Genomic DNA, 133738 nt, shown 5'->3' on the forward strand with positions numbered 1-133738 from the left:
TAATTTTAATAAATAAATAAAAACACTTTGTTTAGTTTCGGAAGTTCTTTGTTGTGTGTTGCTGCCGGCCCGTCTCTCCCCCATTCTCATTGAGTATTTTACAAAGAGTGAAACAGCGCTCCTCTAGATGTTATGGTGAAACAGTAGATTGCACTCTCTGTTGCGAGAGGAGGCCAGCCGAAATTTGCTTCCCTTGGTGAAAAAAAATGGAGGGATTGACCAATGAGATTAGGCCCACGTCATGCCCCTATCAACCTGTGATTGGTCAGGGCCATGCCAAAGGAAGCCAGAGGCGGCTGGCTTCCCTTGCCTCACAATCCAATCAAATCGCATCAACTTAGTGGTGCAGTGACGCGTCCCAAAAAGCGGAAGTAAGCTGCGCCCGGTTTCCCTCGACAAAATAGCAATGGGATTTCTCCATAGGATTTTGAAAAATAGCTCGAAAAAAGGTCAGTGGAAAACGAACCTGTTAGATAAATGCACGTTTTGTTCAGTCGGATAATATCCACATGTCTACCCTACTTTTATAATTTTCGAATCATAAATCTAATCGATAGAAGATAGATAGCGTCACTGCACCACTCTCACCGCCGTTAGAAAGTAGCAAGCAACTGAAACAAGTGCAATTATGGAGGGTGGAGATTTGGAGTATTTAATCAAAAATAATTGGACTAAACTTCCGCTGCAGCAGCAGCAACAACAAATACAATCTGATGACAGGCCAATGCCCAAACTGGAGCTGTGTACAGCGAGGAACAAAGGAGCGAACCGGACGCAAAACGTTAAAGGTCTCCTGATTTAGTTTGTGAATGAATGCTTATTAGAGTTTCGGCTGGAGAGTGCGTGTGGACCTGTCGGTCAGATAACAGGCGTGTGTAAGTCCTGCATCTGTATGATACAAATGTGTGTAAAATGATACTGGGCGCTGTAATCACTCATCTGGTTACGTTATTACATTGACCACCACACACCCCCCACCCCAAAATAAAGGACGTATTATTGGCTTCCCCTAATTTTTTCCCCACTCCATGCTACTGATTGTGCCGGAGACACAGACACAAGCATGTGGTTTTCCTGTCAACAACACACACACAGTGTTACCGCGCTGAAACACTTCCACCTGCCAAAGGATGTTTTGTTGTAGCTTAATACTTGGTAAATAGTTTAATGATTGTATTTTGATTTTGCAATCCTTCCCTTTGGCACATCAAATGGAAGAGCAACTGAGATCGTAGTCACATTCAGCAGTCATTTCAATTTGCATTCCAGCAAAATGGCATAGTCTACACTCACAGAAAAAAAAACCTCTTACAGTTACTGAAGAGCTGAATTCATCGCTGTAATCCTGCTGTGCAAAGTTAAAGGGCACGGATGGAAATGGACCAGGGACAGTAGAAGTATCGTTGGGCTCACTTTTAAAGAGCGAGGAGGACAAATGTGTTATGCAACGTGCCGAAGTATTGCACTATTACAGAGGGCTGAAAGCCTTGCATAACTCAACAACTCAACCCACCCATCACATCTACTGTACATTAGTGGGCCTGCAGAGCTGTTCCTCATCACTTTGGAGCTGAAAAACCCCGTTTCTGACAAGTGGCCCCCATCTTTTTTCTCTGGCACGTTGCAGAAATCTAGTACCACTCAGAGAGGGCACAGCGGTTATTTCCATCCCTCCTGTGTGCTGTATGTAGGCGACAACATGCAGCACAGAACTTGGTTGATCTGTAGAGGTGGAGCACTTGCTGAGCTTCCTCCACAGAGCTGTATCCAGAACAACCTCTTTATGGCTATTTTTAAGAAGCTGTGTATCATTTTCAGAAAGTGTTGTATATGGAACATATGGAAACTAAGGCTGAGCCATTACACTGGAAGCTAACTTACAGGTTCTCAACAGGATTAAATGTATATATATATAGCGGATAGAGGGGCACAATGAACACAATTATGTTCTATGCATCTGTAGACCATCCCTCACAAACTTGTTTGGACCACATTTTAGGTAGGGTTAAATGAATATATAATGAATAAAAACATGTTGCCTTGGAAAAAGGGGAACATTTAGATAAATACGATGTTCATACAGACACAACATGAACATATCTTCACCTCATATTATTGTGCTAACAAACTATTAATTATTTACACATCCTGCACACATGGAGTCATGTTTCTCTCTCCTTTGGTCTGTGTAGGCCTCCACCAACTTCTGAGAAAGATATATTGCACTTCAGCTGCTAAATGTTTAACAATGTTCACCAGCTACTCATTACTTGGCGCGGAGTGTTGCCAGATCTCAGCTTCTGTGCAGTATTTATGTATCATGACTGTTTACAATGGTGAATATAGGAAAGAGTTGAACATTAATAAATGATCCTTCTTACTAGTGTTATGTAAGCCATTCATCTTACAACATATAAGTACATCAGAAAATGGCCATGCTTTTCTTGAAAACATCAGCTGACTTAAAAGTTACATTTTCTGTGAGCCAGCGCCTGGGAGGCAGAGACTACGTGCAGGCCACTGTGAGAATCCCAAACGATGAAACTGAGCCTTCTGAACAACACGGATACCCCATGTGTTCCAGAGAGAGGGGTCTTTCTGGGGCACTGACACCGGATCCCACCTCTCCATCCTGGGATGTGGATCCGAGCTGGCGGGGAGGTTGGGGGTGGGAGAGAGAATGGATTGTCCACGGGTGCTTGGGAAGCAGAGGAATATGAGGGGGTATTACCGTCCGGCACAGCTTCCAGATGGACAGCAGATGACTTTTATTCTTCCAAATACTGTGCAGGCCAAGGGAGGAGGAGGAGGAGGAGGAGGAGGAGGAGGAGGAGGAGGAGGAGGAGGAGGAGGAGGGGGAGGAGACAAGTGAAAGTTTGAGTTTTACTGGTTGTTTTTTTACTGAGTGTATGTGCTCGAAGCCATTTGTGTTCAGGCCCCTATAATTAATCCACCACTATTTTAACTGTGAGTTTTATGCAACAACGAAAGACAATCAGAACTCCCTTAGATTAAATAAAATCAATAACATTTCCAGTGACTCACAATCCTTGGGATAAGAACCAGAGTTAGGTTAACTGCCAAAAAGGTTTACACCACAAGGCATTCGCTTTTGGTGTATAATGTTGCATACATAAAGAGGAATTAAGGTGCCAAAAGGAGTACATTAAGAACTATTTTTAAAACTTTTATAGAATAAAATATATATATTTATACACATGTTACAATAAGGACATTTCATTTACTATGAGAATAGAATATGTGCAGTATATCAGAAGTTAAAGTGACAGAGTAATGTAATATACAGCCTAATTGTACACAGATTAGAATCCAATCATGATCCAGCTTCACCAAAGTTTACATAGCACAGCAGAGGAAGCTGCAGCTGGTCTGACCCCTGACCCCAGCAGCTGGTCTGACCTCTGACCCCTACTGCTGGTCTGACCCCTGAGCCCTGCTGCTGTGCATCCCTACTCTTGGTTCTGATGTGTTCTCCTCTGCGGGCAGGTACTGCCCCCTGGTGGTGTGTAGAGAACCAATCACAGCAACAGTCCCTGCTCCACACTTCAAGAGATACTCATTACATGTTGATCCTGGTCATCAACTTTGCAGTGAGGGAATGTCATGTACAAATTCAAGATAGCACTATGGCCCTTTCTCCTTTCGTCAAATCCCCCTCCTCGACTCCTCGACTCCTCTGTCCTCCGGTAGTGACCCGGAAATGAATTTCAGCGCGCCATGTTGAAGGACTTCTCATTTCTCTAAATGCACTCCGAGGATCGAGCGTCGAGGAGGCTCTCTGGAGGAGCTATAACCGAGGATACACTGATGGGTCCTCCACGGTCCTTCGCGTCTCCTTCGCGGATGCATTTCCGGGAACGTTGGGTATAAAATAGGCGTGACACACCGCTGGAATCATTTCAAAACCATGGCGGGAGCAATGCACAAATGTAAGTGTTGATAATGATACGTTGCATTAGTTATTTAAGAAGTGAAATGCGCGATCCAACTCCGCCCGTCTGTATGCAGTTAGATCCCTCTAACCACATTCCTTATTGACATTTCACCTGATATTCTTTATGTTTTTATCCACATTTTAACTACACCCAATCCTGCTACAGCATGCCATGATGTTTAAAAGTGCAAACGTAATTTTTTTGTAAGAGTGTTAAATGAACCAGAACTTTGTTTAGCATTCAGCACCATCATCTGGTTTGGGCTATGTTGTACACTAGAATCCATCGCTCATTATAGTCTGTAAATCTTCCAACAGTTTTAAGCTACACCTTTTACTTTGTCTTTTCACAGGGACAGAGCAAGACACTCTGACCCTCATCCAAGTGAGGGTCGAGAACGATGACCTTTTTACTGGCCGAAGGCACACTGCCAAGAAAGCCTGGGAGTGAGTGAGATTTTCCTGGATTGGGAACATAATAGATCCGTATTTTACGGCCATGCATGAGGCCATCGGTGGGAGGCCAACCATTGACCCTCCCACCCTGATGGACTCGGCCACTGCTGCTGTGGCTTCTGGCAGTGGCTCAACATCCACTGAGGCTGTCCAGAGACAGGCCACAGTGGAGGATGAGGAGGCCACAGAGTCTGGCTCGGACAGCCAGGAGTGTGTTGAGCCATCCACCTCTGCCGGTCCCCCTCCCCGAAAAAAAAGAAAAAGCGCTTTGCTACAGTTCGTGGAGGCAGAGGCGGACAAGGAGGAGGACCGCTTCAACCGCCAGCAGGCAGCCTCGGAGGAAGCCTCCGCCAAATTCCTCAAGCTCTTCGAGGAACTAGTTAGGAAGGAATAGTGTCTTTTTTTTCTTCTTTTTTCTGTACTTTGGATGTGTTCATTTATTCTTTATTTATATATGTTACAACATTTAGTAAACATATTTAAGTTTGACCTTAACTCTTGTGTGGTGTGTTCATATTTCTGTTATTCAGCCAGTGTTTGTGGGTCTGGTGGACCCGAACACCCTGTATGTAATATAAATGTGTGGGGGTGTGGTACAGTGGGTGGTCACTGAAAATGAAACAATGTATCCAGTTGAAATCCCATTGAGATCATTGATCTCTTTTTCAAGGGAGACATGCAGAGCCAAGGCCATTGAGTGAGTTAGAGAAAATAAATTATCAATTTTCTTTAGAAAAATAATAAACGGGTCCCACAGATCCGAACACCATACAAGGGTTACATCAAGCATGAAGCCTTCTTTACAATTAGACATACAGAAACACACATGTTTACTGAAGATACAAGGAGATCTTTATTTTATACAAAGCTGAATATACATTTTATGATTGTGACCTGACTGACAAGCCAACGTTTTTAAAGTATTTTTGCAAACCAAGGCATAACTGTCTCTAGTCATACAGAAAGTCATGGCCACTGATTTCCGCTTTTTAAATCTCCACCTCAAATAATTCTGCGCATAAACCAACCGTGTGTAAAGTATCCAAATGAAATATCAGGGATGTTTTATTATAAATAATATATACATTAACATTGAGGCAAGTTACTGCATGTAGCTCAAACCCTACATAAGTTAAATTGCTAACACATGTCTCTTCTTTCTTTTCAAGTTCAGTCAAAGCATAACAATATTTTATCACTGAACATGACTAAATTGCAACACTAGACGTAACACTTTCTTAAGAGATTGTGTGATGGCCTATTTCACAATAAACTTGAGCAAGGTGAAATTGGAAATAAGGCATATAAATGGACGAACAAAAGAACTGAGTAATGCATCTGGCCAGTAAATGCATTTTTCATCGGTGAAGAAAACAAACGGGTAACAAAAAAACTGGCCATAAATAAAAATCCTGTCAACAATAATCGTGGTCGTTCAGCTGGACCGGGTTGTGGTCAGGCGCCAAGATTTGGTCTGCCAGTCTGTCTCTCCGGCCCTGTCCACCTCGCTCCCCCCTCACAGGACGAGGTGGAGACCTCTCTACCTCCTCCTGCTACTGCTGCTGCTGCTGCTGCTCCTCCTCCTCCTCCTCCTCGTCCTCCTCCTCCTCCTCCTCCTCCTCCTCCTCCTCCTCCTCCTCCTTCAGTTCAGTCATGTCTGCAGTAATGCTGAGATTGTGCAGTACACAGCAGGCAGTTACCACAGCAGGGACAAAGGTGTGGTTCACCTCCAAGGCCTTCGACAGGAGGTACCTCCATCACCCCTTCAGTATCCCAAAAGCGCGCTCAATGATGCTGCGCGCTTTGGCATGGAAGCCGTTGAAGCGGCTCTGTACCCTCCCATGTAGTGGCTCCCGATACGGGGTGACGACCGTTATGGGGTGTACAATGCACGGATAGCCACCATCTCCCAAAATAAAGTACCCTGGTGGAGGGTACAGAGCCTCTTTGTATAAGGTACTGTTTTTTAGGACACGGGTGTCTTGCACTGAGCCCGGAAATCCTACGAATGTTTGTAGGAATTTACCCTTCCCATCGCATACAGCCTGCAGCTGTATGGAAGGAAAGAGCTTCCGATTTATGTAGTCCTGGCCACTGGGTCCGGGTGGGGTCTTTATTCTAATGTGGCACCCATCAATGGCACCCACACATGAACTAAATGCTGGGCTATCGGCCAACTGCTGGAAGCCCTGCCCGATCTCCTCCAGCTCTGGACCAGCAAGCAGCCTGATCACAGACTGCCTGAGAGCAGCGATGTCCTCCACTCCCTGGTGGACCGGTCTGTGGACCGTGGAGAGGGGTACCTGAAAGGCCCGGGACACCACACTGTATGACAAACCGTGTGCCAGCCAGTACACAGTTGTCAATACAGTCATGTGGTGTCCCCAGGCCTGTCTCCTCTCAGGCCCCAGACACCGCATCAAGGCCTCCAGGGAGTCTCGGCTCATCCCTGAAGTCCTTCAGCAGGCACCCATCTCCGAAGTACAGCTCCGGCACCGGGACACTGCTGTTCAAACTTTTGTATGAGTGTGGATGTTGAACCTGCATGAAGAATAAAATGTACAGGTCAATACCTTTATCCATCAAACTAAACTGCACATACATATTCTGTCATAACAAATGAATCCATTGTTGTATTCCAATGAAAAAAGCCAGCTATTTTTCAACTATTTAAAACATTTGTAATCGAACACTCAAATACCTCAAGATGAAGCAGGATGGCTTTGCGCATTCTCGCTTTCCAGCGCTGGGATCGGCGTCTCTCCAGATTCCTGTTGCGGGTCAGAAGTTTTTGCCACTGCCGTAAGGCACATGCTACAGCGGGTTTCATGACTCAATTTGTTTCATGTGGTCACTGAATATGTTTTGCGTTGTTGAGATTTAAATCACAGGTGTGCCTGGACCTTATATAGTCTGTCAGGTCCCTCATGATTAGTTAATTACGTGGATTAGCAGGTGTTTTGTGAAAGAGGTGTGAGTTGATTATTTATCATGTCATTTAGCCTACTAGTTTAAAAAGGTTAACATAGCCTATAGTATAGTGTATAGACAGTCATTGTTGTTTTTTTGTGTGTTTGTATGTGTGCATGTGTGAATATAGGAAACGTACATAAGCCTCATGTAGCCTATATGTCTCCCTTTATTTGTAGGGTACTTTTTATAATAATGTTTTAGTGCTGCCCAATACAGAAGAGATGCTAGTATGTGTCGAAAATACTCATACATTCGTGTCATACTTGTTGCAAATGGAATTAAAAGTAAATATGTGGGGAACAATGTTCAGCTGATCTAACAGAGATTACAAAATACAGCGCTCTAACAAAACACTCACAGCTGATGCAGCTGTTGCCACGTCATAATTAACGGACGTCGCTTTAATATGACCGCGGAGAGGAGAGGAGTTTTCATTTCTCTAACCGCCTGCTGCTTCCCCTCCTCTCTCCTCGGTTCCCCTCCTCGGCTCCTCGGCTCGCATCTCCTGTGGGCGGGACTAAGTATCGAGGATAGGAGTCGAGGAGGGGAGTCGAGGAGGGGAGTTGGAGAAATGAGAAAGGGCCTATGTGTCTATAGATGAGAGTAACACCTACATCACTTCCGGGCAAAAATTACGGCACCACCCACTTTTGGGGGAAAACAATGCTGTCATTTGAATGGCAGTCAATACAAATTCGGAAGTTTTAGCCCATCCGATCAATTTTTTTTGAAAACCGTGGATTTTTGGATCTTCAAAGAGCTCGATTACGATGGCCAGTCAGGCAAACAATTACATTTGATCATTGGTAATCGACAATCGGTCTTGATATATGGTTAAATTAAAATCAGTAGGCGAGGCTGTAATTTCTCTAGCTGTTACTCTCATGAGTGAGGCGGAACATAATAGTTTTATCATGCCAAAAAGCTGCTGTGTCGTTTATTGCACCTCAAACATTAAAACAAATACAGAGTTACGTGTTTCTGTACTTCCTCTAAGAAGAAAGAACAGTAACAGAAGATCTCTGTGGCTTCAGGCTCGATCGCCATTCAAATGACAGCCGTTGTTTCCCCAAAAAGTGGGCGGGGCCGTAAAGTGACGTAGATGTTACTCTCATCTATAAAAATAAATAGTCTACTGCTATATTTAACCATATATCGAGCCCGATCGTCGATTTCTAATGGCTTAATGCAATTGTTTGGCTGTTTGGCCATTGGAATCGGGCTCTTTGAAGATCCCAAAATCTCCGGTTTTCTTACATTTCTGATTGGATTGGCAAAAACTTCAGAATTTGTATTGACCGCCGTTCAACTGACAGCATTGTTTTCCCCCAAAAGTGGGCGGAGCCGTTATTTTTGCCCGGAAGTGACGCATTTGTTACTCTCATCTATGTGTGCAAAATGTCTGCAAAAACATTTAAACACCATTTTGAATGAACAGGTTAGTCAAGAATGCACTGCCATGTTGAAACACATGCACCTGCAGACTGTCCTTATGTCCACTCTTCCATCCTGCCAGGGTTGGGAGGGTTAATTTAAAAATATATTTTGTTACAATTTCTAATTACCTGTAAAACATTGTATAGTAAGCAGAAACCTAATCTTAGCATCACAATATTAAAGTAATGTACATTGGTTACTTTCCTTTACTTTTGGATGAATAAACAATGCAAATAAAAGAGAAAAAAATAAAAGTATCAAGCATTCATAGTTATTTTTGTTTGATAAATCAGGTGTCCACCTGCTGCATTTAGAAAGGGAAGGTGTTTTCAAAATAATGATAGTAGCCTGAATTAAAAACAAACAACATCCTCTGCTTGTGTCCAGCCCATGGATGTATAATAAGAACTGGGTTGCGGTCCAATAGTCCATTTAGCTTAGGAACCTTCCTGACGGAGTGAAATGACCCGGAAGTCCCTCAGTGGCAGCCATGATAAGTTCCGTTCAAATTCTCTAGATGAAAGGAACTCCCTTTATAACCTCCTTTAGCTTAGGAACCACTGGACTTGCCTTTATGAAAGGAGAGGAGAAAATGCTTATATTTCACAATGCCTTGAAGCCGCAGCATTTGCCGTCACACAACAGTCGGCTGTTCACGGAAACAACCGATTATGACCGAGAAATGATATCATGAAAGTTATGGTGCATATTAAGCTTTTTAAAACGTATGTGGTAAGAGAAATATGTACGTTAGTTTTTACTGAAATGATCAAATAAAGTCAACATTTCACAGTCTTTACTGAGCTGTGTGGGGTTTCAACTTTTAAAAGATGTTTGTATGGTGATATACACAGTGATAGATGTTAAGGACTAACGTTTATAATAAATACATTTGTATTTATTTTAAGATCTTTTCATAGTTCATACAATCATACGTATTGGGATCATTTGTATTAATGTGGACCAGAGGGAGAGGGTGACGAGCATACATTTCACTTTACTTTTTTATTTCAATTCCAACCTTGGTCATGAAGAAAATGTTTCTCTGTTGTCCACGTTCATGAAGCATAAAACAACAGCATCAGAGCACGGTGCAGAGTCTCTAGATGAGTTTACAGTAGTCCCTCGTTCTTATGAAACATCCATGTTGTAGTCCGCTGTATAGAAAACTGTAGTTTCCATAGTTTCCCCATAGCAGACGCACATTTATGACGTCTGCTGGCGAATCATAAACACGTCGGATACTGAAAGTGCAGTCGGATTCTCTAAAGTACAGCAGTCTCTTCTCTTAAATCCTTTTGAATTCTCCTATTGTAGTGCCAAGAGAAGGGAGTCGGAGGCGGTGCATCGAAGGTGCAAAGTAGGTTTTATTGAGCAGCAGAAAAACACATCAGCTTGAAGCCCGGGAAGCAAAAGAGGAAGATGCAAGGAGGGCACCTAATAAGTACAGTCAACAACATATATGTCCGTGCGGAAACAATACCCCCAACCTGTAGTTCCATGAGTGAATTATGTTAACTAGTTAATTAGTGATCACTACACAAGCCCCCCCAGAATTCAACCATGGACACAATCCTCGCGTCAGGGAGGAAGCACCACAGGGGCCGAGGAGGGTGGTACCACAGGCGAGGGCTGGGCCACGGAACGGGCCGTCGTATGGGGGCCGCAGGAGAGGGTAGGGGCCGTAACGAGGGCGAGGGCATCCCAACCGGGGGGTGGGCCAAGTCGTAAAGGGGCCGCAGGGGCCCGCGGCAGGCGTCGTGGCGAACAAAGAAAACATCCGCCAGTCGCAGAAAGCTGGGTCGCTGTGCTGCAACGTGGGGATGGGCGTGAACATCCCGGTGGTCCCCAGCAGGGAGGAGCGCAGCGGCGGCGGGCACGAAGTCCTCGGGAGGAATGAGCGGTATCCCCGAGAGGCAGGAGCAGCCTATCCAGGAGGAAGGAGCCGTGGACAGGGGAGAGGCCAAACGGGGTCCAGAAGTGCGCCACCCAGGCGTCGATGACAGCGTGGGCGACGTCCGAAGCCGCCATCGAGGCGAACTGTGAGCCGCGGTTAGAGGAGAGGCCAGGCAGGGTCCAGAAGTGCGCCACCCACGGTTCGATGAAGGCGTGGGCGACGTCAGAAGCTGTTGCCGAGGCAAGGGAAGAGGCTAGACAGGGTCCCGAAGCGCGCCACCCATGGGCCGATGAAAGCATGGGCGATGTCCGAAACTGTCGAGGCGAGATGGGGTCCAAAAGTGCGCAACCCAGGCGCAGATGAAAACGTGGGCGACGTCCGAAACCGCCGTTGAGGTGGCGAAAAAGCGAGAGTGTCAACATGAGGTCGACCGTCTGATCAAACCTCCTCTCAGGCAACGGAAAAAGCTCAAAAGGGTTGTCCTGTCCACGATCAAAAACAGATGGGCAAAATTGTGAGAGGATCCACACGAGGTCAACCAGGCTTGGTCGAACCTCCTCTCCGGCACCAACAAAAAGGGTTAACAGTCAGATGTTAACATATGGAAGCAGTCAGCCTCAGTCCGTGTGCACAAGGCAGCCACAGACGTCTCCAAAAATCTCCGGCAGTTTGCAAAAAACTGCGTTTCTAGCCATGTTCGGTCCAGTCTCGGAAACTTCTGCAAGACTTATGTCAGGGTCACCAATGTAGTGCAGAGAGAAGGGAGTCGGAGGCCCGGGAAGCAAAGACGAAGATGCAAGGAGGGCACCCAATAAGTACAGTCAACAACATATATGCCCGTGCGGAAACAATACCACCAACCCTTAGTTCCATGAGTGAATTATGTTAACTAGTTAATTAGTTATCACTATCCACTATCCCTTAACCCCGTGACGTTTCACACAGAGGTCAAGGGATAGACGATAGGGATAGATCTTAGGAGCAGATTTTAACTATTCGATTGCAACCCCGGATACAGCGTGGGAGGTGGGGCCTCATTCATTCCTATGAGAGTTGCTCATTGGCGCCTGAAGACAAAATGGCCCAACTTTTGAGAGAGCGAAACGTCACAGATTACCCGTCATGCCTGAGAAGTACCCGTATGTGCGCTCATAGAGCATTCAGAACTCTAAACAAAACACTCACAGCTGATGCAGCTGTTGCCACGTCATAATTAACGGACGTCTCTTTAAAATGACCGCGCAGAGGAGAGGATTTCTAATTTCTCTAACCGCCTGCTGCTTCCCCTCCTCTCTCCTCGGTTCCCCTCCTCCGCTCCTCCGCTCTCCCATCTCCTGTGGGTCGGACTAAGAGGAGGGGAGTTGAGGAGGGGAATTAGAGGAATGAGAAAGGGCCAATGTCGAGTATACCTGCTGCAGACAGAGCCACTATTTCAAGTAAACTACGTCATCGAGTGGCGCTTAATGCTGGGCATTTAACATGCATTTAAACAGTCCTTCGGCGCCACTCGATGACGTAGTATACTTGAAATAGTGGCTCTGCAGCAGGTATACTCAATATTGAGAAACGGCCAGAGTGTGTGTGTGTGTGTGTGAGGAGCTCCACGGATTGGTCCATTTGGGTATGGTCACGTCACTGTACCCAGGAAGAAAAAGAGAAATGTCCAACGAGGCTTTCTGGGGCAGCATAGACAGGTCTTTTCTGTGTTAGAGTTTTACTCGCTACAGGGTGTACTTTGAGGGTTTGTGACTTTGCAGACCGTTTACATGCAGAAAAACCTTCATAACACACAAGGGGACGGGTAATAACCGGAAAAGCCTGACATTGGCCCTTTAACATAACGTTACACAGAATTGTTTTTTTCTAAATAGGAAGGGAAAGAAAATCAGTCTTTGTTCTGCAGTAGAATATATGTTTACAGGCCTACTACTGCAATTAAATCTGGCAAATTAGTTTTATTCTGACCACAAATAAGCAGAGATGGTAAATCTACTCAAGTGTATTTAAGTAGCTACAATTTTGAGGTACTTCAACTTGTACATTACTTGAGCATTTTCATTTTATGCTACATGAGGTTAAATTGTTAACATAGGTTCAGGAGCATGGCCACGCCTAAAACTCCACCTCGAACCACGGCCACCCCTATTTATATCCGGCAAAACTTCCGGCCACTGCTTGTCTCCATCCTTTCAAGGACTGACAGCCAGACCGTGATTCACGCTGCGCGGATCACCATGGATCCCGAACTGCTGATCAACTCACTGGAGTCAGATGAAGGTCTCTTCGACATCGGCTACCCGCCATCCACGTTTCAGCAGTTGGATCTAAGCCAAGCATCCGAACGGAGCCGCGTGCGCTCGGCAATCAGTGTCCCACACACCAGCCGCCACCGCTCCCACTCAAGCTCCCCCAATGAGACACCTCCAACTCCAGACAGATCCCAGGCTTCGTCTACTCCGCCAGCGAGGGCAAACAACCGGGGCCACAACAGGCACAGCCGGCTCCAATCTCCCCACCAACGGCAGCCTGCCTCATTAGCAGCCCCCGGCCACTCGCAGCGGCGTGTGCAAGTCGATTTTGACAGGATAACAACTGGTGACTTCTAGAACTGTGTGAGTAACATTCTGTTTTTAGACTTATCTGTTTCAGTGTGTGTACTCTGTATAAATGCTCTGTAGTTGATCTGATTGAAATTGTGATTTTAAATCTCAAAACCGCTACAGTATCTGTCAGGCAGAAATTTGGGACAACTCATTTGCTAGGGTTAACTTTGATTTAAACATTTGTAGAATACTAAGAGATTTATTGAGTAGGTGTAACTGTATTAAGGGTTAAACTCATAACTTTATAACTTAGGCTTTAATGTAATTGTAAAACCACTGTGCCACTGAAAATACAATAACAACTCAGGAGGGAGGCAGTCTCGATTGAGGCCCATCAGCTCTGATCTGTGGCCACTTCCCCCATAAACTGTATTCAGTCTCACCTTGGTCACTGACCTGCCAGTGTGCAACTCGATTTTGACCCTAACCCTAAGTATCGCTGGTGTTTTACTTTATTTTCTTTATTTTTTTAGCCCCTCATGCTATAATCATGTGTATTTTTTCCATTCCTGTTTATGTGTCTTCTCGCAATCATCACTGGCCCCGTGTATCTCCTAATCGATATAACCGGCCTGCTCTCGTCTATCCCACATGCTCCACTGAGATCCAACATCTAGTTTCAGGGGACCTGTGGAACTGCCAGTCAGCTGTTCCTAAGGCTGACTTCATCTCTTGCTACGCTTCCCTGCAGTCTCTGGATTTCCTTGCTCTCACTGAGACCTGGATTACTCCATCCAACACATCCACCCCAGCAGCTCTCTCCACAGCATATGCCTTCACCAACACACCCAGACCCTCTGGCAGAGGAGGTGGCACTGGTCTCCTGCTCTCTCCCAAATGGAGCTTTTCCCTCTTCAAGCTACCTAACTTCACTCTTTCCACCTTTGAATTCCATGCCGTCACAGTAACCCATCCTATACAATTAACCATTGTATTTCTCTACCATCCACCAGACGCCTTGGGAGACTTCTTGGAGGAATTGGATAATTTCCTCTCACACATCCCTGAAACTGGCCCTCCCGCTGTACTTCTCGGAGACTTCAACTTAAGACAGGGAAGATAGATGAACTAACATCTCTGTTAACCACCTTTGCTTTCTCACTGTCTCCATCCCCACCAACTCATAAAGCTGGCAATGTCCTTGATCTCATATTCTCAAGGAACTGCACTACTTCTAACCTCTCTGTAAACCCGCTCCACACATCCGATCACTTCTTCATTTCATTCTCTCTACCCCTTTCCAAACATAACAAACTAATCTCTTCTAACTCTGCACTTCCGCCGTAACCGTTGTTCCCTCTCTCCCTCTACCTTTGCCTCATCGGTGCTCTCAGCCCTCCCTTCCTCTGACTCGTTCCAGCTCCTGCCTCCAAACTCTGCTGCAGAAACTCTCGTCTCTACTCTCTCATCCTCTCTGGACTCTCTCTGTCCTCTGACATCTCGGCAGGCTCGTCAGTCCCCTCCTGCTCCCTGGCTAAATGACGCACTGCGTGGTAATAGAACAATCCTTCTGGCAGCAGAGCGGAAACGGTGGAAATCCAAACACCATGACGACCTCCTAACCTATCAGGCTCTCCTCTCCTCTTTCTCTGCTTCGATCTCTCAGGCAAAAAGAACACTTTCTTTCAAGATAAGATCCAATCTTCCTATTTCAATCCCCCAAAAATATTTTCCATCTTCTCCTCCCTCTTGGACCCCCCCAAAGCCCCTTCCCCCTCCTCCCTTCTGTCAAGCGACTTTGTTAACCATTTTGAAAAAATGTTGATGATATTCGCTCTTCTTTTTCTGACTCACCTTTACTCACCGCTGGGTCACAAGACCCTCCCTTCACCCACACACTGACGTCCTTTTCCCGTCTGATGTTATAAACTACAGGCCTGTCTCTCTCCTCCCGTTCCTGTCTAAAACACTTGAACGCGCTGTCTTTAATGTAATTGTAAAACCACTGTGCCACTGAAAATACAATAACAACTCAGGAGGGAGGCAGTCTCGATTGAGGCCCATCAGCTCGGTTATGGCTAGAAAGGATCCGTCTAATGTAAATATGACGTCACGTTCTCGTTCTAACTCTCGTTGTAATCGGAGCGGCTCGGTTGTAATCGGAGCGGCTCGGAAGCGCAGTCACGTGGCTGAATGTTTACGTTTGGGATGGCGAGAAACTAAACTATATTAAGTATGTAAATACTTGTTAGCGGTCTTGCTGTTGAAAGAAGAATGACAACACTGTAGATCAGCAACACTATGGTTTTTTTGTATTCACAGGCAAGTCAACGTTGTTGCAGTAAAAGTCCCAAGATAGCTCCTTGTGCAATAAAATGTATGTTGCATGTTACTGCTGTAGATGTGTTTACCTCTTTTATATCCCGTTGGGTAGTTTAATCTGCAGCAATACATCATATTCTATAATATCATCATATATGTGTAGCTTTGTCTCTGTCGTATCTTTCAAAAGTAAAGTGAAACAGCTGTTTTCAGCTTCGTGATGTATTTTCCAGCTGATCCAAGAGGCTTTTTAAACACCTTACTTGGCTTAAGAGGGAGGAGAATTTTCTCAACACATAAAGGAACACTTTATCCTTCAGTTTATCACAAACATTACATCAACACATTTGGAGATCCTAATTTGAATTCAGTCTGTAATTTGATATTAAGGTTTTAATAATGAAATGAGGTCATGAATCGAGTTCAAGGTTAAGATCATCTTTATTATCCTATGTACAAAAATGAACATACAACATTAATATAACAGTAACGAATAAAACAAAATAACATTATGCAACTCTGATCTTCTTGCTGATACTTTTCAAAGTTAATTTGACATTTGCTCTACTTCTCCTGCTACTGTTTGCTCTGCTTTCAACTTCTCTTTCAACTCTGCTCTTTACTCTGCTTTCCCTGTTTCCTCTGTTCTCCTCTCCTCATCTTCTCCTCAGACTATCCTCGTTTTGCTGTATCCTCTCCTCTCCTGTTCTCCTCTCCTCATACTCTCCTCCTTTTGCTGTCTCCTCTCCTCTGTTCTCCTCATCTCCTCTCCTCCTTTTGCTGTTAGATATTTAGACTGTAATGACAGCTTATGATATACTTTTTATAACTACATCAATCACATGCAATGGATTCAAAAGGTTGTTTTACTTAGCACCTCTTTACAGCTCCAAGCTTCCAACATTCACCTGGCGGTGGTGCCTTGGATGAAAACAACTTTTGATATGATACAATACAACAACAATAGTTAACACCTATCCACAGCAATAAGCACAATGAGAAGACTAATGGTCTCTTTTATATCAGTTTCTATTGGAGTGAAATGAACTGTGCCATGTCACATAGGATTGGAATGGATGATTGGCTGTGTTTTGTGAATATAGAGGAGATGGCAAAAGTAAATATACTTTGTTCTTACCTAAAGCATCTATCCTCCTCTTCGTACCCCTGCCTGCTCCTCCCGCATTAGACTCTGGGGGCTTTTAAAATCTTGTTCAAGCTGTCCACTCTGTAGTTGGATCTCATGACCTCAGCTTTATGACCCACCCGGCCTGAAATAGGGTGTCTACGATGGCTGGTACTGAGAGGTGTTATGGTCCTCTTCTGCCTTTTGTGTTTGGGGGGCGTGAAGGTGAGAGGAAGACTACTGTCATGTGGGGTGTGTTGCTTTACGTCCTCCAAAAGATCATTTAGTCTTGATATCACTGTACACATGAACGTCTCATCCTGTAGGTGGTATGTGTGCTCAGTAATTTCCCGCAATAAGGTGCAACACTGCTGTCGTTTCCTATCTCTTGAGGACTTTGAGTGGTTACCACTGCTCTGATTACAACGAGAGTTAGAACGACGTCTCTTCTCGATGTTCCCGCGATCTTCCCGCGTCCCGCCCACCCCGACCCTTTCCGATTACAGCCGAGCCGCTCCGATTACAACGAGAGTTAGAACGAGAACGTGACGTCATATTTACATTAGACGGATCTTTTCTAGCCATAACCCATCAGCTCTGATCTGTGGCCACTTCCCCCATAAACTGTATTCAGTCTCACCTTGGTCACTGACCTGCCAGTGTGCAACTCGATTTTGACCCTAACCCTAAGTATCGCTGGTGTTTTACTTTATTTTCTTTATTTTTTTAGCCCCTCATGCTATAATCATGTGTATTTTTTCCATTCCTGTTTATGTGTCTTCTCGCAATCATCACTGGCCCCGTGTATCTCCTTATCGATATAACCGGCCTGCTCTCGTCTATCCCACATGCTCCACTGAGATCCAACATCTAGTTTCAGGGGACCTGTGGAACTGCCAGTCAGCTGTTCCTAAGGCTGACTTCATCTCTTGCTACGCTTCCCTGCAGTCTCTGGATTTCCTTGCTCTCACTGAGACCTGGATTACTCCATCCAACACATCCACCCCAGCAGCTCTCTCCACAGCATATGCCTTCACCAACACACCCAGACCCTCTGGCAGAGGAGGTGGCACTGGTCTCCTGCTCTCTCCCAAATGGAGCTTTTCCCTCTTCAAGCTACCTAACTTCACTCTTTCCACCTTTGAATTCCATGCCGTCACAGTAACCCATCCTATACAATTAACCATTGTATTTCTCTACGGTCCACCAGACGCCTTGGGAGACTTCTTGGAGGAATTAGATAATTTCCTCTCACACATCCCTGAAACTGGCCCTCCCGCTGTACTTCTCGGAGACTTCAACTTAAGACAGGGAAGATAGATGAACTAACATCTCTGTTAACCACCTTTGCTTTCTCACTGTCTCCATCCCCACCAACTCATAAAGCTGGCAATGTCCTTGATCTCATATTCTCAAGGAACTGCACTACTTCTAACCTCTCTGTAAACCCGCTCCACACATCCGATCACTTCTTCATTTCATTCTCTCTACCCCTTTCCAAACATAACAAACTAATCTCTTCTAACTCTGCACTTCCGCCGTAACCGTCGTTCCCTCTCTCCCTCTACCTTTGCCTCATCGGTGCGCTCAGCCCTCCCTTCCTCTGACTCGTTCCAGCTCCTGCCTCCAAACTCTGCTGCAGAAACTCTCGTCTCTACTCTCTCATCCTCTCTGGACTCTCTCTGTCCTCTCACATCTCGGCAGGCTCGTCAGTCCCCTCCTGCTCCCTGGCTAAATGACGCACTGCGTGGTAATAGAACAATCCTTCGGGCAGCAGAGCGGAAACGGTTGAAATCCAAACACCATGACGACCTCCTAACCTATCAGGCTCTCCTCTCCTCTTTCTCTGCTTCGATCTCTCAGGCAAAAAGAACACTTTCTTTCAAGATAAGATCCAATCTTCCTATTTCAATCCCCCAAAAATATTTTCCATCTTCTCCTCCCTCTTGGACCCCCCCAAAGCCCCTTCCCCCTCCTCCCTTCTGTCAAGCGACTTTGTTAACCATTTTGAAAAAATGTTGATGATATTCGCTCTTCTTTTTCTGACTCACCTTTACTCACCGCTGGGTCACCAGACCCTCCCTTCACCCACACACTGACCTCCTTTTCCCGTCTGATGTTATAAACTACAGGCCTGTCTCTCTCCTCCCGTTCCTGTCTAAAACACTTGAACGCGCTGTCTTTAAACAACTCTCCTGTTATCTCCATCAGAACAACCTTCTGGATCTGCACCAGTGTGGTTTCAAGGCAGGTCACTCAACAGAAACTGCTCTCCTTGCTGTCACTGAGGAACTGCAGACTGCTAAAGCAGCCTCCCTCTCCTCTGTCATCATCCTTCTGGACCTGTCTGCTGCATTCGACACGGTGAACCATCAGATCCTCCTTCGCACTCTCCAAGAACTTGGAGTTTCAGGCTCTGCACTTTACCTCCTCACCACATACCTCAAAGACCGCACCTACAGGGTTACTTGGAGAGGGTCGGAGTCCGACCCTTGTCAATTAACTACAGGGGTCCCTCAGGGCTCTGTTCTCGGTCCCCTCCTCTTCTCCCTGTACACAAACTCGCTCGGGTCTGTCATTAGCCCGCATGGTTTTTCATACCACTGCTACGCTGACGACACCCAATGAATTCTGTCCTTTCCCCGCTCAGAGACCCAGGTCATCGCACGCATCTCTGCTTGCCTAGCAGACATCTCTCGGTGGATGTCTGCTCACCACCTCAAGCTCAACCTTGACAAGACTGAACTGCTTTTCCTTCCGGGAAAAGATTGTCCCACTCTTGACCTAACAATCAACATCGGCACCTCTATTGTTTCCCCGACTCAGACTGCAAGGAATCTGGGTGTGATCCTAGATAACAAACTGTCCTTCACTGCAAACATCGCTGCAACAACCCGCTGATGTAGATACACTCTTTACAACATCAGGAGGATACGTCCCCAGCTGACCCAGAAAGAGACGCAGGTTCTGGTCCAGGCTTTCGTCATCTCACGCCTAGACTACTGTAACTCCCTCCTGGCTGGTCTACCTGCATGTGCCATCAGACCTCTGCAGCTCATCCAGAATGCAGCGGCTCGTCTGGTCTTCAACCTTCCTAAATTCTCCCACACCACGCCGCTCCTCTGCTCCCTTCAATGGCTTCCGGTAACTGCTAGAATCCACTTCAAGACACTGGTACTTGCGTACCATGCTGCGAATGGATCTGGCCCTTCGTACATCCATGACATGGTTAAACCATACACCCCAAAGCGTGCACTCCGCTCTGCATCAGCCAAACGACTCGCTGCACCCTCACTGCGAGGGGGACAGAAGTTCCCATCAGCAAAAACATGTGGGTTTGCTATCCTGGCTCCAAAATGGTGGAATGAGCTCCCCATTGAAATCAGGACAGCAGAAAGCTTACACATACACACAGACTGAAAACTCATCTCTTTCGACTCCACTTCGAGCGATAGAATTATTAACAAAGCACTTATATACTAATAAAGGACTGGCTTATCTAAAGCCAGTTGAGTAGCACTTGAAATGTTTTAGCTCTATGAAACCTGATGTACTTATATGATTCTGTTTTCTTCAAGTTTGTATTTTGTTGGTCAAACGCACTTATTGTAAGTCGCCTTGGATAAAAGCGTCAGCTAAATGCAATGTAATGTAACTCGACATGCCTCTCGGACGGAGCCGCGCTCCGAAACGGAGACCGAACTCAGGAGGTGGACAGTCATTCAACTCCAACATTTCTTGAAAGAAAACGGCATCCACTTTCACCAAAATGACAACAAGGTTAGACTGTTCAACCTCTACAAAGCCTACAGCAGCACAACGGCAAGAACAACGAGACACACAGCTCTTCCTCCTCCAGAGCCAACCACCGCGCGCGCACCACGGGTTGTGACGTCACAGGCCTCCATCCTCCTCCACGGACGTAGCCCGACTCACCAGTACCCCCTGGTGGGGGCCAGGTCGTATTGCCCTCTGTGCCTGCTCTCTCTGTGTCTGACATGTCGCAGCCCATGTCAACCTTTCTCTCATTCCTGTGCTCACAGGCTTCACGAAATCCCCTTGTACATAAATCCCTCCGTCCCTTCTTCTTCTCTACCTTCAGCAGTCCACAGCAACCCAGCTTCTGCTTACCTTCCTCCTTTAGCAGCTAACCCCGTAGCAACAGCGCCTCACCCAGTAACCCAAGGGGCCATGCTACATGCTAACCCATTAGCAGACTCTTACTCAGTACCTTCTTTCCCAACTGATCTATCCTTTCCCCCTCCCCCCATCTCTTCCCCAAACCCCAAACGTTTTTCCTCCCTGTGCAACCAGCTACACTCTAGCAACAGCAACACCACCCATCCAGCCAGCCTCCTCAGTCGATCGCCCTTCCCCCGTGTCCCCCTTCTTGCGCCAGCAGATTCTCCTAGGTAACTACGTAGACTCGGCTCAGCTACTACAGCCATTAATCATCGACACTAGCCAGCCCAGGGAAATGCAGACCAACTTCGGTTTAGTCCAGCTGCGAAATCCTTCACCTCTGAGGTCTAAGGATTTAACCCCCGCAGAGTTCGCCCTAGCTTTCCCTTTACCGCGACGTCATCTGCTCAGTCTATCCCACACGCAGAACCGAGTTCGACGAGTACCTCCTCATAGAGCTCGACATGGCCTTATGCTTCGGAGGCTCAGATTTTTACACCTACCACGTCCACTTTGCAAGCCAAGCCGCCGGCCGCATCAAGCAGTTCAACCAGGGAACATACTGGGGCGCTCCGGACTCCGAGCTTTACTGCCGCATCTACGCAGCACGCGCATCCCTCTCTTGCCAATTATGCAGAGCCCCCTCCCACCCGGCCTCAGCGTGCTCAGTCAGCGCCCCACCACCCGGCTCACTCCCCTTTCCATCAAGAGGCAACGCCTCTACCTTCAACCGCCTGTCACCTGCTGCACCCCCACCTCCCATCATCCCTAGGCCCGCAAACTAACGTTTACCAGCCAACGCCCCCGTTTCAAAGGGCGTCGACAGACGCGGAAGGCCAATCCTCTACCAGGGAGGCAGGACGGCGTGCAACAATTTCAATGACCCATGCTCTCTTTCTAGATGCCGCCTCATGCACATCTGCTCTTTCTGCGGCGGCGCTCATGCCAGGAGCACCCGCCTTCACATCCCAACTACACCATAGTGATGGGATTTATGGCTCTTTGAAGGGAGCCGGATCTTATGTCTCCGTTCCTTTCAAAGAGCCGTTCAAAAGAGCCGTTTTTTAAAGGGGCGAGGTTACTAGGTTTATCTGCGAAATAATCACCAGGATACTGATTGACTGTATTGCCAGACCTAATGTCAATAATCTGCATTGTAAACATGACACAAGGTAGCGCCATATTAATGTCAGTGAATGTACTTTGAATTTACCCTCTGTATGTGTTAAGTAAAGTTGCCTTGCCTTGAATGAAATTCATGCAACTCTTAATATTAGATACTGTGTTTTTAAGTGGCGATGGAGATTATTTGTTGACCCTGCTTTAAAGGATATTTTTGCCTTTAAAAATGGTGCACTTTATCACTGCCTGGGTTTTGGATGAAGTGCATCCAACTGCGTTTTCGTGTTTGGCTCATTTCCCGCCCGCCCTCCCTGTGAGCCCAGTGTGCTCTGATTGGTCAAGCGACGTGCAACTGCTCATGAGGAGCTGCTGTGAGGAGCAGAAAGGGCTTCCGTGTCGGAGAATACGTTTTGGGGAACAAAATCAAGCTTTTTAAAAGGTGAGTGGATTTTGGCAGGCAGTGAGTGCGGACAAACAATTGAACGATAACAAGAACGGCTCTCACCAAGTACGACTCGGTTCCCCTCGTTCATACCAAAGGACCGTTCAAAAGAATCGGCTCGTTCGCGACCGACACATCACTACTAGCACGGCACCTCAGCACACCTGTCAAGATAAGCAACTTAGCTACCGCCTCAGTGAATCATCCAGATAGTTTGTTTACTTTCTCACCAATGGCTGCCTGACACATCTCACATCTGCCACAACCTTCAGTCTGCTTTAATAGAACCTCACACCCAGGGTTGGGAGGGTTACTTTGTAAATGTAATCAGTTACTGATTACTGATTACATGGCTCTGAAAGTCAGACCCGGCGTCATGGGCGGGCCCCATGGGGCCGGCCCGCCCATCCAGGATTTGGGCCCGCTGTTTTAATCAGGGCTGAATACAACATTTTAATTGTTTTATTATTATGTTTATTGTTGTTATCTGTAGGGCTTTGTCCTAATATTTATTTGTGTTTTAAACTATGTTGAAAGATTAGTTTAATATAATTTTTTTATTTTGCTATGAAATTCTGAATGAAATTCTGAATGAAAGGCTGCGCGTGAGACTTGTTTTTCGCTGGGTTGAGTCATGTGGGTTTTTGAGTGAGATGCGGCACAGCAGCCTGTCAGTTTACTCTTGCTAGGTTAGTTTGGCTATTATCATTTATATTTATCTGCAACAATGTATATCAGGAAGTGGTTCATGAAAGGAATATGGCAACTCAGTGCCAGATGCAGGCACATCAGTTATGTTACCAACGAGCTAGCAAGCCAGCCAGGGACAAGGGAGGCTGGCAATCAATTATATTTTGATGAGAAATTGACTCAAGCCGGCTCTCTCACAAACTCCTGCTCTGTGTGCAAACAGACCGCTGCACACGCTCTCTGCCTCTCTGCCTCTCTCTCTCCCTTTCTCTCCATCGCTCAACCTCACTCCACCTCTCCACCCCGCGTGCTTGTCCAAGTTGGCACAGCGTTACAAATGTGCCACAAAACCAACCAATGGATGTAGCCTATAATAAGACCGTCAACAGCCTAATGGCAACCTAAAACCCCTCTTTTTCCGTAACAACAATTCACGAGCGCTTCCCCGCCCCCGTTGACAATTTAGATTTCCCGGGAAATGTAAGTTTCGGGGTGGGCCCGCCCTGGTAAATGAAATGCCCGCCCAGAGACGTATGTCTGACGCCGGGTCTGCTGAAAGTAATCTGAATACAGTTACAGTTACGTGTCTTAAAAAAAAAAAACAGATTACTTTTAAATTACTTTTGGATTACTTTCTTTTTCCATCACAGATGGGTATGTTTTGGTGTACAGGAGACACAAAAAGCAAAAGGAAACTGAACATGTTTTTACTGTTTTAATGGCTTATCAACAGTAGCGTAGCGTGGCGAAAAAATTAGGGGAAGCCAATAATACGTCCTTTCTTTTGGGTCGGGGGTGTGGTGGTCAATGTAATAACGTAACCAGATGAGTGATTATAGCACCCGGTATCATTTTACACACATTTGTATCATACAGATGTAGGACTTACACACGCCTGTTATCTAACCGACAGGAGACCTTTAACGTTTTACGTCCGATTCGCTCCTTTTTTTCTCACTGTACACAGCTCCAGTTTGGGCATTGGCCTGTCATTAGATTTTATTTGTTGTTGCTGCTGTAGCGGAAGTTTAGTACAATTATTTTTGATTAAATACTCCAAATCTCCACCCTCCATAATTGCACTTGCTTCAGTTGCTTGCAACTTTCTAACGGCGGTGAGAGTGGTGCAGTGACGCTATCTATCTTCTATCGATAAGATTTATGATTCGAAAATTATAAAAGTAGGGTAGAAATGTGGATATTATCCGACACAAAACGTGCATTTATCTAACAGGTTCGTTTTCCACTGACTTTTTTTCGAGCTATTTTCCAAAATCCTATGGAGAAATCCCATTGCTTTTTTGTCGAGGGAAACCGAGCGCAGCTTACTTCCAGGTTTTAGGACGCGTCACTGCACCACTAAGTTGATGCGATTTGATTGGATTGCAGGGCTTGACATTAAGGACTGCCCGATGGCCCGGGGCCATCTAGTATTTAGCTTGGGCAATGAAGCCTCACCTGCTGGTTGCTCGATCGGGCAATCTATTATGCCAGTATCATGCAGCTCGCGGATCCAGTAATGAGTGACCCGACAGTAAAACTAAACATATCTAGAACTAGTTTAGGTAGTTTGAGAGGTAATTAAAATAGCTACGTGTGATATTCTAACCTGAAGTGTGTGTTTTGTCCGCTCACCGCTGCATGTGATCATGCAGCTGCGTGTCGACTCGTCAGCAGCAGCTGATCTCTCTCTCCCGTTAGATTAGACTTCACTCGCGTTTATGTCCATATCGATCAGATCCAGCTAGTTCTAGCTAATGATATGACTACCTGCTTATTAAAAGACACCTAAACAATAAGTGTCGCTATGCAACCGGGTGAGGCCACAAAGTATAGCGCAGCATTATGCATTTGTTTACATGCCCACCGGAACCCAGAGGCATTACCAACAGATCAACGCACAATCAACTCATACAGCACATCTCTTTCTCCACATTACGTGTTAGACATTAGAATTGACTATTCTTGTCTGTCACATACTCTTCTTGTCTGTCACATAAGTGGCGCAACTGAAGCGGTATTGCGCTAAAGGGAAATCATTTTGACCGAAGAGATTTAGATTTGCCGGCTAACGGGAACTCTGACGTCGCCATTTTGTGTGCTTCGCGGATGCGCTCTGCTCCTCTCGACTGCTGCTCGGGTCTGCTCGGTCAGCTTCCGGATGAGGAGGCATTCGTTCGACCTAGCGCGCTAGTTCGACCAATTTACAGTAGATAAAGGCCCAGATACACCGGCCCGAAATCGGCAGTAAATGGGAGTCGGGCCGAACATGAGCGTGGGCACGCCCTATTCGGAGTGGTGTGCGCCGCACCGTCGGGTCTTTTCTGCCGACCTGACGCCTTTTCTTGCCGATTCAACATGTTGAATCGGCGTCGGGAACACCACCGGAAGTCGGACAAAGGGATAACACTGATTGGCTGTTCAGCAAGCGAATCAGAGCATGAGAAGCGTTAACGGAAGTGAGGGAGGTAAACAAATGATTTAAAATGTAAGATGGAACACACACGGACGGCTATTTCGCCTCATCGGTTTATAGAGCTCCTGTTCGTTCATGTTTTCAATGGACGAGAGTGAAAATGGAAAGAAAAATGCTATTTGTTGTTTGTTTATATCACGGAGTCTGTTCTTCTTCTCTGTCTTCCGGTTGTTCCGGTTGTTGCCTCTTTTGAATGATGAATACACACTACCGCCGCCTGCTGGTAAGGAGAGTTATTGCCACTCACGCATGCGCAGTTCATACGTGCTCGGCTCGGATTTGCGGTGTGTTCCAGTGCGCAAAGTCGGTAAATACTAAGGAGAGTCCGGCGACGCAACAGTCGGTGTCGGCGACTTCTCAGGTGACTGGCTGGTGTATCTGGGCCTTAACATTACAAACATTTTTAACAGGGGCCATAATATTGTAAATAATGTTTGTTTTGGCAGTTATAACTGAATGTAATGTTTTCTACTTTTTTACATCTGGAAAGGCATTTGCCTTCATCAGATGGAAAGTGTCTTGACCAACAACTTGGTTTGCAAACACAAACAAGAACAAACAAACAAGTGAAATGAAGAATACAATTGAAATTGTACAATATAATATTGTGGTGGTTCATCTTATAATTCAGTCTAGAGAATGCACCAGATAGCATCTACAGTAAGACCTGAAAAAATCTAAATGTTCTAGGGGGAGGCCCCCCAAACCCTTCTTGCCATTTCGTTCGTGCACATTTTTCAGGGCAATCTCTATTGGGCTCAGGGCCATCTGTAAATTAGCTTAGATGGCCCACAGGGCCATTTCCCAAAATCCTTAATGTCATGCACTGGGATTGTGAGGCAAGGGAAGCCAGCCGCCTCTGGCCTCCCTTGGCATGGCCCTGACCAATCACAGGTTGGCAGGGGCATGACGTGAGCCTCATCTGATTGGTCCAATCCCTCCATTTTTTTTCACCAAGGGAAGCCAATTTTGGCTAGCCTCCTCTCGCAACAGAGAGTGCAATCTACTGATTCACCATAACATCTAGAGGGGCGCTGTTTAACTCTTTGTAAAACACTCAATGAGAATGGGGGAGAGACGGGCCGGCAGCAACACAGAACAAAGAATTTCCGAAACTAAACGAAGTCTCTTTATTTATTTATTAAAATTATAACTACAATCCGGAAAAAAAGGGGAAGCCTGGCTTCCCTTGGCCTCCAGGAGAAAACGCCACTGCTTATCAAGAGCACAACTGAAACATAATGTAGCGTCTCGCCACAGGAACACAGGGAGGCTTGGTTTGTCCTTTATCCAGGAGTTTATTGTACATATCACAGGTTACTGTTGGCCATAACCACGCCAAAACAATCCACTAACCCTGTCGTATTCTCCCACTCCGTCACGTCTCCCGCTAGCTCTTCCCTAGCTTCCCGCGTCTCTCTCCCCAGGAACCTCCCTCTTCCGGCCCCAACCAACCAGACAACACTCTCCCACCCAAACCCACAGCTACAGGTCACAAGTACCGTCCATCAAAACAGTGGCACATTCACTGACACTCTGTAAAATGCAAATAAACTGAACAACAAACACATCAAACATAAACATTATAACTAGTCCGTTAGAATAACATCTGAGATGATGTAACAACATAATACACTTTTTGGGGATGCAGCTTGGGATGTGAGGAGTGAGGAACACGGCTTAGAATGGGCGTGTCCCCTTGTGTCCTGACCCATGAATTAAAATGTCAAACTCTGACTTCATTTTAAGGACTTTTTGGCCAGGGGTGTAGAGCTATATTTGTTTAAACACCGGATTGGCAAAACAGGAGAGGAGAGTGTGTGCACCAGTCTTCCTTCATCTATGAATTTATGTCCGTGACACTCACAGTATCTGCTGCCCACAGCTGTTTTATAGAAGGAAAACCTCCTAAACTTCATGAAATCTCTGCAGCACCAGAGGCCTGTACTACGAAGCTGGTTCAACCTAACCTGGATATGTTTGAGTTAGCCGGTTGGCCTAATCCAGTGGTTCTCAAACTTTTTCTGTCATTCCCCACTTTGAACAGGTGGGCCTTTTCAAGCCCCACCTGTTCCTCATCGCTCCAATAAAATGGTAGGCCAAGCTTAAAATTGTCAAATGTATCGTTCTATAACAGGGGTCTCCAAACTTTTTTAGGATGAGAGCTACTTTCAAAAAATAAAACAAGTCGTGAGCTACTTTTACTCCTCTTTTTTAGTTTTTTTGCACTGTATATATTTAGCACATTTGAACATTATTATATGCTACCTTTAACCTTTGTGTGCTCTTTGGGTCTGTGGGACCCGTTTTCAGTGTTTACTAAAAGAAAATGTATGCAATTTAATTATTTTAACCTGCTTTATTTGGGGGTGGACCTCACCTCCTCTAGGAGGGTCCGGGGGCATGCACCCCCGGGAAGATTTTTTTTTTAATGTTAATGCACTTTGAGCAAAAAATGAATTTATGGATACAGCTCTCAACACACTGAAAGGGAGCTGTATACTTTTCAATTATCCAAACATCTTTAGAATATGATCAAAACCAATAACAAATCATTTAAACTTGTTTATTCTTATCTTATATTACCTAGTTAGCATTCCTTCTTTTTATTTATGCATATTTTACTAATCACTCCCCTTTTAAACTTTTTTTTGTTTTTTTACTGTCCTATAGCACACATTGAAATGATTTCTTACTTTATTTTTTACACCTAGGCTATATTAAATAGATACATGTGTGCTCTCTCTAGCTCTCTCGCGCTCTCTCTCTCTCTGTCTTGCTCGCTCACAGAGGCTGTGTGCTCCTCCGTGGCGATGACGGCTTGCGTTAAAAAATTATAATAAACAACGGCAGCTTTTCTGTATTTCCTTTCTCCTGTAATATGATGAGCCACGCTCATGAGCTCTGATTGGTCAGCAGGCAGTGCTTTCACTGAGTTGAGCTCTTAGCCTGCAACCTAACCTGCTCCGGGGCAGGTTAGCCGCACAGCATAAGTTACCATGGAGATCTAGCCTGCTAAAAAGAGAACCAGCTTCGTAGGACCGGAAACCCTGAGTTTTCCCTGAAGTTAGCCGGCTAAGCGAAGATCCTGCTTCGTAGTATACCCCCCAGGAGTCAGCGGGAGGGTTAACTCAGCCTCTGAGAAAAGGAGCGCGCCGCGCAGTGACTTTCACGCACCACCTTCACTGTGTATACCTTCAGAAATAATCATTAGTAAGGCTAAAGAGCGACCGCAGGCTGATGTGTTTAACCACACACACACACACACACACACACACACACACACACACACACACACACACACACACACACACACATACAGATGTAGCGATTCATTTCAGACAGTTTGAAACGCGAGGGCCGTGATTGGTACGTGATCTGCCCTCGCTCAAGGGAAAACCTCCAGTTTGACTTGAGACCGCCCCCGTGATAGATAAATGTAATTATAATGAAGCCAGCTGCAATGGATCATTGATCCACCAGGGGGTGCAGTGGGGTTCCACACTGGAGCTCATGTGAAATAAAGTCAGATACAGTACGCTGGATGTACAGCGGAACTTTGTTAAGATCCATATGTCACGGATATTATACTCTGTGCTAAATAAGAGACATGTAATCATTTACAAAACATCACCATGTTGTTATTTAACAAAATAATGTTGTTTAGTCGAAAAAAACGAACAGGAGGAAATGCAGCCCGGCTCTCGATTTTTAATCCTAATTTAATCATCATCTTCACCACGATCATTTATGTTTATGTTCGCCAAATTGACATGAAATCACTGACACATATGAATATACTGTATTCAACTTCATTAAAACGTTATTAACGTGCCTAAACTCAGTAATTCACTAAAAATATTTATATTTTAATGGAGCCTCGTCGGCAGATCAGGATCCCAAAGCGTTGCGGAGGGATCCTGATCTGCATGACGGGTACTATTTTCCCCATAAGGAACAAGTCTCTGCAAATTATCCCGCTTATTACACGGCCACATTCTCAACAAAGTAACGACATGACTCCCAGTATTAATTGAAATGCTTTTATGGATTTAGAAAATGTTTTATTGATTTAAAAAATAGTTGTATGTATTGATTTAAATTGACATGCATCCGCTAAGAAAAATAGTCCGTTGTTACCGTTTTTTAAACAGTCTGAATGAAACGGCAGCTCTCAGCTGTGTATTTACACAACTAATGGCATCAACCACAGCTCTCTCCCCCCCCCCCCCCCTCCCCCCCTGATCTTTCTTCTCCAGCAGCTAAATTAACTGGATGTTACTCTGAGTGACCATAGACTGTATGTGACAAGCTTACAGTTAGTGACGTAACAACACCATAAAAGCTGGTGGGTTGAAAGCAATATGGGAGGTAAAAATAACTAGAATAATTGTGACTTATTTATTGTGGCTTTTATGTTTTTAGGTATAAAATGTTATGTAATTCAGGCTTATAGTTCACCCTTCTCTAAAAGCCTTCAACAATGACAATATTCATAGTAATTTAATAAATCCTTCCAACACACATTGTAAAAAATAGCCTACTGTAAGTTAAGAAATCATTCCAATATGTACATCTTCTGATTTAACAACAATAACATTATAAATAGTAACATAGCTGAACATGGTATTGCACATTTAGCTTTGAGTGTTACTGACCTGAGATGTTTTTATTACATGAATTAAGGTGACTGAGGCTTTTTAACATACAGGGATGCAAACTCATCAGGTATGAAAAAGGTGACAAGGATCCGAGCCCCCGGCTCCCCCACCCCACGGAATAACAGAGGATTTTAGCAGTCAGAACAACTGAAGCAGTAGTGTTAATAATAAAAGAAACGCCAAAGAGTCACATCTAATAGAAATATATAAAAGCATTTATTTTAAATTGTGTAGCAGTCAGTTTATAATTTTGGCAGCACTGTTGGGCATTTTGAAAATGTATTTTCATGCCTCTGTGCAAGGCTTAAGTCTTTCTATCTTTATAGCCACATGGTGTAAAGTAACTTAGTTCATAAACTCAACAAGTACTATACTTGGGCACAATTTTGAGATACTTGTACTTTATTTAAGTATTTCAATGTTTTGCTACTTTGTTCTTCTACTCCACTACAGTTCAGAGGTACATGCTGTACTTTTCCTCCACTCCATGTATTTAATACCTTTAGTTACTTTACCATTGTGGATGAATGATGTGAAATATAATCAAGTGTTAAATCAGACTTTAGTTCCACCTGGAGTAAATCCACAAGCTACCCTGCAGTATACAAAGTCATTCAAACTAGCTGCACCTTTACCAGCTTTGAGAACACTTTCATGATCAATCATTATAAAACCTATCATATCTATTATTCTGAAATGGACCAATCTGCACAATGACTACTTTTACTGTCGCTACTTTCACTACATTTTGATGAGAATACTTTTCTACTTTTACTTGAGGAACATTTTGAATGCAGGACTTTTACTGTAACAGAGTATTCCTACACTCTGGGACTATTACTTTTACTCAAGTACAAGATCTGAGTACTTCTACTTTTACTCTAGTACAAGACCTGAGTGCTTCTACTTTTACTCAAGTACAAGATTTGAGTAGGCTACTTCTACTTTTACTCTAGTACAAGATCTGTGTGCTTCTACTTTTACTCAAGTACAAGATCTGAGTACTTCTACTTTTACTCTAGTACAAGATCTGTGTGCTTCTACTTTTACTCAAGTACAAGACCTGAGTACTTCTACTTTTACTCAAGTACAATATCTGAGTACTTCTACTTTTACTCAAGTACAATATATATATACTTATACCACCTCTGTTTATAGCCTATGAAAAAAACTATTAGAAATAGAAGGCTAAAGCTAACGTTAGCAGATAGTGACAATGTATGCTAGCTAGCTAGCTCAACGATTCCTTAAATAATATTGCCACAGAAAAACTTTTCAGTTCACATCACGCTCTGCCGCGCCGACAGGGAGCTCTGCTCTGAACACCTTAACGGCCCGTTCTAACAAATGTTCACCAGCGGTCCAGTCTGTGCCACAGTGACTCCGGACGCACAGTTATTATTAACGAACGCACCCGTAGGTAATGTAGCTGCTGAAGCTAGACCATCATCTCGGAGCAGCAGAGCCTTATTATACATCCATGAGCAGAGCCGACAGGCAGGAAGACTCGAGCACACAGCTTGTACTTCATTATAATATATAAAAAAAGAACACCATGCGTGTCATGATGGAACATAACAGCTCACGGCCGCAGATTACTCCGGGTCCCAGACCCCCCAATACCCCAAAAATATTTTTATTGCAGATCTACATGAATCACACAAACGACTTATTTTGGATTCAAAATGGCGAATTTCGCCGAAAGGTGACAAGTTTGCATCACTGAACATAGACAGAGCACAACTGAAACATAACATCTGAGATGTAACAACATAATACACTTTTTGGGGATGCTTGGGATGTGAGTGAGGGACATGGCTTAGAACGGGCGTGTCGCCTGGCAGGACAGGAGAGTGTGTGCACCAGTCTGCCTTGATCTATGAATTCATGTCCGTGACACTCACTGCTGCCCACAGCTGTTTTATAGAAGGAAATTCCTTCACTTCATGAAAGTGTTTTAACCACACACACCTCTACACACACATGACGGGTGTTATTTTCCCCATAAGGAACAAGTCGCTGCAAATTATCCCGCTTATTACACGGCCACATTCTCAACAAAGTAACGACATGACTCCCAATATTAATTGAAATGCTTTTGTGGATTTAGAAAATGTTTTTATTGATTTAAAAAATAGTTGTATGTATTGATTTAAAAAATAGTTGTATGTATTGATTTAAATTGACATGCATCCGCAAAGAAAAATAGTCCGTTGTTACCGTTTTTTAAACAGTCTGCAGTCGGCAGTTCTCAGCTGTGTATTTACTCAACTAATGGCCCATCAACCACAGATCTCTCCCCCCCCTCCCCCCTTGATCTTTCTTCTCCAGCAGCTAAATTAATTGTAGGTTACTCTGAGTGACAAGCTTACAATTAGACACAACACTGTCATTGCAAGTGACCCTCAGTTAGTTGACTTTTATGTTCAACTGCTAAATTCGTTACTGATAAAAAAAGGGCTCCTACTGTACCTAATTACCTTAACACTAGAACCGCCAGAGGTTTTTGTATAGGCCTACCTAAACCCGTCAAATCCCGCTATTAGAATGCAATTTTTAACAACATAGGGTGCTACATAACACACTTTCAGGAAAAGTCACGGACTGAGAGACTTTAATATTTTATTGAAAAAAAGTTACATTGCACACACACAACACACATCACACAAATTGACCCGATTGGCGGTTCTAGTGTTAAATAAACTCACTAATTAATGAAACCAGTTCAATACGCATTATTATATTCTTATCATTCTTTATGAGGGCAGAAATAGTCTTAAAATCAGATCGTTTTTTTAAATGAAATCTGACGGCAGGCAGTTAGCTCTGATCACCTATGATAAATGCGCCGCACCTAATCGCTGGCCATTTAGCCACAGACACTGTTCGAAATGGGGGGGAGCTAGGAGGAGCTTGGCTCCCCCGAAGAGGGAGGGAGCTCCCCTGAAGGCTGACTTTTAGATAAATAGGGGGAGCCCAAAACAATCGTGCATATTTGTGTCACACAGATTAGAAATGTTGAGTTTCTGTAAATAACAGTTCTTGAAATAAATAATAGTTATTGTTCATTACAGTTTCTGAATATTTGTTTTATATTTGTGAATATGTCTGGGTGTTGCCATCTGTATGTGGCAGCGCTGCATTCTTACTTACGTTGCTATGCTTATGGCGGTGATGCCAGCGCGGTATTTGAAATGTTCATCTTGATATTTTTTTAACTCTGGCTTTGTAATAAAAAATATGGCAAAACGAAAACAGCCAAGCGTCACAGCTTTTGGATTCACAAGCAAAGAAGCGAAGGAATCTAAAAATGACAACGTGAACGGAAAACAACTTTTAGTTGGCCGGCTGTAAGCGGTGTTAGGGTCGAGCTTGACAGCTCCACACCGAGGGAGCGGCCTGCCGATGCGGAGCCTGAAGAGGCTTCAACAACGGCCACATCTGCCGGCATAGTGACACTGTCTGTATTAGTAGAAGAGTGTTTTTATAGCAATTGATCGCATCCGCGCTGCTGCGCCAGTCAACAGAGCGTGCGTGTGACATATTTAGTAGCAGGATGTGCTCTGAAAAATAGGGCTCCCCGAAAGAAAATGTGTAATTCGAAAACTGACAGAGCTCCCTCTATACAAATCAAACTGTAGACGGTGTGAAAGCACCTATTGTTTTAAATAATGGTCGGAATGTGACCTGTGAGCCTTCTGAATTACCGTGGGACAGCACATTCTAAACTAAAATGTTCAATCAATAAAGTAACATCTTATCTTATCTTAATAATATCTTCATATTAATAATAATAATAAATCATACAGTATGTGTCCGAAAGGGAGCAGGAGGAAGCAAACACAAAAATATACAAAAAATATACTGCATATTAAAGCAAACGATTGTAAAGGTAAAAGTATGAGCATAACAAATAAAGAAGTGTAATGTAAACATTTACATTATAATTATGATTATTTAATATATAAAGACTATATATTATTGAGTTACAAGATTAGATATACTTTAGTTGATCTAAAATATTGATGTGTTCAAATGCTCTTCAAAACACAACTGAAAGTCCATGAAACTTGTCTTTCTGTATTTGTGAATGAAGCGCCATCTCCTGGTTAAAACCTGAAATAGAAAATCTGGCAACGCCCTCTTGGAAAATAGTGGGAGGGCTTAACATTCCTCTATACTGGTCTTTGGCAGGTCGTAGGCAGGAAGCTGTAAGCTGGAGTCTGAAATTCAGTGCTCCATCTGTACATACACACGCGATTTAAACGCAGACTTTTGTTCCTCCATGTTTCATTGTTATTGTTTCACTGAGCGAGCAGACCCGCGATTTTTTTTTCAAACGCTTTTTTGGTCCATGCGGCGGTAATAGATTTTGTGGGCTGTGATGATTCGGCTGTACCTTTAGTAATGAATATTAAATGTTGTGACGAAATCTTTCCACCAATAATTCCAATAAGTAATCCAAAATGTATTCACTTCAGGTTTACGAAAGTAACTGTAATCAGATTACTCGTTTTTCAAATATAATGCGAGCTGAATACAGTTACTTGACTTTTGTATTCTGATTACGTAGCGCCGTTACATGTATTCCGTTACAACCCAACACTGCTCACACCTTCGACACCTTACTGGCCAAAGAAGTCAATAAAGGATTCATGATAGGCCATTCGATAGTCCCCCCTTTCCAGTGTCCGCATCAGTCCAGTAGGCATAGCTACTCGGAAATACTCCGGGAAAAGAGACTCATAATAGACCTGTCTTCTCCACACGGCTCAGCCATCCCGAGCATTAACAGCGTCTTTCCAAGCCCAGACCTTTCGATGCAATACGCAAACATCGACCACGCCATCACCCTCATCCGCTCAGCAGGCCGTTGAGCATGGCTCTCTAAGGCAGACATCACCAATGCACTCAAGATCTTGCCTATTCACCCAGACTTCTGGCATTTCTTTGGAGTGTACCAGAAGGGAGCCTATTACTTCTCAGTACGCCTCACATTCGGCTGCCGAAGCAGTCCCAAAATCTTTGATTCCCTTTCAGAAGCTCTGTGCCGGATCTTGACAAACAACCACAGACTCCCCTATGTGCTCCATCTTCTAGACGACTTTCTCACAGTCACTCCACCATCCTCACCCCCCTGCCACGGGCGACCACACTCATACAAACATTTTTCAGACCTTGGCATTCCTCTGTCTGAAGAGAAAACCTCAGGGCCTACAACCTCCATTGAGTTTCTAGGCATCACCCTGGACTCAATGTCTTTCCGGGCTTCTCTACCCTCAGAGAAAGTACAGCGCATCACTCTCCTCTTGTCAAACTACTTACAGGCAGACAGATGCACAAAACTGCAGCTGTTAGCCCTCCACGGCAAACGACTCTCTCATATTCACACTCCGGAGTAAAACGGATCAGTGGGAATTTCTTTCCCCATCCACATCTTCCGCCTGAACTCATATCCCAGCCATACGAGCCACTAACCAAATACCTCAGCGCAAGGTACGATGCACACGCAACGCCTCAACACCCACTCTTTCTCACCGAAACAGGGCAAATGGCCACACTTCCACAATGTGTTGCTTTTTTTTGGGATATGCTCAGAACACTATTCGAACCATTCCTTCCGCATTGGCGCAGCGTCCACAGCAGCCAGACCGGGCATCTCTTATCCAATCATCTAGGCCCTCGTCCGCTCGTCATCCCAAGCGTACCACGCTTACACCCGCAACAATCTCAATGATCTCAGACAGACACACGCTCAAGTCATCTGCTTTTAACGCAACTCTTTTTGGGGCCCGTAATCAGCCCACGCAGATCAAGCCGGAGATGGAACCCACTGAGTCTGAGTCTCCCACTGCATGGACCACAGCTCGTCCTCCCAGATCATCCCTTTACCCCCTTCATATCATTCACATGTTACTTCAATAAACGTACAAACATCACACTGTTGTGGCGTGGTTCCTGCTAGTGAATTTGTACTTCTACTCCACTACAACTCAGGGGTAAATGGTGTACTTTTACTCCACTACATTTATTACCTTTAGTTACTTTGCAGATCTGGATGAATGATGTGAAATATAATCAAGGGTTAAATCAGACTTTAGTTCCACCTGGAGTAAATCCACAATACGATACCCTGCAGTATACAAAGTCATTCAAACTAGCTGCACCTTTACCAGTTTTGAGAACACTTTCATGATCAATCATTAGAAAGCATATCATATTATTCTGAAATGGAACAATCTGTACAATTACTACTTTTACTTTTGCTACTTTAACTATATTCTGATAATATTTTTCTACGTTTACTTGAGAAACATTTTGAATGCAGGACTATTACTGTAACAGAGTATTCCTTCACTCTGGTACTTGTAATCAAAGCAAACAGGTTAAATCAGTGTACAGCAGAGGACTCAGGATATAGCCCATTTAACACACCTCAGGCATTTGTGTATGTATATACATTCAACACATCCTCACTCCCAGGTCGGCCTATGTTGAGTTCATGTCAAGTCCCCTGTGTCGGCTTTGTCCAACGCAAGGGGCCGGCCCTTAGCGTACATTTTCAACTTTCCGGGATGTCCATAGGCTTCTATATCTCCCTAAACGTATGTTGTAGACGACTTGAGATCGCGAGCGAATGCTACCCGCAGATCCATTCTCACAGCGTTTATCAACCTTTTATCTAACTCAATATCAAGCCACACTTATTGTTTTTACTTCTTTATTTTAATTGAATAATGTAGGACTTTTGTTGCTGTCAGTTATGGGGAGAGTAGGGGCTCAGAATACTGAAATCTGTATTGTTTCATCGTTTTTTCCTTCTAATTTTGTATTCTTTTCTAAACCACACACTGTTATTTCAACCCACTCTCTTCAGTCTGCGTACAAATGAGACAACTTTACACATTGGAAAATGCGTGCAATAGATACGCTAAAGTCCGATTTTGCGTGCCTATCATACGCCAACTATTCCCATTGAGTTCTGAGTCCGAGTTTTGCGTGCATATGAGACGCAAATGGATACGGTCGTGTCTGAGAAAACCATGGAGAAGACCGGAAGCTTTGTGGTCCATAAAAACATGTTATTACTCAATATCAAGCCATGGTTATTGATTTTATTTGTTATTTGCCGTCCGTGAGGAAAATAAATGGGGCTCAGAGCCTTAAAATACTGAAATCTGTATTGTTTTTAATCTTTTTTTCCTTCGAATTTGTTATCCTTTTCTAAATACCACACTGTTATTTACTCAACAATAACACACTATTATCCTTGTTTTTATTTATTCGTTTAATTCTATAATATTGGGCTTTTTAGCTGTCCGTCAGGAACTGATTTTCAAAATAAAGTCATCGGAAACAGACGTAGGCCCGGTTCAAGCTCGATGATTGGATGTTGTAGCCGCAATGCACGCTGGGATATGGTGTTTCCCACATAGCACGTTTCGTTAAAGGTCCATTGGACGCAGCGCAGTCCAATTCGAGAAGGCGATTCGCCATTAAAAGAAGAAGAATAATAAGAAGAAGACATTGAACCCTCCTTGACACGAAGTTCCTCGAGGTAAAACCGTTTTCTGTAATGTAATAAAGACATTTACAGTATTTTTTTAAATGATTTCAGCTTTTGCATCACTTTACACAGCACCATGTGTCGACATACAAGCTTACGCGTGCAAATTATTTGATAGTTAAACCTTGAACTGATCAGTTAGCATCATTGAGTTAGCCTTAGCTAACGTCTGTCATTTTACGGAGCTGTTGCAGTTTAAAATCAATCGATAGTAACATAGTTGATCATGTTATGACATGGTTCTTCAGTTTTTGTTTTTGTTTGGGGAAATGGCATATTAATGCATACAGCTGTAAGTCTTATATGTCACTTGGTATCCCTGTTTAAGGTGATTATCGTACATAATACTTTACTGAATCCAGATCAGTATTTCGTGTTTTTAAGTTTATATTTACTTTTCGAGCCAATCTGAGGTCTGCTCAGATATTTGTCCCATTGATATTTAAACAGACATTACTAGCCGCTAGCCGATACACGATCCGGTCCACATAAACTGTGAGTTTAGGAGTAGGCCTATATGGATATGTAATTTATCATTTAAATCATATGTACATGTCGTGCTTTTAACCTAAACGAATAGTGAATAGATAGATACTTTATTCATCCCAAATTGGGAAATTATTTTGTTGCAGCACAGTGTTATTGGACACTACAAATTAATAAAAAATATGTAGGAGGAATATAAAATACAAAATACAATACAAATAATTAGCATGAACATCAGATATATTCATATCAACAGTAGCTCAAAAGAGTATCTGAATAATAGAAATATAAAAAAATGTGTATTACTCTATAAAAAAAATCGAAAAGAAAATTATGAATAAAACTGAATATATGAATATTTACTTCAGGAACATAAGAGCAATTTAATATTAAGTACTAGTTTGACTACAGTAGAGTCTCTATCTAAAAAAACATGCATTATATCACGCAATAACGGATACATTTTATGAACAAACATGATTTGAGGTTTATGATGATAGCTAATAGAAAACATCTTATCATGCCAACAAAAAGATTATACAATACGTACTGACTATTACCAGAAATTGAAAGTTACTTTATGATATTACACTGGAATTTGTGAATTTTAAAGTGCTACTAATTTAAGTTTGATATCACACTTAACATTATTTTGAAGTTGAATCAGTCAACATCATTTGGATTATATCATTTGACTTTAGTAATCATACATGGTTATATGGAAGAATTTTTGTTTGTGTCATGCCAATAACTATATGTGATACATGTGATGTTTTTGTTTTACATTTTTGTAATGTAGCAACGATGCCAGGTGGATCCACAAAAAGACAGTTCCCCCATTGTTTGGAAAAATCATACTGCGCAAATCGTACATTAACAAAGGTAAATATAACTTTATATATATATATATATATATATATATATATATATATATATGTTTACTAAAGTATTCATAATACAGTCTATTATACTGTCTCTCGGACAAAGCCATTTTTCATACATAAATGGCAGTTATTTTTGCCTATAAATATCATTGTTTTCTGCAAAACCCAATACAATACAAGTGGCGAACAAAGTGGTGACTTTAAGTTTTTTCTAACAAAAGCCGGAAAGAGTTTTGTCACTCCACAAATGTGCATCACAGTAGGTGTTTTTTAGAACATTACATTTACTGCAAAGTGAATGTGGCCCCTCTGTATACTGTTAATTAGATATCCTAACTTGGTTAGCCTGCTGAATAAATGATCCGGTACATTAACTCTGTAGCATATTTTGTCAGTCTGTACAATCAGTTGAATTTAATTCATTTTCCGATTCATTTTTTTGGGAAGTATTATATTATAATATATATATATATATGGTTAAAAGAAAGAAATAAGCAATACTTTGTTTCCAGTGGCGGCCGGCCCATAGGGGCGCTAGGGGCGCCGCCCCTCCTCTTCCCACATACAAAAAAAATTATTAAAAAAAATATTAAATTAAAAAAGAAATATTTAAAGAAATATATATTTAAAAAATATATATATTTTATATTTTTTATTTTTAATGAACAAGGTAAATATCATACAATTGGTATCAGTAAAATGTATAATCTACAATAAAATCTTGTTTAAAATTGTGTTACGATGTCTAAAGTTACTGATAAGTCACATGTTTCCTGCCTGGCATTGCCCTTGTCATTAGTTTATCATTACGGGGCGCTGCCCCCGAGCCAAACAGCAGCATCCAGCACGTTGCAAAAGTCTCAATAGTAAACTGTGCCGCCGAAACATAATTTCAGCCAATCAGCGCCGTCAAATATTTTGGTCACAAGAGCGCTCACGTTGGCGCCCACGTTGCTTACGTGCGTTGACGTGAGTTGCTTTTTAGACTCGTGAGGAACTGGGGTAGTATCTATAGTAACGCAGTGTAGGCGGAGCCGTGACGTCATCTTCAATGAGCTCCCCAGAAAAACAACACAGCCGTTAGCTCTTAGAACTCAGAGCTCACAGCTCTTCATATCTGTTCAGAAACTAGACAAAAGTTAAACAAGTACAAACCATATACTGTCTGTGTCATAGCGAATACAGTCGCTGGTTTATTTATGTCTGTATAGGCCTTTGTTGTGAGTGTGGACGGTCGGAGCATTTACAACGTTAGCTTAGCCAAATCTCCATTAGAAAACACGCATTTTAAAAGGTTTTTCGTCTGTTTCGTCTGTTTTTTGTCTGCAGACTTGTCAAAGCCTTAATTCATGGTTTTTAATATCCGGTATCAGTATGTTGTTACTTCGGCATCATTTTGTAACGTGTATTACAATTAAATCACGGTCAAATATGTTCATCTTGTTGTAGTTGTAGCCCCCTTGACAGCGATTCTCTCTGTAGTTTAGACTAAGTTCAAGCCAGCCTCCACTCGGAAAAACCTAGTCAAGCCAGCCCTCACGTGATATTGCGGTGCGCGAATATCCTATGCATTACGATAGTCAAAAAAAATCCTCCCTCTGTGTTTAGATGAGAATAAAACAAAAAACTGTCCAGTATCAAAGACTCATTTCACTTCAGGGTGATAGCAGGACATCCCATCTAGTCACTCAGAAAAAATCAGGACATTCTGATGTAGAATTTCAAAATAAAAGACCTTTGAAATTTCTATTGTATGAGTTATCATCCATGTTTTTAGATGAGAATAAAACAAAAACTGTCCAGTATCATAGATCCATCTCACTCCAGGGTGATAGCAGGACACCCCATCTAGTCACTCAGAAAAAATCAAGACATTCTGATGTACAGTTTCAAAATAAAAGACCTCTGAAGTCTCATATATGAGCTATTATCCCTGTTTTTAGATGAGAATAAAACAAAACCTGTCCAGTATCATAGATCCATCTCACTCCAGGTTGATAGCAGGACACCCCATGTAGTCACTCAGAAAAAATCAGGACATTCTGATGTACAGTTTCAAAATAAAAGACCTTTAGAACTAGTAGCAACGTATGGTATCCTCACGTTGCCTACGTTTAAGCCAGAAGGTCAGATACCACACAGATTAAAACCTACTGCCAACTCTCACTTACACTCTGCACCTGCATAAGAGGATTTTACTCTCCATAACAGCAGTAGGCAGAAGTATGTCTTCCTCATTTCAAAAGGGACAACAAAATACATAAGGCTCTAGATATAAAGGCAATTTTTGTGATACACTCTTTAAAACATTTTCACAACAATCTCCACTCATCTTCATGTTGGGAATATCTGACTAATAGAATTACCAGAAGAGATAAGAAATTAAAATACTTTGTGTGAGCCTTTGGACTGTAGTAGTTAGTTTTCCTCAAGTCCGTTTTTCTTCTTGTGCACAGATTTCCTTAAGCTAGTTTATTTTGCAGACAGCTCTGCTGCCAATTCAACATGTTGAATCATCAGCAAAGGTTGTTTGGATTGGCAAAAAATGCCAATGATGCGGGACACACCACAAAAACATGGCCGACGGCCAATGCGGTGTGGTTAACCTGTTAAACCCCAAGGTCCCCGCCGGTGGGGACCCTGTTTTTTTTTTTCAGGACACTGTGTCTCAGGGGATCTTAATATTTAAGAACCTATTAATGTGTTATACCAGATTAACGGAAATAATCTCAGCTAACTGATGATATAAACCATTTTTACCAAAACAAAACACAAGTCTCATAAGAAGCATCTAAATGACCCCTTAGCGAAAAAATCTAACAGACATTGGCACAGAACTCAAGATAAAAGTACCCTTATTAATTATCGTAGCTGCACATACAAGATCTCCGATTAAAGCTGAGGTTCCACAGTTTATTTAAGTATATAGTATCATCACTGAGTGATCTGAACTTGCGACAGGGGAAGCAAAGACAGACATCACAACACATGCCTTTACGTAGCTTCTAGGGAGATCGTCTCACCGTAGCTGTTAATCTGATCAAAAGACGTGTTCAATGGCATTAAAACGAGAAAAAACGCGGCTGAATCGGTTAATCCATATGTTGATAAAGTTTCTGGGCAATAATTGAAATTATTTATAATCCATAATTGAATTGCTGCTGCTTCCGGTCTTGGCTATGCGGCAGTATAATATACACACATGACCAAATAAGGACTATGTGGGAGTTCCCCTCGATTCCATTGGCTCTGACGGTTAGAAAGAGATGTCACATGTCAAAATCCAGCAGGGGGAGCCAGAGATATGAAAAATCCACCCCAATGGCCCCACAAGAGGTTTTTTTTTGCTAAATCTGTCTAAAAATGTCAAATATCAGTTGTTATGCATCAATCTTGATACAGGGTACTTATTATATGTTGTACTTTGGATTCCTAAAGCTTTTAGTCTACTAACCCATCATCCAAGGTTAGTTTTCACTATAAGTACAAAATATGTTTTGGACGGACACTATAATTTACAGTTTTTTACCATGTTCAATCTGAATTTTCTTTAAAATAAAAAACCTCTATATTAAATCTGACTTTTCTACATCCAACTGAAAGGTTTATCATTACTTTGAGAAAAAAGATTATTAATTTAACCCTTTTAGAAGGGAAGATATGGTCATTTGTTCTGGGAATGTCATTTTCGAGCCTGAAACCTGAAAAACAGGCTCGGGGTTTAACAGAGGTGCCTCCTTTGGTTCACTTGTAATGTGGTAGAGTGAATATAACTTCATGGCAGATGCTAATGAATGGCAAAACAGAACAGGAACACAATTGTCTCTTTAGAGAATAGTAGTGGTGTTGCTCTGATGGTTCTCTCAGATTAAGACACACTATAGAGAGTGGACTGCCAACTCTCTTTTTTTAAAGTCTTGCCTTTTTAACACTGCCTGGAAAATCTATCTCTGTCTGTATCTATTTGTGTGATGTTTGTCTATAGGTTTTTCTTTGTTTTTAAGGTCGAAAAACTGAAGGCCCTTGGGTACTTTCCTCTCCTTTTCTGGGGGAAGTACCACAATAAAAATGAGAAGTGGACGGCCCAGCTCCAGTGCCCCTTCGAGCTGCCACTGGTAGCCCATGCGGTCCTGGAAAAAATGGTTTGCCTTTTTTGAAGGCTTTTTAGAAGGTAGTTCACAGCACATTCATGATTCTTTATTAAGTTTAATCCTGTATTGTGTACCTATCCAGATGGATCAGATAGAAATGTTAGTCAGATAATATTTTAGACAACCTAAATTGGTTTTGGGCAATTCATTTATTCCTTTTTCTTTGTTAAACTTTAATATGTTTTGGTTAATCATATTTTCAACCCTGCACTACATCTTTAATGTTAGAGATGGGTACGGAGCCACGGTATTAAACGGGCCCCGGGGCAGAATTATTAAAGACCGTGGTACCAGGAGCGCCGTAAGGGGGTGAAAAGTTAGGACGATTCTAAGGGCCCTTGACTGACGGGGGCCCCAAAATGTTTAGAACATAAAGAAAAAAAAATGTAAGTAACCTTTCATCAATCCTCAATAATTAAAATCAATAGAACGTTATATTGATAAAGTACTCACTAAAATTACGATTCATTTAACTTATTTTCTTCCAAAAGTTAATTATCCAAAAGCCTCTTTACACCCCCTTCTATTTACATGTAATGGTTTGGTCCTGCCTCCAAACGCGGTGCGTGCGGCACCGGCGCTTGCAGAGAGTGAAAGCATGTGGGGAGGGACGCTAGTAGCCTACGTACAGTACGTGTGTTGTACCATGTCTCAACGACTCAAAAAGTCAGGCTCTAAGAAAAGAAGAGAACAGAGAGAAAGACAAGAGAGAGGGACTAAAGGGCGACAGTATGTCACCCAGTTTTTCACAAGAAAAGGTGTGGTCCATGAGTGGTGGAAATTTGTCTGTTAGCTAATGTTTTTTTTTACTAAGCTGACATTAAGTAGACTACCTTTTAATATCTTTACAGAAAATTTAGAGGTTGTTCATTTCACTGCTATTTTAGATTACATTTAAAGGTAGGGTAGGTAATGTACTTCAGAAACACTTTTTGTTGTATTCCATGAAATGCTCTTAACATCCCGATAGCAATGAATATATTAAATGCTTTGACATACAAATACATACAAAAATGTCATCTGTGGAAGCCGTGGCACTGTAAAAAGCACAACCAATCATCTGAGCCGGCCCGGCTAAAATAATTGGATGGCCTACCTGCCTGTCAGCCTTCCAACTGTGCACAAACGTATCTCGTGCCTTCATTGGTCATGTGCGTGTTTAGGTGTGTTGGAGGAGCGGCTCTGTAATGAAGTCTGAAGGAAGGGGCAGATTTTTTTTGGTTGTGTACTTTCAGATTCTATTTAACATTTGCTAAAAACAATGCCACACTTGGTATAGGATATTCAGCGAAATATCCTATGCATTACGGTAGACGCATGTAAAAACTGCCTTCAAAATAAAACCGCCTAAAAAACACACCAAACATATTCATATACTGGAGCTTAAATTAAGAAATATGTAGCCTACTATAATGTGATCAATAATAATTTAAAACAAACTACGTATAACTACCACATTATAACTGAGTGAATGTAAAATGTAAGGATACAGTTATGAAGACATATCTGACATTTCCACTGGGTGACTAATTTCAACTGATGTTGACACCATCTCACAACACTCCTAAAATAACATTACTTTCTGAAGCACAATTTAAAATGTATGCTGTTTAAAATCTCAAATTAGATCTATTGTCCATCTATATTTGGATTATTATTTAATGTAAACTGTCCATAATCAAAGAGTCATTCGAAGTCAATCAAATACTTATTTCACTCCAGGGTGATAGCAGGAGACCCCATCTAGTCAATCAGAGAAAATCCGGACAATCTGATGTAGAATTTCAAAATAAAATACTTTTGAAATCTCATATATGGGCTATCGTCCTTCTGTTTTTATCATGTTTTTTATACAAGAATAAATAAAAAACTGAAATTATCAAATACTTATTTCACTTCAGGGTGGTAGCAGGACACCACAATCTAATCACTCAGAGAGAATCTGGACAATCTGGTGTATAGTTTCAAAATAAAATACCTTTGAAGTCTCATATATGAGCTATCGTCCTTCTGTTTGTATCCAACAGTTAAAATGTTCGAATTACGTTGAACCAGAATTGTCCCCCTTTTTTCTTTAACAGTGAAGAAAATTGGATATGTTAATGATATATTGACCGCAAAACTCAAAATGTCCCCGGTTTTAATTTTGAAAATCTGGTCACCTTACTAATAGATTAACTGAAGGGGTTGGGCCGGAAGCTCCCTAGCTTAGTTAGATGATTGATCAGTAAGTTAGCTAGCGAAATTTAGAAAGACAAGATGGAGAACAGTAAAAAAAGAAAGGGTGGGGCTGAAAAAGCCAGAATGAAAAAACGAAAATTGCTACAGGAAGATGCTGGAAAATGTTCGAAAATCACAGAGCTTTTTAGAAGGGCTCCCGCTCCCAGTCGCAGTAAGGAGGAGAATGAGAAGGAAGATGATGAACCACAGACCCGGCATATGACAGCAGGTGCAGTGTGCAGGGCTGTGTTAATTTATGTTACTGTTAGCAATAGCATTAGTTGACTGAGAAAACCGTCATGAAAAAAGTTTAGCAATGTTACGACTAGTATAATATGCCCCCGGCTGTGATTGACAACCTGGACAGCCAGTCAGAAGCTAGAATGCCAACCTAAAGAGCCAATCAGAACCTAGAACGGGCTGCAGGGCTGTGGCCAGACTATTATATTGTGCATAAAGTTAGATGCATTAGGATAGAGTCATATGCTCATTGTAAGAGCCATTTAGGCACATTATTTTATGGTAATTAGACCCTCCAGAAAAACGCGATTCTGCGATCGCAGAATTTACCGCATAATCAGCAAAATGGCACAGATTTTTAAAAGGCCGCATATTTATCAAAAGGCCGCATAATCCCCGCATTTTTTCACACAAAGTTGAGAAGACAAAAAAGTTAACTCGTCTTGACGTGACGTCATCAGCTCGCGCATCACAGAATGTAAACAACACTGTATAGTGAACGTGTGGAGCTCACACGATAGAGAAAACACCAAGATGAAAAAATCTAATCCATCTCATTTACCGACGAACATTTCTACTAAAGACCGGGCAAAAAGTGTGGGGAAACTATTCTGCACCCCGTGCAACTGTGTGTTGGAGCATAAGAGAACATCGACGTGACGACCCACTTTGATTCATTCAAACATTCGAAAATGCTTTCTGCTGCTGCGGACAAGAAAGCCAAACAACTAACATTCAGCGAGGCATCAACCTCCAAAACCCTTTCGAGGGCTACAAGAAACAAAGTGAGTAGCCTACAAGATTGAAGCTGGTCAGATAACGAACGAGTAAATGAAAACAGAATGAGGCGGAGAAGTGTGTGTGTGTGGGGGGTGGGGGGGGGTGTGTGTGTGTGTGAGATTAAAATAGCCCAATTGCTTTTACAATAAATAAACATTGAATGTGTTTAATTGAATAGTAAAGGGGTTTAACGTTAGTGGCAGGTTGTTTGTGAGAGAGAATAAATAAAGACCAATATTTTAAAAAACATTTATTCTTTTTTCCCGCATATTTAGCATATTTCGCAACTTTCCGCATATTTCGCAACTTCCCGCAATTTCACCGCATAAAATCACATAAAAACCCTGCATGTTTAATCGCATAATCAAGGATTTTTGCCCGCGTTTTTCTGGAGGGTCTAGGTAATGAATTATGCTTTTGTGCGCGAATTGAATATTCTTTAATTTAACTTAAATGAACTGAAATACTGTGAATTATTATCATACTGTTTTGTAACGTGTTATCTTGCTTATGGACAGCTCTAGTTTATGTTTTGTTATTTATAGAAAGCAATCTTAGGGGCGTGCTCGGGTATAAATGACGCTGCCAGCATGCCACAGCAGGAAGTCTAGAGAGCCAAGTTGGGAAAAGTTTTTGACCGTACAAATCCGTAAGACCGAGGGATCTTGTTTGTTTTTTGTTTTTTTAAATACTGTGCAAATGTTGCACGTCAGCAGTGGGCCGCCAGCTGATGTTGAACCTCTAAATAAAGCACCTGAATGGAACGAGCAAGTATCTACTTTTTTGAATATACGCGAGTCAAAACTCAAACTCGCCTCCTAGACTAAGTGGGCTTTGAACATTGATTTTCTTTTGGACAATTGGCCACAACAATAAGTCAAAAACTAACCGACAACGTCGTGACGATTACTAGCGTGTAGGACCTACTATCACTGGAATTGTCGGATGTGGATCTGATCGTGGCTACTGGAGCCGCGGCAGAAACAAAGTGGATCTGATCGTGGCTACTGGGGCAAAGGACCGTTTGGATTATCCTCTACCGTGTGGACATGGACTGCAGGCTTTCACGCTACTCTGCATGCCTTTCCGTTGGAGTTCGAGCCACTGGGTAAAACAGCTGTTGTCTTTTGGTCAGCCGAACCGGTTGAATAATGTCGGAAGACAGCGCCAATGAGGGTGCGTTTACGGTCGACGCCCACAAGAGGGCAGCAAAACCAACAGAAAAGGCCATGGAGCAGCGGCTTCAGCTCTGCATCAATGCAAGGAGAGGTAAATTAAGACAACTCACCGCCAAAATGAATGAAGTTGAGCCTTTAATGGGCAATACCTGTAACTTGATGGAAGTTATCTCAAAGATGAAACTTTTCAAGGCAGTCTTTGAAGAGTTTAAAGACTGTATCTGCTCAGTTGTGCTTTTTATGAACGAAGAAGAAAAGAGCCATGATCAAGAGAGCTGGTTTGAGCCTAAATCTCAGACGTTTCTGGACTTTATTAATGAAGCTGATGTGTGGATTAATTGTGATGAACATTACAAAGAAATACCACAAGCCTGCAATGAGGATGTTTCTCATATGGACAGTGTATCTGTGGTGGCCAGATCCAGTAGAGTAAGCAGGGCTTCATCCGCTTCAACAGCATCCTCAGCACGACTAACGGCCCGTCTACACTACAGGCATCCAAAAAATCTTGAAGCTGGGCGTGTCTGAAGCTTGCCGATTTTTTGCGAGCAACGCGACCAACAACCAATCACATGAATCTCCCGCCCCCGACATACAAAGCAATAGCAATGTTAAAACGAAGTAAACTGGATATAAACTCTCCAAACAGGCGAAAAACCTACCAGTTTCACCCACTGTCTCTGCCACCTCCCTCCATGCCTGGTTCGTCCGGTTTGTATCCCTGTAAATAGTTCTGGTCGTAAAGAACTGGGTGATTTTCTACCGTAATATCTCGTTTGGAATATGAGGAAATGAACTGCGGTCTGGCTCTCCCAGCTTGCACGCGGTTTGATTGGCTGCGCTTGCACTGGCGGGATTTGCATAAACGGGATTTGATTGGCGGATGCCAAGCATCGAGCCTCAAAAGTTGAACATTGTTCATCTTTTGATGCCGATAGATGTTTGTGATGCTTGCAAAGCCATGCCATGCTCCCCACAATGCAGTTCGGCGAAGATTAAAAATCTTCTACGTCACCCCATTCAAGTGAATGGGCGAAGCGTTGAAAGCATTTTTCGATGCCTGTAGTGTAGACGGGCCGTAAGAGAGGAAGTAAAGCGTGCAGCTTTGGAAGCCAAGGCTGCCTCGCTAAAGCAAAGTCAAGCCTTGGCATTTAAGGAGGCACATCTTCGGGCTGAGAAAGAAGAGCTGAAAATTAAAATAGCTTTAGCAGTGTCAAGCGCGAAAATGAAAATATATGAAGAGTATGACGCACAGGATAAGAGTGATGCAATGAACACGTATTTGGACAATGCAAATACACGGTAGAAAGAAGACGCACAAGAGCAAGCCGGGCACAGCCATCCACTAACCCCAAGCAGTCATGTAAACCCGTCAGGTAGGTCTATTTCAGCACCTGGAGCTAGACCTAAAGCACCAAATGCTCTGGACTCAAGTACATTAGCCAGTGGTGCACATCAGCGACAAATTAACTATGAAAAGGACATATGCAAAGTAATCAAGAAGCAGACTGATATAACAGAAATGCTTGTGAAACATCAGCAGCTCGCCCTTCTCCCACAGCGTGATATTCCTGTTTTTTATGGTGACTTGCTCGACTTCAGATCTTTTCTTAAGGCATTCCAACACACAGTCAGCTCCAGAACAAGCAATGCTGCAGATAAGATGTACTTCCTGGAACAGTATACAAGAGGTGATCCCAAAGACATTGTAAAAAGCTGCCAGCATATGCCCCCCGACCGTGGTTTTCAGAGAGCCATGGACATGTTGGAAGACCGCTACGGCAACCCACTGAAGATTGCCACCGCTTTGATGGAAAAGGTGCTAAAATTGCCGCAAATAAAACCAGAGGACTCACATGCACTCAACAAGTTTTCACTATTCTTTTTAAGTTGCAGAAACGCCTTGGAGGATGTGGATTACATGGAGGAGCTGGATAACCCTACAAATATGAGAGTTATCATCTCGAAGTTACCGTATAAATTCATAGAAAGATGGAAGGTGCTGGAATTCAAGATCCAAGAAAGGAGCCAGAGAAGAGTGAGATTCAAAGACTTGGTCGACTTTGTGGATAGACAAGCCAAAATCCTGGCCGACCCTCTCTTTGGTGACCTGCAGGGATCAACTGCCGAAGCGAAAAGCAGGAACATTTTACAAATGGAGAAAAATACCAGGAGTGAAAGGATTAAAGGAAGCATCTTTGCAACCAGTGTGGCCACATCAACAGAGGAAGATAATTGCAAACCACTGACAGTGAATAGCAGGACGTCAAGTAATGTTGCCTTCATGAAGCCATTATGTTCTGCAAAAAGGACCACGCACTATTGGAGTGCCATCAGATTGCAGAAAAAACGCATAAAGATAAGGTGGATTTTATATGGAAATCTGGACTATGTTTTGGATGCCTAGTTAAAGGGCACGTGAGTAAAGACTGCAAAAAGAGAATGACATGCCAAACATGTTCAGAAAGACACCCAAGCTTGCTACACATTCACAGAATAGACAATGTTTCCAATCATGCACGTGCAGAAGGCCAAGAGGCGGCCAGGTCAGACAACACAGTAGTTTCAAGTGCACTGGTGAGCTTAAACCAGGAGACTACTACCTGTGAAGGGGCCGGAGATAGATGTGTTCTTGCTATTCTTCCGGTCTACATCAAAGCAAAGAAAGGAAGCAAGCTTGTGAAAACCTACGCCTTCATGGACCCTGGGAGCTCTGCAACATTTTGCACAGACTCTTTAGCAAGGCAGCTAAACCTGCTTGGAAAAGGAGCGCAGCTTGTCCTAACAACAATGAGCTCAACCAAACAAGTGAAAAGTTATCTGCTGAGAGATTTGGAGGTCAGTGGAATCAAAGAAGATAAGTTTATCAGCTTAAAAAAGGTTTTCACGCAAAAGAGCATCCCAGTAACAAAGGATCATATTCCTCTTCAGAAAGACATTGAAAAATGGCCACGCCTTCAGGAAGTAGAGCTGCCGTGCATCGCTGCTGAGATAGGACTCCTAATTGGAAATGACGTGTATGAAGCTTTCGAGCCAAGAAAAGTCATTCACAGTCAGAACAACGGCCCATATGCCGTAAAGACGGTCCTTGGCTGGACTATTAACGGCCCGCTTAAAGAACAAGAAGACAGTGAGCCAGAAGACGGTGAGCAGCACCAAGTCACAATCAACAGCAATACAATGCAGACTTTCCTGAGCATTGCTACAGCGACAAACTGGAAATATCACAGGAAGACAAAAAATTCATCAGCTCTGTGTCCAGCTTAATCCATCATGCTGAAGGACATTATTACATCAATCTACCTACAAAGACATCATTGGTCAGCTTGCCAAACAATAAGTATGCTGCAGTGCAGAGAGCAATTAACCGAAAGAAGAGAATCAACAAAAAACCCGAATTCCACCAGGAATACACAGACTGTATTAGTGACCTGCTAAGCAAAGGATATGCAGTCAAGGTGCCAGAGACACAACTGAGCCGGCAAGACGACAGAGTGTGGTATATCCCACACCATGGTGTGTACCACCCACAAAAGAAAAAACTCTGGGTGGTCTTTGACTGTGCTGCAAGTTTCCATGGAACTTCAATCAATAACCAATTGCTTCAGGGTCCTGACCTTACAAGCTCCCTCATCGGAATCCTGACACGTTTTAGACAAGAGCATGTTGCAATGATGGCAGACATAGAAGCCATGTACCACCAAGTCAGAGTCCCAGAAGAGGATACAGACCTCCTGCGCTTTTTGCGGTGGCCTAATGGAGACCTCACACAAGAAACGGTTGATTACAAAATGGTTGTACACATTTTCGGCGCCACCTCGTCGGCCAGTTGTGCTAGCTTTGCCTCAAGAAGAGCAGCAGAAGAAAACAGGACTGCGGCATCAACTCAGGCCGTAGAGACAGTTCTGAGGAACTTTTACGTTGATGACTGTTAAAAGTTGGTCAGTAGTGACTCTGAAGCCATGCCTCATTTGTGAATAGGACACTTTAATTTTGCAGTATGGCACAATGCATTACAGGGCGCTTGTTCATCCCTTAAAATACGTATATTTCGTTTGTTTTATGGAAATCCTATGTCAAGGGGTGTAGGTGGATTCCTCCCCCATAAGTAAATGCAAACGTTTTGTTAGGAGTATAATTGAGCTATTGTTAGCCATATTTTTGTTTGGAAATCACTCTTGTTATTATTATTAATTATAAGTCTTCCCGCCTTTATAATTAGGGGCTGGAATTGTAAGAGCCATTTAGGCACATTATTTTATGGTAATGAATTATGTTTTTGTACGCAAATTGAATATTCTTTAATTTAACTTAAATGAGCTGAAATACTGTGAATTATTATTATACTGTTTGTAACTTGTTATCTTGCTTATGGACAGCTCTAGTTTATGTTTTGTTATTTATAGTAAGCAATCTTAGGGGCGTGCTCGGGTATAAATGACGCTGCCAGCATGACACAGAAGGAAGTCTAGAGAGCCAAGTTGGGAAAAGTTTTTGACCGTATAAATCCGTAAGACTGAGGGATCTTGTTTGTTTTTTTTGTTTTAAATACTGTGCAAATGTTGCACGTCGGCAGTTGGCCGCCAGCTGATGTTGAACCTCTAAATAAAGCACCTGAATGGAACGAGCAAGTATCTACTTTTTTGAATATACGCGAGTCAATACTCGAACTCGCCTCCTAGACTAAGTGGCCTTTGAACATTGATTTTCTTTTGGACAATTGGCCACTACACTCATGATATTCCAAGTTACATTTATAATATTATAATTTTTTTTTATTAATATTCAATAAATTAATATTCAATAATAAGGACACAGAGATGTGTGGCCAATTCACTATTGCATTCATTTTAGTGATTGACATTATTGTGCATGATATTGATATAATATTGGTAATTTAATTGATTGCTGATGTTCTTCTTATGCAGTTGACCCTGAGGAAAGTGAGAAAGCTGCAGGGTCCAGTACAGTTCATCCTGAGGAAAGGGAGACAGCTGCAGGGTCAAGTACAGTTGACCCTGAGGAAAGTGAGACAGCTGCAGGGTCAAGTAGAGTTGACCCTGAGGAAAGTGAGACAACTGCAGGGTCCAGCACAGGAGAACCAAAAGACAGGGAGATGCAGACTGATGAAGTGAGCTTTGATTACTTTGCCCGGCCTCAGGCTAAAGATATAAATACATTTTTTGCATACCACCCTCAACAACCCCCAAAACAAACAGTTAAAAATATCTACAACAACAAAGATGGAATCAATAGAAAGTGGCTTACATATTGTGAGAAATCCAACTCACTCTACTGTACAGTATGTTTAGCGTATGCAAAGCCATCTGCAAATGACAGCTCATTCATTAAAGGAGGAATGAAATCTTGGAAGCATGTACATCAAAGAATAGAAGAGCACGAGAAAAACCAAGTCCACAGAGAAAGTGCAGAGGCATATTTTATGAAGGCTAGTAAAGTAGACATAGCAAGCCTACTCAGTGGCAAACAAATTCCTCTACACAGAGACCATGTCAGAAATAAACGGCAAGTCATGGAACGTGTTAGAAGTAGTCAGAGTCATTGGAAAGCGTGGTCTAAGCTTTAGAGGCAACCAATTTGAAGCAGCATACACATGGGAAATAAAAATCACTGCCATTAATCACTCCCTATCCGCTGCATCTGACACACAAACATCTCCCCCAACATCCACCGCCACAATTCCTCCCTCCATCTCCCTTGACCTCCCGAGCCCTCCTCCCCACGGCATTCTCTCCCAGTTCACTCTGGTTACCCCCCCTGAAATACTCCAACCGATCAGCTCCTCCAAACCCACAACCTGCTCGCTTGACCCTCTACCCACCCCTCTTCTGAAGTCCTGCCTCCCCGTCCTTTGCCCCTACATTGTCAACCTTTTCAACTTCCCTCTGCCTTCAAAACTGCTGCTGTCACTCCCATCCTCAAGAAACCCGGTCTGGATCCCTCCTCCCTCAGTAATTACCGCCCCATCTCCAACCTCCCCTTTCTCTCTAAAACAATAGAACGCATCATCTCCAAACAACTCCACCGCCATCTCCAAAAAAATAACCTTTTTGAACCCCTTCAGTCTGGTTTTCGTCCTCACCACAGCACAGAAACGGCACTCATCAAAGTCCTCAATTCCCTCCTCACCTCTGCTGACACCGGTTCCCTCAACATCCTCATCCTCCTTGACCTGAGTGCAGCCATCGATACAGTGAGCCACACCATCCTGCTTACCCGACTCCGGGATATCGGTATCGAAGGTACTGCACTCAGGTGGCTCCAGTCCTACCTCTCAGACAGATCCCACTTCATCTCCCTCAACAATCACTCCTCTACCACAGCTTCAGTCACCCAAGGTGTTCCCCAAGGTTCAGTACTCGGCCCCCTCCTCTTCATCATCTACATCTTCCCCCTTGGTCAGATTCTCCGCCATCACAACCTGGACTTTCACTGCTATGCTGACGACACACAGATCTACCTCAGCACCAAATCCCCCCACAACCCCCCTCTCACACACATCGAATCCTGTCTGACTGCAATAAAATCCTGGATGCAACACAACTTCCTCAAACTCAACAGCAATAAAACTGAACTCCTCCTCATCGGCTCCAAATCCACCCTCAGCAAAACCCCCAACCTGACACTCACCATCGATGGCACCCCTGTTTCCCCCTCCACCCAGGCACGCAACCTTGGCGTGATATTCGACCCCACCCTCTCCCTCGACCCCCACATCCGCCAAGTTGTAAAAACCTCATTTTTCCACCTCCGCAATATCGCCAAACTCCGTCCCTCTCTCACCCGCCCCGCAGCTGAGCGACTCATTCACGCCTTCATCTCCTCCCGCCTTGACTACTGCAACTCACTCCTCTTCGGCATCAGCACAACATCCCTCAACAGACTCCAGCGTGTCCAGAACGCAGCCGCCAGACTCCTCACCCACACCAAATCATGGCATCACATCACCCCGGTCCTCAAAGAACTCCACTGGCTTCCCGTCTCACACCGCATTCACTACAAACTCCTGGTCCTCACCTATAAAGCCCTCCACCATCTGGCCCCCCCCTACCTCACTGACCTCCTCATCCTCTACCAACCACCCCAGTCCCTCAGATCCACCTCAGCCGGTTTGCTCTCAATCCCCAAGGCCAAACTCCGGAGCTTCGGGGACAGAGCCTTCTCTGTGGCAGCCCCGAAGCTCTGGAACTCCCTCCCCCAAGACCTCCGTGAGTCTGATTCCCTCACCCTGTTCCAGTCCCGTCTCAAAACCCACCTCTTCAACTCTGCTTATCCTTAAACCCGCCCCTCCCCCCCAGTAGCGTGGCGTGGGGAAAAAATTAGGGGAAGCCAATAATACGTCCTTTCTTTTGGGGTGGGGGGGGGGGGGTGTGGTGTGGTGGTCAATGTAATAACGTAACCAGATGAGTGATTACAGCGCCCGGTATCATTTTACACACATTTGTATCATACAGATGCAGGACTTACACACGCCTGTTATCTGACCGAATGGTCCGCACGCACTCTCCAGCCGAAACTCTAATAAGCATTCATTCACAAACTAAATCAGGAGACCTTTAACGTTTTACGTCCGGTTCGCTCCTTTGTTCCTCGCTGTACACAGCTACAGTTTGGGCATTGGCCTGTCATCAGATTGTATTTGTTGTTGCTGCTGTAGCGGAAGTTTAGTACAATTATTTTTGATTAAATACTCCAAATCTCCACCCTCCATAATTGCACTTGCTTCAGTTGCTTGCTACTTTCTAACGGCGGTGAGAGTGGTGCAGTGACGCTATCTATCTTCTATAGATTAGATTTATGATTCGAAAATTATAAAAGTAGGGTAGACATGTGGGTATTATCCGACTGAACAAAACGTGCATTTACCTAACAGGTTCGTTTTCCACTGACCTTTTTTCGAGCTATTTTCCAAAATCCTATGGAGAAATCCCATTGCTATTTTGTCGAGGGAAACCGAGCGCAGCTTACTTCCGCTTTTTGGGACGCGTCACTGCACCACTAAGTTAATGCGATTTGATTGGATTGTGAGGCAAGGGAAGCCAGCCGCCTCTGGCTTCCCTTGGCATGGCCCTGACCAATCACAGGTTGGCAGGGGCATGACGTGAGCCTCATCTGATTGGTCAATCCCTCCATTTCTTTTCACCAAGGGAAGCAAATTTCGGCTGGCCTCCTCTCGCAACAGAGAGTGCAATGTACTGGTTCACCATAACATCTAGAGGGGCGCTGTTTCACTCCTTGTAAAATACTCAATGAGAATGGGGGAGAGACGGGCCGGCAGCAACACACAACAAAGAATTTCCGAAACTAAACGAAGTGTTTTTATTTATTTATTAAAATGATAACTACAATCCGAAAAAACAGGGGAAGCCTGGCTTCCCTTGGCCTCCAGGAGAAAACGCCACTGCTCCCCCCTCTGAACCAACATCCTCCTGACTGCTTTTCTGTTTTTGTTTTGTTTTTGATTTGTTTGTGTTTTTTGTTCTTGTTTTGTTTGTCGACCTGACTCATAATGTAAAGCGTCTTTGGGTCTAGAAAAGTGCTATATAAATCCCATTTATTATTATTATTATTATTATTATGGGAGAAAATTGCTGACCATGGCAACTTCTTGGAATTAATCATCCTGCTCAGCAAATACGATGTCTGCCTGCAGGAACATGTCACCCAATGTGTTGAAAAAAGCAAGAAGCTGCATGAGACTGAGTCTAAAGACAGAGGGTGCTTTGTCACTCTGCTCTCAAAAACTACAGTGAACAAAGGGATCAATGTCATCAGCCACTTAATCCAAGAAACCATATCTAGGGAAGTAAGGGAGGCAGGCATGTTTTCTCTGCAAATCGACACCACACAGGATGTTACATCTACAGACCAGTGTGCTGTTATCCTCAGGTATGTGACAGATGTGGTCCACGAGAGGCTCATAGCTGTGGTTGACTGTGAGTCATCAACTGGACAATATTTTGTAGAGCTACTGAAGAAAACTCTGGCAAAGGTGGACATTGATCTTCGGAATTGTGTGGAAAACTCAACCGATGGAGCGGCAAACATGCAGTGCATATACAAGGGGTTCACCACCTTGCTCTCCGCAGAGTCTCCCAAACAAGTGCACATCTGGGGCTACGCACACGTCCTGAACCTTCTGCTAGGAGACACCACAGGTGTTGTGATAGCCAGTGCATCGCTCTTCTCACTTCTGAATGATGTTGCTGTGTTCATCAGAGAGTCATACAAGCGTATGAACATGTGGGAGGAAGTGAGGGAAGACACACGACACAGACGGCTGTCTCCAATCGGGGAGACAAGGTGGTGGGCCAAGGATCAGGCTCTGAGCAAGATATTCGGGTGTTTTGGCAATCCTGACCGTGCCTTGTTTATTAACTTGGTGTCAACATTAACAAGGATTGAAGAAGAGGACTCCATGAAGCCAAATGTCAGAGCAAAAGCCAGGGGGTACACAGAGTCTCTCCTAAGGTTCGAGACAATACTGACCGGTCAGATCTTTCTCCGAATATTTGAAATCACGTCACCCCTCTCCAAGTATCTCCAAACCAGCGGCATGGACTTACTGACTGCCCATCAGTTAGTAATAGGGACCCAAGAGAGCCTCAACAAGTGTGTCAGGGGTTTTGATGAGGTGAAAAGAGCAGCAGATGCATTTGTGGACTGGGCCAATGCCAAGCTGCAGGAGAAGGAGGACTGTGAAGTTATGGTCCAAGCTGTGCTCCCAGAGAAACGCGTCAGGAGAAAGAAGGCCATGCCAGGTGAGTTGGCTGAAGATGAGTCTGTGTCAGACGCTGAGGCAGACTACAGGATCAAGGTCCACAATGTAATTCTGGACACAGTCACAGAGAGCATTCAGAGTCGCTATGCTGCAAATGGACCACTCTGCGCAGACTTTGCATGTCTTGATCCTCGGAATTTCCCTAAAATAAAGGAAATGGGCCTTCCAACAGAAGCATTGCAAAAGCTGAGTGAATGCTTGCAGAAGTATGATGAAAGAGCCACTGCTGGAAGACTGCAGGCTGAGCTGTCAAGCCTAGCCAACTGTTGGGAGAGACTGAAGATGCCCCATTTGGATGCATACAATGTCAGGACAACCGGAGGGGAGGATGGAAGAGAAGAAGACCTAGAGCTAGAGAACAGTTGCAACTACTGCAAAAACTGTTCTATTTGTGTGCATCATGTCTTGTCACAGTACAACTTGCTGACTGATGCCTATCATGTCATTGGATTGGGCTACAAGTTCCTCCTCACACTGTCATTCAGTCAAGTTGCCTGTGAGAGGACCTTCTCCACACTGAAATATGTGAAGAATCGACTGAGGACCACCCTGACCCAAGAGCATATGGAGGCATTCATGCTCATGTGCACAGAGAAGGAGATTCTGATGGCTCTGGACACTGATGGAGTGATTGACAGGGTCGCAGAGACAAGTGAGCTGCTGCGACACCTGCTGGTGATGTAAGGTAAGTGGTGTAAGGCTGAGTGAGTGACTAGTGAGTTTGAGTTGAGTTACTTGAAAAACTAAAGTGAAACTTGATTTATTTTATTGCAGGGTCTGATTATTAAATGTCCTTGTTTATTTGTGAGATGCAGTGGCATAAAGAAAATGCTTACTTTGTTTGGTAGTACTAGTAGGTAAAAAAAACACTGGTTTTCTTGTTCCAGTCTGTTACTGTCACTTTGTTTTTGACACTTTAAAATACTGCTATCCTACAAAAATGCTGTAAAAATCAGATTTATTATGTAATAAAAAAACATTTTCCGAGTAAAACATGTTTTATTGAAGAAAAACAAATTCTGATTTTTTTTTTTCTTCCCTTTATTATTCAATATCGCGATAAATACCGTACCGTGGACTTGTTATCGCGACATTATCGTACCGTGAGTTTTTGGTATCGTTACATCCCTAGTATACAGTATATGAGCATAGTAGATGTATAATTTATCTGTAGGCAACAAGGGTGGCCCGCATGCATGGGCGGCGGCCCGGTGTGTGGGCCGGTGCGTCTAAACGTCCCGGGCTGAATTTGTGTCCCAGTCCGCCCCTGCTTCGCTGGTACTTATAGCAAGGGTTCCCATAGTGGAGAATTTTTTTTAATTATCATTAATAATAACGTTTGCATAGACATTTTCAGGGGAGGACTAGCCATCTATATAATTTCCCCGCAACGAGGCTCCCCCTTTGACAATCCACTAGCGCAGTGTTTCTCAAACTTTTTTTTCACTCCCCCCATCGACAGGGGGTCGCCAGTCTCTGGCACTGTTATTTTGGCGGTCGCGGGCTGAAAAGTTTGGGAACCCCTGGCTTATAGGATCCAGTTCAAAATCCTCACTCTCACCTACAGAGCATTGCACGGTCAGACTCCTGCATATGTGTCAGGTAAAATATGCTCAGTCCACTGTCTGTCCTACTTAATCACCTTAAGACCCGTGGTGATCGAGCGTTCGAGGCCGCGGCTCCTAAGCTATGGAACGCTCTGCCCGCTCACCTACACTCAAGGTCTCTGTTGACTCCTTTAAAACTAATTTAAAGACATTCCTGTTTGGGCAGGCGTTTGAGTAACCTGTGTGCTTTTATTTTATTCTACACTCTAAAAACTAAAACGATGATGTACTCAATTTTATTGGTGAAACAAATTTACACTTAGAAAATATTGAGTCAATCTTAAAGCTGTGAAATCATTTAAATGTACCTTATGAATTGAATAAATGTAAGTAAAAAAAATCAAGTAGGTCTAAATAACTACATTTAGTACCATAACATAAAAAAATTGAGTAAATATAATTAAAATCCTAAGTCAATGGAATAGTAACCCTAAGTCAAAACCACTGAAAAAAATGTATAGATACTTAAATGCTAGGTAGATGTAACTGAAAAGGAGACTATTATTTAACAAAACAAATGTGTGAAATGTACTCAATTTTCTTAACTACATTTAGTTAAAACTGGACTATTAATTATATAAATATATGTGTTACATTTACTTATTTTTGTAACTGTATTTACCCTTTACTCCAGGAGTGCTTTACCTGAGGTCAATACTTCTAATAAAACCAAATGATAAAACATAAAGCAATTGTACACATTGACATCTTAATTACACATTTATTGTTCAAATTTGACCAGTATAAAACATGACATTAAGTCTCAACCTGGTTTACTTTGCACATTACATTTGTAACAATTAGGGGCTGTTCTTGACACAATAAAATCGTATTCAACTAACACTCAAAGAAATATGATGACTAATCGATTACTCAATTAAATCAACAGATTATTCACAAAGAATCACACAAAAACAACACTTTAAATCCTTGTGTTTACCAGAGATATCTATGAGTGGCCATTATTCAGAAATACAGTTCACATGTGAAGCACTCTCTCACACACAACTGAAACCAAAATCATTTACAAAGATATGTAAACATCTCTCACACACACACACACACACACACACACACACACACACACACACACACACACACAAAGACACACACACGTGTGAGGGTTTTCAGTTGAAACGGAAGTCGTTTTAAAAAAACAGCAAAGAAGCACAAATAAAAAAATAAAAACCACAATATTATTTCAATTTGCGATTGTTCCATCATGTCTGCTCAGCAGCATACACAAATCTTAACTGAGGCTGCGGCGTTAGTAGTAAGATTCATCCCGCTTTCATCTCATTAGTATGCATAGAGGGTGACAGGTGCTGTGACAGGTCACACCTTCCCCTACTTATGCTAATGAGCTAAGTCCCGCCTCCCCTTTGATCGAGGTGTGAGATCTCAAGTAGGTGTGATATCCTAAGTAGGTGTGAGATCCGTCGATAGGAGGGGGTTGATGTGTATTCACAGGTGTGAAAAGCCCCCACTGTTGCGCCTTATGGTGTATCATAAAAAATGTTTCAATCACATTAGTATGCATAAAAAGTGACAGGTGGGCCCGCCCCCAAGTCTATTAAAACAAAATGCCGCTTCCATCACATTAGTATGCATAAAAGTGACAGAAGGGCCCGCCCCAATTATGTGATGTCAGAAGACCGAGGGGGTGGAGTGAGATTAAAAAAAAAAGAACCCCGTGCAGATAAAAAGCCAGTCATTTCCAATCATCAAGTCATCTCTCCAAAAAGAAAAAATGGCCAAGAGACGCCTCGATATGGGTTTAATCAGCGAGACGCCTGTGACAACTTACCGCCATCCGTCCGGAGCGCCAGTCAAGAAACGGATGCAGTATCTGTGCCGGGTTCAAACACCTCCGGTCGAAGATCTTGAAGAGAAATGGCTTCTGGAAAATGAACATGTTTGGGGATACGTATTCAACTATATGGCGAATGAACTGCATTTCTACAACCTGAAGAATGGAGAAACGTATGGACCCCACAGTGTTAAAGCGACGTTGACCTCAACAGATTGGGCTGTGTTAACTCTGGTGTCTTCCAGAGATCTCCACGCAACCATTGTATCGGAAGAAGTAGTGCATCAAGAAAATACTGTGAAACCAGCGGTGTACAAGATATTTGCAACAAAAAGCAAAGAAACGCAAACAAAAAGCGAGATCAGAGAAGAGTTCTCACCGTTACCCCTCAATGTGGAGGAAGAAGAAGGAAATATCCCCCCGCCGCCAGAAGTGAAAAGAGTCCTGACAAGCACCGTCTGGGAAACTAAAAGTGGACCATCTGTGCGATGGTATTACCGCGCAAGCCGTTTGCTGACGCAGGGGGGAGGGGTTCTCTCTAAAACAGTGTCCTGCCATCTCTCTCTGTTTCTGCTGATGTGTAAAATATACAAAATAACGTTTTATATACTTACTCTCTTGTTAAAAGGTGATGAAGTTTGTAGCGTAAGCCAGCCATCAGTATTCTAGTTTTAAGGATCGAAGGATCCAATGTATTTTTAAATGGAGCAGAAATAGAACTAGTCTCCCAGTGCAAGTATCTTGAACAGGGAGTGTCATATTGGACTCGCACTTGACTTTTTAAGAAACATATCCAGAAAGTAACCAATACCATTAAATTCAACTTGCAACATTTTAAACAAATTAGACCTTTTTCTTAACTGTCAATGCTGCAAAGTCATACCTCCACTGTATGATTCTATCCCACATTGAATACTGTTTTACAAACTGGTCGTTTGCTTGTGCCACACACCTGAAACCCATAGAACAGCTGTTCAAGAGAGCTATCCAGGTGTTTGACAGAAAGCCACAGTCATACCACCACTGTACCATCCTTGAATATGCTGCTCATGCTCTTTCTGCATATCGTGTATTTATTTTTGCTGTATGTATATATATAAATGTCATGTTCTTATATGCTGTATGTGACGGGACTATAGATGGAAATTAGCTCAGAGCTAAAATCCGGCTCATTTACACTTGTAAGCATTATATTTGTTTTAAAGTGTTCATCAATGTGCACTACGGTAGCCCTGAAGAAAATTAAACATTAAAAGATGTTATCGATGTCCCCATTCCCAGTTTGTTTTGGGAATAATTGCGATGTTTACTATGTTTTTGGTAGCTCTTACCAAAACAGAATTTTTGTAAAAGACTGCGACTCTAAAAGGCAAGTTTGTGATTTTAACACTGTTTCGATGAAACAATACATTATACAATATTACGACTTTTTTGCCATATTTTTAACACAATCTTTTTTTTGTGGTTGTAGGGCTTCAAGATATTTTGCATGTCATGCATAAACACGGTGTCATCTTTTCCTTGAAACTGACGTGCTGCCCGTTTTACAAAACAAGTTATTTTTCTGCTTCTTCATCCTCTGAATTTTCCTCCCCCGTCCCTCTTCCTTAAGCCAGCACAACAAGAATCAAGGTGGATCTGTGAAATGAAACACCTCTTCCCAAAGCGTGACTTCCCTATTGAGAGCATGCGTCTAGGGCAGTAGGGTCTAAACCAGTGGTTAATTTGAGCCGGATCCTGCCGGAACAGGATCCGGCACCTCTTCATTTTGGCCACCCTGTGTTCCGGCACCTATTTGGGCAGATCCGGTACCTCTCACAAAAAATAAAAATGTAAATGGTTAAAATGAAATAAAATATGCAGATATTAATTTACAGAAAAAATCCCAAGAATTTCATGTCGTTTATTAAGATTAAGATTTGAAAGAGTCGGAGATCTGTGTTGACGCACTGAAAAGCTGGACCAACGGACAAACGTCTTTCACTTTTGATATTCGCCACATGAGGAGCACGTCGCAGAGAGGAAGAAACGGTGATTCAATGCAAGCATGTCAAAAAGACAGTTAAATTGACTGTCTTTCTTCAAAAAGAAGGAAGAGGTAATAGACACTTCAAAACTAGTCAGAAAAGCCTCCACAAGCAGCGACGAGGGCAGCTGCAGCGGTCATGTTGATGGTCAAAACCAGGAGGAGGTTAGCGCCGCAACAGCTAGCCAGCTAGCTAACCGACAGCTAGCCAAGCCCGGGCAGCGGGTCAGGTTCACCGCCAGCCGGAACAGGAGCCAGCTACCGTCAGCCAGGTGGACCACCAACAGCAACGGGTGGGTACCCTGGCATCAACTAGCCCGGTACAACAGCCGGAGCAAGAGGCGAGCGGAACCGCGACATCAGCTGGCTTACAGCAGGAAGATTCAGTAGGAGAGGAGAGCGCATTGAGCGTAGAAGAGTGTGGGACGTCCAGCGACAGGTCAGTTTTTTCTAACTGTGGCCAAGAACTTGGAGGACCGTATGTTATCTCAAGGAGGCCGGATGCCAGATAAAACTGGATATAACAAGTTCATTGAGGAGTTGAAGGTGCTTTACGCACAATACTGGCCCGAGGACGCAGGTGCGCTGTATGGAGAGACTGAGGTCGAGCCACTGTGTCAGCGCTTCAACATTGCCAACCCGCGCGCAGTCATACGGAATCACAGCCCTTCAACTCTGGGCTAATATGTTGTCACAAGTAGGACTATGCAGTTAATTAGGTCACATCACATTCAATGTAAAAACGTTTTCTACTTTTTTTTTGGACATGTCTCAAAAATGTAGCCTAGCCAGCCCAGGCTATCGTTACTTACGATGTATGCCTCCACTCGCTCGTCTCCCGGCGCAGAAGCACCTGCTGGGGCGGTGACCACGGCATCAAATAGGTCCGTCAATTTAGAATATTTAGCAGCCTCCACCTCCAGAGACTTCAGCTTTTTAAGTCGCAGTTTTTAAGCACCACCCGGGCGTTTCTTCTGCTTATCCATTTTCAGCTCAGCAGCAGGCAGCCCGTCCCGCGACTCCCACCCATGCCATGAGGTCCTGCCCCACCCTGGTTTGTGTTGTGATTGACAGCACTGTCAGGGCTCTCTGAGCTTATCAGCTCATGATTGATTGACAATGACAAACAATAGACCAATAATATGTGTCGATGCTGGCAACACACTGCTAGCCCTCTGTAGCCAATTGGCCGGCCCAATTGGAGGGAATTTAGAGGGAAAAAAACGAAAAGAAAAAAAAAACATTGCGGACCGGCCCACATTGGGTCAACGGCCCACCGGGACGATGCCCGGTATGCCAGATGGCCAGTCCACCCCTGCATACGGGCCTACAGAACATACAGAGACTCAGATGGTAAAGACACCCCCGATGAGCTGATGGAGTTACTTGTTGCTGTCAACAGCATTCCCATTGCAAGTGCTGAATGTGAGCGCGGATTTTCTCAAATGAACTTGATTCACATCCACCATGTCATCTTTACTCTTCCTAAATATTGTTGGACCCCCCCTGGCTAAATTCAATCCAGTCCCGTACGTGAGGTCCTGGGTGGCCAAAGGACACAGAACTGCCACAGACACACGCAGTAAAAGCAGAAAAAAAGAGATAGAGGACAATCCGGACATGCTCGTGATGTGGGGTGTTTTAAACAACTAAATATGGTGAGCAAACATACTGTCTATTAATAGGCCGCCGTGCCAATCTTTGAATAGGCCTAATAAATATTTTTTTTACACGTTAAACCTGTTGAGAAATTAATTGCTGGCTGTATACTGAAGTCCCACCTGTGGTGATGTGGGTATTTGCCTATGTTGTGCGTACTAGCCTAAACAATTATAAATTATCGTCATAACATTTATACCATAGATACTATTTGAAATTGAGGCTTGTAAGTCCCACAGCGTTGCAAGTGGACATTTTCATGTTGTTTTCAGCACCTTTTCTGTATACGTTCCGGGACCTGTACGCGTCTCGTCATCCCTGAGCTGTCATATGTACTTTGCGTTCCGGCACCTTATGATTTACAAATTAAGCACTGGTCTAAACCAATTGGCCAGATATACTAACATGCAGAACGTACGGTATGTTTGAAGACTAACCATTTATCCAGTTCAAGCTGTCTTTAAGATGTGACAATGCGCTCTGACTATCCCCCGTAAAATGGTGACAAACGATTACTTATTCTTAAATTTGACCTCTTGCTGCTTGGTTAAAAATGATAGATGAAAAAATAACTTTAAAAGAAAAGACTCAAACAGCGAGGGACATTATACTGGTGAAAAAATTCTCAACGACGATTTTCAGTAAACGATCAATCAAAATCGAAGGATCCAATGTATTTTTAAATGGAGCAGAAATAGAACTAGTCTCCCAGTGCAAGTATCTTGAACAGGGAGTGTCATACTGGAACTCGCACTTGACTTTTTAAGAAACATATCCAGAAAATATCCAATACCATTAAATTCAACTTGCAACATTTTAAACAAATTAGACCTTTTTCTTAACTGTCAATGCTGCAAAGTCATACCTCCACTGTATGATTCTATCCCACATTGAATACTGTTTTACAAACTGGTCGTTTGCTTGTGCCACACACCTGAAACCCATAGAACAGCTGTTCAAGAGAGCTATCCAGGTGTTTGACAGAAAGCCACAGTCATACCACCACTGTACCATCCTTGAAAATCACAATTTCTTGAGTTTTTGACATTTTTATGTCTTTTAAAAGTATGTGTTTTTAAAAAAATTATATTTACATGGGCTGGCCCCCCTCCCCTTGGGGGAATTCATCCACAGAAAACACAGTGGACGCAGCACTAGGTCAGAAACCAGAGGAGACTGTGAGGTCCACCACAGACGGACCACCTTTGACAAAATGTCCTCTCCATTAAAGGCAGCTCATTGTGGAATAGCCCCCCAACTGAGATACGGGATTGTCCCAATCTCAATAGTTTTAAAGGTCAACTTAAAGAATGGTTGAGCAACAAACAGACGTGTAATCACTGTTAAATAAATGCACTTTAACACAGGGGTATCTCCTCTTGCACTTTATGTATTGCTTTTATCTTATCTTGCACTTTATATATCATAGCTGCTACATTGTACTGCCATGTGGTAAATGCTTGTATGCTGCTCATGCTCTTTCTGCATATCATGTATTTTATTTTTGCTGTATATATATATATATAAATGTCATGTTCTTATATGCTGTATGGGACGGGACTACAGATGGATATTAGCTCAAAGCTAAAATCCGGCTCATTTACACTTGTAGGCATTATTTTTTGTTTTAAAGTGTTCATCAATGTGCACTACGGTAGCCCTGAAGAAAATTAAACATTAAAATATGTTATCGATGTCCCCATTCCCAGTTTGTTTTGGGAATAATTGCGATGTTTACTATGTTTTGGTAGCTCTTAACAAAACAGAATTTTTGTAAAAGACTGCGACTCTAAAAGGTAAGTTTGTGATTTTAACACTGTTTCGATGAAACAATACATTATACAATATTACGACTTTTTGCCATATTTTTAACACAATAAACTTGTACCTTTTTTTTTTTTGTGGTTGTAGGGCTTCAAAAATCTTTGCATGTCATGCATAAACACGGTGTCATCTTTTCCTTGAAACTGACGTGCTGCCCGTTTTACAAAACAAGTTATTTTTCTGCTTCTTCATCCTCTGAATTTTCCTCCCCCGTCCCTCTTCCTTCAGCCAGCACAACAAGAATCAAGGTGGATCTGTGAAATGAAACACCTCTTCCCAAAGCGTGACTTCCCTATTGAGAGCATGCGTCTAGGGCAGTAGGGTCTAAACCAATTGGCCAGATATACTAACATGCAGAACGTACGGTATGTTTGAAGACTAACCATTTATCCAGTTCAAGCTGTCTTTAAGATGTGACATTGCGCTCTGACCATTTCCCGTAAAATGGTGACAAACTATTACTTATTCTTAAATTTGACCTCTTGCTGCTTGGTTGAAAATGATAGTTGAAAAATAACTTAAAAAAAAAAAAAAAAGACTCAAACAGCGAGGGACATTATACTGGTGAAAAAAACTCTCAATTATACAGATGACTCCCCCTCCACTCAACGCAATAAGTCCCTCCCTCCACTCAACAAAGCATCTAAAACTAAGGACCCCACTAAGACGACAGTTTGAAAACTAGCTATGGATCTGAGAAAAACCAAGTCTCCCCCCGTGAGTTGCAGCCAGGAACAAACTCCTGGACTACCATCATCACCACCATTCTGGACACCCTAATCTTGCAGTACTACTGCTGCTTATTTTGCTCATTGGGCCAAGACGTCTCTGTTTATGGACACAGTGAAATCAGTGTTGGATGATATTGTGGAGGGGGTGATACATCGGTACAGAGAAGAAATATGCAACGGATGCCGAGTCAGTCACCCCGGCCAGAGGCAACACGATTGTCTGAATGACATGCCCGATTTTTTCTTCAGAAACAATTACAACACGTTAATGAAAAGACTCTGGCTCACCGACTTCATGACTGAGATCGACCAGACTCTTGTTGATAAAGAAATTTTCACGGATGATTGGAGGATCCAAGGCGCTTCGGAGGCTTTTCTGCACAATCTCAAAAATTCTAGACGCCTCAAGGAGAGACTTGAAAAGATCCGCCGAGTTGGATGGAGAAGAAGAAGACTAATAACCTGCGGTTGGTTGAAGCCAGGGATTTTTTCCTTTTCGATACATTGACTTTTTCTTTAAAGTAAAATAAAAATGGGGAACTACTATGCAAAACGCTCGGTATATATTGATCAGAATGTAGTCAATACCCTTTTAATAAGTGTTGTGATGAGGACGATTGAAAACCGAGTGAATAGTGATCCCCGTGTAAACAGAATGGCTGAAGTTTGTAAACTAGAAGGCATTTTGGATATCGTTCGTTCTGGCAGTACTATTCCTGGTCATTGGGAAACGATTGTAAACTAAACATTTAAAGTGGTCCTGGAATCTTCATTTTCCGAAACATTCTGTAACATTACCGAAGAAATGAAACAAACATCAAACGTGTATCATGTGCTCTCATTGTATGCTCTGTTTGTAGATGTAATGCATCTTTGTGTCAAAAACAGCATACACATGAATATTTTGACTGAAGTGAAAAAACTCCATCATGATATCTCCATTAATCTGGGGAATTCTAAGCTGGAGACGGTCCTGGGGATGTTACAATCAGTATAACTATTGATTTTTGTGTGTGAAAATGTTTAAATGTAAATAGGACATTTTCTTTTTTAAATAAAAAAAAAGTGTTTTTTACATTTTAAAAACTGTTGTCTTCATTATAGCAGGGGGAGCGTGTCTGATACATGTGTATTACAGTCCTTCACATGCACTGTTGTCTTCATTATAACAAGGGGAGGGTAACAGTGAAGATGTATGATACATGTGTATTGAAACGTGCGTATTATACCCCCACTGAAACACGGAAACACAGAAAACACTGAAACCACTGAAACACTGAAAAAACACAGAAACACTGAAACACAGAGACACAGAACTACAGAAACACAGAACCACAGAAACACAAAAACATGGAAACACCGAAACAGAGACACAGAATTACAGAAACACAGAAACACAGAACCACAGAGACACAGAAACACAGAAACACAAAAACATGGAAACACAGAAACACAGAAAACACAGAAACACAAAAACACAAAAACACAGAGAAACACAGAAACACAAAAACACTGAAACACCGACACACCGAGACACAAAAACACAGAAACACAGAAACACAAAAACACAGACACAAAGAAAACACAGAAACACAGAAACACCGACACACAGAAACACAGAACCACAGAAACACAGAAAACACAGAAAACACAGAAACACAGAAACACAAAAACACAAAAAATACAAAAACACTGAAACACCGACACACAGAAACACCGAAAACACTGAAAACACAAAAAACAGGCTTGTGTGCTAGTATGGTTTTTGAATAAACACATCAGTATTTTAAAAAGTCGATGGGAGGCTGATACTATTTGACTTTTTAAAATACTGATGTGTTTATTCAAAAACCATACTAGCACACAAGCCTGTTTTTTGTGTTTTCAGTGTTTTCGGTGTTTCTGTGTGTCGGTGTTTCAGTGTTTTTGTATTTTTTGTGTTTTTGTGTTTTCTGTGGTTCTGTGTTTCTGTGTTTTCTGTGTTTCTGTGTGTCGGTGTTTCTGTGTTTTTGTGTTTCTGTGTTTCTGTGTTTTTTTTGTGTTTCTGTGGTTCTGTGTCTCGGTGTGTCGGTGTTTCAGTGTTTTTGTGTTTCTGTGTTTCTGTGTTTTTGTGTTTTTGTGTTTTTGTGTTTCTGTGTTTTTGTGTTTTTGTGTTTCTGTGTCTCTGTGGTTCTGTGTTTCTGTGTTTCTGTAATTCTGTGTCTCTGTGTTTCGGTGTTTCTGTGTGTCTGTGTTTCTGTGTTTTCTGTGTTTCTGTGTTTCCATGTTTTTGTGTTTCTGTGTCTCTGTGGTTCTGTGTTTCTGTAGTTCTGTGTCTCTGTGTTTCGGTGTTTCTGTGTGTCTGTGTTTCAGTGTTTCTGTGTTTTTTCAGTGTTTCAGTGGTTTCAGTGTTTTCTGTGTTTCTGTGTTTCTGTGTTTCCATGTTTCTGTGTTTCTGTGGGGGTATAATACGCACGTTTCAATACACATGTATCATACATCTTCACTGTTACCCTCCCCTTGTTATAATGAAGACAACAGTGCATGTGAAGGACTGTAATACACATGTATCAGACACGCTCCCCCTGCTATAATGAAGACAACAGTTTTTAAAATGTAAAAAACACTTTTTTTTTATTTAAAAAAGAAAATGTCCTATTTACATTTAAACATTTTCACACACAAAAATCAATAGTTATACTGATTGTAACATCCCCAGGACCGTCTCCAGCTTAGAATTCCCCAGATTAATGGAGATATCATGATGGAGTTTTTTCACTTCAGTCAAAATATTCATGTGTATGCTGTTTTTGACACAAAGATGCATTACATCTACAAACAGAGCATACAATGAGAGCACATGATACACGTTTGATGTTTGTTTCATTTCTTCGGTAATGTTACAGAATGTTTCGGAAAATGAAGATTCCAGGACCACTTTAAATGTTTAGTTTACAATCGTTTCCCAATGACCAGGAATAGTACTGCCAGAACGAACGATATCCAAAATGCCTTCTAGTTTACAAACTTCAGCCATTCTGTTTACACGGGGATCACTATTCACTCGGTTTTCAATCGTCCTCATCACAACACTTATTAAAAGGGTATTGACTACATTCTGATCAATATATACCGAGCGTTTTGCATAGTAGTTCCCCATTTTTATTTTACTTTAAAGAAAAAGTCAATGTATCGAAAAGGAAAAAATCCCTGGCTTCAACCAACCGCAGGTTATTAGTCTTCTTCTTCTCCATCCAACTCGGCGGATCTTTTCAAGTCTCTCCTTGAGGCGTCTAGAATTTTTGAGATTGTGCAGAAAAGCCTCCGAAGCGCCTTGGATCCTCCAATCATCCGTGAAAATTTCTTTATCAACAAGAGTCTGGTCGATCTCAGAAAATGAAGTCGGTGAGCCAGAGTCTTTTCATTAACGTGTTGTAATTGTTTCTGAAGAAAAAATCGGGCATGTCATTCAGACAATCGTGTTGCCTCTGGCCGGGGTGACTGACTCGGCATCCGTTGCATATTTCTTCTCTGTACCGATGTATCACCCCCTCCACAATATCAACCAACACTGATTTCACTGTGTCCATAAACAGAGACGTCTTGGCCCAATGAGCAAAATAAGCAGCAGTAGTACTGCAAGATTAGGGTGTCCAGAATGGTGGTGATGATGGTAGTCCATGAGTTTGTTCCTGGCTGCAACTCACGGGGGGAGACTTGGTTTTTCTCAGATCCATAGCTAGTTTTCAAACTGTCGTCTTAATGGGGTCCTTAGTTTTAGATGCTTTGCTGAGTGGAGGGAGGGACTTATTGCGTTGAGTGGAGGGGGAGTCATCTGTATAATTGAGAGTTTTTTTCACCAGTATAATGTCCCTCGCTGTTTGAGTCTTTTTTTTTTTTTTTTAAGTTATTTTTCAACTATCATTTTCAACCAAGCAGCAAGAGGTCAAATTTAAGAATAAGTAATAGTTTGTCACCATTTTACGGGAAATAGTCAGAGCGCAATGTCACATCTTAAAGACAGCTTGAACTGGATAAATGGTTAGTCTTCAAACATACCGTACGTTCTGCATGTTAGTATATCTGGCCAATTGGTTTAGACCCTACTGCCCTAGACGCATGCTCTCAATAGGGAAGTCACGCTTTGGGAAGAGGTGTTTCATTTCACAGATCCACCTTGATTCTTGTTGTGCTGGCTGAAGGAAGAGGGACGGGGGAGGAAAATTCAGAGGATGAAGAAGCAGAAAAATAACTTGTTTTGTAAAACGGGCAGCACGTCAGTTTCAAGGAAAAGATGACACCGTGTTTATGCATGACATGCAAAGATTTTTGAAGCCCTACAACTACAAAAAAAAGATTGTGTTAAAAATATGGCAAAAAAGTCGTAATATTGTATAATGTATTGTTTCATCGAAACAGTGTTAAAATCACAAACTTGCCTTTTAGAGTCGCAGTCTTTTACAAAAATTCTGTTTTGGTAAGAGCTACCAAAAACTTGGTAAACATCGCAATTATTCCCAAAACAAACTGGGAATGGGGACATCGATAACATCTTTTAATGTTTAATTTTCTTCAGGGCTACCGTAGTGCACATTGATGAACACTTTAAAACAAATATAATGCTTACAAGTGTAAATGAGCCGGATTTTAGCTCTGAGCTAATTTCCATCTTTCGTCCCGTCACATACAGCATATAAGAACATGACATTTATATATATACATACAGCAAAAATAAATACACGATATGCAGAAAGAGCATGAGCAGCATATTCAAGGATGGTACAGTGGTGGTATGACTGTGGCTTTCTGTCAAACACCTGGATAGCTCTCTTGAACAGCTGTTCTATGGGTTTCAGGTGTGTGGCACAAGCAAACGACCAGTTTGTAAAACAGTATTCAATGTGGGATAGAATCATACAGTGAAGGTATGACTTTGCAGCATTGACAGTTAAGAAAAAGGTCTAATTTGTTTAAAATGTTGCAAGTTGAATTTAATGGTATTGGTTACTTTCTGGATATGTTTCTTAAAAAGTCAAGTGCGAGTCCAATATGACACTCTCTGTTCAAGATACTTGCACTGGGAGACTAGTTCTATTTCTGCTCCATTTAAAAATACATTGGATCCTTCGATCCTTAAAACTAGAATACTGATGGCTGGCTTACGCTAAAAACTTCATCACCTTTTAACAAGAGAGTAAGTATATAAAACGTTATTTTGTATATTTTACACATCAGCAGAAACAGAGAGAGATGGCAGGACACTGTGTTTTAGAGAGAACCCCTCCCCCCTGCGTCAGCTAACGGCTTGCGCGGTAATACCATCGCACAGATGGTCCGCTTTTAGTTTCCCAGACGGTGCTTGTCAGGATTCTTTTCACTTCTGGCGGCGGGGGGATATTTCCTTCTTCTTCCTCCACATTGAGGGGTAACGGTGAGAACTCTTCTCTGATCTCGCTTTTTGTTTGCGTTTCTTTGCTTTTTGTTGCAAATATCTTGTACACCGCTGGTTTCACAGTATTTTCTTGATGCACTACTTCTTCCGATAAAATGATTGCGTGGAGATCTCTGGAAGACACCAGAGTTAACACAGCCCAATCTGTTGAGGTCAACGTCGCTTTAACACTGTGGGGTCCATACGTTTCTCCATTCTTCAGGTTGTAGAAATGCAGTTAATTCACCATATAGTTGAATACGTATCCCCAAACATGTTCATTTTCCAGAAGCCATTTCTCTTCAAGATCTTCGACCGGAGGTGTTTGAACCCGGCACAGATACTGCATCCGTTTCTTGACTGGCGCTCCGGACAGATGGCGGTAAGTTGTCACAGGCGTCTCGCTGATTAAACCCATATCGAGGCGTCTCTTGGCCATTTTTTTGTTTTGGAGAGATGACTTGATGATTGGAAATGACTGGCTTTTTATCTATACGGGGTTCTTTTTTTTTTATCTCACTCCACCCCCTCGGTCTTCTGACATCACATAATTGGGGCGGGCCCTTCTGTCACTTTTATGCATACTAATGTGATGGAAGCGGCATTTTGTTTTAATAGACTTGGGGGCGGGCCCACCTGTCACTTTTTATGCATACTAATGTGATTGAAACATTTTTTATGATACACCATAAGGCGCAACAGTGGAGGCTTTTCACACCTGTGAATACACATCAACCCCCTCCTATCGACGGATCTCACACCTACTTAAGATATCACACCTACTTGAGATCTCACACCTCGATCAAAGGGGAGGCGGGACTTAGCTCATTAGCATAAGTAGGGGAAGGTGTGACCTGTCACAGCACCTGTCACCCTCTATGCATACTAATGAGATGAAAGCGGGATGAATCTTACTACTGGCGTTGTTAAACAATATTCTGGCCTCAACACCATGGATAGTCAGCTCTTCCCATCCCGCGGCGGGCAACGGCCCACTACAGCTCCCCTTAGGAGAGACTGTGCACACCGCTGAGGCCAGGATATTATTTAACAACGCTGCTGCCTCAGTTAAGCTGTGTGTGTGTGTGTGTGTGTGTGTGTGTGTGTGTGTGTGTGTGTGTGTGTGTGTGTGTGTGTGTGTGTGTGTGTGTGTGTGTGTGTGTGTGTGTGTGTGTGTGTGTGTGTGTGTGTGTGTGTGTGTGTGTGTGTGTGTGTGTGTGTGTGTGTGTGTGTGTGTGTGTGTGTGTGTGTGTGTGTGTGTTAGGGGTTTCACCAACTAATCGACTAGTCGACTACCTTTACCACTAGTCGGCGCTGTAGGCCCTAGTCGACTAGTCGTGGAAAAAAATTGAGGTAAACGAGGTGCTGCAAAATGCTACAAAACACGTCCGACATTCTTATGTATGCCAGTACTTCAACGAAGATGTAACCAACTCCACAGTGAAGTGTCAGTTGTGTACAGCTGTACTGAAGTGCAATAAAAATGCATCTGCTATGCGCAACCATCTGAAGATGAAACACCCGCTGCCGACAGCTAGCACTAGCAGTAATGCTAGCACCAGTGAGCAACGGACCGGCGTCAGCACTGAACAGAGGCAAACGAACAGCAAGAAAACACGGGTCAACAGTGATGCGGATGATGAGCTACGGGATTACTGCCAGCGGACACCGCATATCCCCACAATGGATAATCCACTGGAGTGGTGGGCAGAAAACGTGCACCGCTTTCCCCGCTTTCGAGGAGCTACCTGGCTATTCCAGCCACAAGCACCCCGAGTGAGAGGGTTTTTTCCCTGGCAGGCAACACTGTCACCCGAAAGCGGTCAAGCCTCCTTCCCTCACATGTCGATGCGTTGGTGTTCAAACCAAAAATATGGAAAGGTGGACGTTATCGTGGAGGACAGCGAAGTGTTGCGCAATGCGCTGTTGCGCACTGGATTTACGTGGAGTTTTTTGCTGTCGATTTTGGTGAGTCCAGTGTTTGTTATTTACTCAGCCATGTAACACAAATTAAAATGCAGTGTTTAATGTTACTGTATGAGTTCCAATAGAAAATACAGTTGTAAACTTCTCTTTTTGTGTCTCTATTATGACGTAACGACTAGTCGACTACTATTTTGAAAAACTAGTCGACTAGTAAATATTGGTAGTTGTGAAACCCCTAGTGTGTGTGTGTGTGTGTGGATGAGACATTGTTTCACATGTGTATATGAGAGATTTTTACATATATTTGTAAATGATTTTGGTTTCAATTGTGTGTGTGAGAGTGCTTCACATGTGTATATGAACAGTATTTCTGAATAATGGCCCTAATGGCCACTCATAGATATAAGTTTCTTAAAGATAAGTCATTCACCATGAAAAAAATACATGAAAAGATTACTAATTGACTAAAGAAATCTTTGTCGAGCAAAACCACCAATAAAGTCGACTAATCGACTAAGAAGGGGCAGCCCTGGAAACAAAATCCAAGCTATAAAAATGATAGCTGAATTAAACTCTGCATATAACTAAGCAGTCCTTTAAACACGGGTAAAAGGCAACAAGACCAATTGCAGCAGAGAAATCTTAGCATTCATGGAAATCTCAACTTGGAATATTTAACACTTTTAGGCATTTTATCTAGCTTAACTTTCAACGAGGTATATTTTTGCCAATGAGCATGTGAACATTTCCATTGAGCTATGGGAGCAACGGGCAGAACTGAACTCTGCATATGACTGAAATGAACCAAGAACAGTGACACTTTAAAACAATACCAGTCCAAAATGCATTCTATCAATGGAACTCTCAACTCGTACCTTTTAGCATCTTGCTGAACAGTAGTCGGCAACTACATATGCAGGCAATTGTTCAGTCTGTGAACCTTGGTTGAAAGATTGCCAGGATCCAGCTCCAACAGTAGTTTTTTGGAATACCTCAAAACCATATTTGAGATTCTTGGGGTATCTCAGATACAAGGCATAGGTTAGTCCCAACAGATAGCAGCAGGCTCTGCTAAGATCCCCAAGACTTCTGAGGACAGGAATGCCCTCATTCACAATCCCTACATCAGTAGGCTCATCGACTGACCCATCTTGGTTCTGCAGCAGGTACATCTTCATCCAAACCACTATCTTCAGTCTGCGTACAAATGACACGACTTTACACATTGGAAAATGCGTGCAATAGATACGCTAAAGTCCGATTTTGCGTGCCTATCATACGCCAACTATTCCCATTGAATTCTGAGTCCGAGTTTTGCGTGCATATGAGACGCAAATGGATACGGTCGTGTCTGAGAAGACCGGAAGCTGTGTGGTCCATAAAAACATGTTATTACTCAATATCAAGCCACGATTATTGATTTTATTTGTAATCGTATAATGTCTGACTTTTTTTGCCGTCCGTGAGGAAAATAAATGGGGCTCAGAGCCTCAAAATACTGAAATCTGTATTGTTTTTAATCTTTTTTTCCTTCGAATTTGTTATCCTTTTCTAAATAACACACTGTTATTTACTCAACAATAACACACTATTATCCTTGTTTTTATTTATTCGTTTAATTCTATAATATTGGGCTTTTTAGCCGTCCGTCAGGAACTGATTTTCAAAATAAAGTCACCGGAAACAGACGTAGGCCCGGTTCAAGCTCGATGATTTGGATGTTGTAGCCGCAATGCACGGTGCATGGTGCATGGTGCATGGTGTTTCCCACATAGCACGTTTCGTTAAAGGTCCACTGGAAGCAGCGCAGTCCAATTCGAGAAGGCGATTCGCCATTAAAAGAAGAAGAAGAAGAAGACGACGACGACATTGAACCCTCCTTGACACGGAGTTCCTCGAAGTAAACCCGTTTTCTGTAATGTAATAAAGACATTTACAGTGTTTTTTTTAAATGATTTCAGCTTTTGCATCACCTTACACAGCACCATGTGTCGACATACAAGCTTACGCGTGCAAATTATTTGCTAGTTAAACCGTGAACTGCTCAGTTAGCATCATTGAGTTAGCTAACGTCTGTCGTTTTACGGAGCTGTTGCAGTTTAAAATCAATCGATAGTAACATAGTTGATCATGTTGTGACATGGTTCTTCAGTTTTTTTTTACTTAGCCTCTGACAGCACCACACATGAACAGACTGTGTTAGTGGTATTAAGTAATGGTAGCCAACTGAACCCGCTTTAAACGCATTTGTCAACCTGTTTTAATCCCAAATGAGTGGCGATTTACTTCTTATAAATCATGTTTGGGGAAAAGGCATGTTAATGCATCTGTAAGTCTTATATGTCACTTGGTATCCCTGTTTAAGGTGATTATCGTACATAATACTTTACTGAATCCAGATCAGTATTTCTGATTTTTAAGCTTACTGTATATTCACTCTTCGAGCCAATCTGAGGTCTGCTCAGATATTTGTCCCATTGATATTTAAACAGACATTACTAGCCGATACACGATCCGGTCCACATAAACTGTGAGTTTAGGAGTAGGCCTATATGGATATTGTTGGGGCAGAATCTCTGCTCCGCGCCGTTCCTATATGAGCGGATTCTCAAAAGAAGGAAAAATTCAAAGCAGCCAGGATAAGGGTTAAACAATAATCTGCTTTAATGGTGGAAAAATACAAATACTTCACCCAATCTCCTAATCACGAAGCACTCTGCAGAGTACTCCGGGCTCAGGTTCTACCACCGTGTGAGACACGTCTCAGGAACGGCAAGTCAAAAACAAGAGCGCCGATCTTCAAAATGATCACAACATTTATACACAGAGTTCACTTCTGAGCGAGCTAGACAGTGAGTTGGCAGTGTTCCATTGGTCGGTTTCCCTTCTGGGCGGGATCCCAGGTAGTAAGTCAGTTTGTTGATTCCATCTGTTGCTTCACAGTGTATGTGTGTGTGTGTGTGTGTTTCTGTGTGTGTGTCTGTGTGTGTTTGTCCCTCTGCCCTTAGGCAGATCCCCCAATCAATGATTCGGAGTCATGACAGAGGACTCTTTGACAGGACACATACTCATTCCCCCTAAACATCTTCAACACACACAAACATTGTATCATGTATCTTATCACACAACAGTCACTTGTTTTTCTTTATGAAAGCCATATTTGTAAATATCCAAACGCCATCGTCCCATGACAGTCACCGCACCAACATAAGTTAATTGTTCTTGTGGCTTAATGGCTTCCCTGAACTTCCCTTCACCCCAAAGTCAGCTTACTAGGAATGAATACAATTTATTGATAAGCTCAAAAGGACGTTTATCTTGTTTACTGCTGGGTGCCCCAAGTCTCAAGGCCTGCAGGATGTGTAGGAGCTAAATCATTAATTCTACAAGACTTTAACTGCCTTATATCTGAAAATGTATCTGGGAATTCCCCTGTTAATTGCAAGGACTATTGATAATTAACAGAGAGACCCTAGGGGCCTCTTCTTGGTATCTGCTAGGCAGAAGTCACTCAATGCAGAAATCACAAGTTTAACACACATTCTATATAAGGTGACATTAAAATGAATATAGCAGATTGAACTTTCCTGCCATAACACGTTACTTTAATCCTTCAAATAATTCAAATAATACTTCAATATGTAATTTATAATTTAAATCATATGTACATGTCGTGCTTTTAACCTAAACGAATAGTGTATAGATAGATACTTTATTCATCCCAAATTGGGAAATTATTTCGTTGCAGCCCAGTGTTATTGGACATTACAAATTAATTAAAAATATTTAGGAGGAATATAAAATACAAAATACAATACAAATAAGTAGCATAAACATCCAATATATTCATATCAACAGTAGCACGAAAGAGTATCTGAATAATAGAAATATAAAAAAATGTGTATTACTCTATAATAAAAATCGAAAAGAAAATTATGAATAAAACTGAATATATGAATATTTACTTCAGGAACATAAGAGCAATTTAATATTAAGTACTAGTTTGACTACAGTAGAGTCTCTATCTCAAAAAACATGCATTATATCACGCAATAAAAGATACATTTTATGAACAAACATGATTTGAGGTTTATGATGATAGCTAATAGAAAACATCTTATCATGCCAAAAAAAGATTAAACAATACGTACTGACTATTACCAGAAATTGGAAGTTATTTATGATATTACACTGGAATTTGTGAATTTTAAAGTGCTACTAATTGAACTTTGATATCACACTTAACATTATTTTGAAGTTGATTTCAATCAACATCATTTGGATTATATCATTTGACTTTAGTAATCATACATGGTTATATGGAAGAATTTTAGTTTTGTGTCATGCCAATAACTATATGTGATACATGTGATGTTTTTGTTTTGTTCATAATGTTGCAACTATGCCAGGTGGATCCACAAAAAGACAGTGCCCCCATTGTTTGGAAAAATCAAACTGCGCAAATCGTAGATGCACAAAGGTAAATATAACTATATATATATATGTCTACTAAAGTATTCATAATACAGTCTATTATACTGTCTCTCGGACAAAGCCATTTTCATACATAAATGGCAGTTAGTTTTGCCTATAAATATTTCATTGTTTTCTGCAAAACCCAATACAATAAAAGTGGCGAACAAAGTGGTGACTTTTTTCTAACAAAAGCCGGAAAGAGTTTTGTCACTCCACAAATGTCCATCACAGTATAGGTGTTTTTTAGAACATTACATTTACTGCATGTGCCTGTTCCATTGAAAAGTTTGACTGTTGGTTCTTTTAAATAACAATATTTTGATTTAAAAAAATGAATAATATTTTATTATGATTATATATGAGGCCATATAATGGACATTCATAGTGTCAATTAAAATATGAATTGCTACAAATAGTTAGATAAAGTGAATGTGGCCCCTCTGTATACTGTTAATTAGATATCCTAACTTGGTTAGCCTGCTGAATAAATGATCCAGTACATTTACTCGGTTGCATATTTTGTCAGTCTGTACAATCAGTTGAATTTAATTGATTTTCCGATTCATTTTTTTGGGAAGTATTGTATTATATTATAATATATATGGTTAAAAGAAAGAAGCAAGCAATACTTTGTTTCCCAACTGTTTATAACTGTCTTTCTCTCAGAAAAAGTAAGTATGTCCTTCCTACTCCCTCTTTCCCTCTCACTTCCTCAGTGTGGGAAGATGTTGGAGCTGAAATCAAGGCACACATGAATGATGTATGAAGGATTTCCGGCAGAAAGCAAAAGACTGGGCCCAAAAAGTACACCGGTCAAGAAATCGATCGAAGATATTCGATAATTCTGCCCTAGTGGTAATAAACATTTTATTTTATTTTGGTCAGCCATTGAAGGTTACTGTCCCACAACATTAGAAAAATATTAATTGAATCTATATTGTACAGGGAAGGAACAACTTTTGAAATGTCATTCAATTATGTGTCAAGATTTCATTAACCCAAATGCATTTGCAATATTTCAATAATTAGCTAGTATAAATATAAAAAACGATACATTGACTTTAGCCCTGTCAACATTGTTTGCCATTCATCCCCACCCCCCAAAGCAATTTTAGACTAAATGTTCTGACTCACCAACCAACATCAAAGAACTAGTAGCGACGTATGGTATCCTCACGTTGCCTACGTTTAAGCCAGAAGGTCAAACAACACACAGATTAAAACCTACTGCCAACTCTCACTTACACTCTGCACCTGCATAAGATGATTTTACTCTCCATAACAGCAGGCAGAAGTATGTCTTCCTCATTTCAAAAGGGACAACAAAATACATAAGGCTCTAGAAATAAAGGCAATGTTTGTGATACACTCTTTAAAACATTTTCACAACACTCTCTACTCAGCTTCATGTTGGGAATATCTGAGTAATAGAACGACCAGATGAGATAACAAATTAAAAGACTTTGTGTGAGCCTTTGGACTGTAGTAGTTTGTTTTCCTCAAGTCCTTTTTTCTTCTTGTGCACAGATTTCCTTAAGCTAGCTTATTTTGCAGACAGCTCTGCTGCCAATTCAACATGTTGAATCATCAGCAAAGGTTGTTGGGAATGGCAAAAAATGCCAATGATGCGGGACACACCACAAAAACATGGCCGACGGCCAATGCGGTGTGGTTAAGAGGTGTCTCCTTTGGTTCATTTGTAATGTGGTAGAGTGAATATAACTTCATGGCAGATGCTAATGAATGGCAAAACAGAACAGGAACACAATTGTCTCTTTAGAAAATAGTAGTGGTGTTGCTCTGATGGTTCTCTCTGATTAAGACACACTATAGAGAGTGGACTGCCAGATGTTTGTCTATACGTTTTTCTTTGTTTTTAAGGTCGAAAAACTGAAGGCCCTTGGGTACTTTCCTCTCCTCTTCTGGGGGAAGTACCACAATAAAAGTAAGAAGTGGACGGCCCAGCTCCAGTGCCCCTTCGAGCTGCCACTGGTAGCCCATGCGGACCTGGAAAAAATGGTTTGCCTTTTTGAAGGCTTTTTAGAAGGTAATTCACAGCACATTCATGATTCTTTATTAAGTTTAATCCTGTATTGTGTACCTATCCAGATGGATCAGATAGAAATGTCAGTCAGATAATATTTTAGACAACATAAATTGGTTTTGGACAATTGATTTATTCCTTTTTCTTTGTTAAACTTTAATATTTGTTTTGGTTAATCATATACTCAGAGGAAGAGTTTGGACCGGTGGTGGCAGGAGAGATGGAGGCAGGCAAGGAGAAAGAACAGGTGGTGGAAGTGGAGAAAGAAGAGTTTGAGGCAGAGAAAAAAGCAATCGACAGGTAGGTATCAATATAGAATATATGATGTAGAACAATGAGGGAAATCTTGACTCTATACAATATGAGATACAGAACGGTTAAAAAAAAAGTGCCAGTGTAAAAAAAAAAGTAGCACCACCAACTGGCCTCTAAGCCAGAAGATTTTTCACTCTTTGCTTTTCCAACTTTTTCTTAAAATTGTTTTCTTAAAGTGTTCTCGCAAGTACTTCCCTGGTTTGCAAAGCACACACCACATGACTATTGCAATTAACACTTGTTTTTTGTTTCTCTTAATAGAAAGAGAGCTGTTAATATATCAGCAAAAAAGAAGCGAGAAAAGAAAAAACTAAACAAGGAGGAAGGAATGAAAAAGAATACAGGCATTACAGATCTGTAATAAAAAAAATATATACAACTTTTGACATAATAGTAGTTCTTTTGATTCCTAAAAAAACTTTGTGGCACATGGAGATAATCTGTGGTTCACCAGGTGCATTATGTCATATAAAGTATGGGGAAATTATGACATGCATTTGTTTGAGGACTTACAAATGGTGTTTTTCAATTTGAAAACCCAACTTAAAAGTTTGCAAGACCATACATGATATCAAGTTTGGGATTTATGGACAATTTAATTCCATGTTTCTTTACAGTGTGTGAATATCACAGCAAACTGGACACGTTTCCAGTCAATTTCTGTGTCAAAGACACGTGAAAGTAAGGTTATAAGCTATATTGTATGAAGTACACAACAGGTATGGACCTTCAACACAACAAACATAATAGTTTTCAAATTGTTGAATTTTGTCAGAAATTCAACAATTACATGTTGAGCTGTTCTCTGGGAGATCTTACATTAATCCAAACATTTACCATTTTAAAATCCTGGGGAATGAAATGCAATGAAGTATTGAATTATAAATTAAAATAATTAATATTTAGTTTTTAGTTTTTGTCCCCCTGTTTCCAAGGGCTGTAAAGAAGTGCTGGTCCATTGGCTGCCCTGCCCTGCATGGTAAATTCAGATTTCTTGTTTAACTCAATTGTCAATAAATTGACAGTTCGGCCTAATTAATAATGGAGTGTAACGGGTACACCTGTATGTTTGTATACCTTATGTATGCCATGTGATCTTTGTAGTGTATCTGTGACTCTGGTTGTTCTATATGTATACCTGTGTTTATGTGTATTCTCTCGACTTCCCAAGGCAAATCTCTCCCAAGGGAGACAATAAATCTCTATCTGTCTGTTTAAGAAGTCAGTTTTGCCATGAATTGTGAGTTATTTAAGTTCATGTAATAAGCACCTGCACCATTTTAAGTTCAGAAATCTGAGAAATCAGGGTTGCTTTGTAATTATAGACTGTGAGAACTTAAAGAGGACATAGTCTGTTAATTTCCAGGTTCATTAGTATTACATTTTTCTTGCTTAAATGTTCAAAAAGCTCTTTATTGTTCTCATACTGCCTGTGCTGCTGCCCCTCTTTTCACCCTCCGTCTGAAACCAGAGCCAACCACTTGGATACGTCCCGCCCCTTAGTCTATTACGTTTAATTTAGGAATTAGTTTCAGTCAGGTTTTTTGGAGAGAAACATTTTCTATTAAGCTTTTGCAGTCCCTTTACATTCATAATTACGTAATCAACACACTACTGGAAATGGAAAACCCCAAACAGCACTATTGGGCCCTTTTTAATATGTGGCATTGGTGATAGCCTAAAGAGAGATGTAGCTTTGTCAACACCTAAATCTACTGTTAACTGTGTTTTTACTAAATAGTTACGAAGACTTAAATGACATGCTAAATTGTGACCAGCTTGAATGTCAACAATGTCCAATATGCAGTTATGGTCATCATTATTGTTGAAGGAATCAGGTGAACTGCTTATCATAGAATTAAAATAATGCAGTATGGTTTGGGGTAAACAACGTTTAAAACACTGCTGTCCCACAGACAACATTAAAAAAAAAAAAAACATGCTGAATACGTTTCGGTGGTTGGAAGCTTAGCAGCATAAGGATCACCCTCAGTTTCCTTGGAAAGTCGGAACAAGAGTAGGCACTAAAGGCCCGACCGACAAGCCTAGCATCCAGGATTTGAAAACAAACCGTTATGTGTATGGCCCTTCTTAGGGTTGAGAAGACATTTGAAAGGATTTTGTATACTCAACATATTTCAGATATTGAAAAAAAATGTCTAACTGTTTTTTTTTTGCCTTGTTTTTCTTTCAGCAAAAAGACCTGGCCACCATCCTGGGAACCGCACATGAATATAAACATGACAGTGTCCTAAATGTTCGTTGTTGTGTTGTAAATTATGAAGTTCTGTTGACGAACTAGTTCATTTAAAAAATCTCATAAATAAATCATATATAAATATATTTGAAATCAAAATAAAAGTATTTGTTTATAAACATCTGTTTCATCATTTACAGTCTTAGCAAGGCACTCACCATATTGTTCAATACATTCGTGATTGATACAAGTTATGATTGATACAACTAGTAAATCTGTCAGATTTGACCCGAAGACCACAACCCAACTTTGTAGGCTGTTTTTTTTCCTCATTGCTATTGATATCAATTAAGAAATTAACTTATAGGGACAACCATAGCTGGTCAGGGTCAGGAACTTTCCAAAAACGACAGATCTTATAGAACAAAGTTTATTGCTCACCTCTCTCTGGCAGAAGATTCGTTCAGGTGTAGATTCTGAGACCATTTGGGACTCCAGCCTCAAGTATTTTGAATAATTGATTGTTTGATGGTAGGAGATCTTTAAGGTATAAAAACATGTTATGCCTTCAGATGCTGGCTTTATACCTTTTTTAACTACAAAATACACAAAAATATACACTGAGGGTCAGGATTAGATAACACTGCTGTATTCAACCCGGTATCAGGCAAGACGTGAACATGTGAAGATTTACCATGCTGGGAGACGTGAAGATGTCACGATTTCGTCCCTTCAAACGTGACAGTTACACGGTATTGTGAACATGGAGAACCAGAGGAGAATACCCGGAAGTGCCAAGCAAATAAAATAATACTTTATTCCGAGTGTGCTTGCTTTTCTCTTTGGAAGTCATCACTGTTGGGGAAATATTTTCCAAGGCCCATAACTTTGACCCAGTTTATCAGTTCAAACTGTCCTGACTGAGCACACGCACCTGTAACCTTGGCTGCTGTGCTCTCAGTGTTCTGTCTCCCTGTTCCTGCCTGTTGGATCAGCTGATAGAGGAGTTATGATTATATCTTGTTATGCACAATGTTGATTATTCTCTCTGAACTAGCTAAATACATGGGTCTAGGGTAGAGTTCTTCAGAATTGACGTGGCAACTCTACCGTGAAGTCAGAACCTCTGGCTGCTGTGACATGTGAAGTGAATTTTCCGGACGATACTCCTAAATAAACCATCAGTGTTTGACATCAAAGCTCCTGCTCTCCTTATGTCTCTCTGAGTCCTGACTCTCCATTGCTACAGAGGCTTCCATTACAATCACATAAATGCATTGTAATACATGGTTCGGCTGCATTAAATATTACACATCTGCCATAGTTCTTTATTTATAGAGCCCTGACGAGAAGACTTCTGGACAAACTGAATAACTGCCGCCGAAACTGAATATGTGACGTGGATCATAAATATATCAACAATTAAACAACATCTTACATTTATTTTCACAAAATACGTCTCCTTGCAATATAAATACTAATCCGGCTGAATTTTATATTTGATATATATTTGGTAGATAGGCTTTATTTACCCCATAATGGTGCACAGCTAGATAGATAGAAAAGGACACCTAGTGGTTAAAGCACGCTATTGAATATTTTAGGGGGAAAGTAGAAATGATAGAAATATAGAAAGAATAGAAAAAATCAAGAAGATGCTGTAAGTGATCTCTACAATAAAACTGTTTAGTGCCGGATGTACACAGATATTAATAGGAGGATGTGCAAAACAGACAAACTAATAAGGCACTATATGTATTTTACTCTTATAAGATGTAGGTAGATAGTATAATGAATGTGCAGAATATGACAGTTTATTGTTGAGGAACCTGCAACCCAAGCTTTTCATTCATTGCATAATGTTTTTTATGTAGTTTTGTATATGATACTGTATGTCAATAAACCGAAATCCTGAAAGGGATGTGCAAAATAGCCATTACATACAGTCTTTAATTAACTATTAGTAGAGAATAACAAGTAATGAATATACTTTATAGGGATCTGCAGATAAATGTTTAGTCTTTTCAAGCACCAACTATCAAATATCTCGCCTGATTGTTGGCACTTGACAATCACCTTCCCTGAATTTTACTCAGGTGTAACTGAAGTCTGATTTAAGAGTTTTTCACATCATTAATCAGAATGTGGTCTAGTTAATAAAACATAATATCAAACATAATATTACTATTAACTTTATTGTGAAATAAATACACACAGCATAAAATGCCATCATGACATCATTTGTATTATTAGTGTAGGACACGTATGCATGTATAACATCTGAATATGTGTAGTTTTATTCAAGTTTTCACATAATTTTACAGGATATTGCTATAAGATTTCACATTAATATCTGATTTGCATACAGAAAGGTATATCCGTCATTTAACGGTAAGATATTGAAATTCTGATTCCATAGATGTGTCTCCCATCACCCAAAACCCCTGAATATTTTCTCAAAGAAAATTTAAAAAATACAAGTCCCTGTCTGTCAGCTGTGCACCATTATGGTGTAAATACAGCCTATCTACCGATTGGATAAAATATCAAAGTCAGACGAATTAGTGTTGATACTGCGAGGAGACGCATTGTGTGAAAATAAATTGAAGATGTTGTTTAATTGCTGATATATTTATGATCCACGTCACGTATGTTTCGGCGGCAGTTCTTCAGTTAGTCCAGAAGTCTTCTCATCAGGGCTCTATAAAGAGAGAACTACGGCAGATGTCTAATATTTAATGCAGCCGAACCGTGTATTATAATGCATTTATGTGATGACTTCCAAAGAGAAAAGCAAACACACTCGGAATAAAGTATTATTTTATTTTGAAAACATGTTTTCAGATTTCATATCGCATAAAATCCCAACATGCTTTACGGCTAAAACATCCAATCAGCTGAGGATCACACGTCACATCACTACGTCTGTTTCCGGTATTGTGTTTATGACAGATGTATTTTGTTATACACACATTCCTTCACATTTTAATTTACATTAAAGTATTTCGCGAGGCCTTCTAAAAATGTTTTAAATATAACTAGGGTTGTAGTTGAAGAGTTTGTAAATTAACATGAACCAAAGCTGTTGCATGGCAACGCAATCGCACAACGTCCAGTATTTCCACAACCACACACATCGATTTAATACATTTAAATTTGTTTACCACTGGTGGATGAGTTTTTACTATGGGAGATATTTCCTATGCATGGCCTCAGATTAGTAAGCTTTTTAAAATAATGATCCAACTTGGATGTTTTAATGGGTATTGCAGGGCCGTGGGAAGTAGGGGTGCTGAGGGTGCTGCAGCACCCCCTGGTGGAGGACAGGGGATATGCACTTCCTCAAGATATAATAAAAAAAAAAAAACGAATTTTCAGCCTTGATGTAACAACATTCATAATTAAGTAAAGATAACACCCTTTTCACCCCGGTTACATTTTCCATTTGCCCTGTAAGATGGGCACTGTAAGTGATGAAAGTGGGGGATGTTGGCTTAGCAGGCGCCCGCAGCTCACAGCCAAAGTGAGAGAGATAGAGAGAGGGGATACCGCGGTACCGGCGGGGATTGTTGTTAGCTTCTGCTGCGCTAACGGATATAAGAAGCTGTTTCTACAATAATGTGGAGGGAGAGTTCTGTCCTGTCAGACTGAGAGGCTCAGTGAGGTAAAGGACTCTGAGGGCTTAGATAGTTCACTTTAGTCGAAGTTATCTCAGTGGGTCTCAAACGTTTTGATCACAATTTATGTAAACAAATATTTCCAAGGCACACCTTTATAATTATTAGGATAAATAAAAACAGGTTTGAAATCATTGCAATGTATACTATAGGACAGTAAACCAAAAATATCGTTTAAAACTGGAGAGATTTTCTAAAATATACATAAATAAATAAATGTTAACTGGTAAAATAAGATATGAAGGAACAACAAAAATAAAATAAGTTACATGTATTTGTTATTGGCTATGGTAGGTTATTGGAAATGTTCACATACCTACTTATTTGATTAATAAAATGCAAACCGATCTTTTTCATATGGGTATTTAGAGTTGTACCCCCTAGATCAGTCTCTAATTGGGCGCTCAAAGTGCACCAGATTGAAGCATTTTACTTTAAAATGATAAAAAAATCTTCCCGGGGGGATACCCCCGGACCCCCCTAGAGGATGTGAAGTCCACCCCCCCAATTAAAACATGTTATAATATATAATAAATTTGAAGCCTTGTTATATAAGCTGTCCACCATGTCAATATATTTCTCTTTTTGCAGTGTATTGGTCTTTTGTAGAGGTTTTTCATTGCCAGCTAAAATCTTGCCGAGCAGCACATTGGTCAGAACCAGCCCTGGTGTCATCCCCACAGCACCCCCCATTTGAAACATGTTCCCACGGCTATGGGTATTGGGTACATTTTTGGTAATATTTGTATTAAACTTTATAGCCGATAGTAGCCTACGACAAGTGGTGACTATGTGGTTAGTATTGTTGAATTGTTACTTTGATGTACTCAGTGTTAGGGCTTTACACATTACAACAACGTTACACTGCCAATGTCTGTCTTTATTATCTGAACCTTTAAGATGTCCCGTACACTACCAGTGCTTTTTGGAAGAACTGTTGTCCCTCTCCCAATCCTCAACATAGGTTCTAGTTAGTTATGAATTATGTTACACATCCAATATCAATTTATGTTATAAATGACTGTAACCTCAGTCCAACCTAATTATTTGATGTGTGAAGACAACTCTATAATGTAATAAGAGAAGGCAGGCAGCACTGTGAGAGTCATGTTTTTTGACTTTTCTAGTGCTTTCAATACCATCAGACCTACCCTGCTCAGCAGTAAGCTACTGGACATGCAGGTGGATGCTCCACTGGTGAGCTTGATAACCAACTATCTCACAGCTCGGCCACAGTACGTGAAGCTGCAGAATAACACCTCTGACATTATATTGAGCAGCACGGGCGCTCCTCAGGGCACGGTCCTCTCTCCCTTCCTGTTCAAAGTCTATACATCAGACTTCAGACACTGCTCACAGTCCTGCCATCTGCAGAAATTCTCAGATGACTCTGCCATTGTGGGCTGTATCATCAGAGATCAGGAAGCTGAGTACAGGAGTGTGGTGGAACGTTTTGTGGAGTGGTGCGGTCAGAACCACCTGCAGCTCAACGTCACAAAAACTAAGGAGCTAGTGGTTGACTTCAGGAAGCGGAGTACCGCCCCAAGCCCAATTATCATCGTGGGCATGGATGTGGACATTGTGGACAGCTACAAGTTCCTGGGTGTCCACATAGACAATAAACTGGACTGGAGTAAAAACACTGACGCCCTAAATAAGAAAGGCCAGAGTCGCCTGTATTTCCTCAGGAGACTCAGGTCCTTTAACGTCTGCAGCACTATGTTGCAGATGTTCTATGACTCGGTGGTCTCCAGTGTGATCTTCTTTGCTGTAGTGTGTTGGGGCAGCGGGGTGAAGACAGCTGATGCCAACAGACTCAACAAGCTCATCAGGAGAGCAGGCTCTGTCCTGGGAGTGGATCAGGAGTCGTTGGCAATGGTGTCGGAGGGGAGAATGCTGAGGAAACTTCTCAGCATTCTGGACAACGGGTCTCACCCCCTGCATGCCACACTGGTTTCCTACCGGAGCACTTTCAGCCACAGACTGAGATCCCCATAACCACCACACAGCGCCACAGGAGGTCTTTCCTCCCAGTGGCAATCAAACTCTTTAACTCTTCACCCCTAAGTAAAGGGCACTGAGAACTTCCACACCAACACTATGTGCAATATACTGTAAGTTCCATCACTGCAATACACTCGCTGCTATATATATAACTATGTGCAATATTATATCATATTATTATTATTAGTATTATTAATAATACTATGATAACGTGCAATTACGTAACTGCCACCACGTTTTAATTTTTGCACTATAACTACTAAATACTGCTAATAATAATTGCATTGATTGTGTGACTTTCTATGTTTCTACGTTTCATGTTGTCTGTGGATGTTTAATTGCTCTTTTTGCTGCTGTGTTTATTGTGTTTATTGTATTTTGTTACTCTGGCACAACAATTTCCTTAGGGATAAATAAAGTCTTATCTTATCTTATCTTATCTTATCTTATATCAAGTGGGTATCAGTAAATATTTACAGACATCAGTTATGTACAAAATCAAGTTTATTATTATTTTGGTAAGATAAAAGAGCATATGTAGCAAAACACAGGTTACAATATATGATAATGCACATGACAAAGTAAAGAAAAGAGGTGCTGCAGCACAGGTAATATGAGAAAAAAAGTAATTTTTCAACATTAAAGCATGGAAACATGTCACAGTAGAAGCACTCATTTCAAACTCAAATAAGCTTAATATGTCCGCTTTAATGTAAAAACTGCACACTTAATCAAATCCAAACGGAAACATCTACATGTTAGCTCGCTGTGTTAGCGTGCTAGTGTTGTGCCTGTCAGCTAGCTAAACACCACGGGTTAGTTGTGAGACTGCTTTGTGTTTGGTGTCACTTTACTACCTTTTTATTCACTTAAAACAGTCAGCTAGCTGAAATCTGATTATTAAGTCAGAATGGCTGAAGGGAGCTGTGAAAATGAAGAACAGTAAAGGCAGATATATGGACACAATATGAACCTGAAAATAAGCATAATATGTCCGCTTTAACTATATAACTGCATAAGGGCACCAAGTAACTTTCCACAAGTCAAGTCCCTTCTTCTGCGTCATCTTCATCATCTGAGCTGTTGTCACTTTGCCAGTCTTTTTCTTCTTCTTCCATGTCCTCGTCCTCCTCCTCCACCAGCCTAGGACTGGGTTCCAGAATTCCTCTTTAGGCGCCTGCTACTGTCTGCTGTTTGAGTCTGAGGTCATGCAGATTTCTCCTTAGAAGACACATAAGGCCCTTGTACCGTACAAGGGCCTTATGTGTCTTCTAAGGAGAGGAGGGCTCTGTGATTCCATTCGGATAAGCTACAAGTTATATAGCAAGCATATAAATTGTGAAAATTATTCAGAGAAAACGTATTTAGGTCAAGAAAGACTAGAACGCAGTCAGACTCAAATAAAAACAAACAGATGGATAAAATCTTCTTTAAAGTGTGTTTGCCTTTGCTGGTTTGAAAAACATTGGCTTATGTATTTTAAAGTGAATAAATCCATGTGGTTCACTTACTTCCTGTCTGTGTGATCAATGAAATGGGGCCATCAGTGTCTGGACCTTTGATACAGAGTCCTTGAGGTACTGACAGTGCTGCATCATCTCCTTCACAAGGATCTGCTTTTCTGCTGTCAGTCGTGACAGAAGCATTTTTTGGTCAAGCAGCCCCTTCTTAGTGAGAATGTCCACACCGTCTGAGAATGAATATAAACATTTCACATTAATGAACACATTTTATTACTACAGTTTTGTAGATTAGAAGTAAAATCTTTATACAGCACCTCTGTTGGGTTCCTGCCAAGGCCAGATCATGCTCTCTGCAGATTTGGTTGAGAGTTTCTCCACAACCGAGTTGGTGTCAATAGGGTCACCATCAGGTTGCTGGTTGTACTTGTGGATGTCCTCTAGCAACCTTTTCTTTTCTTGGGCAACCTTTTGGACGATCTTTTGGACGATCTTTTGACGCCTTTTGTTACGATCTGTAATGAGAGTAACACATAGATTACAAAAGAGCTGACGGGATTTAATCAACACAACCAATAAATGTCCCAAAATGCTTACCATTTTGTCTGCAAAGGTAGTTCTTTTTCTGGCAAATGCTAACAAAGAGTGCTTCTATTGAGATCTGCAAACAACCAGCATCTGCAGGACTGGCTGATGCACTTCCTAAATGAATAAGATAAAAAGAAGAAAACAAGTTTCAAACACAATCAAGGTCTGTTATTTGCACATCGCACACTAACAGGCACACTAAAGGACAAAGTTGAATTTGGACAGCATTATTTAGTTTTTATGAACCGACTCCATCTATGTATACGTCAAAACAGCATTGTTCTTACCTTTACTGGCCCACTGTTTGACATCATCAACCCACAGTTCTAGCATGTCATCAGAGCAATTCAACTGGTCCTGCATTTTCTTCAGGCTCTCAGTTACAGCCTCTGTCTTTTCTGCTGTCTGCAAAATAGCAAAACAGAATCATGCCATTTTATAAAATAATTCAATGAAAATAAACCAAAAGTATGCATTTTAAGGAGGAAATTAACACAATAACATATTTAATGAATTTCGTAGCTCTAGTCCTGCACCACTGCAATGTCTATATGGGGGTGTCATTTTTATATATTGGGTGGACTTAAATTTCAAATTTACAGCTTAAAATAGTCATTTCCATTTCAATACACAAACAAACTTTTTTGAATCTAGAGGACATGGCAATGTGGAGGCCATTCTCTTTGCGATGATTCCAGCCCATAGCATGGACTGTGAGCATGTCAGTTCTTGCTGTGAAGAAGAATACATCTCATTACAATGTTATAAAATATCAATGTGTACATTTACAGGAAGGCAGGGCCCAAACAAGTTCACAAACCTGACTTGGCCATGTATTTAGTTGTTAGGCCACATCTGGATAAGAAGCTGTTTACTTGTTCCACTTCTTCACCAAGAGTGGTGCCGGCACCCTCCTGGTTACGTGCATTCCAAATAATCTAAAGCATGAGGTAATCAATGTTGATACAAATCTCAAGGTCAACAACTCATAACTTAAAACATTCTCTTGGATCAGTTCAGACCCATGTGTAGTGGTCAGATTTACCATTAATTGTTGTTTAAGTAATTCAAATCCTCACCTCGCATTTGGTGGGCTTTGGCATGCATCACAGACAAGCAATGTCTCATTTCCTTTAGGGGCTGAAGATGAGGCAAGGCTTCTGACACTTTGTCAAGATATGGTACATACCGACACGTCACGTCCATTGCCAAAAGTGAGGCACTCTGGAACTCTTTTTGGAGAAACATCGGATAGGCAAAGATTTCTCCTCTATATATATTTAAAGCTTTTTTTAAAAAAAAATAATAATATTGAGTACAAAGCAGATAGAAGGTAAGGCTTCAGATTATCTACAAATATTTGTAATTGAAAATGATCAAGACAACTACCAAGCTTTGAGAAGAAATCCATGCCTACACACAGCAATTTCAACACCTTCTTCATCCAACTCGTTGGCTCGCTTAGAGGTCTCCCTTGCTGCTGTCCAGTGAGATTCCCCACACATTGCTTTTCCTGCAGTCTACCAAAGTAAATCGTTTTTAGAGAATCATTATCAGAAGTTATTTCAAAACACTGGATAGTGGGACCAACTGACGGTATAATCAAACATGTAAACTATTACACACAAGTGTTTTGTGCTCGACTGCCAGATTCACCTGGATATGCAACTCCCTGGATAATAACAAACCTGTTTTTGGATAATTGGAAGGCTCCAAATTTGTAATATATTCTGGATTAGAATTTAGCTGTTTTTTCAATCCAGTTTTACAGCAATAATGTTTGTGACAGTTTGACCGCATTGCTAACCTCATCACCCTGTCATCTGGTCTCAACACTTCTATCCCATCTCCAAACAAATATGAAGGCAACTGTGTTACTACTATTTTAACTTATATTAGTTATTAAGAAAGGTGAGATACATTTTGCTCTGCTTAATTTAAAACTCACACTTTTGACAGCCCCTCGAACATCCTCCACAAAAGTGGAAACCTCAGAGTCTTGGGCTAAAAACACTCTGTCAAAGAAGCCTGGCTCTTCACTCCTATAAGAAAAGGAATTATAGATAACCACTCTAGTTATAAATTGAACATAGTAATAATAATAATAATTATATTTAAAGCACATCTTTCAAAACAAGGTTATAAAGTCTAACAGAAATATTTCAGATTCAACAGCTGTAGTTTTAACAGCTATATAACAGGAAAGAACTATAGCTACTAATTGCTCCTGTGGGGATTGTCCACTGTACTGAATGTATGTAAGTCGCTTTGGATAAAAGCGTCTAACAAATTACATGTAATGTAAAAAATAAATAAAAATAGCAATCCCAATGTCAAATTAAAATACAAGGACTAAGGACAATTGCTGTGTCAATGTAAAAAACTTACTGGTTTGTTTTCTGGAACCTGTAAAGTTTCCTATTGCCATCTACTGAAACAGCCACCATTTCAGGGCTACAGGCTGGACAGACAAATGGCTCTTTACCCAGAAGTTTATTCTCTTCAAATGTGCAGTACACATACTGCAGAAAGCTTCTCTGAAAAGCATCTGCATTCACCTTGCCAGTCTGAAATAAAAATACATTATATATGTTATCATATTTTGTATCATATCTCGCTCATCCATATTTGGCCATAAATATATTTATTATGGTAATACATGTATTTGTCTTTCAGCTTCACATTTGTACTTACTCTTCCAAACTGCTTTGTTCTCTGGTCCAACATTGCAGTAAAGGCTTGTCTAGACATTCCTGGAGCTGCCGTCTTCATAGCCTCAAAGGAATGGAACAGATCTTGGTGGAACAGGGTCTGTGCTTGCATCGTAGCTGGCCAGTATCCACTCCTAACCAAGTCATTGAATTCTGGACCCCATTTCTTTGTGCAATGTTTGCATGTTAGCTCTGGAAAATTAAGATCGTAACGGCCTAAGAACACATTAGACTCTGTTGTAGGGGGGGTGCCAAATCCGGCAGCTACAACACCTGCTCTGCCGGATTTGGAACCCCCTCTTTAGTTTTTCACCTGCTGGGCCCAGAGTAAAGTGCTTTGGTGAGCACAATCTAGAGGGGAACAGCCAACACCAGTGTGATTTTGGTGACGTTGTGACTCTCCTGGACAAAGTTGTAGGGCGGGTGCCATATCTGGCAGGAGAAATACCCGCTCTGCTGAACATGTTATGTAGAGAACAGTGCAGATCTTCCCTATTGACACCAGGAAAAACCAAATCTAAAATAAGGAGCATTAATAGTGTGATATAGGCACAGATATAAGATCAATAATACACTTTATTTTAGGGCACCTTTCAAAGCATTCAATGTCACTTTAAAATACAATAAAAAATCAAATATGAGTGGCATTACAAAACAAACATGTGTTGAGTAGGAAACCACAGAGGAAAATGACATTCAAAGAAGCAATTAAAGTGAGTGACATTATCTTTTAGGCTTGCTTGAAAATAACACAGTGTCTGGCATATGTTATATCATTGCTTACTATTCGTGGTTATCAGACACTTAAACAGAAATAGGACTATACTGACAAATGACATATTATCCTGTCATTGTCCGTTCTGTAGGAAGGAGGAACATAGCAGAGTGGGACTACACTCAAAAACGGAAGTTTGTTCCAATAAGAAGATTGTGATTATCTGAAAAGTGTCCTTAAAACGAGCCTCCTCGCAATTGTATGCACAGCCGTTTGCTGTTTAATCTGATGGGAAATATATCATTCAAAAGAGAGAAAAAAGCTTATTAAACTAGACGAACGCTCAATACAGGCGATGACGTCACGTTTGCGCGTCCCCGCGAACAGGGATACAATCTACGGCAGGGTTATGGCTAGAAAGGATCCGTCTAATGTAAATATGACGTCACGTTCTCGTTCTAACTCTCGTTGTAATCGGAGCGGCTCGGCTGTAATCGGAAAGGGTCGGGGTGGGCGGGACGCGGGAAGATCGCGGGAAGATCGAGAAGAGACGTCGTTCTAACTCTCGTTGTAATCAGAGCAGTGGTAACCACTCAAAGTCCTCAAGAGATAGGAAACGACAGCAGTGTGGGACCTTATAGAGAGGCGAAGTCCCGCCCATCTACTTCCGACCCATGGGACCCCGGAAGCGGAAAATTATACATTGACGTCAATGGAGAGAGAAAAGTCATCTTTCGATCCCGTTTGAATTGTGCCACGAATGACACATATGATGTTTGTCAAATTAAAAGAACATTTTGCAAGTCAAAAAAATAAAAATGTGTCGTAAAACTGTGAAGTTACAATTTTTTTTGTGTGAAACCGCTCAGTGAACTACAGGTCTCTGGTCTCGCACAATACGCGTCACCATCACAAAGATGGCTGTCACGTTAGTAAATTTCACCTGTTTCTTTCAGAATGAGGCGAAAAAGTATAAAACGAGGTGAAAATCACTACAAGTCTGGGCATGTTGAGAGCTGTACCTACACGAAAGGGAGCGGTTCTGTAAGAGCCAGCATGCGGGACCGGCTTTACAAGGTTTCAGTGAGTAATATGAGTGCAATGTTTAAGGTTAATGTCAGCTAGCTAACAAGGTACACTAACGTGTTTTGTTTTAGAAACTAGTTTTCTCCTTAAGAACTTTGTGGTGTCTGTGTATGCTGTGGATAACATTAGTGTTCACAAGAATAAGATACACTCCCGTGTTTTATTTTAGTTGCTCTTCAGATTGAAGCGGCCAGTTCTATATCGACTATATGTGTGATCTCCTTTTTACATCTCGTTGTGTCATTTGAGTTTATTTGCTGTGTGTAGATTCAAGGATTTTGGTTATCTTGTCCAGGGATGCAAACTTGTCACCTTTCGGCGAAATTCTCCGTTTTGAATCCAAAATAGGTCGTTTTTGTGATTCCTGTAGATCTGCAATAAAAATATTTTTTGGGTATGGGAGGGGGTCTGGGACCCGGATTAATGTGCGGCAGCGAGCTTTTTTTATATATATTATAATGAAGCGCGAGCTGTGTGCTCGAGTCTTCCTGCCTGTCGGCTCTGCTCATGATGTATAATAAGCCTCTGCTGCTCGGCGATGATGGTCTAGCTTCAGCAGCTACATTACCTACGGTGCGTTCGTTAATATTAACTGTGCGTCCGGAGTCCCTGTGGCACAGACTGGACCGCTGGTGAACAGCTGTTAGAACGGGCCGTTCAGGTGTTCACAATAGAGCTCCCTCACGGAGCGGCAGAGCGTGATGTGCACTGAAAAGTTTTTTTTTCCCGTCGCAATATTATCGTTGAGCTAGCTAACTGGCATACATTGTCACTATCTGCTAACGTTAGCTTTAGCCTTCGTTTTCTAATCGTTTTTTTCATAGGCTATAAACAGAGGTGGTATAAGTATATATCTTGTAATTGATTAAAATTAGAAGTACTCAGTTCTTGTACTTGAGTAAAAGTAGAAGTACCAGAGTGTAGGAATACTCTGTTACAGTAAAAGTCCTGCATTCCAAATGTTCCTCAAGTAAAAGTATTATTATCAAAATATAGTGAAAGTAGCGACAGTAAAAGTAGTCATTTTGCAGATTGGTCCATTTCAGAATAATATGATACGTTTTATAATGATTGATCATGAAAGTGTTCTCAAAGCTGGTAAAGGTGCAGCTAGTCTGAATGACTTTGTATACTGCAGGGTAGCTTTTGGATTTACTCCAGGTGGAACTAAAGCCTGATTTAACACTTGATTATATTTCACATCATTCATCCACATCTGTAAAGTAACTAAAGGTATTACATACATGTAGTGGAGTAAAAGTAAACCATTTACCTCTGAACTGTAGTGGAGTAGAAGTACAAAGTAGCAAAACATTGAAATACTTAAGTAAAGTACAAGTATCTCAAAATTGTGCCCAAGTACAGTACTTGTTGAGTTTATGAACTTAGTTACTTTACACCAGTGGCTATAAAGATAGAAAGACTAAGCCTTGCACAGAGGCCTGAAAATACATTTTCAAAATGCTCAACAGTGCTGCCAAAATTATTAACTGACTGCTACACAATTAAAATAAATGCTTTTTATATATTTCTATTAGATGTGACTCTATGGTGTTTCTGTTAATATTAACACTGCTGCTTTAGTTGTTCTGACTGCTAAAATCCTCTGTTATTCCTCATTTTAAAGCCGATATTCTGTGGGGTCAGGGGGCTCGGATCCTTGTCACCTTTTTCATACCTGATGAGTTTGCATCCCTGTTGTCAATTTGTTTGGTTATCTAGGCACAGCTGTGTGTGACTCCCTCTGGTACACTGGTATGTGTTTTCCTAATGTAGAGAGCATTGATTAATTAATAAACTACACACTGACTCTAGATCCTGACCAAATCCTTATTTTTTGATCAAATGTTTTTCAAAAAATGTATTGTATATTATATAACAGCTGCAAATCACAGACCGGAGTCTCTGCTACTGTGGACCACGAAGGAGGGGATCATCATCCCCATCCCCAAAGACCCTGCATGGCATGGAAATCTCCTCCTCCTGGAACAATTCTACACCCAGCATATGCTCCCTGTGTTGGCCAGTAGAGAGGAGGACATTTAAATAAACATACTCTTAACACCCTCGGACTCTGCGTTGTGTTTCGTATGTGTGATGGGGTGTTATGCAGAGGGGAGGAAAACAGGACACAGCAGATTGGGATTGTGGTGGAGATGCTGAGCAGTTATTTAATTGTTGCGTGTAATTATTATTATACTGTGTGCTTCTTAGTTATTCCATCTTTTGCTGTAACATGGATCTGTATGTAACTCTATATTTAATTGTTATCTACCACACTTCCTTCTACATCATACACCATCATTATACATGATGGTGTATATAGGATATGTATTTATTTGTATACATATATGTATTTATTTGTATACATATCTAAATTGTATAATTTTATTTTTCGTATTTGGGATTTCTCTTTTGTCCACTCAAATACACTTGGCCCTTTCTCTTTTCCATGTGGAAAATGGCAGCTGCATATTCTGCTTTTCTCATCTGCTCCCTGTCTGCTCATCTACGATGAGAAAATTATATAATTAATTACTAATAATCATTTAAACCTGTTATTACCAATATTTCACAAATTCTGCATGTAAACTTAAGAGCACAGCTGTATGTTGAGTATGTCAGCTTTGCTTGGTTCATCTTACTGGGGGGGGGGGGGGGCTGCTACATGGATGTCGGTGCAGTCCACAATAATTTTGCAGCTGAAGGCAGAATGAATTTATTATTGACTCAGAATGAAGCACAACTTCATGTCATACAATACATTGACTTTATTTGTAATTGTGTAAAAAAAATATGAGCATTGATTAGCAAGCAGGACCTGGCAGGAACAGAGAATGGTGATGGATGGAGCTGGGAAGAGAGAAGAATAAAGAAAACAGATCAACTTTATCGGATATTAAAAATTCAATTTCAAAACAAGTTGCCGCTCCTACAGTTTTCTAGTGTGTAAAGATGATTTCACATGACCAATGCAAAATATCACACTCAATACATGTGTGTCTCTGAGGGGTGCATTGTGCCTTTGATGTATATAAATAATATACCATAACCAAATACTATTACGTACAGTGGAAATCAGGTTACCAGAGCAGGTCAGACCAGTGTGCATGTTCCTCAGGGTCTCAGCAGTTACAGGTGAGGTAAAGAAAATAAAAGAGAAAAAGGTCAGTAACAACACTTTAAAGTAACAACACTGAATAATTATCTCTTTTAATAATTTTCTCTCAGTAATCACTCAACTACTGTCTATCCAACAAACAGATTGACTCACTCTCACTATCATCACAATGAAACACGTCCAGAAGAATGTCATGCAAAGCTGCCTGCCTTCCTTCCTTCGACTCTCCCTGAACTGCCTGATCTTTTAATGGTCAATGTTAACCATTTGTGCAGATAGCATTAAGTAGAAAAGATCGCTGATACTAATGTGGCGTTAGCCTACCTCCCGCCCCCTTAGCACCTGGTGGAGGGGGCGATAGGCTACTCTTCAAATGTTTCACAAAATACTTACCATCATGACTACTCTTACTGTTTAACATTTTGGTTTACTTCATGTTAAGGCTAATACAAATGACAAGGCTAAGTAATGTAATATAATGCTAACTAACATGCTCGCTACTAGCTAGGTAGCTAACTTGACTATGTTCCATGCAAAACATGTATATTACCTGATATGTTTGGTCCAACGACTCCTGGTCCTTTCATCAGACGGGAAGCGATAGAACGAGCAAGTGGTATGATCTCTTTTGTGATTACAACCTCGTACAAAGCACACAGGCATCTTGTAAAAGTGAATTTATTGGAGCAATCTCTTATATTTATTGGAGGGAATAAATCAGTCTTCTTCTTCCTCTTTGCTTTGCGAGTCACAACCAGTCTTGGAGCATTATCGCCTATGACATCACTTACGCGACCCAGAATGCATTTGGGATTTGTAGTCTTTCTAGTTGCGTATTATTCATAGTCTTATATTTCAGCATTTTTACGACAAACTGTGACTTTTTTTGCATGGAAATGATTGTTTAAGATTGACAAACATCATATGTGTCATTCGTGGCACAATTCAAACGGGATCAAAAGATAACTTTTCTCTCTCCATTGACTTCAATGTATAATTTTCCGCTTCCGGGGTCCCATGGAGGCTCCCGGAAGGGGAGGGACTTCGCCTCTCTATAGAGAACCGCAGTGACGCGTCGTAAAACCCGGAAGTAAGTTAGCATTTTTAGCACTTCCGGTTCCTTCCTCAAAAAGCAATGCATTTTTTCCATAGGGTTTTGGAAAATAGCTCGAAATAAGGTCTGTGGTTGTCACAAATTTAAGAGATGAATCACGTTTTGTTCTACGACATTAAATACATCAGCAGTGACCCCACTGGGGATTTTTGAAGGGTTTACGTGTCTGAAAAACGATGGTTGTTACCGAATGGCTGAATAGAACTACAGAAATTGTCGAGGCCGTTGTACGTCATTACGCCGAACACTTAAACACTCCTGCTAAGTTTGTTTTCCCCTGTGTTCGGCTTGAAAGCAAGTACCTGCCTATCTTTAGTATCTGTATATCTATATCTGACCATTAGAATCTGTATTTTTGAAATTGTCGTTTTTAACACCGTCGTTTTACAAATGATAGAATAATTAATTACCAGTGTTTTCCAATTTTACTCGGCAGTTCGTTTCGTTAGCTAACGTTAGCTAAAGCTAGCGCTACTAGTTAGCTACGCAATGGTTTGTTGCTTTGCTCCGGGTTGCAGCCACAGGTCTTCGCATGAAACGTGCTTGTTCTATCGTTTCCCGGCCAATGTTTTCCAAAGGAGAGTCTGGATTCGTGCCATGAGGTAAGCTGACGTTACATTTTTGTCCATGTCACGGTGAAATGTAAATAATGGGTAATGACTGTATCGCCGTTTTAGAGATGGCGCTGCTGAAAAGACCGCAACATAAGTAAAGATAATGAATACATCCTATTAAAACCTGTGTGGCTTATATGATACGTCTAATTAGTACAAGCAGCATAACGTTTCACCATGTAACTAAAGATTGTAGTCAGGGAAATCAGTTTGACATATTGAACTAATAACAAATCACGTCTGGCTGGCAGAGAACTCTCTGCTCCATAGCTTCTCTTGGACGTAAAATCACATGTACATTTTACATTTATATTCAATTTAATATTCCATCCCTCACATACTTTTGTATATATAATAACTTATATTTTGTTTTTCTTGTTATGCTGCTGCAACAGAAACATTTCCCAAATTGGAATCAATACAGTAATATCTTATCTTAATTAATTAAGAAATATAACTATTATAATTAGTGTAGCAGCTGACACCTATTTTCAATATGGATTAATCTACCATGTATTTCTTTAGTTCAATTTTCATCTATAAAAATGTCAAAATAGTGAAAATGTTCACGAGACTTATCAAAGTGCAAGGTTATAGCTTTAGATGTTTTGTTTTAGCCTATGTACTGTATGTCTTAATGCTCTTATAGTATATGTGACGGTGTGACTTCCATAAAACTAATATGTTATATCAGTGGTTCCCAAACTTTTTGGGCCCAAGGCACACCAAAGGACGAGTAAAAATCTCAAGGCACACCTACCCTAAAATAGCCCTTATAACACGTGTTATCACTCATATCATGTAAAATATCTGTAAATGTGCATACTTATTTACTAATGGCAAATAAAATGTGACAAAGACAACTATATTACTCATGAAATATTTATTAACGAATTTTTTTTTAAATTAATTTATAAATATAAATATATATATATATATATATATATATATATATATATATATATATATATTATATAATTTATTAAACTTTAGCAAATTAGGCTTCATCAAAGCAGCAACACACTCATTTAAACCAGACAGGTCACAAAATTAAAAATGAGGCAACGGAAACTCAGCAGAAACTCAGCACAGAGAACTGTCAATGCAAGGAAACATGGTCCTGAACTACAAATTATGAATATAACATTTCACCAATCAGCATTGAAACATGTGCTATTTTAAAATTTGCCTATTTACAGATTAATGGGATACATGTGCCTGTCGGGGCGTGCAGATTTTTTTAATCCTCGGTGGCACTGAAGAGAGGGCAACTCGCAAGTCCTGTTCAACAGACAGCCGTGACCTGCTGTTGTTCTTCATATAAGTCAGAGTAGAGAACGCCAGCTCACACAGGTAGGTAGTGGGAAAATGAAGTAGTTGCTCAATCGCGTGGTGGGAGATGCTTGGGTACTCCGATGCAGAAGCCAACCAAAACTGATCCAGTGGGAGCTCACTGAATTTGAGTTTCAGTGTGCGGTCCACACGGAGCTCTGCGCACTCCTCTCTCTCTTTCATGGAGAGCTTCTCTGTGGAGGATTCCTGGTGGAATGGGTCTTGGATCCAGTCATAGTCCTCGATGTCAGCCACACGTGGAAAATACTGCTCAAACCTCTCTTTTAAGGTCTGAAGGTGTTCCGCATACACAGCGCGCTCCTTAGCTGCCTGCGGCGCAGCTGATGTCAGCGGGAACATGTCCATGGAGCCCTGCTCCAAAGCCTCCTGCCACAGGAGAAGTTTGCCCATAAACCCCCGAATCTTATCTGTGGACGATAAAATGTTTTCATTCCTTCCCTGAAGCTTGGCGTTTAACTCGTTCAGATGCCCAAATATGTCTGCGAGGTAAGCCAGCCTGGCGCACCACCTCTCATCCGCGAGCTTATCTTTATGTGGGACAGCGTTTTCACCTGAAAACTCCAAAAGCTGTTCCCGAAGCTCATAAAGACGGGATAGGACTTTCCCCCGTGACAGCCAACGTACCTCTGTGTGCAGGATCAGGCTTTGGTGGTCGGCTCCCATCTCGGCGCACAGCTGGGAGAAGAGGCGAGATTTCAGGGGCCTTGATTTTATGTAATTCACCATCTGCACGGCCTGATTCAGCACCTCAGTCAACTCCGGGGGCATGGTTTTGGCAACCAATGCCTCTCGGTGCAGAATGCAGTGGTTTGTCACGATATGTGGGTTTTGTGCCCTCACCTTAGCAATGAATCCTTTCACTCTCCCCGTCATGCTCGCCGCACCATCTGTGCAAAGACCGACGCACATATTCCAGGTCAGACTGTTCTCTTTAAAATAGTCATTAGTTACCCTGAATATTTCCTCTCCCGTGGTGTGGCTTTCCATTTCTTTGCAGAATAAAAATGTCTCTTTGATGGAGTCAGCATCAACATATCTGACGTTTGCCAGAAGTTGGGCAGCCCCACTGATGTCCGTAGATTCATCTATTTGGAGGGAAAATCTGCCGCTCGCCTGCAGTTTCTCTGCCAAATGTTCCTCAATGTCTTCGGACATGTCGTCGATTCTTCTTTTGATCGTATTATCAGACGACGGCACTTTCGATAGCTCATTTGCGGCATCTGGACCCAGCATGACACCTGCAAGTATTTTGCAAGCAGGGAGGATGAGTGTCTCCGCTATTGTGTGAGGCTTCTTCTGCTTTGCAATGAGCTCCGCTAGCATGTAACTCGCCTCCATTGCCTTATCAGACACTTTCACAGAATCCAACAAACGTCCTTGCTGCCTCTGGTTCAGATCCCGCGCTCTTCTGAAGTAGTCCAAGTTACTGTGAACATGGGCGGGATGTTTGGTTTCCAAGTGCCTCTTCAGCTTGCTTGGAACCATGTTAGCATTAGCTAACTTCTCCCGACAGACGACGCACTCGGGCTGAGGATTGTTCACATCCCCGGTCCAAATGAAGCCATAAGACAGATAACTGTCATGGTACTGTCTGCTGACAGTTTTTTTCCTCTTCTCTTTCGGTGGTGGGTTGTCGGCAGTCTCTACACTGGTGGTTGCTGGTTTGCTCCGCACAAGAAAGCGCTCCATTTTCCCGCTTGCTTGTTTCTCAGTTTTAATATTGTCCTTCAGCCTTTGATGTGTCACAGTCTTATAAATCCCACCTGCGCAACTGCGTTAACAGCGGAATACGGGGTTCTGTGAGGATTATTTTTTAAATAATCGTTTTTAGGTATAGAGTTTGCCTCTGTATTATGAAATGTGTGCATACAAAGTACTGATATAGTAAATAAAAAAATAATTATTTTTGTGTAGTTGTATATTGCAATAATAACGTATGTTTGTCACAAAATCCCACGGCACACCTGGACTTGCCTCACGGCACACCAGTGTGCCGCGGCACACCGTTTGGGAACCACTGTGTTATATCTTCCCAACAGATGAGCTGACAGGAAACCTAACACTCTAACAACCACAACATTGCAAAGACGAGTAAATGTAAATTAAAAACAATTCACCATTTTTTTATTTCTTCTTCCTTGCAGTGAGGTGAAGCTGACCTTGCACTTGGTGCCAGTAAGGATGTTCCTCACGCAGGCTGAATGTTTCTCCTTCCTTACTGACACAGAAGCCCTTGATTTGCAATGCTTCACTAATTGTCATTTCCCTGGCTCCGTAGGGACACTTTACCTCCAGCACAGCGGAAGACCCTACCAGACCATCTGGAGATGCCCCCAACAATCCTGATAGGGAGAGCCACAAATCTGACTCATGGACCTGCATCTGGGTTGCAGTGGTGAATGTCCCGACGCCCTCACATTCATTCATAGTCCCCCACTGTACAGACAAAACACCATGAAGGGCCTGTTGTTGCCCTAGCACCCTGGCAATAAAGGAAGCAGTCACACGCTTTGACCTCAGGACAGCTCCAAAGTTGCTGGCAGTCAACCTTCCTTTCCTGAACAAATGCCAGTTTGGGTTGGTTCGCTGACCAGTGGTAGCCACCTGAATTGCCCTCTGTTGCTCTTCAGACAATGCCATGCTTGCCAAAATTGCCTCAGGTCCCTGATGCCCAACAGATTTGATAATTTCAGGAACAGTAAGTGTTTCCAAGCTGTAGTGTTCCTCTTCTAGCTCGGGGGAGAGAAGCCAAGAAATTCCTCAGAACCTGCCCCCGAGTCTGTCCCTCAGCCAGTCACGATCTTCGGAGGTGGGCTCTCTTGTCAGCGGGTTAAATTAGTTATCGGTTTCAACAGTCACATTAAAACAGTTACTAAATCAGCTTACTATCACCTAAAGAACATATCTAGGATTAAAAGACTAATGTCACAGCAGGATTTGGAAAAACATGTCCATGCTTTTATCTTCAGTAGACTGGACTACTGCAATGGTGTCTTCACAGGTCTCACTAAAAAATCTATTAGAAAGCTGCGGCTGATTCAGAACACCGCTGCTCGAGTCCTTACCAACACCAAGAAAGTGGATCACATTGCTCCAGTTCTGAAGTCTTTACACTGGCTTCCTGTGTGTCAAAGAATAGATTTCAAAAATACTGCTGCTGTTTATAAAGCACTGAATGGCTTAGGACCAAAATGCATTTCTGACCTCCTGCTAAATGATGAACCATCCAGATCTCTCAGGTCTTCAGGGACTGGTCAGCTTTCTGTCCCCAGAGTCAGAACTAAACATGGTAAAGCAGCGTTCAGTTATTATGCTACAAATATCTGGAACAAACTCCCAGAAACCTGCAGGTCCGCTACAACTCTTACTACTTTTAAATCCAGGCTGAAGACTTTTCTTTTTGTCGCTGCTTTTAATTGAACTATTCATATCTTAGACTGCACTGTAACTTTTATCCATGTATTTTTTCTTTTAATGTTTATTTTATTAGCTTTTCTTTTTAATGACTGATTTTAAATGCTATTTTTTTAATGTCTTTCATTTTTTTTAAAGCACTTTGAATTGCCTTGTGTTGAAAAGTGCTATATAAATAAACTTGCCTTGCCTTGCCCAATAAAGATTTCATGTGACACATAAAATGGATTTGTTGATGGGAATTAATGTGAATAAATTAACTCTAGGTTAACGGTACTCTTGCTATCACTACTCACCGACACTATAAACCTTGTCCCTCATGTTAGCCCTGACAACACCGGTAAGCACACCTTCATCTAGGCTGCACTGTAACGTGTCCTGACTTGTAGTGGTTCTCTCCTCTATCTACACTCTTCTTGTCATCTTTGTAAAACGATATCAGACTGGTAATTGACACAGCCATGACTTCTAGTTAAATTCAGTGTGGCTAAAATGAAAAGCTTTGTTAAAATATGCAAGCACGCGAAAGTCAAATTCAGCTTTATTGTCAAAGATTCTACATGTGTTATACATCCAGAAATATCGAAATATCGTTTCCCACAGTGTGACATGTATACATAAAACAAAACAAAAAGGGTTTAAAATGTTAATATATTTAAAGTGTTCAAAGTGCAGTTTCAGTGCAAGTCAGTTGAAACGATCTTAAGTTGGCGTGACGTTGAAGTCGTGCGACCCTGCTGCTGTACTGGCTTGTAGTTCGTTTATAGCATAACGTTAGCATTTCGCTTTTGGCGACTAGATTTATGATTCAAAAATTATAAAAGTAGGGTTGACATGTGGAGATTATCCGGCTGAACAAAACGTGATCCCTCTCTTAAATGTGTGTCAACCACAGACCTTATTTCGAGCTATTTTCCAAAATCCTATGGACAAATTGCATTGGTTTTTCGCGAAGGAACCGGAAGAAGTTTACTTCCGGGTTTTACGATGCGTCACTGCGGTTCTCTATACCTAAAGCCTTTCTCTTCGCCTGATGAAACATTCTGCTTCCCCCCGCCCCCAAAGAATATCCACAGCCAGCAGCCGCAGCAGGAGGGAATTCAGGTGTAGGTCGATGAGATGCAGCGTGGGAGTCAGCAGGGCGGCCTGAAACCCACCGGTACACCCTCTCTCTTTCAGCCAATCACAAGGGAGGGGTTCTTTTAAACAGTATCAGGTGGTAGAGGTGTCATCCTTATTTCTAGTTTTATTTAATTTTTTTTAGCTGTTATGCCTCATTGTGTGTGTGCCCTACTTCATTTCATATTGATCACTTTCCTATCCAGATATTTCTCTTCCATCACCAGAGGCACATTTTATTATACACCGTTAGTATATTCCAAACTTTGAAACTGACAGTGAACCTCTCTCTCCTCTGACAAACCCTTAGCGAGCTGTTTGTCTAAATGTATGTATTCCTCGTGTGTGTGTGTGTGTGTGTGTGTGTGTGTGTGTGTGTGTGTGTGTGTGTGTGTGTGTGTGTGTGTGTGTGTGTGTGTGTGTGTTTCACTGTGGATTAGAGCGCACATTTGGGAACATGTTGTCATCAGCACCTGAGTCTGTTTGTGTGTTGCATTGCGGTCTGGTGCTCAACACCATCTCCATCTGTGTTTACATCTCACCCAGCTGACATCACCTCTGTTCCACTGTCATGGCCTGAGACCCCCACTACCAATGGCTTTATTCACCGTGAGACAAACACACACACACACACACACACACACACACACACACACAGTTTTCTCCCTTCTTTAAATGAATCCTGCATCAACGTGTTTCAGCTCCTCACATGTGAGGGAGCAACACACTCTCACTCCCTAAGCGTCCAGGAGCGACGCTTGGTCAGGGTCCCGTGGCGTGCAGTTGGGACGCACCAAGGCTCCTTCAGCTTCATAAAGGGACGCAAAGAGCTTTCAACTGATTGCAATGTATTCCCATCGGCGGCGGTATTTGGCGCTTAGGGAAGCACCGCATCCATTTATGTCGGCAGCTCTTAAAGGCAATGTGAGCGTCCATTCCCATTGGATAACGGAGAATTGTACACCCGGAAGTAAGTATTCTCCTTACTGTCGATTGATTTGACAGTGATATCTCCACTACTCATCAACTAAAAAAGACCATATTACCTTTGTTGATTAAACAACATTGATAGGTTTAAATTGTGTACGATGCTTTTGTGTTTTTCCCCTTCAATTCTGAGAAACAACTTGTTTTCTCTGAAATGTGGAGCGCCAAAGAGACTACACTACCCACAATCCCCAGCTATGGTTTTGACGACGCCTGTCCGCTTTGACAAACCTCAAGTCCACAAGCTCTGTGATTTGGATGAAACATAAATTCATACAAAAAAAGTGACGTAGATTTTACTCTCATCTATTATTCAAAACCATTTTATTTATTTTAACGTAAATTACATGCCAGTGTCATATCTTTTTATTAATTATATTTGTATACTTTATTTGCTATGAGTTATATCTGAAGCAAATTATGTTTCTGAAGATGTGTTGTCAATTCCACCCTTCAATGTAGCCAGTGGTGACAGGTCAGACGGCACAGCCCCACCTAGTGTCAGCAGAAAGTATTAAAAATAATGATTACAAACAAATGTACGGAGCCCTGGAGGGTTCATAGAGAGAAAAATAAATAAAACGTGGCCACGTTTTACTAAAGCGTGCGCACGAGTTACTAAAGCGTGCGCACAAGTTATTAAAGCGTGCGCACGCTTTAGTAACTCGTGCGCACGCTTTAATAACTCGTGCGCACGCTTTAATAACTCGTGCGCACGAGATAGTTAGGTATATAATGTAGCCTACAGCACAACAGACCAGCCTTTCTCCCCGAAGCATGAAGAGGAGTTCACCTGCTTGATCGGTAAGTTAAGTTGATTATTAGCTTGCTATTAAACATGAATTGCTAGCTTAACTGTGTATTTGGCTATCTACCTGTTAGTTGTGCTGGCTATTTATTAAGCAGCCGACCGACATAGCCAACTTGCTAAGTTTAACAAGCTAATACCGGTAGCACTAGCAGCTAGGATAAATGGTGTCAACACTAGTTTTTCAACCAACTGTTCGTGGATGTAGTGATAAAAACACTTTTGATTGTGCATCAAGTGTAATGTTCTTATTTGGTATAAATAAGACACCGTCTTGAATCTTTAGACTAGCTTCACTAGCCACTTTATTAGCCAACAAGCAGTACCAAGTTACATCTTGTTCTACTCACTTCTATATGTCAATATATGTTATACTGCCACCTAGTAGTAACATATATGCATTGTAACTATGTACACATTGTAACTACTACTTTTTGTTTTTTTCCCCCAGATTGATGCATCAATAATACCTGTAGTGACGGATGCTGACCTGGCAAAGCGGTTAGGGTTAGGTCAATGGTTGTAGCTATGGATAGAGACGCTTTAATTAAGCTTTACTTTGGACTTGGGATGAGTTATCAAGACATCCTGACAACACTTGCTTTGCAAGGGATAATTGTTAGTAAAAGTACATTAAGGAGAATATTGAGAGCGTGTGGATTAAATCGTCGGAAATATGCTGATTTGGAAGTTGCTATCGACTATATAGTTGGTCAATTGGGAGGCCCTGGACAACTTCATGGATATCGCTGGATGTATGCAAAGCTTTTGGAGCGAGGTATCCGCATCCGGAAAGAAGACGTGAGGATCCTTCTTTCTCTGCTCGACCCAGTCAACTCTCAAGCTCGCCTGAAAAGACGTCTCAGCCGGAGAAAGTATTTTTCACAAGGGCCTAATTTCATATGGCACGTAGATGGCTACGACAAACTCAAGCCCTATGGAATATGCATTAATGGATGCATAGACGGATATTCCCGTAGGATTATCTGGCTAAAAGCAGCTTTCACCAACAGCGACCCAAAAGTAATTGGAAGCTACTTTGTCGAAGCACTAGAGAATGTCGGAGGTTACCCAAGGCTTTTACGCACTGACATGGGCACAGAGAATGTGCTGTGTTAGAAATTAAAATCAATGTTTTGATGGTATAATGTAGCTTAAACATACCGTCAGTTTAAACGCTCTTTTATACTGAAAAAACAGAAATTCTTGTGCACAAGCAGTTAAGCTTTTATTCTGAAAATCCTTCATCTACGGTTAGCATTTAGCATGTGGCTAATATACGAATTCCTAAAGAGGTGAATTGAGAAGCGAAATGACATGGTGTGGTGAAAACCGAAACCTACTGATTTAACACTACAACGATAGATGTCGAGATACTACCATGTTGAATATTAAATGAAAGTACAGTTTATTTGAATACATTATTGTTTACAGACGAGAGTAGCATGTGACAACATCCGGAATGACCGGAAACCAAACGAGCCGAGAAGTATTGTTTAGAGTATTGATTACAGCGTTTAGAATGTGTTAAATGAAAAGTGATGAAAGAGAATATGAGGAGAAACGGCGTGTTAAGCATATATTGAATGTGAAAAGAACCTATCCTCTGTTTAAATGCAATAACGGACATTGGAGACGAGGTGAGCCGGCTGGCGGGGAGGAGCCAGCAGAGGATATATAACAGCGCCGGAGGAGAGATCCAGTCTCTTCTCTTCTTGCTCAGGAGAGCCAGATCACAGCTGTTTTCTGCCGGAACAATATTCTGTCTGTAACACTACCGCGCCTTTTTTTTAAATTAAAGTATCCCATTTGAATCTTTTCAGAGACTCCATTTAGTCTCATTTTAAAGCTTCTCTCCTGGACGCGAGAATAAAGAACATATTTAACAGCTGCTACGAGACATCCAACAGTTTTTACGGCGAAACGATGAAGATGACAGAGCAGGAGAAAGGAGTTATATAACAGGAGCTAGCACAGCAAATCGGAGAATAGAGAGCTGGTGGGGAGTGATGAGAAAGGAAGGGGTTCAATACTGGATCCAGCAACTGGGAGAACTCAAGGATGAAGGGCTCTTCACCGGTGATTTTCTGGACAAAGCACTTGTCCAGTTGTGCTTCATGGCAATCATTCAGGTAAAACAATATGATGTTGATCTGACAATTGTTAGCTGCAGTTAAACAGAGACCATAACCATGTAAATTATACAAATATCGGGAAATAGTAAAAGTAGGGCACAGACTTAAAAACCACAGGATTTATTATGAGAGTCAATCATGTTGTATGCATCCATCCACATACTTTTACGCACTGATAGGCAGCAGTGATCTGCCAAATACACCCACTGTAGAACAACCTTTAAAATCAACCTGACATAAATTCATCATCAAGATGAACCTACGTTGAACACACAGGCTATAAACACACAGTCTGCCCAACATTCGTAACGAGTCACACAACAGTTTTACGAAAAGCCGCACTACGTTTTCTGACAACTTGCCAGACAATCATAGCCTACCAATGTCCAATGTTAATGCATAGATATGATTAACTTATATATAAATAGGCTATATAGACATTGGCAAACATTTTTGATAACGTATATTTACAGCTGGCATATAGGCCTTTTTTATTTAGGGTATAGCTAACGTTGTTGTTGAATGAGTTGTGTGAGTCTTTACGCACTTTGGGTATACTTTAATGAAGACGTAGGCCTACTATAGTTGCATGCATGTGTACCTATTCATTTAACGTAGGATTTATTATGATGAAGGAATTGACTCAAAGTTATGTTATGTATAGTTTAGTTGTGCTTAATTGTCAGTGTATAGGACACTTGATAGCTGTATGCATAATGAATGCGTAAGAATATGTGTCTGCGCTAAAAATGCCTCACACAATTAGACCTGTGATTTTGAAGAATGTACCGTGATGTAACCCATAACGGCAATTATCTGTTAATACGGCTCTATTATAGCGATCACTTTGTGTTTGATATATCTACATCTTTTATTTATCAGATCGCGTACAGCATGCCGTGAGGTTCAAATCTAATAATCTCTTGCCAACGCGCAACAACCCTGTCCATTGTTCTGAAATAACAGCGCTATGTCGAAGCTATGCTTGAATGATGTGTGTGCAGTGGGCAACGAGAGTAGATCAGATAACTTTGTTTTTTTGCTATTATTCCATACGGTACATACAATTTATCCCCCTTTCCATTTCTTTTTGCAGGAGGACTTGAATGAGATAAGACACGTTTGGAACACACATCGCATCAGGCCCTCTACAAACCCCAATGTCCCCGCAGGAATACCTAATATCATGTATACGGCACCTCATTTGTGGGGTGCAGATGACCTTCTTGTTCCATTCAGTGATGACTTACCCACTTGCAAAGAGAGCTGCAAGTTCCTAACTTCAGTTCCATGTGACGAGGACGTGTTTGATTTGTGCACAATCATAATGGAAGAATCAGGCATGGGGTTCCCAATGAATAGGTCACAAGCACTTGACTTATATCTATCATTGAGGGATATCATTCGCCCACAAGTATTTGAGGAGGCAACTGCATGAATGTTGCAGTTTTCTTTCTGCTATTGGTGGAAGAAGTATCAGATCCTTTACTGAAGTAAAAACCCTACCTAACTGTGGAAATACTCCACTATATCCTACATTTAAAACCTTACATATTTAAAAGTATTTAAGTATGATCAGCTAAATGTAAATAACAGTATGAATAGTAAAAGTAGTCACCGTGCAGTAAAATGTTCCCTGTCAGTGTTTTATTATTATATATGATGTTTCTGGATTAATATTACTGCTGAATTAATGTTGCATTTTACTGCTGTTTAAGGCTGTGCTAATTTTAACTCCTTTATATACTTTTGGATAGTTTAGGATATACACATTTATATGTATGTATATATGGTAAATGTATCTAGCAATGTGTGACATGTATTGTAAACATTAATTCACCTTTGATATCTCATGTAAAGTCATATACAGTGAACAGAAAATGTATCTTACTTTAATGATAAATCTTTATTCCATGTGCTTCACATAATAATCGTCTTTTATTGTGTGGAACAAACAAACAAAGAAAGGGATCATTACTGACCTTGCAGTGAAGTAGTATTTGATAACAATGTAACAATGTTACATGATTGACAAATAAAAATAAGAAAACCAACACAAATACAAAAGGGAGTGCTTTTTTTTATCTTATTTGAACATTAAGCCCTACTTAGGAAAACTTGAATGTCACCAATAAACAGGCACTGACATAAGAACTTGAGTAAACGTTGAGGTTTTAAACTTTCCCCCATAAACTAAATGTTTACCTTGCTCAAAATACATTCATGCTAAACAGAAAGACCAGATTAGTCAAATGAATAGACTCTTAAAATAGGACCTGTGTACAACAGGAACAGGAACAACAATTAACACATTGGAGTAAAATATTCTATAAAAACAAAAACATCCTTCAATAGTTATTCTGCCCTTTGGAATCACTCTATTCCAAATCAACATGTTGATAGTACAGATTTGAACAACAATCATGTCATGCAGTGCAAGGATTTTCAAATGAAGGCAAAACATAATATGCAAATCCCTAACAATTAACCATAAATGCATATTTACTTAGCTCAGCTTATGCTTTTGCATAGAGCTATCTAGTAGCTGTTGTGTGCCTATTGAACACAATCATTGGCTCCTGTGTATCAGAACATGTATCTTCTTGGATATCATAACATAACTTCTACTGTGACTATGAGTAAAGATGTATAGAGAACCGCAGTGACGCATCATAAAATCCGGAAGTAAGCTGCGCATGGGTTCCTTCGACAAAAATGCAATGCAATTTCTCCATAGGATTTTGGAAAATAGCTCAAAATAAGGTCTGTGGTTGAAACACATTTAAGAGACGGATCACGTTTTGTTCAACCGGATAATCTCCACATGTCTACCCTACTTTTATAATTTTCGAATCGATACATTTATGATCGATACATTTATGATTCGAAAATTATAAGAGATGGGTAGACATGTGGAGGTTATCCAACTAAACAAAACGTGATCCGTCTCTTCAATGTGTGTCAACCACAGACCTTATTTCGAGCTATTTTCCAAAATCCTATGGAGAAATTGCATTGCATTTTTGTCGAAGGAACCGGAAGAAGTTATTAGAAATTAAAGTTTCAAAGTGCATATATAAACGTAGAGCCTAGCTAAGAAAACATGTTTAATGCTGAAAGAAAGCCTTTTACACCTTGAAAATTATCTCCTGTCTTTAAATATTCCTTTCAAAACCATAACTGCAGTAGAAATTGTGGGTGCAACCTATAGACGCTATCTCCTTCTTGTCTAGATGATATCCATCACCCACACAGAGCTTGTAAGTACACTATTAAAATCACTGCGGAGGTCTGGATAATTGTGGTACCCTACAGGTAGTTTTAAAAGGCAGCCACATGTGTGAGATTGTGGTCTTCGCTCGAAGTTCGAGGTTTCAATTAATTGTATCTTAATAGTTTGTTCCATTAAATTGGAACCAGTGCAGAAGCGGAGGAAAAGCTGAAGGGTGCTCAGATCAACTTCACCTACATATCTCTTCAGGTAGCGGGCAACTGCAGTCTGGGGTGGAGTCATCTCATCTGGGAACTGAAGGAGCTCCTTCACTGCTTTTCCAGTTGGTGTTTTCTGCTGTATAACATCATTCAGGGCATCTTGTGGCAACACACTTGCTAAGTGCACCACAATGGGACGCCAACACTTGATTACATACATTGGTGCCTGTATGAGAGCCTTGTGTCCCATCTGTGAAAGCAGTGGGATCAGATTGTCCTTGGTAGGAACCTGCTGGCACTCATGTGCTTCAAGGGCATCAAACAGTGCATCAGTGTCAACAGAGTTGAAGTCTTCCAAAGCCTTAACAAGGACCTCTCTCTCCTGTTCAGACACGTACTGCAAAAAGGTGTCCTTTAAGCTACTGGTGGATGTGGCGTACAGTGCCTCTTCAAGGAATGGTACTGCCAGTTTCACTGGGAAATAGCGAGCAATCCTCCACCCTACTACTAAGATTCTGGCAATTGCCTGCCACTCTTCAGACTGATAATCATGCCTAATAAAGGGAACTTTTACATTCCCTCCCAAGGTGCATCTTTCATAAAAGTCTGTCCAATATTCAGTTAAGCAGTCCCGGGTCACACCACTTCCCTCTCCTTCTTCAAGTTTACCATTGGGTAGACGCATCTTTATAAACACCTCAGTGTTTAAAATGTCTGGGTTTGTGAAGGCTTTGATAAGGTCAGTGAGACAATGCCCCCTCCTGATAATCAGTGTAACAGGAGCAGGTTCATCCATTGTCTGGTCATTCCATGGCTCTGTAACAAGAGCAGGTTGCGGTTCGCCAAATCCATGTGGTGGCTGGTCATTCCACGGAGCAGGTTGCGGGTCGCCCAATCCATGTGGTGGCTGGTCATTCCACGGAGCAGGTTGCGGGTCGCCCAATCCATGTGGTGGCTGGTCATTCCACTGAGCAGGTTGCGGGTCGCCCAATCCATGTGGTGGCTGGTCATTCCACGGAGCAGGTTGTGGGTCGCCCAATCCATGTGGTGGCTGGTCATTCCACGGAGCAGGTTGCGGGTCGCCCAATCCATGTGGTGGCTGGTCATTCCACTGAGCAGGTTGCGGGTCGCCCAATCCATGTGGTGGCTGGTCATTCCACGGTAGTGTGTCATCTAACTGCACACCATCATTTGCCATAGCCCCAATAATAATCTCAGGATCGATCTCTTGATGAACCATGTCATCGATCCCCTGTACATCAGTTGAATAATGTGGCTCACTTCCAGTAAGATCTACAACTGGGGTTGAGGTTAACTGCATCTCTGCCTCCTCTTCATCTGAGGACAGCTCCACTTTCCTTATTTTGGTACGAAGGTACAATCTAAGGATTTTTACTCTGCTTTCTTCATACAAGTTATCCACAGTGCTAGAACTGCTGACCTGTACCTGAGAAGATTCAATTTCAGTTGAATAATATGAGAGCTTTCTCTTTCCCTTTGAAAAACCATCGGGGAAAAACAAGTTTTCAGCCATTTCTTTGATTTCCACTAATGTTTTGTCCTTGCTGATGATCAGGTGTCTGGTTCCTCCACCATTGATTGCCTTCACTTGTTTGTACCGTTTCTGCTTTCCATCGAAATCCATGCATCCAAGTTCAACCCGTCTCTCTTGCTTTTTAGCACTTTTATTTCCTGCCCATGGCTTTCTTTTTGCAGGTACTGGTGCCTCACCAGAGACCAATCTCTGTCGCAGCCTTGTGAGCATTGTGTCTTTCCTGCTCTTTGTGTCAAGCGATGAATTGTTATGCCGGCAGAAGGCAACAGTAGCTATTCTATCTCCAGCTTTAGGGATGTACTTTGCCAGGTCAGCATCCGTCATTGCAGGTATTACTGATGCATCAATCTGGAGAAAAAAACCAAAAACAATCGTTGGGAGCATGATTATAATTACATATTAATGTGCCGAAATAAATAATAGAATTATGAATGACTTGACTCTTAAAACCATTGAGCCACATTAGTTCAAATTCACTTTCAATTGGGAATACTCTCCTAAAATGTTCAATATCTTACCAATTTTATTTGCATTGCCAAATTTCCAACAATCTGTTATTCAATCCCTGCTAAAATAATTTCATTAAAAAAGAAAATCCATTTGGATTTTTGTAAGCAACACTAACCCTCACTGTGGCCAAAATGTGTGCTTTCTGGATTCAACAAAAATATTGATTGTCAGTTCTTTGACTTGTTCTTCATCTCATGGAAAGGTAGTACGCAATTCACACTTTACATTCGTACATATGTAAAGTGGCTTACCTTTTCATTTTCCAGCTTTTGGATAAATTCCTCAGAAATGTTCCGCTTAATTAACAAACCCCTCAGCTCAGCATCCATTGTTTCAACTGTCTGCTCTGGAAAGAGGATTAAACAAAGTATAAATTGCAAACATTCACAACGTTTACGATTGCAAAGAACTGTGGATTTGTAAAGTATGTTATGGTGACATTGTAAATCCATTGAAAAAACTTGATGTAATGATAGATCTGCATAGTTACAATGCATATGTTACCACTAGGTGGCAGTATAACATATATTGACATATAGAAGTGAGTAGAACAAGATGTAACTTGGTACTGCTTGTTGGCTAATAAAGTGGCTAGTGAAGCTAGTCTAAAGATTCAAGACCGTGTGTTATTTATAACAAATAAGAACATTACACTTGATGCACAATCAAAAGTGTTTTTATCACTACATCCACGAACAGTTGGTTGAAAAACTAGTGTTGACACCATTTATCCTAGCTGCTAGTGCTACCGGTATTAGCTTGTTAAACTTAGCAAGTTGGCTATGTCGGTCGGCTGCTTAATAAATAGCCAGCACAACTAACAGGTAGATGGCCAAATACACAGTTAAGCTAGCAATTCATGTTTAATAGCAAGCTAATAATCAACTTAACTTACCGATCAAGCAGGTGAACTCCTCTTCATGCTTCGGGGAGAAAGGCTGGTCTGTTGTGCTGTAGGCTACATTATATACCTAACTATCTCGTGCGCACGAGTTATTAAAGCGTGCGCACGAGTTATTAAAGCGTGCGCACGAGTTAATAAAGCGTGCGCACGAGTTATTAAAGCGTGCGCACGCTTTAGTAACTCGTGCGCACGCTTTAGTAACTCGTGCGCACGCTTTAGTAAAACGTGGCCACGTTTTATTTATTTTTCTCTCTATGAACCCTCCAGGGCTCCGTACAAATGCAAAAAATAAATATATAAAATATATTTTAAGATCATGTTTAATCATCTGATTCGTCTGTACATTGCTGTTTTAGTCTGTGTTCTTCTAATTAGTGTCTACAGTGTGTGCCTATTGAGCCGTGTTGAGCCATGTGGGACAAAACCCGATCATGCCCCTCCCTCTCACTGTCTAACTCAGGGGTTGGCAACCCGCGGCCCACGGGCCGCATGCGTTCCTTTAAGACCTCTGCTCTGGCTCCCTTGAGCTTAGACAAAAATAAGAAGGAAATAAAATAAAAGTACTTGTAGGACTATTTATATTTTGTTGCACGGTTGAAAATGTTTCGTATCTTGTATTTTGAGGTGATACTGTGACACATAAATAAAAAACAAAACGGTTTTAATTAGGTCAACTAAAATATGCGTCACATCCTGCTACGGTCCCGCGCGAGCGCCTTTTCTTGGAGGCACTCGCGCGGGGACCTCCGGCTCGATGAGCGAACTATGGATAAATTAAAGAAAAGTACCGGAGGAACACAGGATTTAATTCTGTGTGGACAGAGTTATATGCTTTCACAGCAAACGATGCTGGTTTACCGGTATGTTTGATATCTAGAGAGAAGTTGTCAAAGGTGCTGCAGCCTTTACGTATCGAGGAACAACAAGGGAGAGGAAGACAGTTGACGATCTTCAGTCATAATTCAATGGGGTATGTAATTTATTTCAGAAAACACTTTTTGTTATATTCCATGGAATGCTCTTAACGTCCCGATAGCAATGAACATATTAAATGCTTCGACAATAAATACATAAAAAAATTCATCTCTGGAAGCCGTAGCGCTGTAAAAAGCACGACCAATCATTTTAGCCGACCCGGCTAAAATAACTGGATGGCCTACCTGCCTGTCAGCCTTCCATCTGTGCACAAACTTATCTCGTGGCCTCATAGAGAACCGCAGTGATGCGTCGTAAAACCCGGAAGTAAACTTCTTCCGGTTCCTTCGCGAAAAACCAATGCAAATTCTCCATAGGATTTTGGAAAATAGCTCGAAATAAGGTCTGTGGTTGACACACATTTAAGAGAGGGATCACGTTTTGTTCAGCCAGATAATCTCCACATGTCAATCCTACTTTTATAATTTTGAATCATAAATCTAGTCGCCAAAAGCGAAATGCTAACGTTATGCTATAAACGAACTACAAGCCAGTACAGCAGCAGGGTCGCACAACTTCAACGTCATGCCAACTTAAGATCATTTCAACTGACTTGCACTGAAACTGCACTTTGAACACTTTAAATATATTAACATTTTAAACTGTATACCCCGGTTATCTAGGCCCGTTTTGTTTAATATATACCACGTTTATCTAGGCCCTTTTTGTTTTATGTATACATGTCACACTGTGAAAAACGATATTTCGATATTTCTGGATGTATAACACATGTAGAATTGTTGACAATAAAGCTGAATTTGACTTTCGCGTGCTTGCATATTTTAACAGAGCTTTTCATTTTAGCCACACTGAATTTCACTATAAGTCATGGCTGTGTCAATTACCAGTCTGATATCGTTTTACAAAGATGAAAAGAAGAGTGTAGATAGAGGAGAGAACCACTACAAGTCAGGACACGTAACAGTGCAGCCTAGATGAAGGTGTGCTTACCGGTGTTGTCAGGGCTAGCATGAGGGACAAGATTTATAGTGTCGGTGAGTAGTGATAGCAAGAGTACCGTTAACCTTTTAAGACCGAGTTAATTTATTCACATTAATTCCCATCAACAAATCAATTGTATGTGTCACATGAAATCTTTATTGGGCAAGGCAAGGCAAGTTTATTTATATAGCTCTTTTCAACACAAGGCAATTCAAAGTGCTTTACAAAAAATGAAAGACATTAAGAAAATGGCATTTAAAATCAGTCATTAAAAAGAAAAGCTAATAAAATAAACATTAAAAGAAAAAATACATGGATAAAAGTTACAGTGCAGTCTAAGATATGAATAGTTCAATTAAAAGCAGCGACAAAAAGAAAAGTCCTCAGCCTGGATTTAAAAGTAGTAAGTTGCAGCGGACCTGCAGGTTTCTGGGAGTTTGCTCCAGATATTTGGAGCATAATAACTGTACGCTGCTTTACCATGTTTAGTTCTGACTCTGGGGTCAGAAAGCTGACCCGTCCCTGAAGACCTGAGAGATCTGGATGGTTCATAATTTAGTAGGAGGTCAGAAATGCATTTTGGTCCTAAACCATTCAGTGCTTTATAAACAGCAGCAGTATTTTGAAATCTATTCTTTGACACACAGGAAGCCAGTGTAAAGACTTCAGAACTGGAGCGATCTGATCCACTTTCTTAGTGTCAGTGAGGAACCAGTGTAAAGACTTCAGAATAGGAGTGATGTGATCCTCTTTCTTAGTGTTAGTGAGGACTCGAGCAGCGTTGTTCTGAATCAGCTGCAGCTTTCTAATAGATTTTTTTGTGAGACCTGTGAAGACACCATTGCAGTAGTCCAGTCTACTGAAGATAAAAGCATGGACACATTTTTCCAAATCCTGCTGTGACATTAGTCTTTTAATCCTAGATATGTTCTTTAGGTGATAGTAAGCTGATTTAGTAACTGTTTTAATGTGACTGTTGAAACCAATAACAAATGTAACCCGCTGACAAGAGAGAACCACCTCCGAAGATCGTGACTGGCTGAGGGACAGACTCGGGGGCAGGTTCTCAGGAATTTCTTGGCTTCTCTCCCCCGAGCCAGAAGAGGAACACTACAGCTTGGAAACACTTACTGTTCCTGAAATTATCAAATCTGTTGGGCATCAGGGACCTGAGGCAATTGTGGCACGCATGGCATTGTCTGAAGAGCAACAGAGGGCAATTCAGGTGGCTACCACTGGTCAGCGAACCAACCCAAACTGGCATTTGTTCAGGAAAGGAAGGTTGACTGCCAGCAACTTTGGAGCTGTCCTGAGGTCAAAGCGTGTGACTGCTTCCTTTATTGCCAGGGTGCTAGGGCAACAACAGGCCCTTGATGGTGTTTTGTCTCTACTGTGGGGGACTATGAATTAATGTGAGGGCGTCAGGGTATTCACCACTGCAACCCAGATGCAGGTCCATAAGTAAGATTTGTGGCTCTCCCTATCAGGATTCTTGGGGCCATCTCCAGATGGTCAGGTAGGGTCTTCCGCTGTGCTGGAGGTAAAGTGTCCCTACGGAGCCAGGGAAATGACAATTAGTGAAGCATTGCAAATCAAGGGCTTCTGTGTCAGTAAGGAAGGAGAAACATTCAGCCTGCGTGAGGAACATCCTTACTGGCACCAAGTGCAAGGTCAGCTTCACCTCACTGCAAGGAAGAAGAAATACAAAAATTGTGAATTGTTTTTAATTTACATTTACTCGCCTTTGCAATGTTTTGGTTGTTAGAGTGTTAGGTTTCCTGTCAGCTCATCTGTTGGGAAGATATAAAATATTAGTTTCATGGAAGTCACACCGTCACATATACTGTAAGAGCATTAAGACATACAGTACATAGGCTAAAACAAAACATCTAAAGATATAACCTTGCACTTTGATAAGTCTCGTTAACATTTTCACTATTTTGACATTTTTATAGATGAAAATTGAACTAAAGAAATAAATGGTAGATTAATCCATATTGAAAATAGGTGTCAGCTGCTACACTAATTATAATAGTTATATTTCTTAATTAATTAAGATAAGATATTACTGTATTGATCCCAATTTGGGAAATGTTTGTGTTGCAGCAGCATAACAAGAAAAACAAAATATAAGTTATTATATATACAAAAGTATGTGAGGGATGGAATATTAAATTGAATATAAATGTAAAATGTACATGTGAATTTACGTCCAAGAGAAGCTATGGAGCAGAGAGTTCTCTGCCAGCCAGAGGTGATTTGTTATTAGTTCAATATGTCAAACTGATTTCCCTGACTACAATCTTTAGTTACATGGTGAAACGTTATGCTGCTTGTACTAATAAGACTTATCAAAGCCACACAGGTTTTAATAGGATGTATTCATTATCTTTACTTATGTTGCGGTCTTTTCAGCAGTGCCATCTCTATAACGGCGATACAGTCACCACCCATTATTTACATTTCACCGTGACATGGACAAAAATGTAACGTCAGCTTACCTCATGGCACGAATCCAGACTCTCCTTTGGAAAACATTGGCCGGGAAACGATAGAACAAGCACGTTTCATGCGAAGACCTGTGGCTGCAACCCGGTGTTACAGTATAAGTTGAGTCATGACAACTGGCGACATTCTATTATTTTCGTCATAGGAATCCGGGGCGTGTACATTGAGGACCCATTGTTGACTTACCAGGAAAGAAACATCGTTTGTCATTTACGTTCATCTTTTGCTATATCTGCCTTCCTAAGATCACTTTGCTGCACATTCAGTACTCGTATGTGAGGTTGTGGGTGAGAGTCCGATATCGTGACGCTTACAGGGAGCTATCGAACATTACAAAGTAGGTGACTGTGTGGATGCCTGTTCAAAACATTGCAAACTTCAATAAATCATTTAAATTATATATTTGTGTCCGACTTTCATTTGTTCATCGTTCTTAATGTGATGTATTGATAGCTGTCCATACCTTCAGACAGCCTAAAAGTAAAACACAAGTTGTTTATTCACAGCCGGAACGCTCATCGAGATGACTGGATCAGTCATGACAACTTGTGATCAGCTCCGATTAAATTGTGATATCAATTCTGTAGCTAACCTCCAGGGAGCACGTTTATTTTATGAAATACCTGTATCCCTCTCATCACAACAAGACTCTACACTGTGCAGGAAAAACAATTACATACATGAAAATAACCTTGATGCATGGGAATTAAACACACAAACTATCTTCCGTGGCTATATTGATATGTCACAGTAACGGTAAACCACAGAAAAATAAGTCCAGCGGGGCACAAGTTGAATACATATAATACGGTAGTTCTATTATGCCTTTAAGCCTATACGTTTAACCCATAAGAACCCGGACCCATTTCTACTTTTGGGGAAATTAAGGGGAACGTCATTTAGACTAAATAGACCACCTGGAACACATTTCTGACAAGTAACCCCCCCCTAGTGTCAAATATCTGGGCTTTAATGGTAAAGTAACTCTTATTTATAACTTAATTAACAAGGATGATGTTTTGGTTTGCATTTGTTTGAACATACTATGAATTGAAGAATAAAGCATATGTTAACTAAATATAATTTAATCAGCTAAATTAACTGACCAGACCATAATCATATTTCGAATTGTGCATATATGTCACTCCGGGTTTACTGTGAATGTTTAGGGTTAAAGTCCCGATGTGACACCATGTGTCACAGCAATATTTATGGCATTTGTTTGATATCAATTTCATCAAGAAATGTTTCCACAACAGGTTAAATGTAATCAGAATCAGAATACCTTTATTCGTCCCACAGAGGGGACATTTACATTTGTTACAGCAGAAAAGAGCCGAAGACAGCTTAATGTTTAACAGATGACATGTCATGTAAGCATTTTTATTCTTAAATGGCTTGAATATTAACTTTAGCAACAAAAAACCTTTCCAAATCTAGCTAGTTCTGTCACATGTTTTAGCCTGACACATGGACATCTTGGACATCTTGTTATGGGAAGACAAAAGCAAATGACAAGGACCATGACCCCAGACTGTTCAGTGTGTGTCACTTTGGGACTTCATGAGACAAAAAAGGCTAAAGCTGAATAAGGAACTTTCCAGAACATTTAAATCTCATGTGACACCCGTGTCTAAGCAATTCTGTCTGCCTTCCGTGTTCCTGTTGTTATTTACTTCCTCTCTGCCTTCTTCTGATGATTTATCTGTTAGTTTGTGTGTTTAATTCCCATGCATCAAGGTTATTTTCATGTATGTAATTGTTTTTCCTTCACAGTGTAGAGTCTTGTTGTGATGAGAGGGATACAGGTATTTCATAAAATAAACGTGCTCCCTGGAGGTTAGCTACAGAATTGATATCACAATTTAATCGGAGCTGATCACAAGTTGTCATGACTGATCCAGTCATATCGATGAGCGTTCCGGCTGTGAATAAACAACTTGTGTTTTACTTTTAGGCTGTCTGAAGGTATGGACAGCTATCAAAGCTACTATACATCACATTAAGAACGATGAACAAATGAAAGTCGGACACAAATATATAATTTAAATGATTTATTGAAGTTTGCAATGTTTTGAACAGGCATCCACACAGTCACCTACTTTGTAATGTTCGATAGCTCCCTGTAAGCGTCACGATATCGGACTCTCACCCACAACCTCACATACGAGTACTGAATGTGCAGCAAAGTGATCTTAGGAAGGCAGATATAGCAAAAGATGAACGTAAACGACAAATGATGTTTCTTTCCTGGTAAGTCAACAATGGGTCCTCAATGTACACGCCCCGGATTCCTATGACGAAAATAATAGAATGTCGCCAGTTGTCATGACTCAACTTATACTGTAACACCGGAGCAAAGCAACAAACCATTGCGTAGCTAACTAGTAGCGCTAGCTTTGGCTAACGTTAGTCAACGAAACGAACTGCCAAGTAAAATTGGAAAACACTGGTAATTAATTATTCTATAATTTGTAAAACTACGGTGTTAAAAACGACAATTTCAAAAATACAGATTCTAATGGTCAGATATAGATATACAGATACTAAAGATAGGCAGGTACTTGCTTTCAAGCACAACACAGGGGAAACAAACTTAGCGGGAGTGTTTACGTGTTCGGCGTAATGACGTACAACGGCCTCGACAATTTCTGTAGTCCTATTCAGCCATTCGGTAACAACCATCGTTTTTCAGACATGTAAACTCTTCAAAAATCCCCAGTGGGGTCACTGCTGATGTATTTAATGTCGTAGAACAAAACGTCAATTACCTCTTAAATTTGTGTCAAGCACAGACCTTATTTCGAGCTATTTTCCAAAACCCTATGGAAAAAATGCATTGCTTTTTGAGGAAGGAACCGGAAGTGCTAAAAATGCTAACTTACTTCCGGGTTTTAAGACGCGTCACTGCGGTTCTCTATTGATGATGCGCGTTCGTATGTGTTGGAGGAGGGACTCTGTAAGAAAGTCTGAAGGAAGAGGCCTATTTTTTCCGGTTGTGTATTTTCAAATTCTAGCGCACTCGAGCTGGTTTCTCCATTCTTACCTACCCTACCTTTAACTCTTTTTAGGGTGCAGCTATATGTTTTATTTATTTCAAAGTGGGCCCATTTTAATAATATTTTTTTTTCTTTCAAATGTTCCGAGGACACCCCAAGTGCTGTGTTTAATTTATTTTAAAGTAGGCCTGTGTATTATTTGTAATTCTCCTTATAGGAGTTATGTGTTTCTTATTAGAGGTTAACAGTTTTATATAATGTAATAAATAGCCTAATAAATGCAAAACAACTGTAGTTTTTGTCTGATATAACAATAAATACAACTTTATTAGCTATCAAGCTATGAAATATGTTTTGTGGCTCCAGACAAAAAAATTTTGGGGAAAAAGGAGCAAAATGGCTCTTTTGGTCAAAAAGGTTGCAGACCCCTGGTCTAACTGAATGGTGACAGTAAAAACTACACTGCGCATGCTCAGAGTATTTTCCTATTTAATGTGTGTGGCAAAAAAATAATGACCATAGGGGCACTGAGCTGCCATCCCCACCATACGTCATCTCACATAATTCAGAGCTGATTGGCTGTAAGTAGCCTACGTGTGCCGCGAAAAGTGTGGTGTGTGAAGAGGAGACCAGGACCCTTTCTCATTTCACTAATTCCCCTCCTCGACTCCGCTCCTCGACTCCTATCCTTGTGTCTTAGTCCCGCCCACAGGAGATGCGAGCGGAGGACTCGAGGAGGGGAACCGAGGAGAGAGGAGAGGAAGCAGCAGGCAGTTAGAGAAATAAGAACTCCTCTCCTCTGAGCGGTCATTTTAAAGAGACGTCCATTAATGATGACAGCAGGCAAAGCAGCCCTCTGTCTGATGGACAGATGTGTTCATGACGACTTATATTTTACTTTGATTCATTCACAGTGCGGTATAATGAGACAATAACAGGCTACAGATGCGGACACAGACACACTCTTACACACACACACATATATATATGTATATATTTATATATATACAATTTCAGAATATAACGGAGCACTCTCATAATAACGTAACACTATCAGAGACTGGATATATACGATGACTCGGACTCGACTCGTATATACGTTTTGTTCAGCCGGATAATATCCACATGTCTACCCTACTTTTTAATTTTTTTATCATAAATCTATCGATTAGATTTATGATAGACTTTTGAAACTACAAGAAGATAAGGAGGACTTTTACAAAAAAGTAATAGAGATGTTTGTCCAGAAGGATAGGGTGGACTTCATCTTCAAGTCAAGGTAAGACCACCATTTTATTGAAAATGGGATCTCACTAAGAGAGAACAATTCAATATTTAAATGATAAAATTACATTTTTTGGGTATCCTTTTGTTGAACTGTCTGTTTAAAATTAATCGAAGCATCAGGCCAAAAAAGCTTTTGAAAATAATATTATATTTTGAATTAAGTCAAAATATAATATTTGTAAACCTGAAGAGTTAGTGCCAGTGCCTCGCCAGCCATGAACCTCACTGCAGAAGCTTATATATAGACATCAAAAATGTTGGTGCCCCACCACTTTTGTACATATAGAAACGCCACTGAATGTAGCATAAATGTGAACTCTCATTACAAGAACAATACCGGAAACAGACGTAGGAAAGATCCTCAGCTCGCTGATTGGATGTTTTAATAATAATAATAATAATAATTAGGGCCGGGACTTTAACGCGTTAATTAAGATTAATTAATTACACAAAAATTAACGCGTTAAAAAAATTAACGCATTTTAATCGCACTTATTTTTGTACCGCGGAACGTTTCTCACTGGATGAGTTTCAGGGGTACCGATTATACTGGAGCACCAACTAACGTTCATGACTTCAGACAACAACAAACAACAGTGAACAATAGTCGAACGAAGAAGCTGATGAGACCGCTTTGGTTGGCCCCGTGGATGGGACATTTTGTTTTAAAAAACGGACGGATGGAAGCGTCGATAAGAGCAAGGTTGTTTGCAAATTATGCAAAAAGGAATTTGCATATCACCGCAGCACATCAAGCCTCAAGTATCACCTCAATGCAAAACCTATAGCAGCTAGCGTGGAAGTTAGCCCGACTCGGAGTACAAGGACCCACACCCAATTCGCGTTGATCAAACAGTGGCCTATGCAACAGAGAGATTTTATTTTTCATCAGGATATTGGAAGAATAGGAGGGATTGAGGTCAGTCACTGGCACTTTTCTATTTTATTTTAAATGGTACAGTACACTTTATGTTGAACTATTTAGTATGTTGTTGGTGCAACTGGCACTTTATGTTGAACTGTTTATTGTTTTGGCCAAGGTTATTGAGAGAGTTGGACTGACATTTATTAGATTTTTTAAATCAACTGTTGGTAAATCAACAAAGTCTGTTATGGCCTCTGAAGCAACAGAGAGATGTTTTCTAATAGTCAGGGTTTCCAATGTTCTAAATGTACTTGAAAGTATTGTGTTTTACTTAAAAAACAAAGTGTTATAGTTTACAGAAGGTCTACCTACCTATAGGCTACCTGAATCTCTGAAATGTACTATATTCCTAAATATGCTATTGCTACACTTTATGGCCAGTGTACCACCTTGAAAAAAATAAACAATGTTTTGTTGCTTAAGCTTATGTATTCAGTCATTATTCAATGGTAGATTAAAATCCATGTGAAAAAAATTGCTTCTCACTGTTCTCAGGTCAAATATTTCTATGTGATTAAAAATGCGATTAATTGCGATTAATTAATTACAAAGCCTGTAATTAATTAGATTAATTTTTTTAATCGAGTCCCGGCCCTAATAATAATAATAGCTTAGATTTATATAGCGCCTATCATGGGACCCAAGGTCGCTTTTTTTTTAGCCGCAATGCACGTTTTTAAAGATATTACTGATTTTCTTTGACTATAAGAATGTAAATACTGAGTTGAGAGAATAGTCAGGGGATTTTGGTGATGGGAGACACATCTATGGAATCACAATTTCAATAGCTTACCATTAAATGACGGATATACCTTTCTGTCTGTGATGTTTTACAAATCAGATATTAATGTGTAGAAGTAAAACATGAGAAATAGTATAGCAATATCCTGTACAATTATGTAAAAACATGAAAAAAACTAAATATCTTCAGATGTTATACATATACATAAGTGTCCTACACTAATACAAAGTTATTATTTTTATGCTGTGTGTACCTTGTGTGCACCGCCTAGTGGTTAAAGCACGTTATTGAATTATTTTTGTTGAATAATGTTATTTTTGTTGAATAATGTTATTTGATGAAAAATATATTAAGAGTACATACTTTCAGAGGGGGAAAGTAGAAGGTCAATGATAGAAATATAGAATATAACAAATCAAGAAGATACTGTAAGTGATCTCTACAATAAAACAGTTTAGTGCTGGATGTACAAATATATTAATATGAGGAGCTGCAAAACAGACAAACTAATTAACCTTTATTAACACATTAAAGAATACTTTAGGTTAAGTTCTTCTTTCAAATAAGAAAAAAGCTTTGGGGGTATCTATCTACAGATAAATATTAAGCCTGACAAAGTACTTAACATCTAATATATTGCTTTCCTGCAATGTTAACTATGTTGAAGCACTTATTTTAACTGATATTATACACATTAATTATACTCTTATGTATGTAGATAGAATAAGAAATGTGCAGAATTTGACAGTTTAATGGTGGAGGTATACACATATTGATAGATGTCTTGTAATGTACTGTTGAGGAACCTGTGACCCAAGTTTTTCATTCATTGCATAACTACACCGTAGTTGTGAATATGATATGTCAATAAACCTTGGGAAATCTTGAAAGGGATGTGCAAAATAGTCATTATACAGTCGTTAATTAACTATTAGTAGAGAATAACAATTAATGAATATACTTTATAGAGATCTGCAGATAAATGTTTAGTCTTCTCAAGCACCAACTATCAAATATCTCTCCTGATTGTTGGCACTTGACAATCACCTTTCCCTGAATTTGACTCAGGTGTAACTAAAGTCTGCTTTAAGGGTTGTTAATATTTCACATCATTAATCAGAATCTGCAAAGTAACTAAAATAAATGTAGTGGAGTAAAAATACCAGGTTAACCTCTGAATTGTAGTGGAGTAGAATTACAAAGTAACAATGAGCTGTCATGTGGGTATATATTAATGCTGCCCATTATGGATACAAGCGATTTTGACCCATTTAATAATTACATGTTTTAAATTTGTACACACCAATTTGTTTCCTATCGTCTAAACCTCCAGCGCTGTACACAGTTTAATACTGTCAACTTCTAATTTTGGAAAAACGAAAACATCTTTTAAAACTACAATTCCCAGTAGACGTGCCATAGAGAACATGTTGCGGAACACAATAGCCAGCATGTGTAGTTCTGGGGGGCGTTCGAGTCCAGTTTTGAATAGTCTGCCGTGGTTTCGTTCCATTTCAAAAAGCTTGACGCTCGACGTAACCTTGGCGCACTGCCACTCCAACATCCAATCTCAGAGCTTGAAGATTAATCACGGGGTTTGTCGCAAAGCGGAAAGGCGTCGTCACAACAATAGCTGGGGATTGTGGGTAGTGTGCTAGGGAGCATGCTCATGAACTGCGCATAAAGCAGACCCTTCACGCGATAGCGCGGGGTAGAGTGAGGGATCGCAGATGTCGTTGTGCTCGCGGACGTATACAAAAAATCAACCTGAATGGCTCGCAAATTATACTTTGGTTGCCATTAATATACCTGGGCGGCCCGCCCAAGTAAAGTCTATGTGTGGGAAAACCTGCTATCTTACCAGTTCTTATGCAACTCACAAATATCTCTCCCTCCACTGCAGGGGTCTCCAGAAGCACATTATGTATAACTAGAGAATGCAATTCCTGAAGAAATTGCTAGTGGGAATGCTTTATGCTGAAATATAAGGCGTAAAAAGAAAGTGAATAATCAGGAATATTTGGATGACTGAATGGTTTCCATATGAATATTAAGTAAAAAAGTAGCATGAAACTCCAAATGTATAAATAATGTTAAAGATGTAAGGCTTTGAATGTAGAATGTTATTCGTAGGAAAAGTAGAAAATGCAAAAATAACTGGTGAAATAGTAACATTTGGCACATTTTATTTTCAAAAACCAGAACATGGGGGAAAAAAACTATATAAAACGTTTCAAATCATTTACTAACAAATTATATTCAGTAAAAACACGAAAATCTTTCAAACAATACATGAAAAAAACTATATAAAACTGTTTGAATCAATTACTAACAAATATATTCGGTAAAGTAAGACTGGATACGCTGCTAAGAAGCTGTTTCCTTTAATGTGTAAATTAATATCAGTTGTCACGTCAGTTAAAAGTCTATGAACAAACTCAAACGGTGTGTTATACTTTGAAAAAGAGTTAATTTGACACTTTAAAGTTCAACTGTTTAGGGAGAGATTAACTTAGCTAGCAGCCTAGCAGCGTTAGCGCAATGCTAACGGGCTAACGCAAAGCTGCTAGCTGTTAGCCCGTTAGCGCAATGCTAACGGGCTAAGACTGGATACGCTGCTAAGAAGCTGTTTCCTTTAATGTGTAAATTAAAATCAGTTCTCACGCCAATAAACAGTCTATGAACAAACTCAAACGGTGTGTTATACTTTTAAAAAGAGTTCATTTGACACTTTAAACTTCAGGTGTTATATGGATACATGAACTTACCTAGCAGTAGTCAGAGCAGAATAAATCTTGCGGGCTTGGTGTGACGCATCTGCTAATATTGATGCGTTCAAGGACACTCAGAAATGCTAAAGTTACCGATGAAGAGCGCTGGAAAAGAGACTAAATTAGAGTATTTTTTGTATTTATATTATATATTTGTTTAATAATATAATTTGTTCACAGTGTACAAATGTGAGTGGTCAGTATCCATTATCAAAAACACCGTCATGCATAAAGACTGACATGCAGAAAGAGCCTTGAACCATGTCAGTTGGAGTGATGACATCATCGTGTTCCATTACACAGGTGTTTGTATTTGAGCTAATGAGGCATCCAGAGATCAAAGGTTTCCATTGTTCTGGATGAGAGATAAACCTCTTACATGTGAACGTTTTATATATACTGTATATATATATATATATATTATATCTGTGAAATTTCAAAACGTGAAGCATGTCAAGGAAGTTGAGTATCTGAAGTGTAATTTTTGTGTACTTTCGGGTTAATAATGTGGCCTTTTTTGCAGTTTAACTAAAGGTGTGCGGCTGCTGCTGTGAGGAAATATCTGCCTGAAATTACAATGGGCTTTAATGGAGACATGTTGAACGTTTTTGTCACTTCATGCCCTCAAGAGGCACTTTGTTTAATTATTTTTTGCTTAATTATTCATCATTTTTCAAGCTACGGGATGTTTTCCTACGTTTGTCATGAAAAATTATGTCTCAGGAATGTAGGGTTTGGGAATTATGGCAGTTTAAAAAAATATATGAAGGCAAATTTCAAACTGTCCTCCACTCTAACTCTGACATCAACTCTGCCTTAACGAGCTGCGCAATGTTAAAGTTCAAATGTTAAAAATGTGATGAATTATGGGATGTATCTCTGGAATTATGAAAGTTATGAATGAGAAAAGTAATAGCCATCGATTCCCGACCGAGCTGAACGTTTTGATGTTTGAACAGAGTTTCTGCGATGTTCAATGCAGGAGAAGAAGCGGGGCAAAATAAGTCGGCGGAATAATAAACTTTTCGTCCGTAGAAGAACAGTTAGTTGGAATGCTGTTAACAGCATTCCCACTAAATGACACACACAGACCCACAGGTGAAATGCTGTAGCAGCTGCTATAGAATTTCTTGATAATGAAAGTAATCACTGCAGCTTTTAGCATTACTCCCTGCAGAAACAGTGTCTCTTCTCATGTGCTGGAATGATTTTGTGTCTCTGTGGTGCAGAGTCGGAGCTGCTGGACCAGCCGTGCTGCCGCTCTCTCTACGGCTTTGAGCCGGAGAACCAGGGGGAGCTGGGCTTCAAGGAGGGCGACATCATCCTCCTCACCAACCAGATAGACGAGAACTGGTATGAAGGCATGATCCACGGCGAGTCAGATTTTTTCCCCATCAGCTACGTGGAGGTCCTTGTCCCCCTGCCTCAGTGAGGGCTCCCAGTCCTCAGACTCCTACTATCACAACGGCCTCGGCCCTCAACAGGACTCGGGCCAAAGGAAACAGGACCAGCTCAACCAGAGCTGAAAAGAAGGGGTAGCAGTTTTGTCCCAACATTGTGTTCTATGTTTATATTTATGAACCTGAAGTCAACTGAACCCTAAGACATGAGCGGGACACGGCCTGGGTTTTGATCTGACCGAGAAGTCTAACATCCTATCAGTCCTCTCTGATGACGCTGCTTCCCGTTGGTGCTGATCATGTCTTATGTCGTGGCTGTGTGCCTCTCCTCTGCCGGATCTCTCCTCTAGTTAATGGTTGAGATCGGTAAGACGGTGACGGTGCTAAAAGAAGTCAGACGGGTCCCCAAACCATTAACTTTGAATGGGGTGACGTCATGCTTTGCCGAACTGCATTGTGGTTCCGTCGCATCGCTTTGCCTCCGTTGCTCGCTTCGAAAGTTGAGAAAAATTCGACTTTTCAAGCGTCGACGGAAGCGCCAGCCAAACAAATCATATGCCAGTACAAACTGCGCATCAGCGGTAATTAAAGTTTAAGTCTCAAAAATGCTACAACTACTGTCACAAACTGGATGAAAGGGAAGTATTTTGTTAAAGGAGGATGAAAGCGTAATTAAGGAGCACTATTGGAGTGACTGATGGTTATTGGACTCAGGATGAATTCATTTGGATTCCCGCTGTATGAAGAAATTAAAGGACGGTGCGAGTGGAAACAATTCGCAAAGGGATTAAACTGTTTAAAAGACATGCTCAAAGTAAGCCGGATTTTGCCGATGTGTTTATGTGGATTCAAAAGTCCTAAATAATCTACAAAATGGAGGAGACAAATAATCTGAAACCGACATGGACAATGACTATGTTTTAAAAATGCACTTATCCAGAAAAGCCTGGTTTGGACACTTTACAGGCAGAAGAAACATTTATATTAAAAAAAGAATTATACATTTCTGTCTTTTTATGCCTTTAATAGCTACTAACTTGAATTGTTATTCAAATTAATGAATCAATTATTATCAAAGACTTGAGTGGTCGTCAAGAGAGTTACCAAACATCAGGGAATAGCCAAGTTAACCACATGGCAGAGCAACTTTCCGTGCCCTTGCTCACCTGGAAGCTGGATCTCAAACCCCTTCAGCTGCTGCATACATGCAGGGCCCCCTCTTTGCATCCGTATGGGGGACGATTCTTCTTCGAGAGTGTTGCACAAAACTCCTGCTGCGTCAGATGAACCCATGCAACTGAACCGAGCAAAACTGACCCCTGAGGACGCCTCAGGGGACGCCTGACGTAAAAGCCGGGGCTCGCCAGGGAAGAGGAGGGCGCTGGTGAGCCGTCTAACTTCAGACTACTTTCATCCCACGCTGACTCCTGTCTGACAAAGTGTCACGATTCTCATGTTATGTCACGTTTATAGTTTTGTAGGTTTGGGTGTTTTTGCTGTTTTCCATGTCATGTTTTCCTTTGGGTTATTGTCTGGTCCTTTTCCCTGTGTTTTCCTCTTGTCATTAGTTTCCCTGGTGTGTCTAATTGTCTGATTATGTTCACCTGGGTTCCTGTGTTTTCTCCTCCCTCCTCACCTGTGTCTTGTTGTGTGATTGAGTCTTGTGTGTATTTAAGTTCTGGGTTGTCTGTCTGTCTTGGTCGGTTCGTCGTGTTCCCTGACTAGTTCTGCGGTGAGTGTTCTGTTTGTCATTGTATAGATATATCATAGCCTTGAAATAAAGGAAGTTTTCAGTTTATATCTGCATTTGGGTCCTGCTTGTTTCACAAACCGTGACAGTACGAACCGACCAAGAAATGGGCCCAGCAGATCCGTTCGAGTCGGAATTATTACGTATTCCTTTTTTTTGGCTAACTGCTCGGATAGATGGAAGAGAGCACCCGGAGTTCAGCAGCGGGAGGCTGTGTTGTCGGAGGCGCGCCAGATGGCTAGAGAGAAACCAGGTATGGTGAAGTTCTTACCTGGCTGGATTTCAAAGATCCTCCCTGTGTGTGATTCCCGGCCTGCTAGCCCCAGGCCTGCTAGCTCCCGGCCTCCCAATTCCCAACCTGGCACCATACGCCTCGGTGGGTTCCGTCTGCAGTCAACCCATGCTTCTGCCCCAGTTCCTGCTCCTGTCCAGGAGTCATATTCTGGAACTCGTCTGAATTATGAAGGTCCACGGAGTATTGAGGCGGCTGCTAAGAGGAGGAGTCGCAAGGCCAAGC

General features: G+C 41.3%; 4 protein-coding genes and 1 long non-coding RNA gene across 7 annotated transcripts; 2 read left to right on the forward strand and 3 right to left on the reverse strand.

Annotated features, from left to right (window-relative positions):
* Positions 1 to 364: 364 nt before the first annotated feature.
* On the forward strand, positions 365 to 4906 carry LOC307030383 (uncharacterized protein). Its single transcript, XM_079666752.1, has 2 exons — positions 365 to 449; positions 4309 to 4906. Exon 2 carries the CDS (start codon positions 4455 to 4457, stop codon positions 4803 to 4805), a length of 351 nt encoding a protein of 116 aa, XP_079522878.1. The 5' UTR covers positions 365 to 449; positions 4309 to 4454; the 3' UTR covers positions 4806 to 4906.
* Positions 4907 to 13238: 8332 nt separating this feature from the next.
* Positions 13239 to 83740, forward strand: LOC307026706 (uncharacterized protein). Of its 3 annotated transcripts, XM_079662303.1 has the most exons (7): positions 13239 to 13330; positions 78993 to 79063; positions 79776 to 79914; positions 80941 to 81106; positions 81292 to 81403; positions 82354 to 82397; positions 83613 to 83740. In XM_079662303.1, the coding sequence occupies exons 3-7, from the start codon at positions 79822 to 79824 to the stop codon at positions 83648 to 83650; spliced, it is 453 nt and encodes a 150-aa protein (XP_079518429.1). In that variant the 5' UTR covers positions 13239 to 13330; positions 78993 to 79063; positions 79776 to 79821; the 3' UTR covers positions 83651 to 83740. The 3 variants fall into 3 exon arrangements, 2 of the variants coding, with proteins under 2 accessions (XP_079518429.1, XP_079518430.1); XM_079662304.1 differs by lacking the exon at positions 13239 to 13330 and having other exon boundaries at positions 78974 to 79063; XR_013804429.1 differs by lacking the exons at positions 13239 to 13330; positions 80941 to 81106; positions 82354 to 82397; positions 83613 to 83740 and having other exon boundaries at positions 78974 to 79063; positions 79776 to 79863; positions 81292 to 82266.
* Positions 83741 to 89817: 6077 nt separating this feature from the next.
* LOC307026690 (uncharacterized protein) lies at positions 89818 to 92275 on the reverse strand. Its single transcript, XM_079662278.1, has 7 exons — positions 92165 to 92275; positions 91985 to 92076; positions 91632 to 91749; positions 91354 to 91458; positions 91074 to 91271; positions 90808 to 90986; positions 89818 to 90496 (listed from the first exon to the last, which is right to left on the reverse strand). Exons 1-6 carry the CDS (start codon positions 92175 to 92177, stop codon positions 90823 to 90825), a joined length of 690 nt encoding a protein of 229 aa, XP_079518404.1. The 5' UTR covers positions 92178 to 92275; the 3' UTR covers positions 89818 to 90496; positions 90808 to 90822.
* A 164-nt stretch (positions 92276 to 92439) lies between these two features.
* Positions 92440 to 94205, reverse strand: LOC307026697 (uncharacterized protein). The gene is made up of 4 exons (XM_079662293.1): positions 94039 to 94205; positions 93733 to 93911; positions 93293 to 93386; positions 92440 to 92864 (listed from the first exon to the last, which is right to left on the reverse strand). Exons 1-4 carry the CDS (start codon positions 94165 to 94167, stop codon positions 92730 to 92732), a joined length of 537 nt encoding a protein of 178 aa, XP_079518419.1. The 5' UTR covers positions 94168 to 94205; the 3' UTR covers positions 92440 to 92729.
* Positions 94206 to 98607: 4402 nt separating this feature from the next.
* Positions 98608 to 100072, reverse strand: LOC307026723. Its single transcript, XR_013804440.1, has 2 exons — positions 98927 to 100072; positions 98608 to 98709 (listed from the first exon to the last, which is right to left on the reverse strand). It is a non-coding gene; the product is annotated as an uncharacterized lncRNA (long non-coding RNA).
* Between the last annotated feature and the right edge of the window lie 33666 nt (positions 100073 to 133738).

The sequence above is a fragment of the Notothenia rossii genome, assembly GCF_949606895.1.
Source record: "Notothenia rossii genome assembly, chromosome: 2".
NCBI classification, from domain to species: domain Eukaryota; kingdom Metazoa; phylum Chordata; class Actinopteri; order Perciformes; family Nototheniidae; genus Notothenia; species Notothenia rossii.

Bases quoted from the DNA above. Each gene is read 5' to 3' on its own strand.
- LOC307030383 (XM_079666752.1), top strand. From the start codon at position 4,455: ATGCATGAGGCCATCGGTGGGAGGCCAACCATTGACCCTCCCACCCTG.
- LOC307026706 (XM_079662303.1), top strand. From the start codon at position 79,822: ATGAAGGATTTCCGGCAGAAAGCAAAAGACTGGGCCCAAAAAGTACAC. The intron at 81,107-81,291 runs GTAATTCACAGC...TCATATACTCAG, and splicing joins TTTTGAAGGCTTTTTAGAAG to AGGAAGAGTTTGGACCGGTG. The intron at 81,404-82,353 runs GTAGGTATCAAT...CCTGTTTCCAAG, and splicing joins GAGAAAAAAGCAATCGACAG to GGCTGTAAAGAAGTGCTGGT.
- LOC307026690 (XM_079662278.1), bottom strand. The intron at 91,750-91,984 runs GTTTGTTTGTGT...GCTATTTTGCAG, and splicing joins TGTCCTCTAGATTCAAAAAA to ACAGCAGAAAAGACAGAGGC. The intron at 91,272-91,353 runs GTAAGCATTTTG...CTCTCATTACAG, and splicing joins CTACCTTTGCAGACAAAATG to ATCGTAACAAAAGGCGTCAA.
- LOC307026697 (XM_079662293.1), bottom strand. From the start codon at position 94,167: ATGCAAGCACAGACCCTGTTCCACCAAGATCTGTTCCATTCCTTTGAG. The intron at 93,387-93,732 runs GTAAGTTTTTTA...CTTTTCTTATAG, and splicing joins AGGTTCCAGAAAACAAACCA to GAGTGAAGAGCCAGGCTTCT. The intron at 92,865-93,292 runs GTGAGTTTTAAA...TTACTTTGGTAG, and splicing joins TTCGAGGGGCTGTCAAAAGT to ACTGCAGGAAAAGCAATGTG.